The following is a 125,160-nucleotide window of genomic DNA, read 5'->3' on the forward strand; positions in this document are numbered from 1 at the left end:
TGAACAGCCTTGCAAGTGCCATTTAATTCAGTGATTCTATTAAAAAAAAATGATATGGTCATCTCACTAACTGAGTATAATTTGCATCATCTTGAACACCAGACGCCACTGCGTCCAGTCGTTGCTAGAGAAATCGGAAGTCGACATAAGATACTATTGTAAATGATAACATTGTAACGGCAATGTGTGCTGTTATCACTTCTAAATACTCGTTGCTATCCAGTTTCTTGTAATTCGATGCATTAGAGATTTTTTTCAGGGAAACATGCCTTAAGTATATGTTAATAAATGGGAGAGCGGTGCCTTTGAGTGATAATGGCCCTGGCAAGGTGATAATAGCCCGAGGGCTATTATCTTCTTCCAGGGCCATTATCACTCAAAGGCACCGCTCTCTCATGTATTTACCTGTTTATTAAATGTTTACCTATAATATAGTAAGAAAGGGTTTTTTTTGTGTCATTTTATGGGTACTTGCATCTTCTGGCACAATAAATTTCAGCTTTTGTTATCTATTCGGAAGCTTATGTGTTAATAGGAGTAAAGGCAGAAATTACTTTATAAATGGATAATTTTACACTTGCCGGTTAAAGCTAGAACCTGGTTACAGCTGCCGAAGCATAACAGAAATAAAAGGTTAGGGTAGACTTCCTGCGATGAGGTATTGAGCCAGCGCCACACATCACAAAGTAGACCAAACACAAAATAAACTGTAGTGGAAAGATGTAGTGGAAAGATGTAGCGGACGGACTGCTTCGAATATTGTAAGAAAGATATGAAAAGATAGGGAATTTACATACGTAATATAGATAATGGAACTGAGAATTAACAAACACGTTTGGGGCATGCTAAATTCACACTAACCCTATTTTCACCTACATGTAGTTAGGCAAGAAAGTGTAGTACAAAACAGTAATTCCCCTCTTAGATAAGCAAATACCAGACTGTATAAAGTAATATTATTATTATTATTATTATTATTATATTATTATTATACCAGATTTGTTGAGCGCCCTTTTCATATGTAATATACGTTCAAAGGCGCTTTACAATTAAACATGTGACACATCGCAGATATGTAGGAAAATAACAAAACATGACATATGCAATCACAAAACTGAAACTGAACAATTTGATTAAACGCCTTTTTTATAAAAGATATTTTCAATGGCGTTGTACATAATAATAAAAAATAATAGTTATTACAACAATATCATAAATGAACAATGATAATACTTACAGCCTTATTGTAACAAACAGCCATGACCACACCCCCACCCCCGAGGTCGTTTTACCCCTATTGCAAATACCAGTGCTTTAAACATCTGGTACGCCCAGACGGGCTGCATATAGTGGTTCAACCTCCCGGTAAATGGTGCCATCATGCACTGTTTTAGATAGAAATACCACACATTTCAAGTGAAACTCAAGTCTTGCGAAAAACACACACATAGAACGGCATAACCCTTAAAATGTGACATGCTGAAATAAAAGATGGATTGTCAATTTAGTTAATTACATGATGAATTGTACAGTTAAGAGACCTTCGTCAGCGACGAATGACTTGCTGTAGTTCTGTATTACAAAAATAATGAGTAGAAACAGTCACAGTGGTATCTATGTGTTGTAGAAAATTTTGAAAAGGTGTGTTTTGAGAGCTCTTTTGAATGAATTAAGTGATGAATCTTTTCTGAGATTGTCAGGGAGAGAGTTCCATAGTTTTGCGGCGGCAACCCTGAAACTTCTATCCCCGTAGGTAACCAGTCGACTTTTTTGTGGCACAAGGGTTGTTGCTGCATTTGCTGACCTCAGATTTCTAGTTGGCACGTACACCTCCAGTAAGTCTCTCATATACACCGGCGACTGTCCATGCAAGGTCTTGAATGTTTGAATGAGAATTTTGTATTTGATTCTATCTTGTATTTGAAGCCAATGAAGATCTTTAAGGATTGGTGTTATATGTTCAAAACGGGTTGTTTTCGTAATAAGACGTGCAGCTGTGTTTTGGACATTTTGCAGTTTGCTCGTTGTTGATTTTGGCACGCCGTACAAAAGAGCATTGCAGTAATCTAATCGTGGGTCACAAGCGAGTTTATCAGGGTTTTTGTGGTTTCAGTTGTCAAATATGGTCGAATATGACCAACGTGTCGTATTTGGCCGTAGCATGTTCGAGTCACAGAATGAACATGATGGTCCATGTGCATGTTCGAATCAAGCGTAGCACCAAGGTTTCGAACAGTTTTTGATGGTCTTATGCTCGATTCGCCAACTTTCAGTGCTAGATTTTCAACATGTTTGGAGTGTTTTTGACTCGAAAAAAAGAATTACTTCAGTTTTGTCTGCATTCAATTTTAACATGTCTGAATTCATCCATGAGATGATTTCTTTTAGGCATTGTTCAACCCGTGTGATTGTGGCTGCCTTTGATGCTTGGTCAACTGGTTTAAACGATAGATAGAGTTGGGAGTCATCTGCATAAAAGTGGTGGTTTAGACCGTGGTTTCTACAGATGGACAAGATGGTAATAGAATCTGTGAGAGGATCCTCTGGAAGCACAGAACACTACCAAACAAAATAATAGCAGACTCGGTTTGACTGTCTGTTCATGAGAGGTAATGAAATGTGCAACAACTCTCATGATTAAAACATATAAATAGTGCCAACCCGAGGTACACTAATGTCTGAAGTTAGAACACCAAATGCATAACTTTTAAGGACGCGTATGTGAGATGCAAGACAAAAATTCTTATTTTCCGTAGTTTATTAGTATACGGGGTGTGCCAGACCAGGTTTAAGAACTGTTAACTGTTTTGTCATATTTCTTTAAACATTCGGACAATTTGTGGTAAAATTTAGTGAAATTCTTTTGTACCTTGAGAAATTAAATTTATATCTATATTTATATTCTGGCGAAGGAAGAGACAAACCTGACATTTTACAGAAACAGTACCATTTCATAACCGTATCTACCATAAAAACAGGCTCAGTTTAAAAATCTAAAGTTACATTGATAAGTAAGGATTTTGGCAAGAAGGAAAACACACGTTTACGTTTTTAAACTATTATTTCTATAAAGTAAAATACATGTACTTTATAACTATACACTGCCATGGCGTGTCTTTGAAGTGATCAGTTGATGATCATCTGAAGTTGTGATCGTCATGAAATTAAAAGATGAGCTAATATGTTCAAAATGGTTTCACAGAAACCATATATATTAAATAAGTCTGTTAGAAATGAGTAGTTCATATCAAAAGAACAGACGGGTTGGATCAAGGACGTAAATCGTAGATATTTATACGTCCTTGGTTGGATTAACAATATACCCGGCATTCTGAAGTAAAAATGTAGTAACAGTTTCTTCTTGCCAGAGTGGAATATTAAACATTTTAGGATTGCACTTTTTTGCATAAAATGTGGTTATGCTGACTGGTTCTGATGTCTTCCGCATATCATTAACTCAGACGTAGTCTTACTTCCCTTTATATCGGTCATAACTAATAAAAGTCTTACATTATGTTTCAGAAGACCGATTTCTTGTGTAAAAATACTATATGCCCACTTCTTTTAGGCAGATTAATTAGTGTAAAAAGAGTCCCTACAACAAACGAATCCTGGTTTTACTCAGGGTTTCGGTAGGATAAATTAAGTAACATAATTTTCAAGAATGATTTACTTAGAAATAAACAAAACTTTGTAACTCTGTTCGACAAGTTAACTGTGCAGGTAATATTTATCAATATTTTGATCGATTTATACAGTGAATAGAGTTAGCCTACGCTTTCCTTGAAAATTGTAGAAAAGCCTAGGTTACTATAAGTAACAGGCAAGTTAGATCAGATAGGCCTATTGCTTATATCGGTCAATTCATTTACCATGGCATAAATTTACATGTTTCAAGGTTTTTGAAATAGTTTTATTAAGTCTGAAGGCAAGTTCTTATCGATGTTTGCTAGTGAAATGTTGTTTGTTGTTGTTGTCTGAAAGTGTGTTCGGTAGGCCTCTATAACTTTTTTTTTGAGAGAAACGTCCTTTTTAACTCTATTTCCGTATGTTTTTTTTCCAGAGGCCCTGCAAACATTTAAGTATTCCGCAATGTCGGGGTGTATTTATTAATTCTTTGACTAGGAGCACTTCTTGAACTGTATGTCGATCATCCTTGAAAATAGTAGGCCTATCTACTGTTACTTCAAATATCAAATATCGTTACTGGTCCGATTAGTCAAAGTAACGATTGGACACGGTGGACTCTAGCGAGGTCTCTCAGATTTTGAACTGCAATACCAAAGTGATGGTGATGGTGATGCTGTGATTGTGGTAATGTTCATCGAATACACAATTCTGAGTCACCTGTCTTACTCAGTTATCCCCCTTGATAACCTAATCTGTCACGTGACTCACTACTATCGAATCATTCAAAGGCGGGCGTCGGCCCGGGTATAACTTGGAAGTAATGAAAGTTTGACCTGAAACTACGGAATATATTTAGTATTTTATATAATAGTTGTATTGCGGATTTATTTGTCCATTTTTGACACGTGGATACATTTATTTTCGTTCTCAGTGCACAAAGTTATTTCACTTTGAAATTTTGGTGACCAGTTTGGGTATTTTCAAAATGGCGGCTGGTGATGATCCTTATGCGATGTCGGGCATGACTGACCAAGAAATGAAGTATTTGATGGTGGACAAAAGGGTCATCAATGATCCTACGACGCAGGCACAATGGGCGTCAAAGAAGCTCATCTTTGTGCCACATGAAGTACAGGGTTTTGTTACTGCAAGCATTAAGGCGGAAGTCGGTGATGAAATTGAGGTTCAGATAGAAGAGTCAGGAAAGAGAATGAGGTTTCACAGGGACGATTGTCAAAAGATGAACCCTCCAAAATTTGCAAAAGTTGAAGATATGGCAGAACTGACATGTTTAAATGAGGCCTCCGTCCTTCATAACTTGAAAGACCGATATTATTCTGGTCTCATTTATGTGAGTAAATCAAGATAGTTTTTGGATTGAGCAAGAAACAAAAATAATGGTCAATGCAAAGAGCTATAAAAATAAATAGATTGGCAACTTGAAAGGCATATAGAGCAAATCTCGCCAACCTCCCGTGACAAAAAAAAACGAGATCTCGTTTACTGGAAGTGGCGCTTTCTCCACGCGCCATTTTGTATGTGAAAGCAACTATTCATCGGTAAAATAATTATCACCGTATGACCATGCTTCTTTCGATGGCAAAAAAAACGTGTACTTCGTGTCTTAAGACCATTTCACATTAAACTAATTTTGTTTTAGAAGCTAACATATATTTTAAATGTTGTTTTAAAGGTACAAATTGTAACTCCATGCTCGTCGATGTTTGTTTTTAGTAAGATAACGCTGAATAACGCTCTGACACGAGCTCACGCGAGATTACAGCCAGTTGCCATTCTGTGTATTTTATACTTCTTTGGTTAAAGTTACTCCATACTCTATTAACCCTGTCTTAAGAGTTGTCATGAAAATACATTTTTAAGATGCTTAACTTAAGCAATGTTCTCTGCAGAAAATAGTTCAGAGCTTAGCATAATATGCAAAGTAACCGCTACTTGCCTTTAGACTACGCGGAATGAAGTGTACCTTTGTCAAAGGGCACCAGTATATATACCATTTAAGAACAAATCGAACAATATAAAATTGAATAAATGAAAATTTTTGTTTGGTAACCTATTTATAAAGATCGCGTGTGAATATACATTTTAAAGTTCTGTAATTATAGTAGAATTTGTACTCTTGATTGAGTAATTTTAAGAAGTAACATGTACAAAATGTGTGAATGCTTCATTATAATTTAATGTAAAATACTTGTCCAGCAATAATCATAAAGAGATCTATGTATTTTTTAGTCAGCTATGCATACCTGCGTAAATCTGATAAATATGTGGTAGGGCTGAGTATAACTATAACTATAAAGGTGGATGTACACTGACCTAGCTTTTATAGGGACATGGTAGAGAGCGTCCACCTTAAGCGTGACTCACGCTGCGTGAGAGGTCTTTTTATATGAACCTGGGACCGTTAAACTAATGAACTAAAGGCACAACCTGTAGTGACTGTACCCTGTTATAAAAGCTAGCTCATATAGCAAGGTAGTATAGACCCGTACAGTATATGGTATACCTTACACTTCTACAAGTATGCATTTAAAAGTTTAGAAATTACAATTAATTTTAGTAATGTCAGGGGGTTTTTAGCTCATCTGATTTTTTGAAAAAAAATGATGAGTTATTGTCATCACTTGAGCGGTTGTCGGCGTCGGCGTCGGCGTTGCCTAGTTAAGTTTTATGTTTAGGTCAGCTTTTCTCCTAAACTATCAAAGCTATTGCTTTGAAACTTGGAATACTTGTTCACCATCATAAGCTGACCCTGTATAGCAAGAAACATAACTCCATCTTGCTTTTTGCAAGATTTATGGCCCCTTTTGTACTTAGAAAATATCAGATTTCTTGGTTAAGTTTTATGTTTAGGTCAACTTTTCTCCTAAACTATCAAAGCTTTTGCTTTGAAACTTGGAATACTTGTTCACCATCATAAGCAGACCCTGTACATCAAGAAACATAACTCCATCTTGCTTTTTGCAAGAATTATTGCCCCTTTTGGACTTAGAAAATCAGTTTTCTTGGTTAAGTTTTATGTTTAGGTCAGCTTTTATCCTAAACTATCAAAGCTATTCCTTTAAAACTTGCAACACTTGTTCACCATCATAAGCTGACCCTGTACAGCAAGAAACATAACTCCATCCTGCTTTTTGCAAGATTTATGGCCCCTTTTGGACTTAGAAAATATCAGATTTCTTGGTTAAGTTTTATGTTTAGGTCAACTTTTTCTCTTAAACTATCAAAGCTATTGCTTTAAAACTTGCAACTCTTGTTCACCATCATAAGCTGACCCTGTACAGCAAGCAACATTACTCCATCCTGCTTTTTGCAATTATTATTGCCCCTTTTGGACTTAGAAAAATCATTTTCTTGGTTGAATATTATGTTTAAGTCAACTTTTCTCATAAACTATCAAAGCTATGCTTTAAAACTTGCAACAGTTTTTCACCATCATAAGTGGACACTGTACATCAAGAAACATAACTCTATCCTGCTTTTTGCAAGAGTGATGGCCCTTTTTAGACTTAGAAAATCATGGGTAGGACAATATTTCTATTATACAAAAAAAATCAGATGAGCGTCAGCACCCGCAAGGCGGTGCTCTTGTTTTATTCTATAGCAGAGGCCGAATATCGGCCTCGTCCCCCAGCCGAGGATTTCCCCCACAGTCAAGGATTTCCCCTACCGCAGTCGAAATTCCCCTACGTCCGAAATTCCCCCCTCCAAAATCGTAAACAAAGCAATGGAGATTACTCCCAGCGATTTTCCTGGCCGAATATCGGACCCGTTCACAATTGCAGACGGTCTTTCACAATTTTCAATGGGTGTGAAAACCTTTAGAAGTAGTAGAAAAATGTTAGAAGAGCGTTCAGTGGACCCGAGGTTCCGGTTTCGACCAGCGAAAATCGATAAAAACTCGTATCTGACCCGCACATAATATGCCGTGGGCGTCTGCTTGTCTCGCAGGGAATACTCTTTGATGCGTAACAAATTCGAAAGCTCTGCCCCTTGTCAATCAAAATCCCAGTGAACTTCATACTGTTTGTCGACACCAGCGTAAGTATGACAGTAGGCGGAGCGTCGTATGTTAATTAGCTACTGACAGATGTCAGTCACGCCACGCGCCGACTGACACGTGGTTATCATCAGTATGTAATATAGATGATTGATAAACAATGCAGCATCAGATTATCGTGTTTGTACCTCTTGTTAATTAGCGGTAACAGCTTATGCTGTATTGTGTAATATGTGTTGTTAATTTAAAGTAATTATTTTATGTGCTTGATTCGATTAAATAAGCCGATCGGCCGTTACGCAAGTTTATTATCTTTGCCGAGGTATTTTGCTAGAGCAGAATTAAATATAAATGTTTTAAGTAATCAGGTATTATAAGTATGGAATAGTTCTGGTGAAAAGATGAAATTTAAAACGGGTAGTTTATCAAGAATTTTTAATGTTTGCTTTCGTTTTTTCATATCTGTCACACGTTTTCGCGATCGTGATTTTCGGACTTTTTTATTCTTTCTTACAAGATTTTCTAGTACAATTGAAATAAAAGCCAACAAAATTATGCATTTAATAATAATATGATGACTCTTGCAAAAGCAACTCTTATTTTAAAGCATTTTTTGTGAATATGAGCATGTGACCTTTAAATATTCAATGATTTGAGCATTTCAGCTCTCCCCACCCACCTTGTTACAATGATAAGTGAACATTAGTGCAAGTCCATCTATTTCTAAGTGACAGTGTGTATAGTTGCTAAAAGTTGCAAGAATATGTAATAAAAACATAGTTTAAAGTGTTTATTATGCATAATTGTAAATTCCCCCCTGAGTGAAAAAATCCCCCAAACAGCTCGTCCCGCGCTATTTTCTTCCCCCAATGACAGGCTGGGACCTCTTCCCCTAGTCGTAAAAAAAAAACCCTGAATTTGCATACTGATTATGCTCAGAAATATGTGTGTAATGTATTTTATTTATGCAAAATAATTGACATTGATGTGTATGGGCAATAATTTGCCAATAAGTTATTTTTACATTTCTTCCTTCTGTTTGTGACCACTCCTTTACTTTTCAAAGACAGTCCTGAACAACATTTGTGAATACTTATTTACTTTATGCAGTAAGAAAGACCTTATCTTCTGTGCTGTTAATACATTTATTCAAAAGAAGAAAACTCCAAATTTTCATGAAATAAAATCCCTGGTAAAAATACAATTAATAATTTATTAAATAAAACATACGGATGCCTCATCATGTACGTAACTAGACATGCTACTTTCTGTACACTTTTGCACTGGTAGGCTTCGACATTCTGTACTTAATCAATAACTATTCTATGACATGAAGACAAAATTAATTCCCTACCATTTGTTAATCTATGAACAGTTCACATCAAAAGTAATATATATATAATACAGTAAATGCCATGTTTCACTTTCAAGCTTCTCCGAAGTTACCAGACTGTCCTACATGTAGTGATGATGATGTACATGTCAAGCAAACTTTTTGCAGGTTTAGTAACTCGTTACCAAGTCCTGGACCGAATGTAGTCATCATACATTCCAAAGCTGGAAGAGTTACTTCCCTTGATAAGAATGAATGAAACTAAGGTTTTGACTTCCAGTTAAGTGATTAAACATTAGGATTAACTTCTGTGACTCATGAAAATGGCAGTTAGACACATTTTTTCTGACCAGGGGTCGGGATGATTATAAATATGATTAGCTGAATGTCAGGCAATCTTCCCTGAAGCTTCCCAAATTGATATAGGACACTGCTCCATTCATTGGCCACCCTTACCCAAGTTTAAATCACAGTTCTTCAGAAGTTGCTAAAACTGATGAGCCACTGTTTACAAGGAAGGGATTCTGAAAATCGCTATTTTAAATTTATATGTCTACTTTTCAGACTTACTCTGGCTTGTTTTGTGTAGTGGTCAATCCATACAAAAGGTTGCCAATATACACAGAAAAGGTGATAGAACTGTATAAAGGCAAAAAACGTCATGAAGTGCCACCCCATGTGTTTGCCATCACAGATACTGCTTACAGGAGTATGTTGCAAGGTGGGTTTATTTCTGTATGGAAAATGTATTTTTCAAAGAGTTTCTATGCTAGCTTGTGGGTGAGGACTGTAGTCGTACTCGAGAACCAAATTGTTTCCCTAAATTTCAAACTTACGCCCTTTTATTGCTACAGGTGTGGATGTAATAGGACTTTCAACAGTTTTATTCCAAACTTTAAAATTTATTATCATATTATGTCATTGATCATGAAAAGATAAAATTATGAAAATTATCTCCAACTCTTACTGTGTCAGAAAAGAGGATGTTATACATATATTGAAATGCCTATGCAGGTTTTTAAGGAACGTTTTGCTGGATGTTCACACTAAGCAGTATTTGGTAACAGCTCTGTGCAATTGGTAGTGAACAGAGAGATAGCTGGTTTGGGGAGGGCAGCCCTGGAAATATTGTATGTCTTGTTTGACAGGAGAATCCTAGTTACAGTCATTAGCTTTTTGAGACATGTCTAGCTTTTTAAATTGTCATTTTGCCTGTTCAGCAAGTCTGAGAATAAGGTTCAATATATTGTAAATTTTATTCATTGTTTACAAAGAAGGATTGAAATTTAACCCAATATTCGCACTGAAGTGTGAACAGTTTAATAACCAAGATATCCTTGCTTGCGTAAAGGCTCAACATATTACCGAAGAATTTACAAATAATTATGCGTAAAAATATTTGAAAAGCTTAGGTCAGAAGGAAACTTAAAGTTTGTGTAGGTGTTGAACCGAAATGTTTCAGGTTTTAATCTTGGTTGTAAATTGCAGGTTTTGAGGAGTAATTTTGCCTTAAGGAGTGACAATGACAGTGTAGACTTATGGTTTGATTATCCATTAAAAACAAAAGGACAGTGGCATTTTTGTGTTTGTAAATATATTTTAAGCACTGTTTCTGAAGAAAAAACCTAACTTAACTTTCTGAAAATGATAGCAGATATTTCAGTGCTTCATATAAGACAGACCGCATAAAATTTTCGTCCCAAACCTTGTACTAGCTTATTTGGTCATAAAATTGCAATTTATTTTGGTGGTTGTAAAACGGTCATAGCCAAAGGATATGATTGCAGCTATTTACTCTATTTGATTGTAAATCTGAAATTTATCTATGAAGAATCTTTAGAGGAGGATCTTGATGGATTGTGTAAGATAAATAACCATTAAAAATAGGTTGAACTACAATGCCAGTATTTATTAGGTACATACATGGCAGGTGTGAAATGCTTTTTGCAGTGGAAAGCAAATTTTATTTTCCAGTGACCTACAAACCGGTTCTACACTCTCAGTATATACATGTATGTAAATAGACTAAATTTGGTTTAGCAAATAACTGTCATATAAGATGTAGTGGTCATGTGATCTCAGTAAACTATTTGTTACAGGTGTTCTCTTAAATTGGTTATATGTAATTGACAATTCAGAGTGCACCTTTAATGAGGCCTGTGTCACCTTTAATGTGGAATGTGTATATTTGGGTATGGTTGTACAGTCATCATTAAGAAGTTTCTGAGTTTATTTGGTTTGTGTAATATCCTGTTGTTTTGTGACCCATCCTATCTAACACATAGTGGTTCTGGTTTTCTCACATAATTTTAACACACTGAGGTGTTAAATGGTAAACTCTGTCAGATGTAAATGACAATGGCACAGAAAATTTGATGACAGACTTTCATTTCAAAAAGTCAAAAAGAGAATTTATGTTGGCCTATGTTTTATCAGTTGTTCATGGCTTTAAACCATATTAAACAAACCTGCTGTCATTTGACTGCTTTCCTACTTGAAATAAAGCATAAAACAAGAAATCTTCCTATGTCATCAAATCTGCACCTACAGCCATATATCTGTTTATTTGCTCTAAGAAAAAAACAGGGCTGCATTCCTAAGGCACTAAGCTAATTGTGGTGAAAACCATGTTAAACTGTTACTCACCAAGTTGTTCTAGGCTTGCCGTACAATATTGAAGTAAGTACATATTTATTTGGAATAGGTATGATGGATTATTGAATGTCAGTATAGAGATTATACTTGAATTACTTCTTGAATATTTGTTCCGCCATATCTATAATATAGAAGTGTTGATGGGTGGCTCAGCAAGGTGCCAGGAGTGCTGTGATGCTCCACTGTGATATTAGAATATCATCTACCCTCACTGCAGTTTCTTATCTCTTTATAGACTCTTACTCATTTGTTTAGCTTTCTATACATGCTTTTATTGTTGGAGAGATGTTGAATTTAGTTGTCAATAATTGTTGTTAATCTATAAGAGTTTGTGTTCAAAGAAAAATGCGGCATTGATAACAAATGATTCATGATGTAATATTTTTTAACATGATTTTATTTGATTAGGCTTCAGTAGAATTATCTTAAAAGCTGGCTTTCATGTGGTCATGTTGAAAATTACATACATAAAAACTGCCTGAAGTAACTTTCAATTATCTGATTTAGTTTTACTATGTGTATCGAATCATCTTGAATATTTTACATAACCTGTAAACCAGTGGCGTCGTGCTTTGAAAACATGGGGGTTTAGCAAACACACTGGGTACACGGCGCTGTGTATTGTATACAGCTATACCCGCAAATCTGATTGTTAACAATGACAAGCAAGATAGATCTATAGATCTTTTTAATTTATTACTTGCGTAAAGTGTTTTCAGTAACTTTGCTGAAACTGTACGCAGTTATCAAAATACTTTCTGAAAGCTAAATAGCTGTGTAAACAATTTTTACTGCACAAGCATTGTTTAATTACACCCAATAGTTATCTCAGTTTTGCACAAAGGCCTATTTTATGGTATGGATTAGTCCTTATTTGGTTGTGATCTTATCTATGCTAGGAATGCAGTGTGTGCTTTCTCAACCATTCACCACTTGTCATTACCTAAATAGGCCAGCTACCAATATTCATGTTACGACATACGTTTAACATGATCGTTTAAAGTCTCGGATAATGATGGTCATCTTTGAAAATGATAGGGGATCACATAATGTCACTTGATTTGGCCGTTATTATTTACATTATTAACGTGTTTTAAAAGTTGCAATGTTAACATTTTACCGGCAAAGTTGCTTTCTAAAATTGAATATAAAGACAAATTTACTGAAGGTCAGTTTACACTTTAAAGGGTGGTTTAAAATTTTACCGAATATTGAAAATGCTAAAACACAATTTATTAAATTTGGGATTTCATGCAGGTGGGCATAAATACTTGTCAAATTAGTGAACTTAAAATGAACATAATACCAGTTACCGTTAAAAATACATATTAAATGTAAGAATATACCATATGGGTAAGTGAAAATACCTGTAGCCAAATTTTGAAGTGTTATACAAAACAGATTTCACCTTTTAATGCAATATGACTAAATTTGTAAAATGCCATGTCAGCACTTTTTTAAAGAGGGAAAAGTACCCTCGCAAGCTGAATACTTGACCCCTGCAAAAGTGAAGCCTGGACCAGTGGTGTTTATCAGCGTGGTTAATTAAGGTAGTTTTGTTTCCAGTAATGATTGAATTACTGAAAAAAAGGGAAAATTTCTTTATCAGTCAAAACACTGGAGAATAAATGGATCATTGAAAGATAAGGTTGCTAGGAATAGATTTCTTTGTATTGGGATATCAATAATAGTGCCAGTGCACTTGTATCTTGAGGAACTGCCAGAAATATGAGATCATAGTAAGTAAACTATGAATGAAACATACATGTAAATTGACTTGCCTACTTTTTTCAAGTGATTAATAATACCGGCTGGTTTAGAACAATGCTCTCATTGTTCCATTTTGTGTTTGTCATAAATATTTTTGTTTGGCACAAACACTTAAAAGGTAGGTCTTTAGAAGCCAGTTTTGAATTTGCATGAATAGGAAATGTCTGGCCTTGATCAAATATAAATATGGTTTAAAAGCAGTTTTGATTTGTTCGTTTCTTTAAGCTTGATATAAGTATGGTTTATGCATAAAAATATTTCTTTCTTACATAATTTTTATACGCCCGAAGGGACGTATGTTGTGTTTTAAGGGTGACTGTGTTTACATTGTTGTGTGGCCAGTGTCCTTCCGTCCGTTAGCAATTTCGTGTCCGCTATGTAACTCTTGAACCACTTGAAGGATTTCGAAGAAACTTGACACAAATGTTCACCACATCGAGATGACGTGTAGAGTGCATGTTTCTGATGGCTCGCTTTAAGGTCAAGGTCACACTTAGGGGTCAAAGGTCATACCCTCGGGCGTATATTGCTCCACATTGCGGTGCTCTTTGTTATTTTCTTTTAATTGCCTTGCAGACTGTCGCAAAAGGAGGTCTTTTATATCAGCATCACAATGAGATGATTTCAGTCTCTGTTAATTAGTGAACTAAGTAGTATTACAGTATGAATTGAAGACTAAAAGACTTATGCTATTAACCCAGTTCAAATATATACTGATAAGCTTATTTGCATAGTACATGTACAGAAGTTACACACTGTATCAGTCAGCTAAGTACTTGCCTCTTCACACAGTAGCCGACTATCATCATTTGCATCTCCTCATGTCAGCCTCATCTTATCTCAACATGTTTCTATTTTGAAAAGTTTGCAGTTATCATACAGGATATTTTAAATGATACTCGAGTTTTTAAGGTTGACTGTGTTTACATTGTTGAAATAGTTTTCTTTGCCGGTTTTGATGATAAAGTGACTGTATGAATAATCAGCAGGATACGAAGGCTGTCCATACAAGATAACACTGTCGAGGTGCAAACCTCTCGATCTAGTCTCATACTGTGCATAGTTCAATGTAGGCCAGATAATTGTTGAAATGATACTGTTGTGTATAGTATCTTCAGATTGTTGAAATAAAAATGGCGAAAGTGTATTGTAAATGTTGAAATATTGTTCTATAAAATGGCGAGTGTATTGTAAATGTTGAAATACTGTTCTGTAAAAAAGTGTTCCAGAGTTTTTGCAGGTGTAGTAGAACACTAATTCCACTGTCAATAAAGGTACGATTTTGAAGTGACATGTCAGACAAATGTGTAATTCCTTTCTCTGGAGGCATATTTTCAAAACTCTTCAATAGATTTTCGAATAGCTGCAAATAAATGTTAACTATTTTATGACTAGATACATACACAACACCCTCCACTAGGTCCAAGGTCAAGGTCTTAAGGGTAAAAGGTCAAATTTAAGGCTTTATTCTGTATTCACTCCTAAACAGCTAGAAAGATTTTCACAGCTGCAGTGACATGTTGACCTCACCAAGATGTCTATTAGAAGCACAACCAAGGTCACTAGGTCCAAGGTCAATATTAAACATGCAAACGTTTCCTCTTTCTGTTTCTTGTGACTCCTTTGATGCAGAAATGTCATAATTATGTTTGTCAGAACAGACATGAAGTGAAATTATTTTAATATTTGGAGGAAGAAAAGAAATCTTCCTGCCATGTGATTATAAGTTATCTTGGTTAGAAACTGTCAGAAACCTAGACATTTTGTACATTTATTTGAAACTGACATTTAAAGGGTATGTACATCTTAAGTCGCAGGAAGTGATGTAATGTCTGTGTGAAAGGAAAAGCACAATATGACTGCAACGGAAACTCAACAAATTCTCAAACTTTCGCAGTAAGTGATGTAATGTCTGTGTGAAAGGAAAAGCACCAATATGACTGCAACGGAAACTCAACAAATTCTCAAACTTTCGCTGAACAGACTCAGTTGTGAAATATATATATACATATATATTCCTGCAGCTGTTTTCCATGCAGAGATGATTAAAATTCATTGTCACAGTCATACATATTGTGTAGTACTGAGACTGGTAATGATTTCAATGTCATGTTACCAGTTGCAATTAATCTTCCTTTTACAGTTAAATAAATACCAGTTTAGATTAGGAAAATGAGTCATTATACATGTAAATCACTGGCAGAATTGATGTTAAATACTTTAGAAAACATGTTTCCGATTAAATGAACTTAATGCTTGAAATGAAATCAAGAATTTAAAATGAGGAAGAGAGCCAGCAAAACTGAACATTAAATCAGCTGATAAAACATTGCAAAAACCTGATACAGGTAAATATGTTGTATGATTTAGCATGATAGATCTTTTTTGCTTCTGGAACTCAACTTTGATACAATGTTACTTTTTTTTTTGTACAGACATAGTACTGTCACAGATGTTACAAAATGAAACTGTCATGGGATTAAATCTTAGTATGGGGTGCAGTTAAGGTAGTTTTGAAAATGGACAGAATATGTTAGAATCTGATTAATTTAATAAAAGATGCTTCTTGTGATATAGGTATAAAAAGATCAGAGCAAGGTCTAATGAGCATTTTCAAGTAATGCAGAATCCGTCCAGTCTTAATCCTTGCAAGATATTTAAATTTCTTGCATTCCATATTCTTAATGTGGTAGTTCTAACCATTTACATTTTAGTTCAAGGTGCCTGTAGGTTTTACACATGCGCTGGCTGTATGACAAATTGTGATATAATATATTTTTGTTCTGCTTCTCATTTTAATTGCAATCAGTTTGTTACCAAACACTACAAGCAGGTAAGGGAAATGATTGCTGGAAACTTGGTGTCAGGAATTGTAAATGATGACTACTTGATCCTCTTAAAGAGTTCAATGGAAATTGATCGATCAGCAATTACATTCAAAGCACATTCCTGACATTCTGTTCGCAATCAATAGATTAGACAACATTTTTAGTTTGCTCTTGCCTCAGTAGTCTGGCATTTTTCCGAATAGTATCACTCTCAAAGTTCAGCAGTCTCAAATGTCCATCAGGCCGATTGTTCTAGAGCTAGGCTTTGTTGTGCGGCAGAGTTTGTTTCAAAGTTGAAATGGTTTATTGAAGCTCACAGGGAAACAGTGTCATGTAAAGTATAGCCTGCAGGAGTACTGTATGTGTAATTACCAGGATTGTTTAGGTATACTATTGTCAAGTACTTTGAATTCCCTGTTGGTCTATACACCAGAAAATCATGCCAGAAATCATGTATTGATGTTGGTCCCCTTCTTTGAGCTTGCAGAAGACCCAATAATCAATATGTCTGTAATATTTAATTTTTTTTTTTTTGCTGTTTTACAGATAGAGAAGACCAGTCCATCCTTTGCACGTAAGTACCATTATTTTATGCAAGTTCCTGTTTTAGAAATACTCAAAAACTGTTCATGTGGATTGTTTGGTGATATTCTGACATATACATGTACTTCTAAAGAAATGATATTCTTGGCTTAAAAGTAGTACCAAGAAAGTATTTTAGGACATGTAATATACCTGTCTAAATGCATTTAGTGACAAAAGTTGGCATACTTGCCAAAAAGAATTTCTTATCTAATTATTTTGCATTATATCAAATACATCAATATACTGCATTGGAAGTATGATAACTAAGGTAGTTTTGCATATAATAGATATATCTATTTTGTGGCTGCCAGATGTATATATTATGTTGATTGACATGTCTATTGAGTGATGGGCCTGTCAACAGCTGTATTAACTGGTGTCATGTGCTAGATTAAAGAGGTAGTTTAAGGTCATTACTTCTTTTATCTGGCCAAGTGCATCATGTGAGTTTTTCAAGTATATCAAAACTGTACATGTATGTACATTTATATATGTAATTTGAATTGAGGATAATTGTTTACCAAAATCTACATACTTGTAAGAACACAAAATAAGTAAGCATACAAAATGCATGTAGAGCTGGCAGTTCCGTAGTCTCTCCTCCACAGGTAGGTTTAGAGAAATGAGCTGCGCCATGAGAAAACCAACCTTGGTCAGGATTCATGCTGTTCACTTTCAAAGCCTATTGTAATTAGAGAAACTGGTAGCAACAGCATGGATCCTGACCAGACTGCGCGGATGCGCAGGCTGGTCTGGATCCATGCTGGTTGCAAAGCCACTGTTGGTTTTCTCATGGCATGGCTCAAATGGTCATTTACCTGTGGAGAAGTTGTTAGTTGTTAGTCATCTCTTACTAGCAGAGAAGTTGCTTAACATTCGTTAGTTATGTAGGGAAGAACCTGGGAATATAAAATTTAATGATTTACTAAAAATAGGATTGACAAAGTGAAAATTCACCTGCATGAATGGGACTCTTTCCCCCAAAATTATTTAATGCATTGTCATTTCATGTTCTTCTTCACATACTGTCAATAATTACAGTCAAGGCCTAATTGTAAATCTGATAGTTTCATATTTGTTTAAGAAGTCATTTTGTGCCTGTTGCTGCATGACTAATGTATGTTCATTTTACATTTTATGTTCGAATCAATATGCACTATAGTGCAACCTATCCCTTACAGCTTGTTATTACACTCCTCAAGGTTTTTATTGCAAAAAAATATGAAAGCACTGTCTGCATGTGTTGCTGTATAAAAGCTTGAGGTCATATCTTTGCATCAAATAAAAAGATCCTAGAGGAACTTTACAAATTATTTTGTATTATTTAAGATTATTTTGTATTAGTTAAGATCAGATTTAGTGAAAAGCTTTGAAGTTTATCGAGTGCCAGGATTCCAAGATTACACAAGTAAGGAGTTCAACCTTGCCATTGGTCAGTGTAAAGTCTGTTGTAAGAAAAACAACCAGTCATATATGCTTAGTTTTGTTACTGCTGGCCATACGTGAGAGATAAGAGTCATGATGGTCGTCGCAGCTGTGGTGCAGTGGTGACTGAATCAATTATTTGACTTGCCAAGTTTGTCCCAGAGTCCATACGGACAGGATTTTACATTTTTATTACAATTGTATGGACAAGTAGAAAATAGATCTTGTCAAAAATGGAACAGTTAGTCAAAACCAGATTTCGCCGTTCCTGTGGTGATAGAACAGCAGCCAACCCTATCACTTGCCCATGGCTCCTTAATGATTTGCATTTTCCTAGCAGATAGGAAATGGGATGAACTGCATTTTTATAAGTTTTCTGTTTATTCGAGGCCATTTATATGGTATTGACAGTAAATGATATGGTTTTGAGATAAAACACTTCACTTTAAGTGGCAATAGTTTCCGGGACCTCAAACCTTACATTGTGAATTGTGTCCTGTTAATATTGTCAATTATGTTTGAGAGGTTTAGCTACAGATAATGCTGTTTTATTTATTGTGATGTTAGTCATCTGAAGCTGTGAAGGTTAAGATGGTGATAATAAAGAGTTTGAGATTTCAAACTTCGCCTTCCCCTTCAACGTCTCTCATATATATTTTGGGTAAAACGTCACCGACATGCGTGTATTTTATTTATATCACACGTTGCTACTAAAGTTTTCCATGTAATATCACGTAAGCCTAAAACTTCTCTTTATTACTATGCGAAATAAAAAGCTTAGTTTCAGGATTTCTGCTTATTAAGTTATTTGATTATCCATATATATAATTAGACTAAATTTGATGCGAAACACTATCAATAGGTATAAGAATAATGAAGTTTTGTATGGATAATGATTTTAACTAAATACATTGAATTGAACCTGGAAGTATGAAGTTATCAACTGATTTTGAGAAGCATTGAGATTTTGTTCAAACTTTAACTTCTACGGCATATTTGTGTCCCCAGGCGGTATCGATTATACCAGATGGGCCTTTTTGTCGTATGAAGTGAAGTTTTGAACGTCCGAAGATGTGATATCACGAAAGTCGAAACTTCATTCTTTTTACATCTACTCTGTCCACATACTCGGCATCAAAGACTGAAATCTGGATGGAGGCACATGGTATGACAGTCATTTTACTTGAAAATTAAATAATTACGCACGATTATCATTTGGTGTAACATTTTATTTTCACATCCAAATAAAATCAATCTGTTTCTGTCGGACACTTAATACGACAATTGCGTTTTAATTATAAACATAAAATGGTACTAGTAAGACAGAAAATTCTTTTGAAGTATCAGACAATTTCAGATCTATGATATGATGAGAGACGTTTCTTGTTAGCCGTATGGGATAATTCCATTCTTTAAATGCACGGAACCAGAGCCTGGCAGAGGGACATTGTGGGTTAATTCCCCCTTTGATTCTTACATTTTACAAAGAAAGTCGGTCTTGAAACTCGGTGTGACACTACCCTACCCTACCCCCTCCCCGCACCCCGCCTGAAATGGGTGACCCCCTCTTTAATGTTGGTGACCCTCTAACCAAAAGTCCTGGATCCGCAGATGCTTTACTTATAAAATAGTATATTAAAATCATATTGTGCTGTCTGAGAGTTTGGCATTATACAGAGTCATACAGAGTGTCATTATCACTTTGATATGATCATTATAGGTTATTAACTTTGTATTTGGATATATGCACGAGTTCTGCAGCGGTAATATTGCGCGACTTTAGGAGCGCAATATTGTCCGCGAAAGAACGAGTGCATGTATCCACATACAAAATTGATAACCTTTTTATTACATATCCACTATCAAATGATTAATTTATATCTAAATTACCGTTCTGTCACGGAAGACAGGAAAAAAGACGGAAAAAATTCTCCGAAAACGCAATAAACAAATCAAACTGACGCGCATTAATATTTTCCGCGAAAATGACGTCAACTTGTTGTCGCGACGTGCGCGTGGACGCCATGGACGTCACGCGATTCTTTCCATTACCGCGTTAAGAAAACACCCCACGTCCTATATTAGTCCAACTCATGACGTAATTATAACTTCCATTTCATTTCAGTCTGATAAATTACTACGTGCCAGTATCTAATAGGTCAGATTAATCAAAGTGTAAAAGTAAACAAAATGTTGCATAAATTACAAATTAAACAAAAACACAATAGCAACAAAAATCTAAAGATTCGCAATGGACGGACCGTCAGGGGAGGTAACTAGAGTCACGGATTGGGACTAGTTCGATATGAAAGCGTTCAACGTCATGATATGGAAAAATATTGCACGATCGCGGTCCATTGAAACCCAGTGGAAAATAATTTTTGGTATGTAATAATCATTTTTATTTCCTCTCGTGTATCATTTACAATCGTGCATTGTAAACTGACTATACTGACATAATTTTATATAAAACCTAAATGTTTGGAGCAACACTAACGAACTTTTACATTGTTCACATTGTTTTATCTTTTTTTTCTTTTTTTTTTGTGTAGGTAATCGCTCTAATATCCATGCGATGATTATATTAATTTAAATGTTTTTTTATTTAATTTCCATTTTTTTCATTTTTAAAACCTCTTGTAAAATTCCTGCCCTTTCGGACAACTGGTATCAAAATGCACGAAAAAACGATCATAATTACGGATAAATTGAATGGGCGGATTAAAAGAAGTAAGGTTCATTCTAATGTTTGAAATCTCAAGGAATTTTAATCGAACTTCAACTTCATACGTTAACTTCGCAAGAGACGTTGAAGGGGAAGGCGAAGGTTGAAATCTCAAACTCTCTAGTGTCTAATATCAGCCTTCCTGTATGTCAAAGTAGTCAATATAACCTGCTTTGCTTTTATCAGGCAGTTTTCTACAGTACTTCCCTTATAAGACAGTTAACCCAACCAGTGTTCCTTGATTCCTTTACTAGACTGGCATCTGTTGTTAAGAGTCCTTTAAAATGAGTATCTTTACCATAAAACCTTTTTTGATAGCACTTCCTGAAAAGAAATACCATTGTTGACAATGTTCTCCACAAGTAAGTGACCACTTCACCACTTGAATATAATTGTCTTTAATAGTTAATACAAAATAAGCTTTACACAGGATTTGAACCTTGGAATTCTACTCACTAGCTGTTCTGGATTTCTCTTACATAATATGGAATGATCACACTGGCATTTTAATTATCTGTACCTGTGTAGGTCAAGAACCTGTAAAAGTCAGTTTTGTCCATAAACAGCTATAGTAAAGTAAAAATCATTTGTCATCCTTTGCATTGAAAGTACAAATATTTTCTCCTCTTAAACTGAAAATTTATAAACCTTGCAGCATATGGTAATGACTCTGTACATTGAAATTAGATTCTTGATAGGTGGTCTTTAATAAAAATAATTATTTCCATCATTAGTAAAGAGACAGGTTTGTTATCAAATCAAAGATCAATTTGGATCAGTAGATAAATATAAAGCCAGCTGTATATCTAAAATAAAAATTTATACAGAAGCCAGATCATATATCCAGCAATCTGACAGATTGGTTATTTCTGAGAACTGTTTTAAAACTGACCAATGGCATAACTACATTCTGAGACTTGCATCCAAACCTAATTTTTTTATCCAAGAGCCAAATGTTAGAAAGGAACTTAAAAAATTTAGTGTCTTCACCGTTCATTCTTAATAGGCCAATGTGGTAATGATTCAACCAATTTTGCTACTTCCAGGTATGCGATTAGTAAGGTTGAATAATATCAAGTCACAAAAGTAGTCAACACACAAGTTATAAGTTATTTAAAAAATAAATTAATTGAAAGCCTTATCAGCTGATTTATCTATGAATTTCCACAACATTGAACATATTTTTGTCTGCTTGGTGAAGATTGTGACATATCTTATTACACGATGTCACTAGTATGTCAACTGTGACCATGTACATCAAAACTGGTACATGCGGCCAGCTTTTCATCTGACATTCTTGCAAGTACAGATATTTTATCTTTCCTTCACTTTGGCGGGAAAAGTACTGTGTGAATCATTTCCTCCTTTTGATATGAAATTAATTTATTTGATAAAGAAATCGGTTGTAGCTGGATGGTCAGGAATTTCATAATCAGTAATACTTGTATATAACATTGGACCTTAGTTGCTTAGTGGCTGTGTGGTCTAGTGGTAACAGTCAATGCAGAGCTACATGGTTTGAATCCTGGTCCAGGCACTGGAAACCCTACTAAGAAGCCAGTACTGGTTCTTCCCAACAAACAGAGCTTTGCATGACATTGTGTCAGTGCTATATACAGAGCCTGGAGCCATGCAAAGAGTTGGAATTAACCTGTGTCTAAAATTAAGTTTGCTAGCTCCAAATTAGTATTAAGTTATATACCCCTTGTCAACCTTGGACAGTGCATTTGAGCCTCACCAGGGGTTGACTTGAGTAAGTGACACCAATAGCTTGGTTTGTTCAGATGCTCACCCTCTTTGAAGTTAAATCTTGCTCCTTCCAGAAGTATGTGATGGGGCAACTTAGGTCTTCCTGCACTATTAAAAGTTCGGAAAAAATAGTTCAGAACTTGCATCACACCATGGTGATATTCATAGACAAAATTCTGATACAATTTCAACTTTCTTTTGCATTCTTTACAAGCCAAAGAGAGGAATTTTCTGATTCTTGTGACATTTTGTGAAAAATATTTACCTTGGCTTAAAACAAGGTGTTAGGTCATTAAGTTGACTTGCAAGGAATACACTTTCAATGCTTGCAAACTTTTAGAATTTGTTTACCTGAACCCTTATACTTGATCTTATCAAAGTACATGATGTAACAAGAGTCCACTCAAGTGTTTGCTCTTGTTTTTACATAATCCAGAACTACCCATTATCATAGACAACTTTGTACATGTAGCTGAAAAGTTCACTGCACCTCTCACCGGTGGTTTGCATACCTTACATTTTACAGGCCTTACTAAAATTGCTCATTAAAGGTTGTAAATACACTGAAGCATGAATAAACAAAATAGAAAGACGTAATTTAACCAAATATGGTATTACACTATGTTAAAATTCATTTTGTGGTTTTTGTGGTCAAAAAGATGGGACATGTTTGGTAATAGGAGTTTTCTGAGATTTTAAATTAGTATCAGCTGTATTTATGATTTTGTATTAGGTCATTTGTGACAAGTCGTTAAAGTTAAAGGTCATGTCTCTCTCATACCAATCTTTAAACTGTACAGTATTAAATGGAGGAAGTTTTACAGATTGCATAACAATTTGATGGTGGGGAATTTTTATGAATAGGACTTCAAATAAAAAAAGTAAAAAACTGTATAAAGTTGTGGAAAAGAAGATGAAAACCTGGCCACCAGGGTGTTTGGTCACTATTGGGTATAATAGTGAAAGGTTTAAAAATCTACTTTTCCAGATTTTTAAATGATGGTCTTCCGTGGATGAACCATTTACAAGATTATTTCAGTCTTTCTGATTCAGCTAAAAGCGTTGCTGCCAGAGCTAAACTTAGAAGTCTTCAATGCAATCTCCACCTTAACCACTGGTCTGATTTTGAAATAATTTCATGAAAATGTTCATTGGGTAACCATGTATTAAAACTGATAAAAGCAGTCTTGATTTTAGAAAAAAACTGGCTGCTGGGGTCTGTTCTAGTTTTTTCCATATTGCACTGAATATAATTTCCCGAAGCTGCAGACCAGTTTCAGATTAATATTTGGCTACTCTGGTGAGCAACACAGGATCATCATAACTCTCTTTATTAATAGCAAACTTCCCAGCCTGAAATGTTGTGTCTTGCTTAAATGGATGATTTTTGCATGCTGAGACATCTTAGCTTATGCTGGTTTGTGTTGAAAGCTTTAAGCTTATTTGAATCACTGAGTCCACTTCCTGGAATAACCAGTACTTGTGATATATATGAGAAGGTTAGAAACAAACGATCTCCGAGTTGAGTGGCTGAGACTTTAACCATTAAACCATGACTTCCCTTAAGATGTTTTGCATTCTATGAATTACAATGGTATGTTGTCTTGGTAATCCCTTCATTTTGCCTTTCTTGTAAAAGACTTTCATGAGACAACAAATGACAGGTCATATTTGGTTACCAGGTTTTACATTATTGTATTCTAGTGAGTAATACAGGAAACCTGCAGTTGTCATCTGTATTAATTAGTAACAGCTTGTTATCAAAGGGTTTGTCATAATTTAGTATTCTATGTTGCTGCTGGCAGAATTAACATTTTTAGGAATTTAGTTTTTTCATTCACCGTTTTCAAGTAGAACCAGGATCATCAGAATAACAATTAGCCCTATTAATGCTTTATAATTAAGGTCTCTGTTGTCTTTATCATTTGAACTGTCATATTTAAGCCCTGGGTTTCCCTTTCATTTGTGGTTTTTATATATTTTTAACAGAACTTTAAGAAATGTTGAGTTCTGTCCATAATGTAATTTTGCTCCTACTGCTTAATTGATTGGCAATCAGAAATAGATTTTTGCCTGGGCTGAACTGATTACATGTATCCCAAGGATGAATTAGATATGTACAGCAGGCCTGTTGCTTCTATCTGTCAAGAGTATTATACATGATAAATGTGAAAATAAAAAGATCAAATGAAAGTATTTCTCAATTCTTTGCCTAGAAATAAATGATAATCATCGATTAGTTTTTCTTCAGTTCATTGATAAACATTAATGAGACACCAGGTAGGTACTGAATGCAATTCTTAAGGAGTGGGGGTGGGGAGTAGATCAGCGATTTTGTTCCTTCTTTAATAGGGTCCGTAAAACGGACCCTTTCCCAATTGAAAATAATGACCATTTTTCCCAATTTCAGACCAAATTATTCCCAAAAAAGGCCTACAAACATTTTTGAAACGGCTGCTGTCCAGACATCGTAAAATTCGCCAATTATAGAAAATATGTTCCGAATTTTAATCGAGTGTTTGCTAATTTTGACCAAAGAGCAAATACTCAATTAAAATTTAGAACATGTTCTCTGTCATTACAAGCGCGAATTTAATCAATCGCACCATGCATTGTTTTCGGTAACCGGTTTCCACGATCTTTTTCTGTAGAACCAGTGACAAACTGTGCGAACAATGAGTCACAACAGCAAATATAATGTTCAAAGGCTAACAAAATCTAAGCTTGCTGGCTGCAAAAGCCTTGTGGAGTTCAGATTCTCACGGGCAAACTCACAGCCTGTTCTGACTGAGTAAACATCTGTTGAATCGTCGACATCGGTGTCGTTTTCATGTCAAAGTCAGGAGAACTCTTGTGTAACTCCGGTTTAATTTGTGCCAGAGTGTGTGCCTTAAGAACAACCATCGTTATCTCAGAGTCAGGCCACTGTATCATGTTGTGATGATCAGAACACTAGCTCTAGTGTAACTCAATTAGATCCAGGAAAGGGGTTATTGTAATTTTGTATGTTACACAAAATTCCCAATTAGGATGAAAACGAGGCTATTTTTCCCAAATCGTCCGGACGCGGACGCTTTCCAAAAATGCCAAAAAAAAAATCGCTGTAGATTGAGGGAAAGTAGCCCTGTATATGCGGCTGTATATCATTTATTACAGTATATACAGGAAGTATATAAAATGAGGTATTTGCAGAATTGGGTGAGATAGAAATATTTGATGAGAAAGTCATAAAGTAATATATTTGGTACAGTATAACATACCTGAGACAGTAGTATGTAAGCTGACATGATTGAAACTGTTGAAAGACAATATCCTGGCATCTGTACAGTAATATTCTCTCAACATGTAGTGTAATGGAGTCTCACCTCCAAGTCTACAGGTGGCTTGCATGTACACAAATAATTTCCACTTTCTGTGCATCTGTTGTCTGCTTTTGATTCAAAAGAAAACTTTTTTTATGAATGAAATTCCTTATGGTGGGAGACCTTCAGTTACAGGATTTTGCTTATGGTTAATCTGTGCCAGTTATAAATGTTTTATTAGCCCACCATCATGATGATGGTGGGCTATTAAAATCACTCTGCGTCCGTGGTCCGTCGGTCCGTCATTCCGTCCGTCCGTCAGTCCGTCCGTCCGTCCGTCCGTTAACAATTTCTCGTTATCGCATCTCCTCAGAAACTACTGGGGGGATTTTGACCAAACTTTGTCAGAATGATGTATTGGTACCCTAGTTGTGTCCCCCTGAAAATCAGACTGGTTCAACAATTTATGAGTGAGTTATGGCCCTTTGTTTATTTCTATAATTTATATAGATTTATATAGGGAAAAACTTTGAAAACCTTCTTGTCCAAAACCACAGAGCCTAGGGCTTTGATATTTGGTATGAAGCATCATCTAGTGGTCCTCTACCAAGATGATTCAAATTATTTCTCTGGGGTCAAATATGGCCCCGCCCTGGGGGTCACATGGTTTATATAGACTTATATAGGGAAAAACTTTGAATAACCTCTTGTCCAAAACCACAGGGCCTAGGGCTTTGATATTTTGTATGTGACATCATCTAGTGGTCTTCAACTAAGATTGTTCAAATTATACCCCTAGGGTCAAATATGGCCCCGCCCTGGGGGTCGTATGGTTTACATAGACTTATATAGGGAAAAACTTTGAAAATCTTCTTGTCCAAACCACAAAGCCTAGGGCTTTGATACTTGTAATGTAGCATCATCTAGTGGTTCTCTACCAAGTTTGTTCAAATTATCCTCCTAGGGTTAAATATGGCCCCGCCCCAGGGGTCACATGGTTCATATAGGCTTATATAGGGAAAAGCTTTTAAAATGTTCTTGTCAGTAACTACAACATTCAAACTTGGACCACATGTATATTTTTGAGTGGCAAGATGAACCTTGACATGAGTTGACCTTGATTTTGACCTAGTGACCTACTTTCACATTTCTGTAGCTACAGCCTTCAAATTTGGACCACATGCATAATTTTGTGCACTGGAAAAAACTTTGACCTTTATTTTGACCTAGTGACCTACTTTCACATTTTTGAAGGTACAGGCATCAAATTTGGACCATATGCATAGTTTCCTGTTTCAAAATGAATTTGACATTGATTTTGACCTAGTGACCTACTTTCACATTTCTCAAGCTACAGCCTTCAAATTTGGACTACATGCATAGTTTTGTGTACCGGAAAAAACTTTGACCTTGACATTGACCTAGTGACCTACTTTCACATTTTTGAAGGTACAGGCTTCAAATTTGGACCACATGCATAGTTTTGTATTCTGAAATAAAATTTGACCTTGATTTTGACCTAGTGACCTACTTTCACATTTTTGAAGGTACAGGCTTCAAATTTGGACCACTTGCATAGTTTTGTGTACTGAAATGACCTTTGACCTTTACATTGACCTAGTGACCTACTTTCACATTTTTAAGGTACAGGCTTCAAATTTGGACCACATGCATAGTTTTGTATTCCGAAATAAAATTTGACCTTGATTTTGACCTTGTGACCTACTTTTACATTTCTCAAGCTACAGCCTTCAGATTTGGACCACATGCATAGTTTTGTGTACCGAAACAAACTTTGACCTTTACATTGACCTAGTGACCTACTTTCACATTTTTGAAGGTACAGGCTTCAAATTTGGACCACATGCGTAGTTTTGTATTCCGAAGTAAAATTTGACCTTGATTTTGACCTAGTGACCTACTTTTACATTTCTCAAGCTACAGCCTTCAAATTTGGACCACTTGCATAGATTTGTGTTGTGTACGGAAATGAAATTTGACCTTGAGCTAGTCAGTAAGTCTTGAAATTTGGAACACTCAAAAATGGCACATTGGTGGGCGCCAAGATCACTCTGTGATCTCTTGTATTCACTTCAGAATCTATATTATAGATGTATTTAAAAACAATCATATTGCTATTACTGCAAAATGCTGTGAAGAACCTGTTTCCTCAGATAAATCTTGTTTCATGGAGAAGAGATTATTAATGAACACACTATCAGCAATCCTTACCTTATGCTTGCAATTTCAGCTTTATTGGTTGGTTGAAACCTGCAAGCTGCATTAAGGACTGAAACCAAAACACCCCCAAATAGCACAAGAGATTAGCTAATTGAACCAAAAATTGTCGTCAATTACCTTTGAAGTTGATTTCACTGAAGTTTCAGTTCCTCACCTTAACATTGTGTTTAAGAAATTTCTTTACTTTTTGTTATTCATAGAATTGCATGAAAACTATGATAGGTATGATGTTTTATAATATTTGAGATTAGAATTTATGATATTCCAGAGAACATACTAATGAGCAGTTTGTTTGATAACTTACTTCTAAATTGTCTTGTCTTATAAAATGTGATATAAGGAATACACCAAAACTACAAAATTTGGCTTCTCTGAAATTAAATGATGTCAAAAATAAGAAAATATTGGAAGAAATTAGAAGCAAAATCTTAAAATAGCACACACAGGTCTAGTAACGTATGTATTTATGTCTCCCCCAGGAGACATATTGTTTTTGCCCTGTCCGTCCGTCCGTACGTCACACTTCATTTCCGAGCAATAACTGGAGAACCATTTGACCTAGAACCTTCAAACTTCATAGGGTTGTAGGGCTGCTGGAGTAGACGACCCCTATTGTTTTTGGGGTCACTCCATCAAAGGTCAAGGTCACAGGGGCCTGAACATTGAAAACCATTTCCGATCAATAACTAGAGAACCACTTGACCCAGAATGTTGAAACTTCATAGGATGATTGGTCATGAAGAGTAGATGACCCCTATTGATTTTGGGGTCACTCCGTCAAATGTCAAGGTCACAGGGGCCTGAACATTGAAAACCATTTTCAATCAATAACTAGAGAACCATCTGACCCAGAATGTTGAAACTTCATAGGATGATTGGTCATAAAGAGTAGACGACCCCTATTGTTTTTGGGGTCACTCCGTCAAAGGTCAAGGTCACAGGGGCCTGAACATTGAAAACCATTTCTGATCAATAACTAGAGAACCACTTGACCCAGAATGTTGAAACTTCATAGGATGATTGTACATGCAAAGTAGATGACCACTATCGATTTTGGGGTCACTCCATTAAAGGTCAAGGTCACAGGGGCCTGAACATTGAAAACCATTTCCGGTCAGTAACTTGAGAACCACTTGACCCAGAATGTTGAAACTTAATAGGATGATTGATCATAAAGAGTAGATGACCCCTAACAATTTTGGGGTCACTCTGTGAAAGGTCAAGGTCACAGGGGCCCGAACATTGAAAACCATTTCCGGTCAGTAACTTGAGAACCACTTGACCCAGAATGATGAAACTTCGTAGGATTATTGGTCATGCAGAGTAGATGAACCCCAACGATTTTAGGGTCACTCTGTTAAAGGTCAAGGCCACAGGGGCCTGAACATGGAAAACCATTTCCAATCAATAACTTGAGAACCTCACGACCCAGAATGTTGAAACTTCATAGGATGATTGTTCATGCAGAGTAAATGACCCTTATTGTTTTTGGGGTCACTCCGTCAAAGGTCAAGGTCACAGGGGCCTGAACATTGATAACCAGTTTCGATCAATAACTTGAGAACCATTTGACCCAGAATGTTGAAACTTCATAGGATGATTGAACATGCAGAGTAGATGACCCCTATTGATTTTGGAGTCAGTCTAATAAAGGTCAAGGTCACAATGGCCTGTTCATGTAAAATCATTTTTTGGAAATAACTTGAGAACCACTTGACCTACAATGTTGAAACTTCATAGGATGATTGGTCATGAAGAGTAGATGACCCCTATTGATTTTGGGGTCACTTCGTCAAAGGTCAAGGTCACAGGGGCCTGAACATTGAAAACCATTTCCGATCAATAACTAGAGAACCACTTGACCCAGAATGTTGAAACTTCATAGGATGATTGGTCATGAAGAGTAGATGACCCCTATTGATTTTGGGGTCACTCCGTCAAAGGTCAAGGTCACAGGGGCCTGAACATTGAAAACCATTTTCAATCAATAACTAGAGAACCACCTGACCCAGAATGTTGAAACTTCATAGGATGATTGGTCATAAAGAGTAGACGACCCCTATTGTTTTTGGGGTCACTCCGTCAAAGGTCAAGGTCACAGGGGCCTGAACATTGAAAACCATTTCTGATCAATAACTAGAGAACCACTTGACCCAGAATGTTGAAACTTCATAGGATGATTGTACATGCAAAGTAGATGACCCCTATCGATTTTGGGGTCACTCCATTAAAGGTCAAGGTCACAGGGGCCTGAACATTGAAAACCATTTCCGGTCAGTAACTTGAGAACCACTTGACCCAGAATGTTGAAACTTAATAGGATGATTGATCATAAAGAGTAGATGACCCCTAACGATTTTGGGGTCACTCTGTGAAAGGTCAAGGTCACAGGGGCCCGAACATTGAAAACCATTTCCGGTCAGTAACTTGAGAACCACTTGACCCAGAATGATGAAACTTCGTAGGATTATTGGTCATGCAGAGTAGATGAACCCCAACGATTTTAGGGTCACTCTGTTAAAGGTCAAGGCCACAGGGGCCTGAACATGGAAAACCATTTCCAATCAATAACTTGAGAACCTCACGACCCAGAATGTTGAAACTTCATAGGATGATTGTTCATGCAGAGTAAATGACCCTTATTGTTTTTGGGGTCACTCCGTCAAAGGTCAAGGTCACAGGGGCCTGAACATTGATAACCAGTTCCGATCAATAACTTGAGAACCATTTGACCCAGAATGTTGAAACTTCATAGGATGATTGAACATGCAGAGTAGATGACCCCTATTGATTTTGGAGTCAGTCTAATAAAGGTCAAGGTCACAATGGCCTGTTCATGTAAAATCATTTTTTGGAAATAACTTGAGAACCACTTGACCTACAATGTTGAAACTTAATAGGATGATTGGACATGCAGAGTAGATGACCCCTATTTATTTTGTGGTCACTTGATCAAAGGTCAAGGTCACAGGAACCTGAACAGTGACTTGAGAACCACTAGGCCACTAGTGTTGAAATTTAGCAGGATGACTGGACATGCCAAGTAGATGATCCCTATTGCAGCCAACCGTCAGTGTCTCTTTGACTTTCGCTCCTGACCCCTATTGACTTCGTGCCTATAGGACTTTGCATTGGGGGAGACATGCGCTTTTTTACAAAAGCATTTTCTAGTTATAACAAGTGTATCATTTTCTGTCCATTTTTTTTTTATCTGTTATCTTCCTTTGAGAAATATTTGCAAATCTAGGAACATAGGGAATGTGATTAAACATGATAGGAACAGTTAATAATGATCTCATTATCCCAGCATGCAAGCATCCTACCTTGTTTCTTGCCACTTTGTATATGAAGATCATGTTCTGATACAGCCAGTATTGCTGTTATTTAATTAGACCTACACTGAGCAAATTAGATATGCCAGCTGATTAATTATCAACTTTTGCTTTAAGCTTAAATTTAAAAAAAACCCAAAACACCAGCATAACAGAGTAGTTCTTTCCAGGGTCACGGAAAGCATTTGACTATGAAAGGTAATCTCAGTATCTGAATTGTATTATAAATTATGTCAGGAGACCTCTATGGCCAGATGGTTATGGTCACTTTACTTTGAATCCATTGCTCCTCACTGTTCTGGGTTCAAAATCTTCCTTGGAGTGTAGAATTCTTTTGTGTGAGAATTCATTCCGTCTTATATCATGTAAGTATTTCTACTCAGGTGCCAGCCTGTACTTAAAATAATGCATGAAGGAGCACCAAGCATTCTTCCTCCCCAACAAAAGTCACCATATGACCTAAATAATGTTTAACCCATCAGAAACAAAACAAAAATTATGGCATAGAAGGCAACAACTATATGAAAACTCGAAAATATAATAAGCACATCTCTGTTGTTTTTGTTTTGAGCTGCAGCAATCTACTGCATATTTCATAATTGGAATGCATGACAGATTGAATAAATTCATGATACACTTGTTGGCTGTGCGCTCTGATGACTGTTGACAGCTAAAGACAGCTGTTCTTAGATTCAAGATTGGTAAGAAAAATGGTCAGTTTTATTTGCCGCCTAGTCTAAGTTCTTCTGTTGGGGATCTGTTCTTATAGTTTCATCAAATCATCACCAATGAATATTTAATTGAAAACCTCTACATTCAATGCACAACTACGATGCTTTTCTGTTTCATCTGGCAGGTCACTTACCAGCTGTTGTCAAACTTCCATTACAATAGGCATCTAGTTTAGGAGCTAGTAGTTGAGAAGCCCTTCTATGTAAGAGATATCTGGAAAATCAAGAAACATTTTTCAGCCACATCTTTAAGGGTTCAAATAGATTTCAAAATTAGATGCATAGCAGGATAGTTTGTCATTGTATTAAGCATAATAATTATATCCTCAAGAGTGATATATACATGTGATATTGTTATTTCCTATTTAAATCCTTGATTGCGTTTAAATGAATGCTTAGTAGTAACACATAGTAACACTAAGTAACATTTCTATTTCAGAGGTGAATCAGGTGCTGGTAAGACAGAGAATACCAAGAAAGTCATCCAATATCTCGCTTATGTTGCAGCTTCATCACGCACACAACAACGCACCTCTGTCTCTAATGTCCACGTTCAGGTATGTATTTTGGACTGGTGTAAATATTAGTCACAGAAATATCATTGTCATCATCATCAGCTCACTAGATATTCGCTCTGGCTGCTGGTCTTGTTTTGTGACTATTATTTTTTATATTATTTGTATGTGTGAAATAGCGACTGCAGCGTGTTTAAGGATACGGGGTTCAATTTTTTTAGTGAATATTTTCAGTAGATTTCACTTGTACAAGCTCTTTGCCAACTAGAAGTTTTGCTTCAGCAATAGAATAACTTTGCTAGAGATTTGTTTTTATTTGGTAAAATTTCCAAATTTTTAGAAAATCAATGTAGATTTGAAGAGCTAGATATTTTTTTGTACTGACTGGATGTTGGTAAGGTAGTCCAGTCTAGATTTTGCTTCATAGACTAGGTCACTTGAAAGTATGTTATTATGAATCTATCCCCATATTTTTTGAGCCTTGGGTAGAAAATGGCTAAACTACATTTATATCGGAATTCATGAAACAACCCTTTTTGATGTGCATGAATAATACCCATTTTTTTTTTACCAATCTTTGCTTCAGATTTTGTACATAAATTATTTGCAATTGTGACCCATTACTTTCAAACTAATGCCAGAATATTGAACTAGGACTTCATTTTATGTACAAGAAAGTAACAGAAAGAAAACTTGTTACAAACTGTTTCTCCAGCACTGCAGTTAAATCTAATTCCTACATACCAAAAGCAATAAAAGGCCTTAAACTTACTAGTTTGAAGTCGTTTGTACTTTTGTGTAAATGTTCTAGGGAATTGACGAAAGAAGTCATATCATGGTACGTACGACACAAGTTTTCGTACTTTCCGTGTGGATGTCTTTGTTCGTGATTCAGAGTTGTGGAAGCTTTTTTTCGTGTGGCTGTTTCCATTAACCATGCTTTCGTTATATATCTAGAATTTTATTAATGTGGTGAATTTCAAGACAAACACATTTTGTGGCGAACTTGGATGGAGACAGTTTGATTTAGAAATTCATAGATGTTATCAAGTCTATGATGCACTCTTTGGCTTTCAGTTTGTCTAGATCAAACTGACATTAATACTATTAAAGTAAGAATTCAGCAAGTATCTTCTCAACATGCGAAATGTTTGTTTTGTCTTGCATATTCATCAGGATTAAGGATAACTGTAAATTACTACATATTTGATTAGGAAAAAGATTTGTTCAGACACATATTTCTTTAATAATAATATTGTAACTTTTTAAACCAAAGTTTCCATAACGAAATAGAATTGAATAACTTTGATATTTTGGGGGTTATAATTATACATTTACTTGGATTTTTGTTCTTTGAAGGATGACAAATTTTCAAAAGTAAGATGGCAGTTATAGATTACCATTATACACATTTCCCATTAACACCAACACTAAAAGCCCATATAAATCTGAAACACCTGAAATTCCATCTCACATAGTAACTATATACTCAAACTTCTCTAGCCCCGAAGTTGAGCAGTTCTCTTGCTCTGTATAGAACCTCAGAATTTATACCCCTTTCATTTTAGCATCAATCGACTCCTTTTGAAGTCATATGAGTGACAAGGGTAAAAATCATAATAAATTTTTTAAAGCACATTATGATTGCTTTCTAGTCTACTTCAGCTCCTAAGCTAGTAAGTAAGAGCATGTGAAAACTGTGGTCAGTCCTTGGACTTTATCCACATGGAATGAAATTCACAGCAGTCTTGCCATCAGTTTAATTTCTTCAGTTGAAAGTTATAAAATCTTCTTTTCTTATAAAAGTAGTGATAACATCTAGAAATGATATATAATTATGAAACTAACATCTTTTAAGTGTTTATCTTAACAATTTTACCTTAAGGTTGACAGATTGATGTCAGCTTTATAGTTTACAGTTCTCCTGAAGGTTGCAATGTTAGCTCAGTATATTAGCCAAAGACTAAAAAGACATGAGGCTTTTAGTTTATTTTTTGAAGGAGGAAAATTGTTTTCTTGACCATTTGATAGAAGACAGTTGCCTTAAATCATTTGTCCCGTAACCTTTTGATTCATATCGCAAAGTTGTCATTTATTTGTTGGGAACAAGATTGAGCTGCTGCAGAATCCATGATCACTAATAAGGCTAACTGCCCCACATTTGTTATAACAGAAGTAAGGGTGAAAAATGGCCTTAGACCCATAACGTATCATTTAGTTGAGCTTCATTTTGTGTCATCATTCATTCCTCGATCAAATTTGCAAACAACTGTAATTTGTGACAGTTTTCATGCTTTAAAGTTGCTTCAATATATATACAAGAAAAACAAATAGTGAGAAAAATGTATGTTTTTGTGATTGATTCGGTTTAGCGTGACAAATAAAATTGAAGATAGCATGATATTATACTAAGCAGAAAAACTGCATGTTCAGCACAAGACCTCATTTAAACTGGAACTGTTGTTACTGGTGAACAAGTCAGATTTGAACTGTATTATTACAGGCATAGTGAGTTTCATTGTCAGAAAGGTGCATTGAATGGTCAAGAATGGAACCACTTCTTGCCATTAAAGTAGAGTTCATCGCCTGATGGTTGCAGTGAATGCATAACTTAGTTCAGTTGCAGCACAGTTTGTTGCTCGTTACAACTGATCCAAGTTTAGATGGGGTCTGTCACTGTTATGGCTAAAATGATTTTATTGCAAATAATGTTTGGCTTTATTTGATGTGTTGCTTGATACATTATGTGTGATAGTTAGAATATATATATATACCTAATGTTGTGAACCAATCTTGTTTTTAGCAGAACACATTTTCTTTTGTGAGTACAGACAGTTGATAAAAATGCATGACAGAAATCATTAATGCACGACTATACAAACTATATCTCTTTTTTGATTGTTTGTTATATATTTATAAAAGAAAAATTATTCTTTTCACGAAATCCCCTGTTACAAATACCTACCTTATCAGTTTACCACAAAGTTCTTTTTTTGTGTTTTTAACATACCCAGTCTACTTTTAACCAAATGTAGGTGTTAGTTAATAGCACTGTTTGAAAAGTCTTGTTTTCTTTATTATTGTGAATCTCTCCACAAAGGATAGGAGTTTTTCTTGTAGAATGATATATTATTCCAGGTTTAATTTAGTTGTACTGTGTTATTATAGGCTATAATCTGTTTAGATACAGTGTTTCTGTCTTGTATTTATTTTTCAGCCATAGTTTTCTATTATTGAAGTGAAAGGATACCTTTAATATTGGTTTTATAAGAAAATGGTCTGATAAGAGGTTGAAATATCTTTTTCCTTTTATACATATATAAAGTGTATATTCTTAAAAAATAATGCATTTTAAAAATTTCCTTGATATATTTCGTAAGGTAGTAGACTGGTATTGGTAGTCAGTAATTTCCATGTGATACATATTCCCATTATGTTATTTAATTTCTTTAATAGCTGTAAATTGTAACAACTGGATGATGCAGAAATTGCATGTGAAGGGTATGTTGTGAAACAAATTGCCAGTTGTCATATGGGTCTTTTTTCTTTCTATCATTTTGCCATTTTTTGGCTCCACTAAATTATGGCCCTTGATCTAAGAGAATCTGGAATTTTGGGTGCAACAATCTTTACTTTTCTCTGTAACAGCTACATTTATTGGATTGAAACTTCACACAAAACATCCTTCTTATCAAGTGTACTTGTGTACCCAAGTCTGAGAACTCTTGGTTGGAATTTATTCAGATAATTGCCCTTGTTTGACTGAAGTTTTGCATGCAAGTTTTTATCATTTGCTGAAATAAAATTTAAATTTGTAATAAACTGTAACTTAAGTCTTACCAAGTTATAGCCTTTGTTCCACTATAGAGCATACAGTCTTCTGGATAAATACTGTACGTGAAGCCCTGAATTTTAACGTTTCTTAAAAAAAATCATTAAAAGGGGTGTATCGAATTGGAGAACAATAAATTTTCAAAACTGAGTTGTTTCCTGATATTTAAAGGTATTTTGAAGTCTTAATTAAAATGTTTATGAGGTAATTATTAAAAGAACCAGGTTTTGTCTATGAAAACTCAAATTTACTTGTATATATAGTTTTAAAACTTGATCAGACAGACTTATCAAACAAAAACTAAAAGGTATCCTTAACTAATATAAGTGCATGCTGCTGGCTACAAGATCTTATAGTGCATTTTTGTATTTACGTCATAGAGGCATTGTGTATATTATATAGTAAGTGATGCTTGCAAATAGCTTTCATTAGCCGCATCATTCCTTCATTCATCATAATTCTTTGAACGAATTTTTGTGTGTTTTTAATATTTTTTAAGCAGAGAAATAGCATCCATAATTATTTTTGATGTCTGAAATAATTGAGGCATATTGCGCATTTCTCATGCACTGAAATGAGCTTTACATGAAAGTTTCCTGTAGCTTATCAAGAACTGTAGGACAGTCAAACAGTCAATTGTTGCTTAGGGTTTTGTTAAAACTTTATATACTTCAGTTGTAAAATTTTATTGAAATATACTTAATGACAAATTCAACTGCATTTCACAATATTTTGTCAAAAAATGCTTATAAAGCTATGGAATTTAATACGCATTTCTTTCACCCATTAAAGCAATTTTACAAACAGCACTGCATAAATTGTCTGCTTGTCACCTTAATATACATTATATCTTTTACCATTTGCAAATTAACTTTTCCTATTAATTAATTATAAGAATAAATGCATAAATTTGGCTTTTTGAGCACCCAGTGAACTGATGACTAAACTTCTATTGCAGAGGTTATGTAATTAATTAATCACATAAAATAGAAGTTGGATACATGTCTCTGCACTTAAATATTTTTTGAATAGAAATAATAATACCTGGATGCATTTCTCTGCATTTAAATCACATCAGAAATATTTTATGTAAAATATGTAAATTCAAAAATTGAATAATAACAGATGTATTTTTTTTTTGTTATGTTAATTAAATTGGAAAAAAATTACTAGAAATATTTACCATCCAATAATTAGTACCAGAAATAGTAGAAAACTAAAAGGCATTAATACTATAGCGCTGTAGAAAATTTCAAGATATGTAGTAGAATTAAATATTCTTTAAAATACTGTAAGGAGAAAATAAGACTTGCATGTGATAATTTTGTTGTCTCCCAGACTAACAGTGTTTGAAATAGTTGTGTATGTTGTTGTCAGATAGTAAACACACATTTTTATTAAATATTTCGCTTAAGTAGCCCACTTGATGTTGGAAATGTCTTTAAGGAAACTGCAGAATTTTTTTAGGTGTTTTACGGATTAAAGGGTTTAGTTCATTCAGTGCTGAAAGTTAATATTTACTGATATTTGAACTTAATATTTACAAGTGCCATTGGATAATATTTCTGGAATCCGGTGCATTTATTTGTTACTTCTGCATATAAAGTATTGAACATGCATTTAGACAAATGTGTAAGAAAACTTGAAAATATACCTCAAGCTTTTCAAACTGCAGAGTGCAACCTGATGACCAGCACCACAGTCTGAGACAGGCTGAAAAGTGACCATCTTTTTTTATGGAGTGGACCCATTATAAAAATCCTTAGTATTGATATGTAACTTTGGCATTCTGTGTCTAGTAGAAAAGTCACATGCTCAAATGAACATCATAAAGGACTGAAAAGTGGCGAGAAAGCATACAAAAAATACATAATCGCACACAATATACAAATTCTCATTTCGGGTCGTCCTTGGAATTTGTAGTAGCAGATAAAATTGTTATGAATATTTCAAACATTGTTGTCTGGCGATACATTGTGGCCCAAGCATGTACATTGTCTAATCAGGCTCTCCTTTTCTTTCCTTGCTATGGGGAAATTTCACCGTTGTTGCGTATTGTAGCACAGAGACATCAACCTCGTAAGTATAAACAGAGAAAAACAAGCTACTTGAACAATCTTGACAGTGTTTTTGTTACAATTACATTTTCAAGTTTTTGTTCTATACTGTTGCAGGGAAATGAGTTTCTTTGATACATAATGCTTTAAGCATGAAAAATGTGAGAAATTCAAATTTGACCAGATTACTGACATAGCTCACGTTGTGAAAAGTGAAGAAAACAGCATTTTCCAAGAGCATTTTTTTTTTTTGTGGGGAGGGAGAGGGAATAAAGGTAAGGGAGTATCTTAAAGTAGAGACTGTCGTGTCATATATGCCTAAAGTATGTTGTGATTTCATGGTCAGTGGAAATTGTGAATTCAGATTAGTGTCAAATTATAATTGAACTTACACTTCAGAGTTTTCAGAAAAGCTATGTAGGGATAGCAGTTTATATATGTCATCAAATTTTTTTATTATTGCTTCGATGCATTCTCAATGTGATAAAAACACTGTCTTGTAGAAAAAGTGTTGATTCTGTAAAATTTGTAGAAAATGTTGAACAAAGGCGTAGCAAATTTTTTTCCTTTCTGGATTTGAAACAGGTAATAGTCATATCCTGTAGATCGTACAATATAGACAGGAATGTGGACCAAAAAAATTCATCTGTTAGGATGTCGATGAAATAATCATTACCTTGCACTAGAACGATATTTTGCACATTGTTTCCACAACACTGAGGTAGCTATGAATGAAAGCTCTCATGTTTTTATACCGTCTTTTTAGAGAAAATTAGAATCTAGTGCCAGATTTAGGTTGTCTGAAAACTTACTACACAGAATGAATGCAACTGCAGATGAAAATTATTTTGCAATATTAAACATACTGAATGTAAATAATTATTCGTGTCAGAATTTTTTGGTAATTTTTTTCAGGGATCATTTTTATAGAGCTTTCATTTTTACTTATCAGTGTTGTGTTTTACATGTTTGCTTATTAATTTTTATATATTTTATATTGAATATGTTTTTATGATATTTCTATGCACCTCACTTTCCTAGTTTGGGTGAAAGATGTCGTCTTTTTTTTTTCGAAACGGCAGATTGGTAAAAATAAGAAGTAACAGTCTTTCTTGTATTAATAAAATCTTGATTCCATCCATGTGTTGGTTAAAAAGTATTTATTTTGTTATATTATTAAATATGTCACCCAGTAATTTCACAGATATTTAAATTAGATTATTAGTTGTTGTAACCCTTGTGGTGTTGGCATGTGTGTTTTGTAAGCATGATGTATGCGTTCATCTTGTGTAGAGTGATATTCACTGTTTTATGTGTAAATTTTACAGGGAGAACTTGAGAATCAACTGCTACAGGCCAATCCAATCTTGGAAGCTTTCGGAAATGCTAAGACTATCAAGAATGACAACTCCTCAAGATTCGTAAGTTTTCGTTTTTCAACCAACTTGTGTTATGATGACTGTATATGTCCAAAAGCTGGTCAAAACTTTTATTCTGACACGTGTTATATCAATATGTTTGAAACTCGATTGTCATTTAATTGGCCCTAACACTATTGGTCACTTTTTATATGGTGTATAAAATGATGTGTCTCTTTCAAAGTTAATATGAACAGTAATGTGTTATATTCTTTTCTGCGCTAGTTCCCAGTACAGCTGAAGGCAAGTAGAGCAGGTTGTTTGTTTTGAATTAAGAAAACAAGTGGAGAGTATTTATCCTCTGCCTGCTACTGTGAGGAAGTTGACTGTTACTTTCAGAAACCATTCTGAGTATCTGAGATCCAGGTGTGTAGTTATACCAGTATATAGTCAGATAGGAAGTTAATTGTGTAATAAGATACTATATGTTTCCTTATTACTTTATTTCAGGGAAAATTTATCCGAATCAATTTCGACACATCTGGATATATATCTGGGGCCAACATAGAAACATGTATCCTTAGACTGAGATATTCCCAGTGGCGGGCTGGTGACAGGCTGTCTGTTTGATATCTGCTTAGTTATTTATGTTTATATGTGTGGGGAGTATGTTTTTATCTATAAAGTGTAATTACAGTGTCATTAGTACATTAGACTAGAAGTACAATGTGCATTAAATTACAAACAAGAGGGCCATAATGGCCCTATATCGCTCACCTGAGTACCATTGCTTTAACCAAAAAGAGACAAGAAATTGTTGACGGACGCACGGACGGACGAAGGGTGATCACAAAAGCTCACCTTGTCACTATGTGACAGGTGAGCTAAAAAACAAAACAAAAAAGTGTGACCAGTTTCATGTGAGAAAGCCATCCAGTAATTTGTAAAAGATTGGTAGTAACCATGCCAGGATGGGCATCTAGGGTCTTTTTCCATTGTTGCCGTATGAACTTAACAGTGGCAGTTTGACTTAAAAAAATCTGTAAAAAGAACCTTTGGAGCAAAGAATGCAACCAAGAAGAATAATAGCAGACTCGGTTTGATAAAGTCTGTTCATGAGAGGTAATGAAATGTGCAATACAACTTACGTCCCCTAGCACCGGCTTTAGCGGAACTCTATTACACATACATTGATGGACTCCATGATCCCAAAGGACCAGAAAAAGAGCCTAACATGTACATTTCTTAACTGTTTGTTCCTTCTGCAGCTCTTTGAAAATAGGTTGTGTAGACAAATGTTTCTTCTCTGTTGTTGGTTTCCTTAACTGTTTGCTAGATTTACTAGAGAAATCTCGAGCTATACGACAGGCTGACCAGGAGAGATGTTTCCACATTTTCTACCAGTTCCTTAATGGGGCCACGGCTGCACAGAGAAGTATGTTATACAACTTACAATAAGAATTTTTCAGGGATAGTGCTTGAACTCTGTGCTTAGTCTCATTTTAAACAGAAAATAAATGGGAATTTTACTTATTTGTTGGGATTTAATTTCATTGATTGAGTCGACCATGAAATCTGTGGTGGTAAGTCCCAAAATGAAGAATAATAATTTCACAGTTTTTAACCGAGTTTCACTGGTTTCCTTTTCAGAGGAGTTCTTGCTAGAGGATATCAACAATTACCGATACCTGACCAAGGGGCAGATTACAGTAGGTGGTATTGATGATGCAGCTGAGTTCCGACTAACTATAGAAGCTATGAACATCATGGGTATTACGCCTGAAGAACAATCTGGTATACATGATTTTATAAGCCTTGCACACGGAACATTCATGTCGTTACAAAATCATACCTTGCCATGAAAAGGGGGAAAACTAGAACTGTTAAGCAGAATATGAATTAATGTTCGAGTGTTCTGCTTAAAAATGTGTTAATCTGTTTAATCATTTGATTTTAAAATTAAGTTGAGAATCCTTGTGTCTTGTCTAATGCAAATATTTGAAGTTTTAAGATGACAACTATTTAAGTTTCAAAATGATCATTTACTGTCATTGGAATAGGGATGGGAATCAAAAATACATTGAGTGCAAGCAGGTTACAGAAAAACATTAAGAAGATAGCATAAAACATTTATCTTAATAGAACAGAAATTGTAAAACTGTAAAAGTGGAGAATGCTGCGTCATGCGCACCCGCACTAGTCACAGGTCGGGGGGCCCTGTGGCCGAGTTATTAAGGTCTCTGACTTCAAATCACTTGTCCCTCACCTATGGAAGTTCAGGCCTTACTCGGGGAATTGAAATCTTCATGTGAGGAGCCATCCAGCTGTCTTACAGAAGGTCAGTGTTTCAACTCAAGTGCCTGCCCATGATGAAATAATGATGTAGGGGCAGCTGGGGTCTTCCTCCACCTTCGAAGCTGGAAAGTTGTCATATGACCTATAATTGTGTCTGTGCAATGTTTAACCCAACAAAAACAAAAAAATGTCCTAGATCCTCTTGCTAAGCCCATGTAGGTACATTTGAAAAAAAAAATCTTTTTATTTGCTGACTATCATAGTATGAATATAATTTTTTTGTAGCACTTCTCCGGATAATGTCATCAGTGTTGCTGTTGGGAAACATGAAGTTTCAGCAAGACAGAAAATCTGACCAGGCCACACTTCCTGACAATACAGGTTAGTTTAATGAAAAAGTTGTGGTAAAAGGCATATTCAGATTTTAATTCTGTATGTGTATGCTTACCTTAATACAAAATATTTGTCAGTTGAAAGTGTGCGATAGATTTTCGTTCACTGTAGGTGAATCTACACATATAAAACTTCTAACCTGAGTTTCACAAGTTTGTAAGAATGTGTACAGCTACATTAATATGGGAGTGATTCGCAGCATTATGAATTTCGACACATCAGACACATATCGAAATAAAATGAAATCCTCACACATACGCAGTTGTAACTTTGATTATTCCAGCATGGGTGACAAATGCAAATTTGTAGGAAATGATATATCCCAAACATTGATATAGCGTTGAATAAAATCATTGTTTTGGGCTCATATGCTGAGGAATTACGAGGATGAGCATGAGTGATATATTCGCATCTGAATGACGATGATATTAGTGAAGAGGATATCACAGTTTGAGATAAATCAATTTGATTCAAACACAGTATAAAGGATTATTATCTACATCATTGAAGACATCCACCAAATACTTGCCTGCTGGCACGATGTTGGACAGTATGACGAAATGATTGTAATGTACAAACAGTGATTTTATTGCATAATATTACACAGTTTCAGTCTTCTTTTTTAATAGGAAAAAAATCGTATTGTGTTACAATGTTAAACAACTTTATTTGTAAGTTAAAAAAAATGTTGGTGATGAAAAGTAATTTAATGTAATTTTTTCAAGTTAAGAAAATAGCAGTGGATAAAGGTAAATGCAAATTTCGAACTGTTTATCAATAAAGTGCAAATAAGCTAAAACAAACGCACACAACAACCCAACATTTCACTCTTTGTTGTTTTTTCTCTCCAAAAATTCCATTTTACATTTTAAATTAAAAGGTTTACTTCAGTTAAAAGACATTTACAGGTGTAGTAGTTACTTCTATGCATATGATAAGTAAAATATGAATATTTCGTTATATTCTTACTTACGTCCCTGGGTTATGAAATTGTTTTTTTCAGTGGCCCAGAAAGCGTGTCACTTGTTAGGGCTTCCAGTAACTGCTGTTACCCAAGCATTCCTTCGTCCAAGGATCAAGGTGGGCAGAGACTATGTCACCAAAGCTCAAACCAGGGAACAGGTATAGCAAAAATTAATTTTCAGAAGACCTAGTAGAAACTCTGAACAGCAAATACATTATCTAAAATATAGATATTTTTTTATGCCCCCAAAGGGGGCATATTAGTTTTCAACTGTCCGTCCGTTCATTCGTTAGTTAGTTCGTTAGTCACAACGTTAACTTTTTGCATGAAGGCACTTTACTCGTGAACCACTGCGCCCAGGACCTTGAAACTTCACATGCTGATAGTACTTATTGAGTATACCACCCCTATTGACTGGGGTCACCAGGTCAAAGGTCAAGGTCACAGGGGCCAATGTTAACTTTTTGCATGAAGGCACTTTACTTGCGAACCACTGCACCCAGGACCTTCAAACTTCACCTGCTGATAGTACTTATTGAGTGCACCACCCTACTGACTTTGGGGTCAAAGGTCAAGGTCACAGGGGCCAACATTAACTTTTTGCATGAAGGCACTTGACTCGCGAACCACTGCACCCAGGACCTTCAAATTTCACATGCTGATAGTACTTATTGAGTACACCACTCCTACTGACTTTGGGGTCAGCAGGTCAAAGGTCAAGGTCACAGGGGCCAACATTAACTTTTTGCATGAAGGCACTTTACTCGCGAACCACTTCACCCAGAACCTTCAAACTTTACATGCTGATAGTACTTTATGAGTACACCACCCCTAATGACTTTAGGGTCACCAGGTCAAAGGTCAAGGTCACAGGGGCCAACGTTAACTTTTTGCATGAAGGCACTTTACATGTGAACCACTTCACCCAGGACCTTCAAACTTCACATGCTGATAGTACTTATTGAGTACACCACCCCTACTGACTTTGGGGTCACCAGGTCAAAGGTCAAGGTGCTGCGGGGGCATTTGTCACCATTAGTGACAGCTCTTGTTTTCACCAGTTTCTTACTCAGAGAAACAAGTTTTAGACTTCTTAGCAGTGTTGCTCTATAGACATAGGATACACTATAGTGACTGTAAAAATTTAAGATGTATTTGGTACTGTAATGCTTGCTGCTGATAAGGGCATAACAGCTGTAAGACAGGACTCTCCCTACATGAGGGGGAAGAGTGGAATGAAAAACCAAGTATAAATAAGGTTTTATATCCAGGCTGTCACAAGGGTTGGGTGAAAACAGCTACCATTGACAGGCAGACATGTAAGATAATTTTTCTTGCCTATCAGTGTGATCACATTCAAAATAGGTCTCTATTACAAATAGATTTGGTCATTTCTGACAATATATGTATAGTTTATGCTAACACAATGCAATGAGCACACTATTCTAGACCAGGTTTTTACCTAGGGAATATCTGTCTCAGGCATGGATAGGACAAACATAAACTTTCCCTGCTAGGTAAGCAAGAAACATATACTGTGAAATCATTTAATTTTGTGCGCATGAAATTTCGTGGTTTTGGTCAAAACGAAAATTTCATGGGGATATGAATTCGTGGATTACAACTTTTGAACATAAAGTGAATGGGAATTTTTCTTGTTCGTTTGGATTAAATTTCGTGGATTGACTCAACCACGAAATCCACAAAAATTAGTCCCCCACGAATATTAATGATTTCACAGTATCCATCAATTCATTTGTCTCTAGGCTCAGTTTTTTAACAGAATTTCAAAATCAGTTGAGGTGTAGCACAACTACCGTACTTTGGGATATTTGGCAAATTTTCGCCCTTTTAACCCAAAATGTAGTGGTTTTATTTTGGCATGTGTATTTTTTGCCATCTTACATAAATGGCGAAAATTTGCCCGAAAATTTCATCAAAATCCAACAACATTACCAGCATATTTGAAGAGTAGGCCTATCCAAGGGAGGTTACTTTTCTGCGATTATCCAAGAACACAAACTGCGTACATGTGCCTTTATTACGGTTTATCTGGTATATACATACTGAAAATTATTGCAAATTGTATTAAAATATAAAAGTAAATAAAATTCGTTAAGATGTCAATGAACGTCTAAAATTTCTTTTTGCCATACCGTCTCAATTTAAAAACATACAAGCATCAGATGAGGTGCTTTTCAAACAAATTGCTTATTTAAAACAGTCATTTCGATTTCTTTTTCTTCCGGTTGAAAATATAATAATGAGAATAGACATGTTTATTTTCACACTGTGACAACCATGTACAGTAAGTGTATCGAAATTCTAACTGCCGATTATCAACTATACGTATTCAATAGGTTTAATAAAAATTGGTCAAGGTGATAAATGTCGGGTTTCATGTTTTTGTAACAATACAGTTAATACAAAAGCAGTTATCCTTTCATAGCCGATGTCAGGTATTTGCAATCGATAGACAATGTAGATAAGCAGGTATTGTAGTGTTAACGTTTATATGGTTTCAAATTTTGGACATGGGTATATTTTTGAGCGTTATATTTTCGCCACTTCATATGGGTGGCGAAATAGGTGAAAAATTAACCATGACGAAAATATCCCAAAGTATGGTATTTAATTCTTCAATATTAAAAGTCCGATAAGTTGTTTGATTTGATGTTAGAAAAAAACAGCAGCGGGGGCTTCCGTGGCCGAGTGGTTAAGGTCGCTGACTTCAAATTACTTGACCCTCACCAATGTGGGTTCGAGCCACACTCGGGGCGTTGAATTTTTCATGTAAGGAAGCCATCCAGCTAGCTTACAGAAGGTCGGTGGTTCTACCCAGGTGCCCGCTCGTGATGAAATAATGCACGGAGGGGCACCTGGGGTCTTCCTCCACCATCAAAGCTGGAAAGTTACTATATGACTTATAATTGTGCCGTTGTGACATTAAACCCAACAAAAAAAAAAAACAGCAGCTGTCCAAATAGACAGTATACCTAATGACATAGTTAGAAAAGCACTTCTTTCAATATTGCACATAAACTAGCACATCAAAGCCATGAAGAGAGGTAATGAAGATCAGTGGATTCAGTAGTTCTTTCTGGATTCATTAATACTTATAATATTCCTGCTAACTGAACTCAGTGTTCAAACCTTTCACACAAATACATGAGAAAACAATATTTTTTGAAAATACGAGTTATCCAAAAAAAAAAAAAGAATTATATTTATAGCAAAAGGTGGTAATAACTTTTTCAAACTTGCGTTTACAAACATAAGGTTCTTATATGTTTGTCATTCCTTGTTTATCAAATTTGTACTTATGAAAGCTAAAATAGCTCTGTTTTGGTCAGGCAACCAGAATAAGAAAATAAGATTTAAAAAAAAGAGCTTCAGAGAAATTCTAACTTGTATAAGCACAAAGTGATAATAAATAAGCCACGCCACGGGAAAACCAACATTGTAGCTTGCGACCAGCATGAATCCGGACCAGCCTGCACATCTGCGCAGTCTGGTCAGGATTCATGCTGTTCGCTTTCAAAGCCTATTGGAATTAGAGAAACTGTTAGCGAACAACATGGATCCTGACCAGACTGCGCAGATGCGCAGGCTGGTCTGGATCCATGCTGGTCGCAAGCCCACTATGTTGGTTTTCCCATGGCATGGCTCAAATATGTGTAAATGATTAGATGTTAAAGTTTCCAACAAATCCTTAACTTGACAAGATTCTGTTAAACCACAGTTAAATGAGAAAAATACAATATTGCAAATGAATTAAAAGTCCTTAACAAGTCTTGGAATCTATTCCTATAAAGGCATTTTGTAACAAGTTGGTTGATATTTTAGGTTGAGTTTGCAGTGGAGGCTATTTCCAAGGCGTGCTATGAACGTATGTTTAAATGGCTTGTTATAAGAATCAACAAATCCCTAGACAGAACAAAGAGGCAAGGAGCCTCGTTCATTGGTATCTTAGATATAGCTGGATTTGAAATCTTCAAGGTGAGTTCTAAATTGGTATTTTTGTCTGAAATAGTTGTATTAGTAGTAAACTCCATATGTATAAAAAGTGGATGATTTATATTGTGAAAGGTTAGGAAGGAAATGGTTACATTTGTCTTTTCTGTGTATATGGGGGTTATCTGCCAATCAACGTTATATAATTTGCTCACCAACTTCAAAGTTAATTGCTACTGCATGTAAGCGACTTCATGTTTGTGAGTTTGTTCTGTCCAGGAAGTAACCTAAACCAGCTAAGGATGAAAATTTGTTTAAAGTACTGAGAGTTACATTTCCTGGCATGGCATAGTTTTACATTCTTGTTTGTTTATGATCCTTGGTTAACTGGCAAAAGACCCCTGCTTGAATGAGAGTTGTTATTTATATGAGTTTCGAGTTAGTTACAGCATTATATAACAGGAAGTTTATAGATACAGTTTCATTGTTTGAGATCAAAACTTTTCATGTTTATTTACTCCATACCACTGTGGAATTGTTGAAGCATGTATCCAGTCCATTTCAAACTTCTCCATGTACAATTATGTTAAATAGTTTGACTTTGCAGAATTCTCTTTTCTCTGCATGTCAGCAGGTGCTACCTAGATTAGTTTAATCCATCTGTCTTTATAATATAATTCTTTCAGACTTCGGCTGGCAAGGTAAATCCTTGACCGACAATTTTTCGTAGACTGTAGCTCTTTACATTTTTCTATGCTGCATGACAGTAGCACTATCTGTCAATTGAAAATTGTAATCTAATCGTGTGACTGTTTCATGTAATCTGTGGCAGGTATGCTTCAGTGAAAATTTACTTTTAATGGCTGTTGCCTGGACGTAGTGTCAGTGACAAGTTTTGAATGTTAAAGGTTTTATTATGAAATGCACATCTTGACTGTTTGTTACAAGTTTGGTCAGTGTTCAGAATTTCAGAATGCAATTCTGAGATAATTATCTTGTAACATGATGCTTATGACAGTTTAACCATTTCAAAGACATTATGACTGAAGTCTCTTTGCCTTCCATATTTGTTTCATAAAGGAATATTAATGTTTGAATTGGGAGAGCTAGGAAAACAGGTTAAAAACAGCATGAAGCAGGTATCAGACACCAGTCATATTATAATCAGATAAAAGTGTGAAAAAACAAGTTTTGAAAATAACGTCTTGAAGAAAAGAATATGGTATAGCAGTATAAGCTTAAATGTTTAGACTTTGTTGCCTAGACGTTTATTTTGTCCTGTGCATGTTCACATTGTGGTTGTCTCGATGTCATAGTTAGTGCATCAATATGTGCTGACGCTATGTCTAGAAAGCAAGTTTTGATTAGAAGCAAACTTAAGACTTCAGTGTTGACTTTGTTAGGTTTGGCCATTCCATCCCGGCACTGTGATGCGAGTGAGTGAGACACAGGACTGTAACAAATCATCTCATTATTAAATCAGTGAAAGCTTGGCTTTGTATTCGATTCCTACTTAATAAATGTTCATCTCCAAGATTTTTTGGGGGTTTGGTCTGAAATTTGCAACATACAGTTTCCTGATAATAGCTTTTTGAAAACTGATAGGTTTTCTTTACAGTACATTTTTTTCCATGTACTGTAATGGAAATAGACAAAATCCCCAGATGTATGTACTGGTAAATGAATTTACATTGTGAATTAAAAATGAGATGCACTGTTCGAGTCCTAGTGACAAATTTTCTTTCCTTTTAAATTCCAATGTTTTGTTGAGTTTAATTGCGTTTGCAAATTAGGAATTGTTGAATTTGAATTAATGTGTTTAGTTCACTGTAACTATGAAAGAAGGAATATCAAGAATAGGATCAGTGACTGATTGAAAAATCTTCCTGGCTAAACAAAAAGTGCCAGATACATGGCTTTTTGTCTGTTAGACACACAGCGAAGAAGTGAAAGTGATTTAGACATAAGTGGAACTTGAAAAGTTGCATGTTGCTAAATTAAAGAGCTTACAGAGACTATGCTTGGCATGCATGATTGAAGACGAGCAGCATGGTTTTCTCTCGTTGTACAAGATTTCTTTGTTATTGTTGAATTTCAAGTTCTTTTTGTTTCTTTATTACTAAAATGCAGGATATTTACCTGGAAAGGTGATAAAGATGTGCCCGTTGTTATAGTAATTTTTTCGCACATTTTTGGATCATCGCAGCTTTTTTTTAATATATATATAAATAATTAGAATTTTTTAGCTCACCTGTCACATAGTGACAAGGTGAGCTTTTGTGATCACCCGTCGTCCGTCCGTCCGTCAACAATTTTGTGTCTGCACGATAGTGGTTTCATTTATGATTTTATTTTAACCAAACTTGCACACAACTAGTATCACCATGAGATCTTGGTTCCTTTCTTGAACTGGCTATATCCCATTATGGGTTCCAGAGTTATGGCCCCTGAAAGGGCCAAAATTAGCTATTTTGACCTTGTCTGCACAATAGCAGCTTCATTTATGATTTGAATTTAATCAAACTTACACAAAACTTGTGTCACCATAAGATCTTGGTTCCTTTCTTGAACCAGCCAGATCCCATTATGGGTTCCAGAGTTATGGCCCCTGAAAGGGCCAAAATTAGCTATTTTGACCTTGTCTGCACAATAGCAGCTTCATTTATGATTTGATTTTAACCAGATTTGCACATAACTTGTATCACCATAAGATCTTGGTTCCTTTTTTGAACTGGCCAGATTCCTTTATGGGTTCCAGAGTGATGGCCCCTGAAAGGGCCAGAATTAGCTATTTTGACCTTGTCTGCACAATAGCAGCTTCATTTATGATTTGAATTTAATCAAACTTTCACAAAACTTGTGTCACCATAAGATCTTGGTTTCTTTCTTGAACCGGCCAGATCCCATAATGGGTTCCAGAGTTATGGCCCCTGAAAGGGCCAAAATTAGCTATTTTGACCTTGTCTGCACAATAGCAGCTTCATTTATTACTTGATTTTAACTTATCTTGCACACAACTTGTATCACCACAAGATCTTGGTTCCTTCCTTGAACTGGCGAGATTCCATTATGGATTCCAGAGTTATGGCCCCTGAAAGGGCCAGAATTAGCTATTTTGACCTTGTCTGCACAATAGCAGCTTCATTTATGATTTGAATTTAATCAAACTTGCACAAAACTTGTGTCCCCATAAGATCTTGGTTCCTTTCTTGAACCGGCCAGATCTCTAAATGGGTTCCAGAGTTATGGCCCCTGAAAGGGCCAAAATTAGCTATTTTGACCTTGTCTGCACAATAGCAGCTTCATTTATTATTTGATTTTAACCAAACTTGCACACAACTTGTATCACCATAAGATCTCGATTCCTTTTTATATGCCCGAAGGGACGTATTATGTTATCGCCTCGGTGTCTGTCTGTCTGTTTGTTGGTTAGCAATTTCCCTTCCACTCTGTAACTCTTGAACCCCTTAAAGGATTTCAAAGAAACCTGACACAAATGTTCACCTCATCGAAACGACATGCAGAGCGCATGTTTTGGATGGCTCACTTCAAGGTCAAGGTCACACCTCGTGGTCAAAGGTCATATGACTTTGTTTTGTGTGTATATTGCTCTGCATTTGCGTTGCATTGAGTGCTCTTGTTTTCATTTGGCAGATCCTTCTTTTGTCCACTTACAATTTTTTTTTAATTACTTCCCTTTTATGTTACTATAAATAGCTTATTTAGTAACTTTTTTATCATTGGCTGTAGGGAAAAGCTGAGACCACTATTTTGTGGTACAACATGGATGGTACCTCCAATTTTTAGGTGTATTTTGACATATCTGTACCTTGTAATTTTTTTTTCTTTTTTTGTTAAATTTCTTCCCTTTGCTGTTCCTGTCCTTTGGACTTAGATATTTTTTCTGAGGACTTAGGTTTATTTTTTCCCTTTGTTGTTCCTGTCCTTTGGGCTTCATCAGTCAAAATTTTGCTCCTATCCTCCTCTGATGTAATCCTTAGGGCATATATTGCCCCGCTTGGTGGTGCTCTTGTTAAAGTTACTTAAAGAAAATTTCAACTATATTTTCTCATAATTCTTTTCATTGATTTCTATTATGATCTTTTGACCTTGAAGACTTGTCCTTAAGTGCAATGATAACAGGTGAGCGATATAGGGCCATCATGGCCCTCTTGTTTTATTTTAGTGTTGCCAAATTCTAAAAGTAATATTTGAAAGGAGTCAACAAGAGACAATCATACAAACTGATCTAAATGTTTCCTCCTTATTAATGACACAGAGATCGTCCAGTATTTAACAGATATTGAACTCTTAAAGTTCAGTTTTGATGGAATCATTTATACTATACCAACTAATAATCATCAAAGTTTAAGATGCTGACTTACAAGTGATTTCATGAAATTTTTTTTGTAACCTCTCGTCCTAGGCTAAACATGTGAATGACACATGTGAATATTTATGAAAAAGGATTAATGAATATGGGGGAAAATAATGAAAAGCATAAACCATGATTAGTTTGTGGATTAGTTGTCAGTGAAGACATAATGAAATGTGTTTTTTTCTGTTTTCCCAGATGAATTCGTTTGAGCAACTTTGTATCAACTACACAAATGAGAAGTTACAGCAACTGTTCAACCATACTATGTTTATCCTGGAACAAGAAGAGTACCAGAGAGAAGGAATAGAGTGGAAGTTTATCGACTTTGGCTTAGATTTACAGCCAACAATTGACCTCCTAGAAAAGGTAGGGTTTGCTGTTTCTATGCACAGGTTTAAATTTCATTTCTTAGGTCAGAAATTGAGAGTTTCAATTTTGTTACTTCGAATCACATGTCTTTCCTTGCCTATTGGTGCTAGCACAGCCTGGATGAGTTAGTTAAAGTAAGAGACTTTTCAAGCTGGATTGCGGAAGGTAGATGAATTTATGCAGATTGACAGCTGTAAAAATGGAAAGTCACTGTATGTCAGTATTTGTCAGTGTTACTTGTGAGCATATTAAAACAAGATAGAATTGTAAAGACCTTACAGAATGCTGGGATTGATTTCTTTGCACACTCAACTCACCTGTTCAGGATGTATATATACAAGGTTTATTTTATCAGCTCAGTCTACCTTAGATAATATATAAATGTCGCTATGTGCGCACTTGTGTTTGTGTGAAGTGAAACCACTGAAATTAAAAGATTTCATAAATGATTGTGTTGCTATCTTGATGGGGTAATATAACAAACATTGTGCATGTGATATATTATCATGATAGAAGTGTTTTCTTCTAAATGGTTGAATACACACCAATTGTTGTGATTTTATTGTGCATAATTTATAAGTTTTTGTGTTAGGAAAATTTAATTTAATTTGAATTTAAATCACAACATTTTGCTCACATATATTTATTGGTTTATTTTCCAATTCTTTCTTTGTTATGCTTCTTGAAGGGGAAGCTTATAGTCATTATGACTTAAAACCCTACAAAACAAAACTACCCATTTATGTCACTTTTGAGTAAGATACAAGTGACTGTTCACAGTGAGTTTTAATTTAATTTACTGCCTTGTTTTGGTTGTAAACAATTTGCACTTGCTACATTTGGGAGAAACTGAAAAATGAAAAAACTTGTGAATATTATTCTTATATCTGCAGAATCATGAGTTACTTTTACGTACTAGATGGTTTTTTCCTGTATATTTCAGCCAATGGGTATTTTGGCGTTGTTGGATGAAGAATGTTGGTTCCCGAAGGCAACTGATAAGACATTTGTGGACAAGCTTATTGCACAACATTCCACACATCCCAAGTTTGAAAAGCCCGACTTCAGAGCTGAGGCGGACTTCTCTATGATCCACTATGCTGGCAAAGTAAGTACTTGAACCTCATGTTTAATCGCATTTTATCATTTCTTGTTTTGAATGATGGTAGTCAAGACTTTAAAATGTCTGAATTTTTAACCAACATTTCGACAGTTTATGCCTTCCTCAGATGACGGGTCATTATATTAATAATGATGGACATGACAAATGTCGAAAGTTTCAACAAAAACGGAAAATTGTAAAGCTTATGATGTAGAATTACAAGAGGTCTGCAGACCGACTGGTCATATTTGTTCTTGATGCTTTTATATGAAAAGAAGTTGTTCTTGTAAAAATGTGACTTATTTATATTATATAGGTGGACTACAGTGCTAACCAGTGGTTGATGAAGAACATGGATCCCCTGAATGAGAATGTTGTCTCCCTCCTACAAACCTCCTCAGATCCATTTGTTGCTGCAATCTGGAAAGATGGTTAGTTTCTGATTAAAAAAATGTATTGCATGGCATTTCTCACAGGATTACAGATGGTTACATAGGAATTGTAATTACCCAAGTGAAAATCGAAGGGGAATAGCCCTGAATTGTTGTATAAACTAAAGCCTTGCAATCATCAGAAGTGAACTAAAATCAAATAGGCTCTTTCCTAACAGTTGATCCTCGAGACGAAACAGGATATCTATATATTTGTAACTTCTCTGCTCTTGACATAACCCATTTGCACTTTCCTTATGATGTGTAAGCTCTTTGGCTTATAAGCTACACTGAGACCGTGGCAGAAACTGTTCCAGAATTGTTCAAAAGCAGACGAGGTTAATAATATTTCTGTTCAGTTTATTTTGCTGCAGACTTAATAACATTTCCTATTCATTGAAAGACTGTCGAAACTTCAATTGTCCAATATTTTTAAGAGGTTTTGAAATGGTCTTTACCTAGATATCAGATGTCAATGTATTCATCAGAAGTTAAAGAAACAAATCTGCATATTTGCTAAATTGACAGCTGAAATGTCAGCTTTAAAATTTTAGTTGCAATGGCTGTATTGTGTAGGTAGAGTTTTATCTTTATTTGTTCATGTTGCATATATGGCATGTTGTGGTCATTGCTCATGTTATTTACCATTTTCTGTGATAAATTGCATGGGTTTTTGCCCACTTAGCATGAAAATGAATGTTTTCCTTCTTTCGCTTGTATTATTTCTCTTGCACAAGCTACTTGTTAGACTTAGAAAAATGTAAGTTTCAGTTTCACTATCATTGTAATAGAAGTGACATAAGTTTGTCCTTTATTTATAATTATCATTTCTTGTTTATATTATCACATTGCTCAGTGTAACATATGCTCAGTATAACATGACGGTTTACTTGTTATTTCTTTAAGTGTAACAAATTAACTAAATATATAATGTTGTAATCTTCAAAGAAAATTCACAAGTGAATTTCTTGAAATACGCCTGTTGTGCCTTGTTATTTCCTAAATACTTCAACATAAGTTTCCTTTACTGCAGTCTGTCTGTCTGTCTGTACGTCGCGAAATCTTGTGTGACCAACTCCTCCCACACACAATTAGCCTGATTTGCTGCAAACTTTCACAGATGAACAAGAGATGAACATACAGGAAGGAACTTTTGCTGTTACTATTTTTACGGCATTTATGTTTCCTTTGGTAGTTTTGCTATATAGAATAAGAGAAAAATCTTGTGTGTCAAACTCCTTCTACACTATTAGCCTGATTTGCTTCAAAATTTCACAGATGAACAAGCTTGATGTGCAGATGACCTTAAAGAAAGGAACTTTTTTACCACGGTTATGGCTGTTTGATAGTTTTGCAATATAGAATATAGAGAAAAATCTTGTGTGTTCAACTCCTCAAAACACTATTGAAAGGATATATATATCACACATGAAGGACCTTGATGAGAAGATGACCATAAATAATGGACTTTTTTCTGTGGCTATTTTTTCTAGAATCGTGGCCCTTTCTTAATTTCACAAAATAGGCCATAGTGAAGAAATTTGGTGTGTTCAACTCAAACACTTTTTGAAAGAATGGATTCAGGGATGCTCAGATGCACAACCCTTTTCAATATAATTTGTTTCAAACTTTTAGTCAAACATCCTTCATATGAAGATGGTCTATACTAAAAACTTTTCTATTTAGAAGATGGCGCAGTATGTGGGGGCATCTGTGTCATACGGACACAATTCTAGTTAGTCGTGATTGTTTCTGTTCTTAACTCTACTGGTATGCCAAACTTACTGATACAAAAATATTTCTTCCTCTGGTTAAAAATGTGTTTGAATTCCAGAATGTTTTGTTGGAATGTTTTCTTTTTGTCTATGATCTAAAATATTCAACTTAAATTTATTTTTAATGTCTTTCTTGAATGTTCTGCTAGCCCATTTGAGCTTAGGGGGTAAGTATATGCATGTATACACTTCCACTTCAGCCATTATCACAAAGTGAGCTGACATACAAGATGCCATTATTATTGAATCTTGATTGAAAATTTATTTTTACCTTGACTGGACATTGCATTATAAACCTGATTTTGTAATTTTGTTTTTAGGTCTACTTAAAAAACAATGTTGGAATGGGCTTGGTTCTGTTTGCTTAATCCTTGTATAGGCCTGAAAAAATTTTGTTTAGGTTAACATCAGCAGCTTTAGATAAGTAGAGCCAGGTTATCCTAAACAAACAATTTCTTAGGCCTTACTTGTCCTGTTGTTTCTGATTTTATTTGCTTCTAATGTATGAGAACAGTTTTGCATTCATTTACATCTTACAGCAACTGACACGTAAAATCTTGCTTGAGCTAGGGTGTTTATCACAATTTTCAAGATTATATATGCCCTGAGGTAGGGTGCTTTGTTGCTCGGAACCTTCATTTATATCTTGATAATAACCCATTTATAAGCAATATGTTCATGTAACTCCTTAATGTTGACTTATGCAGACTGCTCCAACAAATCCTTTCACAAGTTACTACATACTTAAAATTGGGTTAAATTCATTCCATTTCATCTATACTTGGTGTATATGTCCTGAAATAAAGGTCTATCTACCACTAATAATTGATATCTATAGAGATAAGTTTGATTGTTTCTTTAACGTAGAGCAGATATAGCCAAAAGAGTGTTTGAATTACCTGTGAGTTCTATACCCAAACAAGACATAAGTTTTGTTTGATGATTTGATAGAAGACTATGTCTGAATTCATTTGTCCTCCTCAATGATTCATGTGGAGGTTAGCAGTTCCTCGTGAAGAACAGGTTTGGTCTGGCACAGAAGCCAGGAATGCTGGTTAGGTTGTCTGTTGTTATGCAACTGAAATACTGTTGAAAAATTATGCTTAACCCAAACAAATATTGTGTTTACAGCTGAGATTGTCGGTCTTGGAGCTGCTGATGGAGGAGACACAATGTTTGGGGCTCGTACCAGGAAGGGTATGTTCCGAACAGTGAGTCAGCTGTACAAGGAACAGCTTGCCAAGTTAATGGCCACCCTGAGAAACACTAATCCAAACTTTGTCAGATGTATCATTCCAAATCATGAAAAGAAAGTAAGTATATTGTACATGTATACAATTTCCCCTATCTCATATACAGAGAGTAGCATACGCCTTTAGTATCAAATAATGGAAAGTCACCATTTGACCTAAAATTGTGCCGTTTTGACTTTAAACCAGAAAAAAAATAGAGGAATAATAATAAGAATGATAATTAGATTGAGTGTCGTCAATAGAGTCTTTATGAACATAAAAGTGATTTTAAGAAGAAATATTGTCCAAATGATTTGTTACATTTTGATAGTAGTCTTCTGTCAGCTATCTGTCATATAAGGTTAAAAACTTGATCAAAATAATGATGTGTTTGAATATGTTTATTACAGGCTGGTAAGATAGACTCCCCACTGGTGCTAGAGCAACTAAGATGTAATGGTGTGCTGGAGGGTATCCGTATTTGCAGACAGGGCTTCCCGAACAGAATCCTCTTCCAGGAATTCAGGCAAAGATATGAGATCCTTACACCTAATGCTATACCTAGAGGATTCATGGATGGCAAGAAAGCTGTAGAAAAAATGGTAATAATGCCTTATTTAAAAACTGACACAAAAATAATGCCTGTTACTTATTCAATGGTTTAGCATTTTGAAGTTTTAGCAAAATTGATTCTTTGCTGTTTGGATTGCTTGATTAAAGTGCATCAGTGTTTATTTTGTTAAAAAAATGTTTAAAAACTACACTATCTGCCTTATACTGTTTTTCATATATTTATGATACAGTAAAACATCAATCGTTCCAGGTGGTAAGGTGATAAGCAAAACTGCTTAACTGCTTGTTTTATATATCTTAAGATTTCTAGTGATCAAAATAGAAAATATAAGCGAAATGACTAGGGACTACAAGAAACGCTTGACTGAACGCTGGTGCTTTAGATAATTGATGCTTGAGTGAGCAGTATTTCACTGTATTCTATTTTATAGGTTGATGGTCACTATTGTTTTGATGACACAGTTTGCTTGCAAGAAATGATAGCTTTGTAGAGTATCCTGGTGGAGTCAGTTCCTTTATTTTGCATTACTTTCTGATCTTGTTGTGGTAGAGTTTCCCTAATATTATTAACCAGTCTACAATACATGATGTAGTGAATACTTAAAATTATTTTCCAGATCAATGCCCTAGAACTTGACCCTAACCTGTATAGAGTAGGTCAGAGTAAAATATTCTTCCGTGCCGGAGTGTTGGCTCATTTGGAGGAAGAGAGAGATCTCAAGTTGACAGACATCATCGTTACGTTCCAGGCGTTGTGTAGAGGCATGCTTGCTAGAAGGTATGTAAAAACAGACAGGAAAGTGTTACTTAAAACTTTATCTGCTGGATATGCTGTCCATTGGTTAGATTTGGAAAGACCGTATTTAAATGTAGGCCCACATGGTAAGCTCTGTAGAAAAAGCAGAGACTTATTCTTGAGGTTGTGTGTTAAAATTAGGAGGCAAACAAAATGATGTACTAGACACTGGACAAAAGGCAGTATTTGTCTGAAGTTATTTAGTCTCCACATATGATTAACTGTTGCTTGTTCAGTATAATCTGGTATTGATACAGACACTTGGACCATTGAGGAGATTAACTGGAACACTTCTGAAGACAATTATTACATACCTTACTATAAATAGTAACAAAACTACATAGGACAAAATCTTGTAACCCAGGCCATAAATGGAAGTGGGCATTATAATTCGGTAATGGCCTGCTGTGGATGAATGGCATCATTGTCACATCATTTTTACCCTGTGCTGTTGCGATAAAAGTTTGTTAACGTCAGTATGATTTACTTATTTCAAGCAGTCTGGTAGTTGTTGTTATACCCCCACCTAACATGTTTGAGGGGGGTATATAGGAGTCAGTTTTGTCGCGTCCCGTCCCGTCCCGTCCCGTCCCGAAATCTATTATCTTAGTTATTACCAAATGGATTTGATTCAAACTTAAAATACATGTTCCACCTTATCACCCACATCATGTGACACAAGGTACATAACTCTTGACACCAAGTTTTCATGAATTATGTCCCCTTTTACTTAGAATTTAAGGTTAATTTTGTTGTATTTTCACTATATCTCAGTTATTACTAAATGGATTTGATTCTAACTTAAAATAGATGTTCCACCTCATCACCCACATCATGTGACACAAGGTGCATAACTCTGACACCATTTTTTTATGAATTATGCCCCTTTTTACTTAGAATTTAAGGTTGATTTTGATGTATTTTCACTATATCTCAGTTACTACTGAATGGATTTGATTCAAACTTAAAATAGATGTTCCACCTCATCACCCACATCATGTGCCCACATCATGTGACACAAGGTGCATAACTCTGACACCAAGTTTTCATGAATTATGTCCCTTTTTACTTAGAATTTAAGGTTAATTTTGTTGTATTTTCACTATATCTCAGTTATTACTAAATGGATTTGATTAAAACTTAAAATAGTTGTTCCACCTCATCACCCAGATGATGTGACATAAGGTGCTTAACTCTGACATAATTTTTTTATGAATTATGTCCCCTTTTACTTTAAATTTAAGGTTGATTTTGATGTATTTTCACTATATCTCAATTATTACAAAATGGATTTGATTCAAACTAAAAATAGATGTTCCACCTCATCACCCACATCATGTGACACAAGGTGCATAACTCTGACACCAATTTTTCATGAATTATGTCCCTTTTTACTTAGAATTTAAGGTTAATTTTGATGTATTTTCACTATATCTCAGTTACTACTGAATGGATTTGATTCAGACTTAAAATAGATGTTCCACCTCATCACCCACATCATGTGACACAAGGTGCATAACTCTGACACCAATTTTTCATGAATTATGCCCCTTTTTACTTAGAATTTAAGGTTAATTTTGATGTATTTTCACTATATCTCAGTTACTACTGAATGGATTTGATTCAGACTTAAAATAGATGTTCCACCTCATCACCCACATCATGTGACACAAGGTGCATAACTCTGACACTAATTTTTCTTGAATTGTGTCCCCTTTTACTTAGAATTTAAGGTTAATTTTGATGTATTTTCACTATATCTCAGTTACTACTGAATGGATTTGATTCAGACTTAAAATAGATGTTCCACCTCATCACCCACATCATGTGACACAAGGTGCATAACTCTGACACTAATTTTTCTTGAATTGTGTCCCCTTTTACCTAGAATTTAAGGTTAATTTTGATGTATTTTCACTATATCTCATTCTGATTGGCTTAGAGCCAAAGGGAAGTAACCTTTTTTAGCTCACCTGTCACAAAGTGACAAGGTGAGCTTTTGTGATCGCGTGGCGTCCGTCGTCCGTGCGTCAGTGCGTGCGTGCGTGCGTGCGTGCGTGCGTAAACTTTTGCTTGTGACCACTCTAGAGGTCACATTTTTCACGGGATCTTTATGAAAGTTGGTCAGAATGTTCATCTTGATGATATCTAGGTCAAGTTCGAAACTGGGTCACGTGCGATCAAAAACTAGGTCAGTAGATCTAAAAATAGAAAAACCTTGTGACCTCTCTAGAGGCCATATTTTTCAAGAGATCTTCATGAAAATTTGTCAGAATGTTCACCTTGATGATATCTAGGTCAAGTTCGAAACTGGATCACGTGGGATCAAAAACTAGGTCAGTAGGTCTAAAAATAGAAAAACCTTGTGACCTCTCTAGAGGCCATATTTCTTAATGGATCTTCATGAAAATTGGTCAGAACGTTCACCTTGATGATATCTAGGTCAAGTTCGAAACTGGATCACGTGGGGTCAAAAACTAGGTCAGTAGATCTAAAAATAGAAAAACCTTGTGACCTCTCTAGGGGCCATATTTTTCATAAGATCTTGATGAAAATTGGTCAGAATGTTCAACTTGATGATATCTAGGTCAAGTTCGAAACTTGGTCACGTGGGGTCAAAAACTAGGTCAGTAGGTCTAAAAATAGAAAAACCTTGTGACCTCTCTAGAGGCCATATTTCTCAATGGATCTTCATGAAAATTGGTCAGAATGTTCACCTTGATGATATCTAGGTCAAGTTAGAAACTGGGTCACGTGGGGTCAAAAACTAGGTCAGTAGATCTAAAAATAGAAAAACATTGTGACCTCTCTAGAGGCCATATTTTTCATGAGATCTTCATGAAAATTGGTCAGAATGTTTACCTTGATGATATCTAGGTCAATTTCGAAACTGGGTCACGTGGGGTCAAAAACTAGGTCAGTAGGTCTAAAAATAGAAAAACCTTGTGACCTCTCTAGAGGCCATATTTCTCAATGGATCTTCATGAAAATTGGTCAGAATGTTCACCTTGATGATATCTAGGTCTAGTTTGAAACTGGGTCACGTGCGGTCAAAAACTAGGTCAGTAGGTCTGAAAATAGAAAAACTTTGTGACCTCTCTAGAGGCCATATTTTTCATATGATCTTTATGAAAATTGGTCAGAATGTTCACCTTGATGATACCTAGGTCAGGTTCGAAACTTGGTCACGTGCGGTCAATAACAAGGTCAGTAGATCTAAAAATAGAAAAACCTTGTGACCTCTCTAGAGGCCATATTTTTCAAGAGATCTTGATGAAGATTGGTCAGAATGTTCATCTTGATGATATCTAGGTCAAATTCAAAACTGGGTCACGTGCGGTCAAAAACTAGGTCAGTAGGTCTAAAAATAGAAAATTCTTGTGATGTCTCTAGAGGCCATATTTCTCACTGGATCTTCATGAAAGTTGGTGCGAATGTTCAGCTTGATGATATCTAGGTCAAGTTCATAACTGGGACATGTGCGGTCAAAAACTAGGTCAGTAGGTCGAAAAATAGAAAAACCTTGTGACCTCTCTAGAGGCCATATTTTTCACGAGATCTTCATGAAAATTAGTGAGAATGTTCACATTGATGATATCTAGGTCAAGTTTAAAAGTGGGTCACGTGCCTTGAAAAACTAGGTCATTAGGTCAGATAATAGAAAAACCTTGTGACCTCTCTAGAGGTCAATTTATTTTTTCAATGGATCTTCATGAAAATTGGTCAGAATTTTTTATCTCGATGATATCTAGGTCACATATGCTCAAAAACTAGGTCACTTTGTCAAATAATAGAAATAACGACGTCATACTCGGTTCAACACTGGGTCATGTGGGGATAGGTGAGCGATTCAGGACCATCATGGTCCTCTTGTTTAACTTTTGTACTGAGTTTCTTCCCCTTAAATTCCAGGAATTAGTCTATTTTTAGAAATCCTATTTTTAGATTTTCAATATTTTAGGTATTTTTCTAACTTTTTTATTATAAGTCCTATGTAAAAAGTAAAAACATTTTTCTGTGGTAACATGGGTCGGTAAGACACTTTTTTAAATTCACTTTTAGTGTATCTCTAATATTAGAGATTTAATATATTTACTAGTATTACTTTACTAGTATTATACTAGTATTACTTATATGTGGAAGCCCAGGATGAAGTACTCCAAAGTATTTTTAAGATTTCTTATGGTTGCCATTCTTCTGTGACAAGACCGTATGGTGGGGGTATGAGTCACTCCTGTGACAGTTCTAGTTTTATTTAGATGTGTAATAAACAGCTCATTTATGATAATGACGTTCGTTAAGATTAATGGTTGCTAGCACTCGTAAACCTATGTTGGCACTCGGGCTATGCCCTCTTGCAATATAGGTTTATTGGTGCAAATAACCACTTCTGTCCCGCTATTGCCATTTATTAATAAGTATATATTATAAACCCCCTAGAGTACTTTGATATGTCTTGTAATCAGTCAAATATTTTCTTGGTAGGGCTTTCTATCGTCGCACACAACAGCAGAGTGCAATCCGAGTTATACAGAGGAATTGTGCAGCATATCTCAAATTGCGAAACTGGTCATGGTGGAGATTGTTCACAAAGGTATGATTTCATATAGAAATATTCCACTGGATTTACATGCAGATGGGAATATCTGACTCTCAGATAACTGTTAATGTATTTAGCAGTGACGAGGCCCTGCAAAGTTAGCACCAAAACTTTTCACCATGTAATAGAAATTAAGTAAAACAAGTTCTTAAAACACTTATAGTAGCCTTTAAATCTAAGCGTTCTTCATAAATGTAGTTAATTACCATGTTATTCGCAGCATAAGAATTGTTGAGTTTTGCCGGCACATATAAAAACACTAGAAAGTCCCATCTGGTATGCTAGAATTAATTAATCAAATTGTCTGTAATAGAAATCCTAATGTCAGCTCTTGACAGCCGTCTCAATTTCACTGTTGCAAGCGTGTAAGCCCCAATGCAATTCTTAAATGAGACATGATTACATGTGAAACTGACCTTGTGTAATGTTTTTTCTGTTGAAACTTGTATGCCTGTTAGCTATGTTAGGAAGGCAGATTGTAAAACTGCTATTCCAAAGGATACAAGTTTGATACCTTGCTGAGGCGGATGTTCTGTGTGTCATTTGGTAAAAAATATAAGACATTCAGTTTCAGTGCTGATTCATACAGGGAAATCGTCCATTAGTTTTACAGTTTAGACTAGGGTGAAATCCTGTTGCACTGGTAATGTAATGGACTGTCATAACATGCGCAGTAGCAGATGAAGGAATGGATTGTTAAATTGCAGGAAAAAAGTAAAGTTGCTATTGTAGATGATCATTTATATGCCTGAAGAAATTATGATTACAGGTGAAACCTCTGCTGCAAGTGACTGGCCAGGAGGAAAAAGTTCATACATTGGAGAATGAGATGATGAAGTTCAAGGATAGTTACGAGAGACAAAAACAGGAGACAGAGGAAATGGAACGTAAATATGCTCAGATCATTGAGGAAAAATCAATCCTTGCAGAACAACTTCAGGCTGAGACAGAAATGTGTGCAGAGGCTGAGGAGGTATGGTGACCAGTAAAACTATACAAAAAACCTGAATTAAATAATGTCACTAATAGAAAACATAGCTTAATTGTCATCACTTGATCGTTGGTGTTGGTTAAGATTTTTGTTTAGGTCAACTGTAAAGAGTTATAGATTTGAAACTTTGCACACTTGCTTGTCATCATTAGATTAGATAGTAGGCAAAAAAAACACCAAACTAGCTCTTAAGTTGCATTTTGTCAGAAATATGGCCCATTTAGTATTTAGAAAATCGGAAGTTCTGGTTAAAAGTTTTGTTTAGGTGCACATTTCTTAAATACTATAAGAGGTATAGCTTTGAAAATTCACAGACCTATTTATCATCATACGTTGAGTACATCGGTCAATGACCAAAATTCTCATTTGAATTTTTTCAGAATTATATCCCTTTTTGTACTTGATTATTTGAATTTCTTTTTGTTCAGGTCCACTTCACTAATGCTGTAAGAGCAATAGCAATTTTGCAAATATTTATTATCAGTGAGATCCTCGGCCAAAAATCATAACTCTGTCTGACCTGCAGTTTGCTAGAATTATGGCCCTTGGTGTACTTAGAAAATGGAATCGTGTGGTTTAATTCTTTGTTAAGGTTCTCTTTCTCTGAATACTTTAAAAGGTATAGATTTGAAACATTGAACACTTGTTATTATCACTAGATTTGTAAGAAGGTCAAGAACCATAACTCTCTCTTTTTCAGAATTATGACCCTTTTTAACTTAGAAAGTATTACAGTAAATGTTTCTTATTTCAGTCTCGACTACGTCTGTCACAGAAGAAGGAGGAGTTAGAAGACATTTTGCATGACATCGAGTTACGTATGGAGGAAGAAGAGGAAAAGGTCGCTGCCATGCATGATGAAAGGAAAAAATTCACTCAAACTATACAAGATTTAGAAGAACAGTAAGTTATTGAAAGTCTTTGATTCCAGTTTGAAAGAAAACCTTTCATTTTAATATGGGTGTGTGGAATGAATTCACAAGAAAGCTTTAAAAAAAAAATGCATGACCAAAGTACGTTGTATTTTATCATATCATTAAAGCTGTCATTCAAAAAATGTTAATCAGTCAAAATTTTATTAATCATTACAAAAAAGCCTGGTCATCAGTTAATCATAATTGAAATAAAATATATTGATTATGGTTGAATTACTCCAAACATCTAACTTTCTAGATTTTTGTTGTTGAAATAATTACTGTATTCTGCAGACTTTGAACATGACAGGACTGGTCAAGTTTTCACAATTTATCTGCTTAGAAATCATTTTGCATGTACATAACTAAATCTGGCAATATTATCAGTGTAACAGCAACATAACTCTAGGTTTACTTTATTTTTGAACATTTTTAGGACGTTGAAATTTGTCAACAGTCTCATCATAAACCATTTATTTAGGATTTGCCAGCACAGTGATTATCAGCATGTCTGAAAAGTACATGAAAAATTAACCATTTTCCCTGACAGAAAATGTAACATCAGAAAAATGCGCATTGTCCAATTCAACCAGTGCTTTGTTGAAGTGAGCCATTTACTAGCATCGACAGTTTATTCTGATTAAAAAATTGTTCTTGTGTTTTTTCAGACTTGAGGAAGAAGAATCAGTTAGGCAGAGATTACAACTTGAAAAAGTCTCGGTAGATGCCAAACTAAAGAAGTACGAAGAGGACATTGCAATTCAGGATGATGCTAATCAAAAACTAAATAAGGAAAAGAGAAGTTTAGAAGAGAGACTGAACGAAGTTAGCTCATCTCTTGTCGAGGAGGAAGAAAAGAGTAAACAATTAACAAAATTGAAAAACAAATATGAATCTATCATAGCTGACTTAGAGGAAAGACTACGCAAAGAGCAGCAAGTAAGTTGTTGCCAGGATAATATTCCTGTTGTAAAAGCTATCTTAGAGTTTATTCAGCTGATTTGTTTGTTTGCTTATGTTGCAGAATTAAACATTGAAATAGGGAATGTTATTACATCTGTACTTTAAAAAAAAGAAAAAGAAATAAGGTTTTTATTGAATACAGAAGAAGACGAAGGTTTCCTTAAGAGGTGATGACTTCAAGTTTTTCTGTTGGAAAGCATTGTAAACTGTCGGGTTTGGCAAGAGGAAATTTAAGCATGCTGCCTTTTTTTCAGATAGGAAAATTAATCTGTTTCCTTTAAGCCTGCGTTTTAAGGCACTTTTTAATGACATGAACAAGAACTTGTTGAAATTTTAGGCAAGGCAAGAGTTGGAGAAGATAAAGCGACGTCTTGATTCAGAGATCGCTGATCTTAAGGAACAGCTAAATGAGAAGAGACAACAAGTTGAAGAATTACAGTCTCAACTAGCTCGAAGGGAGGAGGAAATACAAGGAGCACTACAGAGGTAAGCAGAGGGATAAAAATAGGTTGATATGAAGAGGGGAAATTACAGTGATTAATTGAATGGGCAGCAATGTAGAGGGGGCGTAGGGGAATGTGGGTATTGCAGACTTAGCATGAATGGGGAAAAAATGAGGCAGCCGTTTAAGTGAGCTGGAAGTAAGAAATATATGAGGCTTAATAAAGGTATGAAAACAGCAAAGTGAAGTATGTCTGTAAGAAAACAATGTTTTGGTTTTCGTTATTATTTCTGGAAGGTTTTTCACATGTTAATCACAAAGAGCACTTGCCCAGTTGGTTTGGTTAAGTGTCAGTCACCCAAGCCTGTGGAAATTTACACCCTTGCATCAAATGTTTTTCCGAGTATTTCTGAATACATTTTGATGAACTTTGGAAAAGTTATTTCACAAAAAATATTCTTCTGTATCTTCTAAATCTCTGGGTTAGTATACACCTGAAATTCAATTGGCACATTGATTTTAGTATTTTCCTGTAAATTGGTTGGCTATGCATAGACTGTGTCACTTGACAATTTTTTTGAAGATGTTACATCAGATACATGTAAGCCAGTCCAGACATTGAAATATTTTATCAGAGGTAATGTTATTATGATCACAGTTCTATTTCCTGCTCTGTCAAAAAATTGTTGAAAAGTTTTATAAATATGTTATTCCATAGGGGTAAAAGGACAAGTGATATTAATAGAGGGTGAGTTGATTTTACTGACTGCTTAGTCCTTCAAGGCAAGTAAAGAAAAATGTTTTCCATCCGTAGATGGGCATTGGATGCACAAGATTAAGGTGATTGATATAGATTTTATAGAAAAAAGTGAGAGTACCATTGACATTGCAGATAAGCAATTTAGCTGGATGTCCTAAAAAAAGGTTTTGAAAATTAGTTTTTAAAAAAGCATGTCATTGATAACAGAGTTGATGAGGAAGGTGTGGCCAAGTTTACCATACAGAAACAAATGAGAGAAATGTCAAATCAGATACAAGAACTGGCTGAGGACCTAGATACAGAGAGAGATGCTAGACAAAAAGCGGAGAAACAGAAGAAAGATCTGAATGAGGTATATAAAATAATTGGACTGGTAGATGGCTTTCTGAGGGAAAAAAAGCAATATTATGCCCCCTGCATTTACTGATGCAGGAGGCATACGTGATAGTCCTGTCCGTCCGTTCGTTCGTCCGTCTGTACGAGGTTAACCAAATGGGACCGTTTCGTCTAGCATCAATACCCCTTACTAGAATGACTTGATACTAATGCAGATGTAGCCTGTGACCATTTCTCATCTTCAGACATCACCTGACCTCAGTTTGACCTTGACCTCATTTTGGACTTAGGTTGCTTTATATGGGCCATCTCTTGGTTAACTAAATGGGACCGTTTCGTCTAGCATCAATACCGCTTACAAGAATGAATTGATAGTAATACAGATGTACCCTGTGACCATTCCTCATCTTCAAACATCACCTGACCTCAGTTTGACCTTGACCTCGTTTTGGACTTGGGTTGCTTTTTATCGACAAGGATGCCACCGGGAAGGATGCCACTGTGGGCATTAAGTGTTTATTGAATGCTGCTCCTTGTTTATCATTGTAATTAGTGTGTTTTATACACACATTGAAAATGAAAATTGATCTATTTGTTCATGCCTAACTTATTCATCAAGTTTTCCTTCATTGAGAAATATTCTAAACATGTATCCTGTTAAATGCAGCTTCTTTTAATAAGAGAAATCAAGGTATGTGAGATTCAAACAATGAACAAACCAAATGTGAAACATGTGCCATTGTATTAACACACCAGTATTGTACTTGTTTTTTTCTCTCCAGGAACTTGAGGCTCTGAAAACGGAGCTTGAGGATTCCCTTGATACAACTGCCGCTGTCCAGGATCTGAGAGTGAAGCGTGAAGATGAACTGAAGGACCTCAAAGGCACCATAGAAAAGAACCAGAAAACTTACGAAACTCAGGTCGCAGATATGCGTAGTAAACATCAACAACAGATGGAACAGTTTAATGAAGAACTAGAAAATGTTAGAAAGGTAAGTAATGTTTTATTTTCATGTGAATTACTCTCCTGTACAGTAAGCTTTAATAATAGAGAGAGCACAAGGCAATGGTTCAAGAGTGTTTAGTGCAGTGAATGTTGTCTGTGATGATTTGACAGAAGACATTGTGTCTGAGGTAATTTGACCTCTGTCTCTAAGCCATTCGGAGAAGTTGTAAAGAACTTGCAGAGAACAGAAGTCAGATTTGATGAACTTAAACTATGTCTAACATGGTCATCTTAATTGGAGTCATTAAACACACCAGTGATATCTCCAGCTTCCTCAGATGTGCAGCATCTAGCAGCTCTTGTGCAGATTACCAGGTACTGGTGTAGTAAATTTTGTTGCAGTTGATAGATTCAACATACAGAATATGACCAGAGAATGGCATGGACAAGACTTAATTGTACAGATCAGATCGCACCCAGTGGTATTAATAAATGTCCTGTTCCATTGTTGACAGCCTAAGTATTATTTTTGTTGAACCTAATGTTGAAATGTTAATATGAACTATTTTGTTTGAATCTGTTTAATTATGTGTTCATTTTAATAAATGTTTTTTTTGTTTTTTAGACCAGGGCCCAGTTAGAAAAAACAAAAGGAACACTTGAGGCAGAGAACCAAGACCTAGCTAATGATCTCAAGCAAGTACAAATGGCAAAACAGGAATCCGAACGAAAGCGTAAACAAGCAGAAGCTGCTATTTCGGAATTGAATATCAAATTAGCAGAATTGGAAAGAATTAAAAGTGATCAAGGAGACAAAATATCAAAGAACACAACTGAGCTTGACTCTTTGTCAACACAGCTGGAGGCTGCTGACACTAAGAACATACAGCTTTCCCAGAAATTGTCCTCTCTAGAGGCCCAGCTTGCAGATGCACAGGTAAGCATGTGTTCAGATATGAACCATATAGATGAATAGATTTCACATGAATATGTATTTCGTGCTCAGCCATATGCTCATATTTATAATGGAAGAAGTCCTCAGTGAAAAAGGATTAAGTGAAACACTCAACATTTAAAAGTGTGTGAAATACTTCCATCAGTGTTTTTTTGTAATGTGCAGTTGATAAAGATATTTAGAAACATATACTGATTAACCAGTGTGTTGAAAATTTTTGGCCTGAAAGTCTTGCTTTTGTGTATACAATGCACCAAAAAATCAACTTCAAATAAAGCAAAAAAGATTGTTGATTTAATTTGGCCAGTTTTTAACTTACTTCAATTTCTCCAAAGTGTCAGTTTTTGTCATTCTTCCAACAAGTATGGAACCATTAACAGCCATGTGTGATCAACTGTTTATATTCTTTTAGCACACTGAAAAACAATTGTTACCAGTCAGGTTGGTGTGAAGTCTAGAGACTGTGGCTCTGAATAGCTTTATTTGCAAAGAACCTGCTTGTGGTTGTGGAGATGGGGATGTGAATATACCTGCTCTTGAATGGATATATTTGCCTGTCAAAGCTGTTGTATAAGTTATTCTGTACTGTTACAGGAAATGGTTCAAGAAGAAACACGTGGGAAGTTGGCAGCTCAGGCTAAACTACGACAAGAAAATGAAGAGAAGGAATTGCTGAAAGAGAAATTAGAAGAAGATGAAGATAGCAAACGTCTGTTGGAGAAACAGGTCCAGGATCTTCAACAGAAGGTATGATAATGCCACCATATTATCCCCTGACAAAAGTCGAAGGGATATAGTTTTGGCGTTGTCCGTTCGTCCGTCTTTCCGTCCGGAGCCATATCTAGGAAATGGTTGGGAATATTTATTTAAAACTTCATATATGTGTTCACCACTATGAGTTCTTGCGGCCCGTCAAGTTTTAGTCAGATTGCCCAAGTAACACCAGAGTTATGGCCCTTAGAAGTTTCTAGTGTTAACTATATAGGGTACTATAAATATGGCAATTTCTGCATCATAACTTTTGATATATTTCACCTAGAACTATGAAACTTCAACTTAGATCACCATAATGTGGTTGTGTACACACAATTTCGTTTGGATTTATTTGTAAATTAGAGTTATTGCCCTTTAATTGTATAAAAATCCACATATTTATACATAACAAACTTACCATTTGGTAGAATTTCATTAAATTTCTTTCATTCTTTTCCATGAACATTAATTGTAAACATGTGAAGTTGTGTACCCACACCTGGGCACCCTCTTACCTTGATCACACCCCCCCCCCCCCCCCCCCCCCCCCCCCCCCCAAAAAAAAAAAAAATTCATTATTTTACATTTTTTTCAGACAAACTTCATAAACATGTTCACCTCTATGAGATTATGGGGCCCATCTAGTTTCAGACAGATTGCCCAATTAACACCAGAGTTATGGCCCTTAGAAGTTTCTAGTGTTAACTATAATATAGGGTACTATAGATCTATGGATATGGCAGTTTTTATGAGCACTATAATGTGGTTGTGCACACACAGTTTTGTACGGATTTCTTTTGTAACTTCAGACTTATTGCCCTTTAATTGTCTAAAAATCCACTTATGCTCTAATTCGTTACTCTCAAACGAGCATAAATCATTTACACTCTTTGAACATACACTTTTAAAAACAACATAACACAAGATTGAATTAGGCTAGAGGGATCGTTAGCAAACCGTCCCAATCAACCGTTTCTTAACCCAACCAACAAAAAGATATACTGTCAGAATCCTTACTGTCAAAATATTACACATCTTCTCGTTCACCAACAAAATTTTTAATGAAATTTCTAATTAATAAAATATCTTTATAAAAACATATTTGTAAATTTCTGAAAAAGCCAAAGTCAGGTGTGCTGCGAGCGGGATACCTAACCCTACTCCGTCGTGGGAGGGGGAGGTATTTAATGAAGGGGTCCAAGGCTCAAGACCAGCGGCTCCTTCCGGCCTGCCTGACATATATACCCAATTTTGAAGCATAATAAAACGTTTTTGTAGTTCTGACGCAAAAAACATGACTGAAAATATAGGAGGAATTTTCCTGAAATATAAATTGATTTTTACATTACATATAATAATGTCTTTAGGCACAAAACAATGTACATGTATAATTGCATGTGAAAAACCAAACTTATTTCATGTGATGAAAAAAGAGTCCATAATATGTTTCACAATTGTTACACTTCCATTTAATCGCCTGCCGAACTGTAAATCTGAAATTAAAATTAAATACTGTGAGTCATGTGAAATGGTATGTCATAATAATTGTTGACATTTTTTTTTTTTTTTTTTTTTAACAAATAAACATTTTCGGAAATTTCACAACTTGACGGCTTGTCTAATAAACCTCGAATGGCAACTCTTACTACTACCGAAAAACTTGTGCATTTTTACAGCGTAATCATAAACCCGCTTATTTCCTAGGAGATTTCTAGTTACGGTGTATGCTCCCAATAATAAATACATATATTTGTACATAACAAACTTACCATTTGGCAGAATTTCATTAAATTTCTTTCATTCTTTTCTGTGAACATTTATTATAAACATGTGAAATTACGCACCCACACCTTGTCACCTACTTGCCTTGGTCACACTCCCTCCCCATCCCCCCCCCCCCCCCCCCCCCCCCCCCCCCGAAATTTTTTTTTTTTTTTTTTTTTTTTTTCATTTATTTTAGATTTTTTTCAAACCTTCCATGATTATTTATCAACATGCAAGTTGTACCATTTCCCCACCTCATTCCTCCATACAGTCATGCCTACCACTGATCATGCATCCTCTGCCCCCCCCCCCCCCCCCCCCCCCCCCCCCCCCCAAAAAAAAAAAAATCACATATTTGTTCATAACAAACTTACCATTCGGCAGAATTTCATTTCTGTGAACATTTATTAGAAACATGTGAAGTTGCACACCTACACCTGGTCACCCACTTGCCTTGGTCACACCCCCTCCCCCTCCCAACCCCCCTTCACCCCCCAAAAAAAATAATGATTTTTTTTTTTTATCATTTCTTATTTTACATTTTTTTCCAAACCTTCCATGATTATTTATCAACATGCAAGTTCCCACACCTCACTCCTCCATCCAGTCATGCCCACCACTAATTATGCATCCTCTGTGAACATTTATTAGAAACATGTGAAGTGGCACACCTACACCTGGTTACCCACTTGCCTTGGTCACACCCCCTCCCCCTACCAACCCCCCCCCCCCCCCCAAAAAAAAAAAAAAAAAACAAATATTTTTTTTATCATTTCTTATTTTACATTTTTTTTCAAACCTTCCATGATTATTTATCAACATGCAAGTTCCCCGACCTCACTCCTCCATACAGTCATGCCCACCACTAATCATGCATCCTCTGCCCCCCCCCCCCCCCCCCCCCCCCCCCTTCACCCTTTTTAACCAGGTTTTCAACGAAACCCTGAGTTATTAGATTGGGGTAGATGTCGGTCGGGCGGGCGGCGGTGGCGGCGGCGGCGTCAAACTGGTGTTTCCGGTCAATAACTTTTGTTTCGGTAAAGATATTTGAATAAAACTTGGTATGTATGTAGCTTATATCAAGACAAAGGCTGGGATTGATTTTGGGGTTTCTGGGGTCAAGGTCAAGGTCACTGTTACTTAAAATAGAACAAGGGTTTCCGGTCAATAACTTTTGTTTCGGTAAAGATATTTGAATAAAACTTGGTACGTATGTAGCTTATATCAAGACAAAGGCTGGGATTGATTTTGGGGTTTCTGGGGTCAAGGTCAAGGTCACTGTTACTTAAAATAGAAAAAGGGTTTCCGGTCAATAACTTTTGTTTCGGTAAAGATATTTGAATAAAAGTTGGTATGTATGTAGCTTATATCAAGACAAAGGCTGGGATTGATTTTGGGGTTTCTGGGTCAAGGTCAAGGTCACTGTTACTTAAAATAGAAAAAGGGTTTCCGGTCAATAACTTTGTTTCGGTAAAGATATTTGAATAAAACTTGGTATGTATGTAGCTTATATCAAGACAAAGGCTGGGATTGATTTTGGGGTTTCTGGGTCAAGGTCAAAGTCACTGTTACTTAAAATAGAAAAAGGGTTTCCGGTCAATAACTTAACTTAGGAATGAGCTATCATGATGAAACTTGGTGTATAGAAAACTTACATAAAGTTGTAGCTTGGGATTGATTTTGGGGTTTCTGGGATCAAGGTCAAGGTCATTGTTACTAAAAATAGGGTTAGGCTAGGGTTAGGGTTAGCATTTCTTCTACATGCATGGAGGGATTTTGATGAAAGTTGGCACAATTGTTCACCATCATGAGACGGAATGTCATGCGCAAGAACCAGGTCCCTAGGTCTAAGGTCAAGGTCACAGAGGTCAAAGGATACAAGAATGAAAAGTTTGTCCGAGCATATTCTTCTTCATGCATAGAGGGATTTTGATGTAACTTGGCACAATTATACACCATCATGAGACGAAGTGTCTTGCGCAGTTTCCATTCTTTAGAATTACTTCCCTTTGTTGTTACTATAAATAGCTTATATTGTAACTTTTCATTACTAGACGTAGGGAAAAATCGAGACCACTTTTCTGTAGTACAACATGCATGTTACATCCAATTTGAGGTGTATTTTGACCAATCTCTACCTGGTAAGGATTTCTGTGTGGACTTACAATTCTTTTTTTTGTATTTTTTTTTTTTTTTTCTTTTTTAAGATTAACTTCCCTTAGTTGTTACTATAAATAACTTAAATTGTAACTTTTTTATAATTGACCGTAGGGAAAAACCAAGACCACTTTTCTGTGTACAACATAGTTGTTACTTTCTAATTTTAGGTGTATTTAAGGTATCTCTACCTGGTAAGGGTTTTTTTGTGGACTTAGAAAAACAAAAGAATTACAATGATTACTAAACAACCACAAAATTAAAATTACATCTGCAAATACAGGTGCTAGAGTAAAGAAATTTGCTGTGACGGGCGTATATTGTGACATTCTGGCACTCTTGTTTATTCTTATGAAAAGTGTTGAAAACCTGGTTTCGTGGCATTGACGCGTTTCTTGTTCATTTTTAATTTTCCATCAATATTTATAATCAACATGTGAAATTTTGTTTCCTCTCCCGTTCCCCCGCACCCCCACCCCCTATAAAAATGAATATATACATATATAATTATATTTCCATTCCTTTTTTTTTTTTTTTTTCTTTTTTTAAATGTTCAAACCTTCAACATGTTAAGTCGTGACTGCACAAACCTTGCCCTCAGCCATGTTCAAGATATCTTACCTGTGTTCTCTTAAGGACATCTGTCCTTTTAAGTTCAAATGTACATGTTAATCAGCAACACCTGGAGCCAAACCACTCAAAGACAATATTTCGTTCAAGTTAAACTTCAAGCTCACATTTCAATTAACTGCATTTAATTTTAAAAGCTAAGCTTATTACAATAAGCATATCCCATTCAAAAAAAATTCTTTAGACAGGATCAAAGTATCATACATTTATTATATACTCTTTAATTAAACATTTGTTTTCTGTTAAATTGATTTTGACTAATGAAATTATTTGCTTCTTATTAACATCCTTAACTTTTTGACGGATATATTTTTTTGCCATTCCTCACCACAAACCCTTTCGGCGGGGGATACCAATTCATCGAATTTGCTTGTTTTATAATGAATTTGCCTTTATAATTATATCTCATCAAAGTTTGTAAGGATTGGTGTGGGACTTTTTCAGTACTGTCAGCTGTCTGTCACAAGATATTGTCCGCCAGATATCTTTTCACCCCCTGAAAGGATTTTGAAATAACTTATATGCTAACATTTGCTATAATGTAACAGCTTGTAGAGAGCAATTTGCAGCATGTAAGGTCATGGTTGTACAGTGAGGTTAAATCTCAGTTAGGCAGTATTCTGTGTCCACTATATCTTTTTACCCCTTTGATATCTTTTTACCCCTTTGAAAGATTTCAATCACTTGGCATTAATGAGACGATATGTAGAGCACAACTTTAATTCATGTTAGTTCGAGGTCATGGTTCTGAGATTGTAGGAAAGATAGGAACTTTTTTTGTCATCTCTTTCTTTTTAAACCTTTGAATATTTTTCATATAACTTGGTCAGAATATGGGCATACTGTTCGATAACCAATCGGATAGCCCTTGTTGCTCAAGATTTATGGCCCTTGAGTAACTTGATGTTCGCTGATTAAATAAAGCAATTTTCTTGGAAGTTAACAACATTTATATAGAATCTGTATCACTATAGGTCAAGTTCAGTAACCAGTCAGGTTGGATTAATATCTCCACAGTTATGGCCCTTTATCAAGATGTGTATGGCTGTCTGCTTAATAAGCAGCGTGTTTTTTCTTTGTTCTCAACGATACTTGTACAGATGGTGTATCTCTATAAAAATTAGGTCAGTTTAATAACCAGTCAGTTTGGATAAGTATTTCCAGAACTTGACCCTTGAATTAGTCACAGGGAAGTTGAAGGGAATTTTAATGTAAACTGATATAGTGATAGATGCCAGTGAGAGTGTATAGTGTGAGAACAATAGCAATATCTTTGTTTTAGAATTATCTCTCTATTTGCTCTTTTCACTTTCCTTACATTTAAGACAGTATCTTGGATTCCATTGAATGGAATTAAATGTATTGCATTTAAAACATTTCCTGATGTTTAAACTAATTTCAAACAAGCCTTTGGTAACGGCAGGGCTGGGGGTATTAGTTAGTCAGAGAGAGCTCTAGTTTTGTCATTTTAAATGCTTTTAGTTGTTTCTATAATTTAAATTGTGTGTATATATTTTTTCTGTAGATTGTTGAAGTTAAGAAGAAGGCTGAAGAGGATGCCAAAAATAATGAAGCACTGGACGACTACAAGAAGAAAGCAAGTCGCGAGATGGAGACCTTACAGGGACAACTGGAGGAGACTCGTGCAGCTGCAGATCGTCTGGACAAATCACGCAAGAAGTTACAAGCAGAGGTGGATGATTGCAATATGGAGCTGGAGAAGCAGCGTTCTAGTGTTCTTAATGCAGAAAAGAAGCAACGCAAATTTGATGCTCTCCTTGCTGAAGAAAAAGCACACAGTGAAAGGTAAGGTTTAAAACTTTCTATTTACTGTGCAGTCCTTTAATATTTTGGAGCACAGTTTGGCTGAAATGGTTATTTCTTTAGGATGTAATTTTGTAGATTTTAAATTTAAAAGATAAAGCAAATGGTATGATTTTATCAGCTATGAGAAATCACATGTTAACATAGACCACTTTCTTGTTACCTTAGGGCTGTCTATTGGTATGTTTAACTGTACATTGTTTAGTTTTGATATTTTTTATTCAGTTTACATTCTTGGAAAATGTTTAACCGAATATAACTGTAAAACTTAACTGTCAAACCTGCATATAAAGACCTTACTTTGTTATGTGCAGGTGGTGTTTATTCATAGACTAACTGACAATTCTTAATTTGGAAATGAAACTAGTGGTCTCTGTTCACAGATGGTTGTTAGCAGAAGTTAGCTGTACTTACTGCTTGACCCACCTAATTTGTAACCGGTTTTATTTTTTTAATTGCGATTTTATTTTGGAAGATCCTCATTCCCCTCATAAAATAATATGTATTTTTCCCCTTTCTCAGAAGAAAAATTCCCCTGATAATAGGTTGTTTGACACAACTAAATATGAACTCTCTTTCAAGTTATATTATAGTGCCTCTAAGGAAGGTTACTGCTGCAATATAGTTAAATTAGTAAGAAATGACTGAAAACAGTATTAATAAGTGTGAAAAGTAGTAACATATACAGTGTAACTTCCGAAAACTGAACGACTTCCGGACCAGCCTAAAAGTTTGGTTTTTGGAAGTTTCCGGAATTCAGAAGTTTGAAAGTTTGTTGGCAAACTTGACGTGGTGCACAAGAATTATGGTTTCTTACACGTAGGATGAAGGAGAATTTTATTCTTTTTAATTTTACAATTTTATATTAATTAATTTATTAATTAATTGATCAATTAATTACAAACATTAAGGATAATAAATACATAAATAACAAATTTAAAAAGAAACAACAGAACTTTAATAATAGCATTTACGCAAACATTTTCCATTAACATTTTACCATCTTTGGAGTCCCGAGTTCGTCAACATTAAATTTTAATTAATGTTGATAATGCATAGTTTAATCGATGTAACTAATCATTTAAAACATCTATCTTTCTTTCGTTCAAACATTAAGAAAGTTTTTAACACATAAGATATTTAATTCATCACATTTCCATTAATTGAATACAAATGAAAATAATCGCTAATTATGTCTCCCCCAGGAGACATATTGTTTTTGCCCTGTCTGTCCGTCCGTACGTCACACTTCATTTCCGAGCAATAACTGGAGAACCATTTGACCTAGAACCTTCAAACTTCATAGGGTTGTAGGGCTGCTTGAGTAGACGACCCCTATTGTTTTTGGGGTCACTCCATCAAAGGTCAAGGTCACAGGGGCCTGAACATTGAAAACCATTTCCGATCAATAACTAGAGAACCACTTGACCCAGAATGTTGAAACTTCATAGGATGATTGGTCATGAAGAGTAGATGACCCCAATTGATTTTGGGGTCACTCCGTCAATGGTCAAGGTCACAGGGGCCTGAACATTGAAAATCATTTCCGATCAATAACTAGAGAACCACTTGACCCAGAATGTTGAAACTTCATAGGATGATTGATCATGAACAGTAGATGACCCCTATTGATTTTGGGGTTACTCCGTCAAAGGTCAAGGTCACAGGGGCCTGAACATTGAAAACCATTTCCAATCAATAACTAGAGAACCACCTGACCCAGAATGTTGAAACTTGATAGGATGATTGGTCATAAAGAGTAGATGACCCTTATTGATTATGGGATCACTGTCAAAGGTCAAGGTCACAGGGGCCTGAACATTGAAAACCATTTCCGATCAATAACTAGAGAACCACTTGACCCAAAATGTTGAAACTTCATAGGATGATTGTACATGCAAAGTAGATGACCCCTATCTATTTTGGGGTCACTCCATTTAAGGTCAAGGTCACAGGGGCCTGAACATTGAAAACCATTTCCGGTCAGTAACTTGAGAACCACTTGACCCAGAATGATGAAACTTCGTAGGATGATTGGTCATGCAGAGTAGATGAACCCTAACGACTTTAGGGTCACTCTGTCACAGGGGCCTGAACATGGAAAACTATTTTCAATCAATAACTTGAGAACCTCTCGACCCAGAATGTTGAAACTTCATAGGATGATTGTTCATACAGAGTAAATGACCCTTATTGTTTTGGGGTCACTCCGTGAAAGGTCAAGGTCACAGGGGCCTGAACATTGATAACCAGTTCCGATCAATAACTTGAGAACCACTTGACCCAGAATGTTGAAACTTCATAGGATGATTGAGCATGCAGAGTAGATGACCCCTATTGATTTTGGGGTCAGTCTATTAAAGGTCAAGGTCACAGTGGCCTGTTCATGTAAAATCATTTTTAGCTCATCTGATTTTTTGAAAAAAAATGATGAGTTATTGTCATCACTTGAGCGGTTGTCGGCGTCGGCGTCGGCGTTGCTTGGTTAAGTTTTATGTTTAGGTCAGCTTTTCTCCTAAACTATCAAAGCTATTGCTTTGAAACTTGGAATACTTGTTCACCATCATAAGCTGACCCTGTATAGCAAGAAACATAACTCCATCTTGCTTTTTGCAAGATTTATGGCCCCTTTTGTACTTAGAAAATATCAGATTTCTTGGTTAAGTTTTATGTTTAGGTCAACTTTTCTCCTAAACTATCAAAGCTATTGCTTTGAAACTTGGAATACTTGTTCACCATCATAAGCAGACCCTGTACATCAAGAAACATAACTCCATCTTGCTTTTTGCAAGAATTATTGCCCCTTTTGGACTTAGAAAATCAGTTTTCTTGGTTAAGTTTTATGTTTAGGTCAGCTTTTATCCTAAACTATCAAAGCTATTCCTTTAAAACTTGCAACACTTGTTCACCATCATAAGCCGCCCGCTTAGCTCAGTAGGTAAGAGCGTTGGTCTACGGATCGCGGGGTCGCGAGTTCGATCCTCGGGCAGGGCTTGTGTTCTCCGTGACTATTTGATAAACGACATTGTGTCTGAAATCATTAGTCCTCCACCTCTGATCATTCATGTGGGGAAGTTGGCAGTTACTTGCGGAGAACAGGTTTGTACTGGTACAGAATCCAGGAACACTGGTTAGGTTAACTGCCCGCCGTTACATGACTGAAATACTGTTGAAAAATGGCGTTAAAACCCAAAACAAAAAACAAACAAACCATCCTGCTTTTTGCTTTTTTCTCTTAAACTATCGAAGCTATTGCTTTAAAACTTGCAACTCTTGTTCACCATCATAAGCTGACCCTGTACAGCAAGCAACATAACTCCATCCTGCTTTTTGCAATAATTATTGCCCTTTTTGGACTTAGAAAAATCATTTTCTTGGTTGAATATTATGTTTAAGTCAACTTTTCTCATAAACTATCAAAGCTATTGCTTTAAAACTTGCAACAGTTTTTCACCATCATAAGTGGACACTGTACATCAAGAAACATAACTCTGTCCTGCTTTTTGCAAGAGTGATGGCCCTTTTTAGACTTAGAAAATCATGGGTAGGACAATATTTCTATTATACAAAAAAAATCAGATGAGCGTCAGCACCCGCAAGGCGGTGCTCTTGTTTGGAAATAACTTGAGAACCACTTGACCTACAATGTTGAAACTTAATAGGATGATTGGACATGCAGAGTACATGACCCCTATTTATTTTGAGGTCACTTGATCAAAGGTCAGGGTCACAGGAGCCTGAACAGTGACTTGAGAACCACTAGGCCACGAGTGTTGAAATTTAGCGGGATGACTGGACATGCCAAGTAGATGATCCCTATTGCAGCCAACCATCAGTGTCTCTTTGACTTTCGCTCCTGACCCCTATTGACAACCTTGCCTATAGGACTTTGCATTTGGGGAGACATGCACTTTTTTACAAAAGCATTTTCTATTTACTTCCAGAAGTCAATTTTAGTGCTAAAATTTAAACGGTGCTTCAAAAATCGTCCGGTTTTCAGAATTCGGAAGTTCCGGTTTTCAGAGGTTAAAAATGTATAGAAATAAGAACAGAAAAAACGGGACCTTGAGTTTTGTGCGGTTTTCAAAGGTTTCCAGTTTTCAGAATGTCCGGTTTTCGGAAGTTACACTGTATATGGCTAAAAACTTACCCTTTTTGTCTTAAAATGACGAAAAATTCCTCTTCCTGAGGGCATGGGTACCTGTCACCAAAAGTTGTCTAGTGCCCTGATAAACTATGCATCAGTCGAAAGGTCTTTGAGATAGTAGAGTCTTTGAATATTTAAGACATCTTTAAAAATGTCAATTTTATTGCTTAAATTGTATTTTTTCCTTGTATAAATAGTGGGTAAAATCACAGTTTCTGTAAAAAATGTTTTAAATTGAAATGTTGCTTTTATGCTTATTTACTAAGACATCCTGGAATTCTTTAAAAGTCTATGAATAAATAAAGTCATGATTTAAATTTTTAGAATTTTTTGGTGCCCGAAATGGCTGAAATTTTCAATGGATAAAACCCTGCCGAAATCTTTTCAAGGCAAAAACATCAAAACAGAATATTTACACAAGTTGCCATTACCACCCTTAGATTTCTTTAAAATTATGTTGATCTATGGTATTGTCCTATATTTAAAGAGAAGTCAAGGAAAAACAAAAAAAATTCAAGAAAGGTAGATCAGATATTAATATATGAACTATTTGTACAGACTGCTACAAGATAAGGAGCTTATTGAGAAGGAGAGCCGTGACAAAGAGACTAAGATCCTGAACTTGCAGCGTGAGCTCGAAGAAATTCGTGATAGGTTTGAACAGTTGGAGAGACAGAAGGCTGCACAACAGAGAGAATTGGAGGACTTGTACTCGAGCAAGGATGATGCTGGCAAAAGTGTAAGTTTAGGTTTTACATTTTATTTGTTTAAAGCTTATTGACTTTCTGAATGGAGTTATTGTAGTTGATAAGAATATTTTAGAAGTCTGAGAACTTAAAAGCTCTTAAGTTAGTTCTTGCCAAAAGTCAAACATGACATGATATTTAAACATACCAAACTTTATCAACCTGTTTGCTTCACTTTTAGGCTCACGAGCTTGAGAAGTTGAAACGTAACTTATCTGAGCAAGTGGAATCACAACGCCTCCAGATTGAGGAGCTCGAAGATGAGCTTCAAGCAAGTGAAGATGCTAAGTTAAGATTGGAAGTGAATATGCAAGCAATGAAAGCACAGTTTGACAGAGACCTTGCTGGACGTGATGATGCTGTGGAAGAGTCTAAGAAATCTCTAATCCGACAGGTATGAGTAATTGTCCAGTGTCATATTGAGCGATTCTGCCAGTTCCTGTTTTTCTTTTTCTACAGTCTGACTGACTAGAAATGTTAGACAAATACTGCTGGGTTTGATAAAAAAGTAGGAATACCCACATTTGAAAATAAAAGAAAATTTAACTTTTAAGGATAACGTTAGACTTTTACACAGGTCTGTTCTGTTGCTTAACCAATTCTTGTGCATTATGTGGTGGTATGGTAAGGAGTTTGATCTCCAACCTAGGATGTTCAGAATGAGTCACATATATACAATTGTCCGCCTTCAGTGATTGCCTTCTTGCTAAGGATGGTGAGATAAAAATGAAGATATATTAACGTAACATAACTTATAATGTAAAACTGATTTATTTGAAACAAATGTAGTGCTTTGAAGAAAAACAATGTTCATTGTAGCTCCGTGAAATGGAGGCAGAGTTAGAAGATGAGAGGAAACAGAGGGGAACTGCAGTAAACGCTAGGAAAAAGCTTGAAGGTGATATAAAAGATATGGAACAACAAGTTGAAGGAGCTACTAGAATGAAAGACGATGCCATTAAACAGTATAAAAAGATTCAGGCCCAGATGAAAGATTTTGGCAGGGAGTTGGATGAAGCCCGTATGTCGCGGGATGAGATGCAGGCACAATTCAAAGAAAATGAAAAGAGACTGAAAAATCTAGAAACCGATAATCTTAAACTGCAAGAAGACCTAGCAGCTGCCGAGAGAGGAAGGCGAAATGCTGAAGCAGAAAGAGACGAACTTCAGGATGAGTTGGGTAGCAACACAACAGGAAAGTAAGTTTTTACACTGGATTTGAATCTTACTTAATTTCAGTTACCAGGATGTGTGCTTATTTCAGTTACTAAGGGAGCTCTAATTTTTAGCTTACCTGTCACAAAGTGACAAGGTGAGCTTTTGTGATCGCGCGGTGTCCGTCGTCCGTCCGTGCATGCATGCGTCAGTTCGTAAACTTTTGCTTGTGACCACTCCAGAGGTCACATTTTTCATGGGATCTTTATGAAAGTTGGTCAGAATGTTCACCTTGATGATATCTAGGTCAAGTTCGAAACTGGGTCACGTGCCATCAAAAACTAGGTCAGTAGGTCTAAAAATAGAAAAACCTTGTGACCTCTGTAGAGGCCATATATTTCATAAGATCTTCATGAAAATTGGTCAGAACGAACCTTGTGACCTCTCTAGAGGCCATACTTGTGAATGGATCTCTATAAAAATTGGCCAGACTGTTCATCTTGATGATATCTAGGCCAGGTTCGAAAGTGGGTCACGTGCCATCAAAAAGTAGGTCAGTAGGTCAAATAATGAAAAAACGTTTTGACCTCTCTAGAGGCCATATTTTTCATGGGATCTGTATGAAAGTTGGTCTGAATGTTTATCTTGATGATATATAGGTCAAGTTTGAAACTGGGTCAACTGCGATCAAAAACTAGGTCAGTAGGTCTTGAAAAAGAAAAACCTTGTGACCTCTCTAGAGGCCATTCCCTTGAATGGATCTTCATGAAAATTGGTCAGAATGTTCACCTTGATGATATCTAGGTCAAGTTTGAAACTAGGTCACGTGCCTTAAAAAACTAGGTCAGTAGGTCAAATAATAAAAAAACCTTGTGACCTCTCTAGAGGCCATACTTTTCATGGGATCTGTATGAAAGTTGGTCTGAATGTTCATCTTGATGATATCTGGGTCAGGTTTGAAACTGGGTCAACTGCGGTCAAAAACTAGGTCAGTAGGTCTAAAATAAGAAAAATCTTTTGACCTCTCTAGAGGCCATAGTTTTCAATGGATCTTCATGAAAATTGATCTGAATATTCACCTTGATGATATCTAGGTCAGTTTCGAAACTGGGTCACGTGCGATCAAAAACTAGGCCAGTAGGTATAAAAATAGAAAAACCTTGTGACCTCTCTAGAGGCCATATTTTTCATGAGATCTTCATGAAAATTAGTGAGAATGTTCACCTTGATGATATCTAGGTAAAGTTCAAAACTGGGTCACGTACCTTTGAAAACTAGGTTAATAGGTCAAATAATAGAAAAACCTTGTGACCTCTCTAGAGACCATATTTTTCAATGGATCTTCGTGAAAATTGGTCAGAATTTTTATCTTGATAATATCTAGGTCAAGTTCAAAACTGGGTCACATGAGCTCAAAAACTAGGTCACTATGTCAAATAATAGAAAAAACGACGTCTTACTCAAAGCTGGGTCATGTGGGAAGAGGTGAGCGATTCAGGACCATCATGGTCCTCTTGTTTGTTGATTTCAGCTCTGGAATAAGCCATTTTTTGTCAGGGACCACTTGAAAGCATGTGAACAGAATTCTAGGCCTGTTTTTATATGCCCAGATTCATAGTTTCTCAAGGGTTATGTTGAAAACAAATTTGAGGCATGTCTCTGAAACTATTTAATGGAATTTCAAGTAAGCACATATAATACAAGATACATATATGTCCAGAGTCAAAGTTCACACTGAGGGCAAAGGTCAAGTAGCTTTATTTCGTGTGCACTCTGCATCTTCTCAACTGCTGGAAAAATGTTCACTGAATTAGCTTCAGTTGTTTATCTCATCAAATTGATGCGCAGATAACGCTGTTCACTAGCTCTAGGGTCAAGGTCAAATAGATCTATAGCTTTATTATGAGTCCACAGTCACTGGCACCAGAACAGAAAGAAAATGCCTCGGTACATGTTATACCTTACCCCTAGGTATTCTATAAGAACCATGGTCATAAAGGGGAAAATATACTGACCAGTTTCAATCGCGCATTTCAAACCTAAAACACGTAGTTCGGTAAATGTGTACTATGGATATCAAACAAGTAGTAATTTATCTTCCATTGTGTACCGGTCACATTTCTTCAATACATCTTATCTTAGAAAAACAATACGTAGTTTATAGTTATTTCAACGTTACACAAAAAACTTGCTTGAACTTCCCTGGTGAAGTTCCGTTCTAGATTACAAAACCATTCTGATTGGCTAATGTGAAAATGTATGTCAGTCGTCATTTTACTACACGTGTTCGCTAAAATGTGAAAATGCAGCATAAATGTGCAAAATGAATAAAATAATCAGAACAGATGCAGACCAATGTATTATTTCAAATTGAAGATCATGTACAAGATGAATTTCATTGGATTTTATTGTAAAAATGTGATTTTTTTTTAAAATTCTGTTTTTGTTTGTTTACATTTCGCCAAACATGTGCACACTGCCGTGACCTCTAGACCAGATGTTCATTAGGGAAGGTCAAGCAAGTTTTTTCTGTAACGTTGACAAAAGCATAAAATATGTTGATAATCTCAGCAATATGGAATATTGAGACAATGTGACTGGTGCACGATGGAAGATGAATTATCGCTTGTTCAATATACTAGGTACCCATTCACGGAACTGCGCATTTAAGTTGAGAATTTTACGATTGAAACGGGTTAGTATATTTTCCCGTTCATGACCATGGTTCATATAGAATACCTAGGGGTAAGGTATGACATATACCAAGGCATTTTCTTTCTGTTCAGGTGCCAGTGTCCACAGTATATTTCAAAATTGCTGGAAAGATTTTCATAAAATATACATCAATAATGTAATTGTTGATCTCCTCAAAAAGGACATGCAGAGTGCATCACCCAGTTTACTAGGCCCCACCCCCTTCACAGTATAAAATCTGTGTCTGGAGATATTAATCACCTAAAGTGATAACTAGTTTCTTCAACCACTTCTATAAATAACTGTATTTGTATTAAAGGTCAGCGCTGCTGGATGAAAAACGTAAATTAGAAGCACGTATTAGCCAGCTGGAAGATGAACTTGATGATGAACAAGGAGCTAATGCAGATCTTCTCGACAAAGCACGCAAAGCAACTATGCAGGCAAGTGGAAATTTAGATTAAGCCATTTTTGCCAAACTTTCATGAAATATTTCAGAAAATACATATTGCATAAGCTTATTATGGAGACATGTAGGTTTGGGAATGTTATCAAAACTTTGCCAAGGATGTCATTGGCTATGAATCTTACAATATTGTTACTTGGGATTCTGTTTTCAGGCCCTACCTTCACTCTTTGGAAATTGACCAAGGGTCTTGGTAACTTTAGGGTGAGTTGGGGGGAGGGGGGAGCGTGATTTTGTTACATCAAGGAAAATACTATGTGATCACCTTAGGTGGGGGGCAGCATCCATTAAAATTGTGCACTTTATTTTTTTTAATATTAGTTCTTATCCAGTGTCTGTCAATCTTGGTCATACTGTTTAGTGGCATAATGTCTTGGCTAGGGCTGGATCAGTATACCGGTACTGTAGGCGTACATTTATTAGCGCGGCAAAAATTTAGCACAAACGCAATTTTTGGTGAAATACCTAATTAATGCGTGGACGTGAATTAGCGCTCTCGCGAGACCGCTAATTTCTAATTTTAGCGCTGTCCGAGATGAGGCTCTCGGAGATTAATGGAGATTTACGAAAATATTCGGAAATAAACTTAACCATCAGCAATTTTTATGTAATGTGTTTCTGCTGTAATTATACATCATACTGATTATGAAATCAACTTTTTTCACTGTTAGCGGGCTAAAGAAAGTACGATTTATTTGAAATTATTTACTAATGTGTTATACCGTAAATCTCTTCTTGTATTTAATTATAATAATCTGCATGTTTTATATTCTGTATACTAGTTATAATTGCTGAAATAAAACGAGATTGTCACACATTTTAATCATTGAATCCCCATTGTCCTACATGCATTGTGTCTTAATACAAACGTTCACACCTTTCGTAAACGAGCGACTGCAACAACGCACATGCCCTAAGGTGATACGGAAATCGATATCAACATGACCAAATGAGAAAAAACACGAACTACAAGCTTAAATATTTTAATTTGTATGATCATATATTTAAAATAATAATATGAACAATAAACAGGAATATCATACGAACCTTAAAATATTAGCAAGCAGTGTCACTAGTGCAAACTCTCAAGAGTAATTATTTGCAAAAGTTAGAAGAAAACATCATCAAATGAAAATGTACATGAAAATGCTTGGACAAATTAATGCGCGGACATGAATTAGCGCACGTGCGATAGCGCTAAAAGCGCTGTTATTAGTACACCGCTAAAATAAGTAAGCCTACAGTATATATATATGAATTGAATATTCATGTTAACACGGATACGCATATCGGCTTTCTTTATGTATCGATATATTTATTGATGCCCCTTTTAACACAAAATAAGTTCACACGTCTTCATTTTTATCACTTTACAATAAAATACAGGGAGAAATCAAAAGAAAAGTATAATTTTGTAACCTCGGGCCGCCATTATATCCCAAAACAGTCATTGCATAAACCACTTTTTGTTTTGACAGCTAAGTTCAAAGACATTTGCCGACAAGCATGACGTCTCATGTAAATCAAGCACGTGATTTAAGGAAATCTCGCTTTTCATTGGCTTTTTAGCTCACCTGTCACAAAGTGACAAGGTGTCTGTCGCCCGTGCGTGCGTAAACTTTTGCTTGTGACCACTCTAGAGGTCACATTTTTCATGAGATCTTTATGAAAGTTGGTCAGAATTTTCACCTTGATGATATCTAGGTTAAGTTCGAAACTGGATCACATGCCATCAAAAACTAGGTCAGTAGATTAAATAATAAAAAAAACCTTGTGACCTCTCTAGAGGCCATATTTTTCATAGGATCTGTATGAAAGTTGGTCTGAATGTTCATTTTGATGATATCTAGGTCAAGTTCGAAACCGCATCAACTGCATTCAAAAACTAGGTCAGTAAGTCTAGAAATAGAAAAACCTTGTGACCTCTCTAGAGGCCATACTTTTCAATGGATCCTCATGAAAATTGGTCAGAATGTTCACCTTGATGATATCTAGGTCAAGTTGGAAACTGGGTCACGTGCTGTTAAAAACTAGGTCAGTAGGTCAAATAATAAAAAAACCTTGTGACTTCTCTAGAGGTGATATTTTTCATGGGATCTGTATGAAAGTTGGTCTGAATGTTCATCTTGATGATATCTAGGTCAAGTTCGAAACTGGGTCAACTGCGGTCAAAAACTAGATCAGTAGGACTAAAAATAGAAAAACCTTTTGACCTTACTAGAGGCCATATTTTTCAATAGATTTTCATGAAAATTGGTCAGAATGTTCATCTTGATGATATCTAGTTCAAGTTCGAAACTGGGTCACGTGCGGTTAAAAGCCAAGTCAGTAGGTTTAAAAATAGAAAAAACCTGTGACCTCTCTAGAGGCCATATTTTTCATGAGATCTTCATGAAAATTGTTGAGAATGTTCACCTTGATGATATCTAGGTCAAGTTCAAAACTGGGCCACATGCCTTCAAAAACAAGGTCATTAGGTCAAATAATAGAAAAACCTGGTGACCTCTCTAGAGGCCATATTTTTCAATGGATCTTCATGAAAATTGGTCAGAATTTTTATCTTGATGATATCTAGGTCAAGTTCAAAACTGGGTCACATGAGCTCAAAAACTTGGTCACTATGTCAAATAATAGAAAAAGCGACGTCATACTCAGTTCAAAACTGGGTCATGTGGGGACAGGTGAGCGATTCAGGACCATCATGGTCCTCTTGTTATTTTTATTCTCGCACTGACAGGAAGTTACCCGCTAAAATGAATTGAAATCCATATGCAACGTCGGTAGTTTTCCATTTCGAGCGCACCTGCTACTTATTTTAGTTGCGGGGAATTCCATTTACATGGATGTTGTTACAGCGCGTGTTGCTGTTTTAATTTTAGCAATCTCGGTAATTACAGAAATAAGTAAAAGCAAAACAAACTTAAAGATCTGGTATAACAATAAAGACCTTGCATAAATGTTAAGTTCTCAGTCGAAATTTACGACTTTAAGAAGAAATATATGCATTTTCCCGGCGTATAGTTCTGAAATATAGACTGATACATGTATTAGATAAAAAGATCGTGCCTTAATCTTTCTATAACAATTTAAATGAGTTCAAATTTTATTGGAGCCAACACAACTAGACATTTTCAGTTCGTCATGGTCATGTTACCCAAACAAAGCAATTATTTTGGACCCGTCATTTTGTAGCTTTGAAGTTATAGGTCCTACTAGAGTATTGAATCGTCAATACGTATCATGTATTGATCCTTCTTTATTGCAAAACGTATTGTATCGATTTTTTCCATTCAATACATAGTCCTAGTCTTGGCCTTGTTCAATAACCAGCTGGATTGTCCCAGTGAATCAGGAATTATGGCCATTAAATTACGTTAAATTGTTAAAATTTTCATTGTCCACTAGATGACCTTTGTAGGCTTTGACTCCTGCTGTTGTTAGGTAAGGCTGGCTAAGAGAAAATCGGCAGTTCTACTAGGTGCCCTAATGCCCAAAGGTTGTACTTAGAGTCTACATGCACTATTATAACACCATTATAATCTTTTTCTCTTAGCCAGCCTTACCTAACAACAGCAGGAGTCAAAGCCTACAAAGGTCATCTATTGGACAATGAAAATTTTAATAATGGTGTTATATATATAACTTTAACTTTTTTGGTTTGACATCAGTTCCAACAAAGCAAAAACAAATACTTTATTAAACAGGTAATAAGTTGAATACATAAATTTCTTTATACAGTATGAGCAGTGTCAGACTGACCTACAGTCAGAACGATCAGTTACTCAGAAACTGGAAACCCAGAGAATGCAGCTTGAGAGACAGAACAAGGATATGAAGGAAAAACTGTCCGAACTTGAAGGCCAGATTAGAACACGAACAAAGGCAACTATAGCAGCTCTTGAGGGCAAGGTGTCCAACTTAGAAGAACAATTAGATCTAGAAACTAAGTAAGTATGGCTGTAATGAGGGATAGAGGAATTTTAAGATTTAGAAACTGCAAGCTAGGCTGCAAGGATGGTGAGTGAACCGTTAGATTTAGAAACTAAAGTTAGGCTGTAAAGAGGGTTTATCTAGATTTAGAAACTAAGTAAATAAGGCTGTTAAGGAGGGATAGAGGAACCGTTATATTTAGAAACTGCAAGTAAAGCTATATTGAGGGATAGAGGAACCATTATATTTAGAGACTGCAAGTAAGGCTATATTGAGGGATAGAGGAACTGTTATATTTAGAAACTGCAAGTAAGGCTATATTGAGGGATAGAGGTATTGTTAGATTTAGAAACTGCAAGTAAGGCTATATTGAGAGATAGAGGAATTGTTAGATTTAGAAACTGCTAGTAAGCCTATATTGAGAAATAGAGGAACAGTTGGATGTAGAACGTGTAAGGCTGTATTGAAGGATATTTACTAGTATAATACCTAAATCTATTGAGTCAGTACTGTTGTACATTAGAATGGAGCCAATGGCTGTAACTAGTTTTTGAAATGTCAGTATTTGTTGAGTAAGGAGCCATTTGTTTGATTCCACTGGGTGTAACTATGTTAGACCATAATAGATTAGTTACTTGAAGGTTTTTTGTAGAGACCAGTTTAATCGTAGATTACTGTTCAATGCATTTCAATTCACTAATTTTTGTTGTTTTATTTTCTATTTTTTAGCTCACCTGTCACAAAGTGACAAGGTGAGCTTTTGTGATCGCGCAGCGTCCGTCAGTCCGTCCGTAAACTTTTGCTTGTGACCACTCTAGAGGTCACATTTTTCATGGGGTCTTTATGAAAATTGGTCAGAATGTTCACCTTGATGATATCTAGATCAAGTTTGAAACTGGGTCACATGCGGTCAAAAACTAGGTCAGTAGGTCTTAAAATAGAAAAACCTTGTGACCTCTCTAGATGCCATATTTTTCACAAGATCTTCATGAAAATTGGTCAGAATGTTCTCCTTGATAATATCTAGCTTAAGTTCGAAACTGGATCACGTGCGGTCAAAAACTAGGTCAGTAGGTCTAAATATAGAAAAACCTTGTGACCTCTCTAGAGGCCATATTTTTCACAAGATCTTCATGAAAATTGGTCAGAATGTTCGTCTTGATGATATCTAGGTCAGGTTCGAAACTGGGTCACGTGCGGTCAAAAACTAGGTCAGTAGGTCTAACAATAGAAAAACCTTGTGACCACTCTAGAGGCCATATTTTTCACAAGATCTTCATGAAAATTGATCAGAATGTTCCCCTTGATGATATCTAGTCAAGTTTGAAACTGGGTCACGTGCGGTCAGAAACTAGGTCAGTAGGTCTAAAAATAGAAAAACCTTGTGACCTCTCTAGAGGCCATATTTTTCACAAGATCTTCATGAAAATTTGTCAGAATGTTCACCTTGATGATATCTAGGTCACATTTGAAACTGGGTCACATGCCATCAAAAACTAGGTCAGTAGGTCAAATAATAGAAAAACTTTGTGACCTCTCAAGAGGCCATATTTTTCACGGGATCTGTATGAAAGTTGGTCTGAATGTTCATTTTGATAATATCTAGGTCAAGTTGGAACCTGGGTCACGTGCGGTCAAAAACTAGGCCAGTAGGTCTAAAAATAGAAAAACCTTGTGACCTCTCTAGAGGCCATACTTTTGAATGGATCTTCCTGAAAATTGGTCAGAATGTTTACCTTGATGATATCTAGGTCAAATTCGAAACTGGGTCACGTGCGATCAATAACTAGGTCAGTAGGTCAAATAATAAAAAAACGTTGTGACCTCTCTAGAGGCTGTATTTTTCATGGGACCTATATGAAAGTTGGTCTGAATGTTCAACTTGATGATATCTAGGTCAAGTTCGAAACTGGGTCAACTGCGGTCAAAAAACTAGGTCAGTAGGTCTAAAAATAGAAAAACCTTGTGACCTTTCTAGAGGCCATACTTTCAAATGGATCTTCATGAAAATTGGTCAGAATGTTCACCTTGATGATATCTAGGTCAAGTTCGAAGCTGGGTCACGTGCGGTCAATATCTAGGTCAGTAGGTCAAATAATAAAAAAAACCTTGTGACCTCTCTAGAGGCCATATTTTTCATGGGATCTGTATGAAAGTTGGTCTGAATGTTCAACTTGATGATATCTAGGTCAAGTTCGAAACTGGGTCAACTTCGGTCAAAAACTAGGTCAGTAGGTCTAAAAATAGAAAAACCTTGTGACCTCTCTAGAGGCAATACTTTTGAATGGATCTTCATGAAAATTGGTCAGAATGTTTACCTTGATGATATCTAGGTCAAATTTGAAACTGGGTCACGTGCGATCAATAACTAGGTCAGTAGGTCAAATAATAAAAAACCTTGTGACCTCTCTAGAGGTCATATTTTTCAATGGATCTTCATGAAAATTGGTCAGAATTTTTTTTCTTGATGATATCTAGGTCAGGTTCAAAACTGGGTCACATGAGCTCAAAAACTAGGTCACTATGTCAAATGATAGAAAAACGACGTCATACTCAGTTCAAAACTGGGTCATGTGGGAACAGGTGTGCGATTCAGGATCATCATGGTCCTCTTGTATTAAATTGACATCAAGACCATTTGTTATTTTAGCTCATCATTTTATGCCTTTTCATCAGTTATCAGAAATAAAAGATAAAATTGTCCCACCTTTTAAAAAGATGGATTTTCATGATAATCTAACAGATTGACTAAAAGTGGCCAAATAGAAATTTAGTGCAAATTAGAATAGATCATATCAAATTTTGAAAAGATCCCAACAGTTAAAGTCTGTCTTAAAAAATTTCTACAGTTAACAAGTATACTGAATTAAATACACTTTGAATTTTATGCAAACAAACAATAGAACATTGTTCTTGCATAGTAAAGTAAAACTTCTGTGCTTAGAAAAGCTGTTTCTTATTTCTTTATATATAAACTCTTACAGGGAAAGGAACACATTACAGAGGGCTAACCGCCGTCTGGAGAAAAAACTCAAGGAACAGGCTATACAGGCAGAGGACGAGAGACGCCATGCTGACCAATATAAAGAACAAGTAAGAATTTTATAGAATTCACGATTTCATTCCTCTGATCACAAATTTGAACTTGACCAATGGTAAAGCTGCATTCTGAAAGTAGTCTCGAAGCTTAGATTATTAACCCACCATCATCAGATGGTGGGCTATTCAAATCACTCTGCGTCCGTGGTCCGGCGTCCTTCCGTCCGTCCGTCCTTCCGTTAACAATTTCTCGTTATCGCATCTCCTCAGAAACTACCAGGGGGATTTTGACCAAACTTTGTCAGAATGATGTATTGGTACCCTAGTTGTGTCCCCCTGAAAATCAGACTGGTTCAACAAATTTTTAGTAAGTTATGGCCCTTTGTTTATTTCTATAATTTACATAGATTTATATAGGGAAAAACTTTGAAAATCTTCTTGCCCAAAACCACAGAGCCTAGGGCTTTGATATTTGGTATGAAGCATCATCTAGTGGTCCTCTACCAAGATGATTGAAATTATTTCCCTGGGGTCTAATAAGGCCCCGCCCTGGGGGTCACATGGTTTATATAGACTTCTATAGGGAAAAACTTTGAAAAACCTCTTGTCCAAAACCACAGGGCCTAGGGCTTTGATATTTTGTATGTGACATCATCTAGTGGTCTTCTACTAAGATTGTTCAAATTATCCCCCTAGGGTCAAATATGGCCCCGCCCCGGGGGTCACATGGTTTACATAGACTTATATAGGGAAAAACTTTGAAAATCTTCTTGTCCAAACCACAAAGCCTAGGGCTTTGATATTGTAATGTAGCATCGCCTGGTGGTTCTCTACCAAGTTTGTTAAAATTATCCCCCTAGGGTCAAATATGGCCCCGCCCTGGGGTCACATGGTTCATATAGACTTGTATAGGGAAAAGCTTTTAAAAACTTCTTGTCAATAACCTACAACATTCAAATTTGGACCACATGTATGGTTTTGAGTGGCAAGATGAACCTTGACATGAGTTGACCCTGATTTTGACCTAGTGACCTACTTTCACATTTCTGTAGCTACAACCTTCAAATTTGGACCACATGCATAGCTTTGTGCACTGAAATAAACTTTGACCTTGACATTGACCTAGTGACCTACTTTCACATTTTTGAAGGTACAGGCTTCAAATTTGGACCACATGCATAATTTCGTGTTCGAAATGAAATTTGACCTTGATTGTGACCCAGTGACCTACTTTCACATTTCTCAAGCTACAGCCTTCAAATTTGGACCACTTGCATGGTTTTATGTACCGAAACAAACTTCAACCTTTACATTGACCTAGTGACCTACTTTCACATTTTTGAAGGTACAGGCTTCAAATTTGGACCACATGCATAGTTCTGTATTCCAAAATAAAATTTGACCTTGATTTTGACCTAGTGTCCTACTTTCACATTTCTCAAGCTACAGCCTTCAAATTTGGACCACTTGCGTATTTTGTGTACCGAAATGAACTTTGACCTTAAGATTGACCTAGTGACCTACTTTCACATTTCTGTAGCTACAGGCTTCAAATTTAGACCACATGCATGGTTTTGTGTACCGAAACAAACTTTGACCTTTACATTGACCTAGTGACCTACTTTCACATTTCTCAAGCTACAGCCTTCAAATTTGGACCACTTGCGTAGTTTTGTGTACCGAATTGAACTTTGACCTTAAGATTGACCTAGTGACCTACTTTCACATTTCTGTAGCTACAGGCTTCAAATTTAGACCACATGAATAGGATTGTGTTCCGAAACAAACTTTGACCTTGACATTGACCTAGTGACCTACTTTCACATTTTTGAAGGTACAGGCTTCAATTTTGGACTACATGCATAGATTTGTTTCTGAAGTGAAATTTGACCTTGATTTTGACTTAGTGACCTACTTTCACATTTCTGAAGCTACAGCCTTCAAATTTGGACCACTTGCATAGTTTTGTGTACCGAATTAAACTTTGACCTTAAGATTGATCTAGTGACCTACTTTCACATTTCTCAAGCTACAGCTTTCGAATTTGGACCACATGCACAGTGTTGTGTACGGAAATGAAATTTGACCTTGAGCTAGTCAGTAAGTCTTGAAATTTGGAACACTCAAAAATGGCACATTGGTGGGCGCCAAGATCACTCTGTGATCTCTTGTCTTTAAAGATTATAGTCAAGATTGTAGAAGTAAGACTTTTTTATAACTCCAGCCTTGTTTTCCAAATTGACCATAGCAAAATAGTAAACATGATCTTGATAGTCTCCAGACTCAGTTTATTGTCCAACATCTTTTTCGAAGAAAAATGGGGCACACAGAAATGGGCTTTGTCGTTTTGTCTGTCACACTTGGTTTCCAGTCTATAACACTTCCATTCATCAAGGGCTTTTGAAATAACACATGGCAGAAATACTCCCAATAATTTGACGACATGTGGCATGCACGACACAGACCCCTAGCGCCAAAGTCATGTCACACTTACAGGTCAAAGATTGTTTAACAGAGTCTGTTTTGTGTCTGATCCATAACTCTGCAGTTTGACAAGGGATTTTGAAATCTTTTGGCACAAGTGTTCCATGAATGAGTTGACATGTCATGTGCAAGACCCAGGCCCTTATCTCAGAGGTCAAGGTTTCACTTAAGAGGTCAAAAGTAATGGTTTTTTTTTTTCGACTATTCGAAGAACAGGGGAGCTAACATACTCGCCCCGGCGTCAGCGTGAGAGTTAGCGTGAGCGTCACACAAATGTTAAAGTCCATTGAGATATTGCTTTCATATTTTGCATACTTGTTTACCATCATGACCCCAGTCTGTAAAAAGGAGGAGGCAACTCTATCAAGCATTTTGACTGAATTATGGCCCCTTTTCGACTTGGAATAAATGTTAAAGTTTGTGTACCACCCCAAATATTTTCAAAGTCCATAGAGATATTACTTTCATATTTTGCATACTTGTTTACCATCATGACCCCAGTCTGTAAAAAGGAGGAAGCAACTCTATCAAGCATTTTGACTGAATTATGGCCTCTTTTCGACTTAGAATATGCTTATTGTAATGTTAAAGTTTTACTCATTGCTTATATTATACTATCAAGCACTGGGAATAGTCGAGCGCGCTGTCCACTGACAGCTCTTGTCTTGTTTTTGTTTTTGGCTGGAGTGCATAAATGTTTGTGTTGCAGTTATCTGAAAACACTATTTCCCCTAGAGTCATGAAACCATGTGCAGTGACAGGTGTGAGGGGCATAAGTCACGCATCTAGTTACTTACTTTTTCTTACCAATTTTGAAATAAAATTGCATTAAATCTTTAAAATACAGGTATTACATTTTAAAGCATGCACCAATTACAGATTTCCAGACATTTCTAAACTACATCTCTGTGAATTATATACTTTCGATATATATAATTATGATTGATAGACATTTTTAGTTTGTTGACCACTTACTTTGAAGAGGATTGTAAAAAATGTCCCTAGGTAGGGGACATTCGTTACAATTTCTTATGACTGAGGTCATAGTGTTGTTACCAGTAAATTTGCCTGTCATCAGTTTTATGTAATAATTAAATTGTATATTTGCTACTTGTACAACTTGTGGTCATTACAAAGTTGTAAGAGCTAGAGTGGTTAGATTTACATATTCATCGTACATTTTCACTTTGGGTTTGAACCATTCTTACCTTGTCATGCGAGGAAGCACCTGTTAGGACAGATTGGTTTCAACTTTATTGCCATTCTTAAATGTATTGGTAATATTTTTAGGTGGACAAGATGAACGCCCGCGTGAAGGCTTTGAAACGTCAAGTTGACGAAGCTGAAGAGGAAGTCACAAGAATGAATGCTCAGAAACGTAAAATACAGCGGGATCTAGATGATCAAATTGAACTCAATGAATCTGCATCAAGGGAAATCTCACAACTCAAAAAATACAGGTGAGCATAATGTCCTTTGAATATAGAAAAATTCAGTCTTGTATGAAAATACTTCAAATGTGGCTTTGGTTAAACCTGTCTGATGGTAGATTGGAGAACTGTTACACAGTTACATTGCTAAGATAGAATTATTCAAGGTATATTTAGAGGTTAAAATTAATTTTTTATGGAGTTTCTGTGGCTGGGCTGTTAAGATCTTGCTCTCGAAACCTCACTTAGGGTGTAGAATTCTTCATGTGATGAACCATCTAGGTGGCTTATGGTTGGATGGTGATTCTAACTAGGTGCCTGCCTATGCTTAAGAGGGCACCTGGGGTCTTCCTCCACCATCAAAAGCTGGGAAAAAATTCTGAAAGACCTGAATTGTTTCGATGTGAGTAAATCCAATAAAAATATATATATTTAAGATGATGCTTTTAAACAGGCTGTGTTAACTTTTTTTGTCCTCAGCGTGAAGTTGTTTGATTTCATTAGCATGAAAATTTGTGGGATGTGAATTTATTGATTTCAAAAGTTTGATAAATGGGATTTTTTTGTTGAGTGGAATTTTATTTTGACAACAAAATCCTTTCACAAATAATTATGATTTTGTGGAATCTGTTATGTTCAGAATGGTATGCCATCATTGTGATAGAGCAAACTGTGAATCAGCTTGCTTGTCTTCAGAGTTACAAAAGTGGTCATTGAAAAAAAATCTGGTTTGAGGAATTACTTGAATTCTGCGAAGTTACTTAATAGTGATGCACATCAACAATTATTGTCAAACTGTATCATTGATATTTTTAAAAGTACGGAAGTCATGTTTTTAATTTAATTTATTTGAACACATCAGGCAGGTTTTTCTGAAATTTATAGTTTCTAAGTTTCAAAGTTCAAGGTCAGGATATATCTGTAGAAAAACTAAATTCCTGTATAAGTAGTAGGAGATGGGAATCAAGGTGTTGGTGGTAATTGAAACACAATTGGACACAATATATATTAGTTGAGAACCCCATATCCATTGTTTGTTATCAAATGTACTGTATGAAGTAGCTTTTTATCGTTCGTTGGTTTATATTCATGTATAGAAAGCTGCTGTATATTGTTTGGTGCTTTTAAAACTTTGGTTCCAGTGAGGCTACTTTGGGATTATTTGCTAGAAAGGCTAGCCCCCACAACCCCATTTAGGGTAGTCATGTACATAAGTTGTGTAGGCACAAAAGGCTTGTTTTGCATAGAATATAGCCACAGAAAAACTTACTTCAGTCAGTGTTGTATACCTCTCTTTATACCACTGGATGGACCCTTGAAAAGAATTGTAGTGAACTTTATAGCAGAAAAGTAGAACTTTATAAAAAAAAAATGTCAAATTATAGCATTTTATTCAGATGTGTACGTTTTGAAAGTGTAAGGATTTTTAGAAATAACTGCATTCTGTATTTTTACCAAATTATTAAGTCTTGATTGGCTTATTGTTTGCCTTTATGAAAACATTAAGTCATTGAATGATACAGAAAGTTTTTATAAGGTTAGTTAAGGCTGAAATAAAAGCATTTTTTTTAGAAATCGGCCTCCTAAAGTAGCCTTTTACTATTATTTTGGTTTATGGAGAATGGCTTTATATGTTGTATTCCACCATTATATTCATCTTTTGTTGCTGCTTAATTTACAGCAGAGACAGCAGGTAAGTTGATCACATTGTTGTCATGGTTACTGTTGCCATGGTTACTGTGCACTTTGCTTATACACCCAAACATTTTCTCCTCATGCATAGTAATGGGGTCTTGGGAGCTTACTTTGTTTTGTATAAGTTTATAAACTGCATCTTGGGGGATGAGAGCAAAAGGGGTCTTAAGAAGCAGATGGGTCCCTTAAGCTTTCTCCCCTGAATTCGAAAAACAGCTTATTCAATGATACTAGAAATTGATGAAATCTCCATTTGTAAATTTTGTATGATACTATTAGAGCCTTCCATTACCCAAACTACATGTAAGCTTTGTAAATCCATATGTGCTTCAGCTTAAATTCTTAAAAAAATAAATCATGTGTAGTATTTAGACAGAGCTGGACTATACTTAGATTGCAAATTGTGCACTGTCTTCCAAACTTTTAGAAATACTGTTGGAAAAAGAGACAAGCTTTTCGTAGAAAGGGAGGCCCTATTTATTTCAATATCATTACATTTTCATGTTAACCATCTTCAAAAATATTAAAGCATGATATTAAAAATATGCTATGCATGAAATATCAGTTTTTGTAAAACATGTTATTATGCCCCAGAAGGGAGGCATATAGTTTTTGAACCGTCTGTCAGTCTGTCTGCAATTTTCGTGTCCGGTCCATATCTTTGTCATCGATGGATGGATTTTCAAATAACTTGGCATAAATGTGTTCCACAGTAAGACGACGTGTAGCGCGCAAGACCCAGGTCCGTAGCTCAAAGGTCAAGGTCACACTTAGACATTAAAGGATAGTACATTGATGGGCGTGTCCGGTCCATATCTTTGTCATCGATGGATGGATTTTCAAATAACTTGGCATGAATGTGTACCACAGTAAGACGACGTGTCCTCGACCGTCTGCATCAAGACACAGGTGTCCGTCAGTCATATCAGAGGTTCAAAATGGTGAACACGTAGACGTTCAAAGGTCAGTTTAGTCATTGATTAAAGTCATTTTATGATAGTGCATTGGGGCGTGTCCGGTCCATATCTTTGTCATTCATGCATGGATTTTAAAATAACTACGCATGAATGTGTGACACAGTAAGACGACGTGTCGTGCGCAAGACCCTGGTTTATAGGTCAAAGGTCCTAAACTCTAACATCGGCCATAACTTTTCATTCAAAGTGCCATCGGGGGCATGTGTCATCCTATGGAGACAGCTCTTGTTTTTCATTTAATTTATTTGTTAACCTGTTTATTTCTTTCTTTATTATTTATTTGTGAAATATATTACCTAATGGGCTGGCCATTGTGTAAATATGTTAGTTATTATGTTGCATTTACTCAGGCTGTCAACCAACTCCTATACTCCTGTATTTTTTCAGGGGTTTCATATATTTCTGAGGATATCCAATTTGTATACACCCGTGAAATGGGTTGTATTATGTGACCACTTGCAGCAGTTCTTAAGCATTTCTTCTCCATTATTCTCCACAACTTGGTCACAAAATTATGGACATAATATCTGCCAAATTCAGTAAATGGAAGGACTGTCCCAGTGGCTCTGCGGTGTTAGTTTATAGTAATTTGTTTTAGCTCGATTGTGATGAAAGCTTCAAGCTTATTGGAACCACTCTCGAGTCCCCTTCCTGGAAAAACCAGTACTGGTGTCATATGAGAAGTCATGGTCGTGACCCCAGTAGGGCTCAAACCCACGACCCCTGGATTGAGCAGCCAACACCTTATCCACAAGACCACCGCTCCCCTTCAGACCATCTGCGGTGTTGGCCTTTGCATAAATAAAAATTGGCCACTCTCCAAGTTCAGTATTTTTTATCCAATGTACACAACTTTATCACAATGTTTATGGGCATAATATCTTTGCCAGGTTCAATAACCAGCTGGATTCTCCAAGACTCTGGGTTTATGGCCCTTGAATTATTAGAAATTGTGATAATTGATAGTGTTTGCTCTCTACTTTGAGTAGTTCTTATCCAGTGTTCACCAAACTAAGTGACATTGTTTATGTTCATTATATCTCAGAGAGAAAACAACCAGCCTAATCATCAAAGTCTCTCTGGAGTTATGGCCCTTGAATCACTCAAAATTTTGAAAATAGGGAGTGTCCATTCTCTAAATTGAGCATTTCTTTTCCAGTCTTCACTAAACTTGGTCACATTTTTAATTGACATAATATCTTGGCCAGGTTACGGCCCTTGAATAACTGAATATTGGGCAAATTAACAGTTTCTGCTCTTAACTTAAGTAGTTCTTGTCTAGTATTTGGAAAATTGGGTCACATTATTTATGAACATAATTTTTAGGACAAGGTTGATAATCAGCCAAAAACACCCAGTCTTGAGTTATGACCCTTGAATTAATCAAAATTGTGAAAATTGACAGTGTCCTCTCAATAACTTGGGTAGTTCAAATGTCCACCCAAGTTAGACAAAATGTTTATGGGCACATTATCTTAGGCAAGTTCAAAAACTGGTTGGATAGTCCTCGCTTGAGTTATGGTTCTTGATGTAGTCAAAATTAAGAAAATTGACAACTGGTATGCTCAGTAACTAAGAGTATTTTTAGCTCGACTATTCAAAGAATAGTCTAGCTATTCTACTCACCCTGGCGTCGGCGTCGGCGTCACACCTCGGTTAAGTTTTTGCATGCAAGTACATACAGCCATCATTTAAAGGCATATAGCTTTGAAACTTATTTATTCTTTTTCTAGGTCAATTACCAACCTCACTGGGTCAAGTTCCATAACTCTGACATGTATTTTGAGCAAATAATGCCCCTTTTGGACTTAGAAAATTCTGGTTAAAGTTTTACATGCAAGTTACTATCTCCAAGACTAATGCAGATTTTGAATTGAAACTTCACATGTGTCTTCGGGGTTATAAAACTAGTTGATATCAGCAAGTCCCATAACTCTGACCTTCATTTTGGCCAAATTATGCCCCCTTTTGGACTTAGAAAATTCTGGTTAAGTTTTTGCATGCAAGTACATACAGCCATCATTTAAAGGCATATAGCTTTGAAACTTATTTATTCCTTTTCTAGGTCAATTACCAACCTCACTGGGTCAAGTTCCATAACTCTGACATGTATTTTGAGCAAATTATGCCCCTTTTGGACTTAGAAAATTCTGGTTAAAGTTTTAAATGCAAGTTACTATCTCCAGAACTAATGCAGATATTGAATTGAAACTTTACATGTGTCTTTGGGGTTATAAAACTAGTTGATAGCAGCAAGTCCCATTACTCTGACCTTCATTTTGGCCGAATTATGCCCCCTTTTGTGGTCTCGGGTGGTTTCCTTCCTATTTTCTGTTGTTGGAATCTGAATGCTCTAAACCCTGGATAATATCAGGCAGCGGCCTGGGGGGATGAATGTTTTGCTGTTGTGAGTGGTTGATGGCCTCATTTGGCATCATAGATTATAATACATGACCATATGTAAGTCAGTTTAATTTGGCATTTTTAGCTCTTCACTGATTTTTAGCTCACCAGAGCACAAAGTGCTCAAGGTGAGCTATTGTGACCGGTCATTGTCCGGCGGCGTGCGTCAACATTTGCCTTGTGAACACTCTAGAGGCCACATTTCTGGCCTAATCTTTATGAAACTTGGTCACAATGTTAGTCTTGATGATCTCTAGGTCAAGTTCGAAACTGGGTCATGTGGAATCAAAATCTAGGTCAGTAGGCCAGATCAAAGGAAAAGCTCGTGAACACTCTAGAGGCCACATTTGTGACCCAGTCTTAATGAAACTTGGTCAGAATGTTTGTCTTGATGATCTCTAGGTCAAGTTCGAAACTGGGTCATGTGGTATCAAAAACTAGGTCAGTAGGACAGATCAAAGAAAAAGCTTGTGAACACTCTAGAGGCCACATTTGTGACCCAATCTTTATGAAACTTGGTCAGAATGTTTGTCTTGATGATCGCTAGTTAAGATTGAAACTGGGTCATGTTGGGTCAAAAACTAGGTTGGTAGGCCAGATCAAAGGAAAAGCTTGTGAACACTCTAGAGGCCACATTTGTGACCCAGTCTTTATGAAACTTGGTCAGAATGTTTGTCTTGATGATCTCTAGGTCAAGTTTGAAACTGGGTCATGTTGGGTTAAAAACTAGGTCAGTAGGCCAGATCAAAGGAAAAGCTTGACAGGCTGTCTAGCGTCCCTAAAATTCCTACTTTTTCCTATTTTTTTCAATTTGGCTAAAATTCCTATTTTTTAAAAAAAATCAAAGGAAATTCCTAAAAAGGCCCTATTTTTTCACAAAGATTCCTAATTTTTTTAACTTTTTTGCAATGATCAAAAAGAGAAAATGTTTTAAATGTTGTTTAAAAGTTCTTCTAATTCAGAAAAAAACAGTTTAGCACAGTTCAAAACAGTGGAAAGCTAGGAGACGTCTTTTCTGTAAATAAAGCACTATTTCTGAGTTACTTTTATGTCAGTCACATAAAGGTAAGCACATTACATGGTCTTTAAAGTCCATATTTTGATTTGGAAATTCCCTTAAATTTAGCCCTAAAATTTCCTTAAAATTGTACCAAATTCCTAATTTTAGCTCTATTTTTTTTGTACAAATTGCCCTAAAATTAGCCCTAATTTTTTTGTCGGGGTATGCTAGACAGCCTGGCTTGAGAACACTCTAAATGCCACATTTGTGACCCAATCTTTATGAAACTTGGTCAAAATGTTTGTCTTGATAATATTTAGGTCAAGTTCGAAACTGGGTCATGTGGGGTCAAAAACTAGGTCAGTAGGCCAGATCAAAGGAAAAACTTGTGAACACTCTAGATGCCACATTTGTGACCCAATCTGTATGAAACTTGGTCAGAATGTTTGTCTTGATGATTTCTAGGTCAGATTCAAAACTGGGACATCTGGGGTCAAAAAGTAGTTCAGTAGGCCAGATCAAAGGAAAAGCTTGTGAACACTCTAGAAGCCACTGTTTTGACTCAGTCTTTATGAAATTTGGTCAGAGTGTTTGTCTTGATGATTTCTAGGTCAAGTTTTAAACTGGGACATGTGGGGTCAAAAACTAGGTCAGTAGGCCAGATCAAAAGAAAAGCTTGTGAACACTCTAGAGGCCACATTTGTGACCCAATCTGTATAAAACTTGGTCAGAATGTTTGTCTTGAAGATCTCTAGGTCAAGTTCGAAACTGGGACATGTGGGGTCAAAAACTAGGTCAGTAGGCCAGATCAAAGGAAAAGCTTGTGAACACTCTAGATGCCACATTTGTGATCCAATCTTTATGAAATTTGGTCAGAATGTTTATCTTGATGATCTTTAGGTAAAGTTCGAAACTGGGTCATGTGGGATCAAAAACTAGGTCAGTAGGCCATATCAAAGGAAAAGCTTGTGAACACTCTAGAGGCCACATTTGTGACCCAATCTTAATGAAACTTGGTCAGAATGTTTGTCTTGATGATCTCTAGGTCAAGTTTCAATCTGGGTCATTTAGGGTCAAAAAACAAGGTCACATGGTCAAATCAAAGGAAAAGTTTGTGAACACTAAAGGCTACAGTTGTGACTCAATCTTTATGAAACTTGGTCAGAATGTTTGTCTTGATGATCTCTAGGCTAAATTTGAAACTGGCTCATGTGGGGTAAAAAACTAGGTCAGTAGGCCAGATCAACTCTGGTGAGCGATATATAGGGCCATCATGGTCCTCTTGTTAAAAAAAAATCTACGAGCTGTTGTCGTCACTTGATCATTGGCATTGGTTAAAATTTTTGTTTAGGTCCAACTTTTCTCAAAAACCGTAAGAGCTTTGCACACTTGTTTGTCATCATTAGATGAGTTAGTAAGCCAAGAATCATCGCTCTGATATGCATTTTGTCAAAATATGGCCCTTTTTGTATTAGAAATTTGAGTTTGTGTTAAAATTTTTTTAGTACACCTTTCTCAAACACTGATAGTAAGAGCCAGTTTGCTTTCACTTTTGTATCATTTGGTATGTTGTAAAACCATAATCTCTAACCTGCATTTTGTCAGGATTATGCCCTTTTTGTACTTAAAATCTGAATATTAACTTGCCTTAATATGTCCAGCACTTGCGAGGCGATGGCACTGTAGGCAGTCCTCTTCTTGTATTTTGTTTACCTATCCTAATTTCTGAATACTTTGTTTAATGGTAGCACTATTTATAATTAAGTAATAAATGTATATGCTTGATATTATTTAGGCAGCCCGGTGATGTGGTTTGCCGTCATGTTTAGATAATCGAAGTGTAAACTGGAAGCCTATAAAGTAAGTTATAAATACATTTATTATTTAATGTGCTGTGTGTTTTGGCTGTTTATAGAAATATTTAATAGAAGCTCTGTTCAGGTGATGAAAATTGCATATTTTTAAACAAATATATAAATTTATTTTAAATTCCTTGAAATGTGCAATAGAAAGTGCTGACAGAAAGTTTGATAAAGGGGAGAATAAGAACTCATAGTAGAGTGTACATGTAGTTGTTTGATATATAGTGTTGATGCATAGGGTTGTGATTGTTGCATTTTTTCAATTTGTGTGCATGGTATTATAGAAACTGATTGTTTTCGCATATAGTAATTGGTTCTTCTGTCTTTCTCTAAGCAACAAGATGTGATTGAGAGGTATCAATGCTGCATGTGCTTCTTCGTATGTCTGTCTACAGGTCCGTCTGTGCTTGCAGCATCAGTGAACTCAGTATCTCACACACAATGACTGACTCATTTATTTAATTCTTTTCTCTAAGATTTGATTTTTTTTTTATATCTCTTTGATGTTTGTATAGGTTGTGCAAAGTTGTCTTTCATCCTAGGTGAACATTTATTAGAGGCAAAAATAAATTTGTTCTAAAATTTCAGTATTTTATTTATGTTTTTGGATGCAACTTCAGCCTGCCATGTTTCATATAGAGAATTTTAAAATTCATTCTTTTATAAGATATTGGCATATCAAGCATGACTGTATATCGTTATCTTTACAGTTTCTGTATCAACTGTATAGATCTTTACATAATATATTTCTGTATTCTGGTACTTACATTGCTATTTAAGTAAAGAAGAATTTTTCACAAGTATTTCAGTAAATAAATTTTAATCCTGATTTGTATCTACACTGAAGACATTGCCAAGCAAGGTATTAGGTCAAGATCAAAGGTTATAACACTGAGTTAAGAGATCAGTCGCAATACTCTTGCATCTGATTGGTTGATGCCAAGCTCATTTTTGGATTGACCAATGGCAAGCTTTAATTCTGAGACTAATCTCCAAAATCAGTATTATATCCTTTGATCAAAGTGTAGCTTTAAAAGGAATTATTTTATCAACAGCTTAAATATACCAGTAGCATCTTTTATAGAGCATTTGTTGAATAGCTGTTGCCTTAAGATGTAGGAGCAGAGCATAGGTCTTGTAGATACTTGCTGTCGAAAAGCTCTCTCATAGCCCTAGTATTAAAGTGCCTTTAGTTTTTAACAAACCGCATTGTTTTTTTTTTTTTTGTACATCAGGATATTTTGGAATTGTCCTTGCAAAGGATCATGCCTGTTTTTGTAGTTTTTTACAGTTTATTTTGTGTGCTGTTTGTGTATCCACAGGTATATTTCAGAAAAATGAACGGTTTATTGGTTGTATTGGTTAAAAAAAACTATTTCCATCACATGTTGAATTGTTTGCATTTTAGGATAGTTGAAGACAAAGAATAATTGTTTGGTAAGGTTGAAAATAACCTGCATCTCAAAACAGTTAAATCTTCCCATAAAACAGAATGGCATGAAAAGTTTCAGCTCTTCATGGCTACCTTTTATTTTCTGCAGACCTTCCATGAAGCTTTCCACTGTCTGCGTCATATCTTTCGTTTTCTTTCGGTAATGTTCAAAGCTTTATTCTTTTTTGGGCATTTCAAGCATTCTGTATATTTTAAACTTGTATCCTTAATACAATGCTTTCTAAGCAAAAGTGGTACTTTGAGTGGTACATCACTATATAACTGTGTACATGTTTAGGAAATTATTGTCAGTGACTTATGAAAATAAATAATGTAATTCATGTGATGTCTGTATATCTATGTGAAGGTACAAGACAAGGTATGTGGCAACGAATGGGGTGCAGCCCTTATTTATACTGTAATACAGTTTTTGATGCCATATTATCACTAGGCACATCATAATCAGCAGTCACAAGATTTTTTTCCACATCCATTGTAACATTTTCGCATCATATGTATATTTTGCAGTTACTAGGTGTGACCCAACACTCAAATTTCTAACCAGAAATGAGACAGAACAAAATCCAAAATGAGTATTTACATAATAGTTTGTTTTTTTTATGAAACAAGAATTACATATATTGATGATAGTGATGTTGCTCACATAAATGTATATCACACCAGTTTTGCTTTTAATATCTCACAGTTGTAATTTTGCAATGACTGTGTTTGTAAGAAAATGTATATTTGTGTTCGTTACTGCTTGCAATTACAACTATCTATTTTTTTCCGCAGTAAAACTTATGTTACTTTAACTGTTGTTTTTAACAAAATCTGTTTCTGTTATTTATTAAGTTTTTATGTTTTGTTTTAATTCTGTTAGTTTGATACTGCAGTTGGAAACTTCTGAAGAAAATGGTCGTTATACATACCAAGTGCCATCATCACCATCTCTTACATTACTTAAGTTTATTCTGATGAGACTACACAGAACTGACCCTTTGGTGTGCATCTACCAAAACCTTGGAACCAGATAATGATTTAAATCTTCCCTAAAACCTTTACTACACAAGCATAAAACTTGTCTGTAGAGATTGTATTTTACCATTCTGCTGGTTGAATCTTGAACTGACGATCAGTCTGAGAATACCATTTTGCCATTGGTGAATTAAAGACTGAGTTTAGAATCAGCCAATCAGATGCTGGGGTTTTGAGACTGGTTTTAAATCATTACTTTGCTACTTGGGGCATAGGTCTATTATGACTCTTACAGTTCCCAGGGGATTTACCGGTACTGTTAATACTTCAGATTTTCTGTGTTTGTAGGGTGCTAGGAAATAGAAGGTAATTTGACATGATATCTCTTGGCAACACCTCTTGACTTTGCTCAAATTTGCATTTTTGTCTTTTAACTGGTGCAAATTTAACTTGTGCAAAATTTGCTGCATAAGATCTCACCTGGCTTACATATTGAGGACTTGTACAGACTATTGAAAACTTGTGAATGAAGTTTGTTTCAGCTGTTTGGGTTACGAGACTGTTTTAAGATATCCTCTTAATTAAATGTCTAATTAAACTGCCATAGACTTTGTATCTGGGGGCTGTTTTGGAGTCATGCATGTTAGTCCATTGGTCTATGTTAACTCCTTATCTTCTTATCTTCTGGAAAAATTTTCATAAAACTTGCATGAATTGCTCAAATCGGCCCTAGCAGTTGAGTCATTGTTGCTCAAGAAGCAGCGCTTCAATGTACTTTAAGCTTTTTGCTAATTTTGGAATAATAATCAACATGTTTTTTGAAAATACCAGGGCATTACTCATGTTCAGAACTTGAGCAAAGCCCATTAGCACCAATATCCAAGTCAGAATTTAAAATTTAGTTGTATAAATTTTGTCAAGTTGTAGTGTGTTTATAATGTTATAATGTAATATATATTTTGTAGGACTCTTGTTCTTTTAGAGAGAAAAAAACCAGTAGAATTTGCAACACATCATTGAAAATAATGCATGTAGAATTTATTGATGAATATAGGCCCAGAGCATGAAATATTTATTTCTAAGACTTACCTTTATTTCTGAGACCTATATTCTATTAATACTGTTGATTCTCTTGTGTTATTGGAAAGGAAGAAATTATGTCTGTATGAAATTGAGTCAGATTGAGTTAATGAGTGACCAAACTAAGGAAGAAATCTTAAACCTACTTACTCACATTCCGAGTAAGTTTCAGCATCCTTGCTTGACAAAACACATTGTCTTATATAGAGAAGTGACAAAACAATTCAAAATAAGTAAACGTATGTGCCATATATTTGTTTTTGTATTGAAATACATAAGGCACTAGCCCATTTGGAAATGTCTGGACTGGGTTGCTTAAAACTTATCTGATGGTTAAGGTAATATATGAATTCAGGAATTTATACATACTAAACAGGTGTTTTAATGTCACTTCCACCAGCTTCAGTGGTGTACATTTTGTAGCAGAGATTTGAGACAGATTATCCAGTGGATGACATTTTAAGCAACTTGGTCTTTAATTATTTATCAAGCTGTTGTTATTGACATACTGTTTATATGAAATTGTTTGTAGGGAGACATGCCTATTAGCAATTCTCGTAAACTTTTTCGTAACAGCTTCCGACTATTTCTGGTTTTCATTAAAAAAAAATGTAGTGACACATGCCTATTCTCATTTCTCATGAATTTTCTTGTAAGGACTCAACTAATTTCAGTTGTCATTATTATTTTTAAGTGATTTGACTATTTGCAGTTCTCATACATTTTTTTTTGTGACACCGACTTTTAAATCCTCATGAAATTTCTTGTAGGGACTCACAACTATTTGCAATTCTCAGGAATTTTTTTTAAAGCAACACATTACTATTAGCACTGCTCAAGAATTTTTTTGAAGCGATATTTGACAATTTGCAATTCTTATGAAAATTTTGAAGCGACACATAACTATTTACAATTCTCAAGAAACTTTTTGAAGCAACACATGACCACTTGCAATTCTAATGAAATTTTCAAAGCAACACATGACTGTCTGCAATTCTCAATAAAAAAAAAATTAAGCGACAAATGACTTTTTGCAATTCTCCTAATTCTTTTTATAGCTGTACATGGCTGTTTGCAATTCATGATACTCATCACTGTTATTCTCATTTCTCTTCAGGCCATCTGCAAGATCGAGTGCAACACGATCAGTTTTGTCAATGCGCAGTAATATATCACCACTTGATGATGAGGATGATGATGAAGAAGATGAGGCCAATAAAACGAACGACACTACTGCTTGAAACCATGACAACCCTGTTATTTAGGATAATAAACTATATTTGCAATTAATACTGAGCAATAACCTTGTGTACATGTAATCTATGGCACCTTGTTAAACAAAAAGAGGCAAATAACAGCTTCATAGTATTTGAAGAACAATTTCAAATGAAATGTATGTAGGTGCATGGAGCAAAAAAAAATGAAATGTTTTTTTTTTTAAAAAAGACAAAAAAAATTGTACAATATCGTAATATTATACCATGTATAATGTATGTGTATTCTCTTAGTTTATATGTAAACAAGTGATAATACTGTACCTAGGTGCCTGTATAATTTGTGATATAAGCTAATTAACATTAGTGTGAAGGGGAACAACTCTATGTATGCATGTACCTTTTTATTTGTTAGGAATATTATTCCATTTCTTTCTGTCTGCTGTTGTTATGATATATACAAGTGCTAATTAATAAATCATATTTTTGTATTTTGTTTCCGTTTTTATGCAAGCCAAGCTCTTAGTGTAACTAACATACCTGCTTTGCTTTTCATTTAAAATTGGTGTCAGAAAGTTAGTTTTATTTTAATGTATGCGCATTTGTTGGCAAATTTCATGAAATTTATTTTGCTAGTGCACCAATTCTTAAAATTGTTAATCAGTTACTTTATCTGGATTTGTTCCAGCAAAATAATAGGATTATTGATATAAAGGTAGGGGATAAAGAGAGATAGACAATGTTCCAAAATGGCTGGTGTATTACTTCTTTAAATCTTCGTTTATTGCACTATGCCCGCAGTGGAATGATTATTATTACGATAGATAAACAGTTATTGTTATGTGGTTAATGAATAAACTAGGTACAACTTTATCTTGTTATTATAAACAGTAATCTAGTTATATAACATAGACAAACATACTAATGGATGTAGCAAATTAGTCTAGAACAATGTTCTCCAAGGTAATTACTAGGATGAACAGTTATTTTAAACAGTATAAGAAACATTAATCCCTGCAAATGCATTCCATTAAATACTTTTTTATTATTAATTATATAACCTACCACATACAGAATTTTGTTAGTTTTTTTTTTGCGCTTTTGCTTTGAGCGCTTTAAAGTGATTTAGTGATTTAGTTTTATTGTTTTTGTGAAAGTGTGGTGTTAAGTTACAAAAAAATGTGATATGAGGATCATGTACACAGGCAAAGTAGAAACTTGTAAGGTTTTGGCCTTTTAGTGAAGTGGTGGTGCAGCCACAAGGGTTTAAGAAGTATGTTGAATTGAAATGAGAATTTTTCTGTCTCAAAAGCTGATATAGTTCTTGTTGGCCAAGTTTGATGGAACTGGAGTGGCAAGACCTGAAGCAAATCCTGTTTTGTTAAGGTTCAGAATGGTGAATACAGTACTAGAGTAAAATCTGTTCACAAGGTCACCTGTGAACAGAGAACACTTGACTCAAGACCAGTTGTTTCATCTGAGTTAAAAATTTGCAGGATGTATTAGCCTGAGAATACAGACCTGTTCTTGGCTTTACCAGTAGTGGTCTTCACATATTGGTTTGACTGTGTAGTAAGGTTTAGTTGCATTTGTTCAAGCATACTGTATTCGCACTAACTCTGGAAGAAAATAGTTATTGAATTTCAGTTGAAAAGAATTAGATTCATTAATGGTTTAAATACTTGTTAATTGTTGATGTTATTTGTGGAAGGTTATTGTTTGTCGATTACAACAAATCATAACGTTGAAGATAGTTGAATGCTTTTTGCAAGGCTTTTCTTTTATATTTTCTTCCATAACAAAGCATTGAATTTATTATTATATTGTGTATATACTGTTATATATATTGGCATTGGCTCTAGCGATATTAATTTGTTGTAGGTTTAAACTTTAACATAGGTTTAGTTGTGTTTTTTTACTGTATCTAGGTTAAGTATTTAATGAAATTTTTTTTTTCACATTAAGGTGATAGATCCCTAATGATGATTTAATTAAGATCCTTTGTATGTGGTTTGGCATTCTCTGGTTGCTATAGTGGTCATGTGCCCATTAGACCTACAGCACAATAATGCCAAAGTAACATATTAGATAATTCACTATTCAGTCGTATGGAAATTAACAATGGTCATTATGGATCCACTACCTTAAGTTTTAACATGAAGAGAAATAATATACAAACTGCTTGTAGTAGCCAGTAGATTGCATAATTTTGAAGTTTTGGAAAATCTTGGCAACTTGTGTTCACCATATCAATCATTATTTTTCAAATGATCTAAGTTCTCAGTATGTAATCTCAAATTATCACGGTTAGAAAACATGTTTCCATTGCCATGGTTAGTATATAGGGCTTATATATTGCTGCATATGATGAAGTAGTGCTATCATTGGACATGTACCTGACATAGCTCACATTCTGATAGATTTTTTCACAGACTGTCATGGACAGTGCTTGTAAATCAGTAGATGAACTTCCTGTTTTGCTTTTCAAAAGTGTTGGTAGATGGCTTCTAAAGATGTTTGACTGTCACTTTTTATACCTTTTGCTTGTTAAATATACTTGCACCAGTTAGACCCTTGATTGCTTACATTTTAAACTCATTAAATTTACAGCTGCTAAAAAGTGGTCTGTTAATATGTACAGCTTCAGAAATTTTCCTGTGCTTGAAAAATTCTGAATTCAGAATTTATAGGAGCACACTTGCAAATGAAATTGGTGACACCTGTTTTCCACATATTTTCTTTCTGGGATGATTGTGCCAAGGCTTTGTACTACATTCATAATTTTGAATGCATATAATTTACAAGAAAAAATATTCACAGTAATACATTATTTTTGTTATTTTGCATGTATAACATACTCACATTAAGCATATCAAATTCTTCCTGTAGAAAAATTCTGCCATACACTTTTAATGTAACACAGTGGTTCCTATATAATACCCAATGTAAAACTATCGCCCTATGTCATGTTCTTTCATTGTAGTTTTTCTACCTTTTGTTAGTTTTTGGTTAATTTTGAAAATAAAGCTAGTTTTCTCGAATTGACAAACAGGTCATAGGATAAAGTTAACCTGGAATTTAAAGCAGTTTATATGGTTTGTGTGACACAAGAAACTATCAAATGAATAGAAAACAGCTTAGTTGAGAAGAGAGCACATTCTGGGCATTTTGAAAAATTGGCAATTTTGTAAAGGTTTTATGTTTTCCAGAGAACTTTCTCCTTTCCAGATAATTCTGTTCTTGGATTATTTTTTCTTCACTTTGCTGTAGCTATTATATTCATGTATGAACATTTTGTAATGGGAACAAAGTATTTTTATGATCTATCATTAAAAAGTTTGAAAGGAAACTGATGTTGTTTTCAAATTAGCTAACATTTGTGGCAAGTAGATAGTGTTTTATGGCACTGCAAGTTGATAGGATGTTTTATGGCACCACATTACAGATTTAGGTTGACTTAAATTCTAATGCACTTTGTTGTAGACCGATGTATTTCAGTAATTTTATACATATGCCAATATTGCAAAAAATCTGCCTCAGCAAAGACGGATGTTTTTGTCCATTTTTCCAGATACAAAATGGAAATCTGAAAAATCAGTAATAAAATTTTATTAATAAAAAAATGAAGACTTGTGGCTTTTCTAAATAGCCAAATAATTATTGCATCATTTGTCACAAAATACTGAAGTTTTATAAATTCCTGAAGGTAGCATTTTTATAGGTTATTAGCTTTTGTGATCGCGCGGTGTCCGCCGTCCGTGCGTGCGTGCGTCCATAAACTTTTGCTTGTGACCACTCTAGAGGTCACATTTTTTCATTGGATCTTTATGAAAGTTGGTCAGAATGTTCATCTTGATGGTATCTAGGTCAAGTTGAAACTGGGTCACGTGCCTTCAAAAACTAGGTCAGTAGGTCTAAAAATAGAAAAACCTTGTGACCTCTCTAGAGGCCATATATTTCACAAGATCTTCATGAAAATTGGTCAGAATGTTCACCTTGATGATATCTAGATCAAGTTCGAAACTGGGTCACGTGCCATCAAAAACTAGGTCAGTAGGTCTAAAAATAGAAAAACCTTGTGACCTCTCTAGAGGCCATATATTTCACAAGATCTTCATGAAAATTGGTCAGAATGTTCACCTTGATGATATCTAGGTCAAGTTCGAAAGTGGGTCACGTGCCATCAAAAACTAGGTCAGTAGGTCAAATAATAGAAAAACCTTGTGACCTCTCTAAAGGCCATATTTTTCATGGGATCTGTATGAAAGTTGGTCTGAATGTTCATCTTGATGATATCTAGATCAAGTTCGAAACTGGGTCACGTGCGGTCAAAAACTAGGTCAGTAGGTCTTAAAATAGAAAAACCTTGTGACCTCTCTAGAGGCCATATATTTCATGAGATCTTCATGAAAATTGGTCAGAATGTTCACCTTGATGATATCTAGGTCAAGTTCGAAAGTGGGTCACGCGTCTTCAAAAACTAGGTCAGTAGGTCAAATAATAGAAAAACCTTGTGACCTCTCTAGAGACCATATTTTTCATGGGATCTGTATGAAAGTTGGTCTGAATGTTCATCTTGATGATATCTAGGTCAAGTTCAAAAGTGGATCACGTGCCGTCAAAAACTAGGTTAGTAGGTCAAATAATAGAAAAACCTTGTGACCTCTCTAAAGGCCATATTTTTCATGGGATCTGTATGAAAATTGGTCTGAATGTTCATCTTGATGATATCTAGGTCAAGTTCGAAACATGGTCATGTGCGGACAAAAACTAGGTCAGCAGGTCTAAAAATAGAAAAACCTTGTGACCTCTCTAGAGGCCATACTTGTGAATGGAACTCCATTAAAATTGGTCAGAATGTTCACCTTGATGATATCTAGGTCAAGTTTGAAACTCGGTCACGTGCCTTAAAAAACTAGGTCAGTAGGTCAAATAATAAAAAACCTTGTGACCTCTCTAGAGGCCATACTTTTCATGGGATCTGTATGAAAGTTGGTCTGAATGTTTATCTTGATGATATCTAGGTCAAGTTTTTAAACTGGGTCAACTGCGGTCAAAAAGTAGGTCAGTAGGTCTAAAATTATTAAAATCTTTTGACCTCTCTAGAGGCCATATTTTTCAATGGATCTTCATGAAAATTGATCTGAATGTTCACCTTGATGATATCTAGGTCAGTTTCGAAACTGGGTCACATGTGGTCAAAAACTAGGCCAGTAGGTATAAACATAGAAAAACCTTGTGACCTCTCTTTGAGGCCATATTTTTCATGAGATCTTCATGAAAATTAGTGAGAATGTTCACCTTGATGATATCTAGGTAAACTTAAAAACAGGGTCACGTACCTTCGAAAACTAGGTCAATAGGTCAAATAATAGAAAAACCTTGTGACCTCTGTAGAGACCATATTTTTCAATGGATCTTTATGAAAATTGGTCAGAATTTTTATCTTGATAATATCTAGGTCAAATTCAAAACTGGATCACATGAGCTCAAAAACTAGGTCACTATGTCAAATAATGACGTCATACTCAAAACTGGGTCATGTGGGAAGAGGTGAGCGATTCAGGACCATCATGGTCCTCTTGTTATTAGAAAATATGCAGCGGAAATAATGTGTGACTTTAGGAGCACAATATTCTTCTGCTAAAGAATGAGTGCATATGTCCTGCTGCAAAGATAAAACCTTATTGTTGAGCCTGCTTGCTAAAGTAAAGACAGTTGTCCAAATGGCTGTTCGGTGTATGTCCATGCGGGCGTCCGTCCGCATTTGTTTGTCTGAACAATAACTGACATGCATGGAGCAGTCTTGTGGCACAAACCACAGGTTCCTATTTCAAAGGTCAAGATCACAGTCAAAGGTCGTGTCTGGCCCATAACTTCGACATGCATTGAGGAATCATGTTTATATTTGGTATGAATGTTAACCTTAGTGAGACGGAGTGTCCTGCACAAACTCCAGGTTCCTATCTCAAAGGATAAGGTCACAGTTGGCGATCAAAGTTCATGTCAGATCTTGTCTGGTGCATAACATTGACATGCATTGAGGAATCTTTATTTGGCGTGAGTGTAACTCTATGAGACAGACTCTTACTTTAAAGGTCAAGGTCACAGTTATGGGTCAAAGGGCAGGCTCAACACGTTGCCCGTTGGCATCTAGTATTACATACGTATCTACACACATAAATGTAATGTAAATGTATTGAATTTGTTCAATAGCCTGAAAAAGATTGACAATACTGAATTAAATAAAAGGATGCAACAACACACATTAATATGAAATTCAGGCGTCCATGTCTGGAAAAATATTGATGTTTCGAGTACCATTGTAACTTGTGGGGGATAGAAACGAGAATGTAATAAGATGCTTTATGAATTTTCCCCTTGAATGAATACTGAATAAAATGCAGTAAATTGGTTCATTCATAGCTGCAAGCATAGTTAAAAAGTTGTGATGTGTAATACATTTCATAAGCTTGACTATTGGAAGAATTAGTACAGATATTGCACTCCCCTATGGGTTGGCATTGGCTGTATATTAGAAGAATAGGTAGAGAGCTATTGCACTCGCCATCTGCATCCTGGTTTAATTAAGTTTTTATGCCCCTGAAGGTGGGCATATTAAAATCACACTGTCCGTGCATCTGTAAATTCTTGTCCAGGCTGTTACTCTTGCCATCCATAAAGGGATTTTGAAATAACTTTGCATAAATGTTTACCATAATGAGATGACGTGACTTGCGCAAGACCCAGACCCCTAGCTTCAAGGTCAAGGATACAAAGGTTAACAGGGTCTGTTTCGTGTCCGGTCCATAACTCTGCCATCCATGAAGGGATTTGAAATAACTTGGCATAAATGTTTACCATAATGAGACGACGTGTTGTCTTGCGCAAGACCCAGACCCCTAGCTCCAAGGTCAAGGTCACAGAAGTCAAAGGTTAACAGGGTCTATTTCTTGTCCGGTCCATAACTCTGCCATTGATGAAGGGATTTTAAAATTACTTGGTATAAATGTTCCCTATAATTATTGAGATGACATGTCATGCGCAAGACCCAGACCCCTAGCTCCAAGGTCAAGGCCACACTTCGAAGTCAAAGGTGTTTCTTGTCTGGTCCATAACCCTGCCATTTATCAAGGGATTTGATAATAATTTGACTCAAATGTTAACCATATTGAGAAGGTGTGTCATGCTTATGACACGGGTCTCTGGGGTCAAGGTCACAAAATAATGCACGATTTTTTTGCGCAGACAAGTGTAGCATTCTTGGGCACCCTTCGGGGGCATTTGTCACCAATATTGACAGCTCTTGTTGTATGTAAGCTGGTTATCTTAGTAACCACTTGTGGGAATGGATAAAAATTTCTATTCTCTGTGATAAAATGAGTTGCATTGCACAGTACAAAAACTACTTTACTTTTAAGCAAAAGTATGCCCCTTTTTAGACTTGCCGCTTTTGTGTTAAGTTTTTAGCTTGACTGTTCAAAGAATAGTCTCCAAGCTATTGTACTCGCCCTGGCATCGGAGTCACACTTTGCATGCAAGTATGTAATGCTGTCCTTGAAAGGCATGTAGCTTTGAAACTTATTTTTTCTATGTCAATTACAAACCCCACGGGGTCAAGTCCAATATCTCCAGCATGTATTTTGGCCTAATTATGCCCGGTTTTGGACAGAAAATCCTGGTTAAAGTTTTGTATGCAAGTTACTATCTTAAAAACTAATGCAGATATTGAATTGAAACATCACTGGTTTCTTTGGGTTTATAAAACTAGGTCATACTATTAAGTCCCATAACTCTGACATGTATTTTGCAAAATTGTGTCCCCTTTTGAACTTAAAAACTTTTGTGTAAGTTACTGTCTCCAAAACTAATGCAGATACAGGATCGAAACTATTCTTACATTTAGGGTAATATTCCTGCTTCTGGGACAACAGTTTAACAGATAACCGTAGGTACAATTTTATACACGTAGGTATAATTTTTGTACCCACAGGTACAATTTTATACCTGCAGGTATAAAAATTGTATCCTTTTAGGGGCCGCTAGAGCTAACAACAGAAATACCTTCAAACAACTTCTTCTCATGAACTGCTTGATGGATCTTCATCAAACTTGTTCTGTAGCATCATTATGTGGTCCTCTCCCTAATTTTGTTCAAATGGGGGTACTTGGCCCATTTTGGGGCTGCTAGAGCTAAAAATAGAAAAACCTTTAAGCGACTTCTTCTCACGAACTGCCTGAATTGTGATAGATCTTCATTAAACTTTGTCTGTAGCATCATTATATGGTCCTCTTACAAATATTTTCAAAGGGGGTCATTTGGTCCCTTTAAGGGGCGCTAGGCCTAAAGCTAAAAATGAAAAAAACTAGCTAGACTGTAATAAAGCATATTGTTTTTTTTTTTTTTTGTTGTTGTTTTTTTTTTATTTTAAATTTAATACTTTGTCACAAGCAAGATCTAATTAGGTCAAGGTCTGCCTCAGGTGTGTGACTTTTTGACTTGTCATTTTTTGGTTAAGTTAACTTTTCACAAAAACTGTAAGTGCTACAGCTTTGAAACTTTGTACACTTGTATATCATCATTAGATGACTGTGTAGGCCAAGAACCATAATTCTGATAAGCATTTTGTCAGAATTATGGCCCTTTTATACTTACACATTTTAAGTATTATTAGCACTTTGTTTTGAAGCTCTGGGGTTTAGCTTAAAAAAATTTCCCGGTGTATCAATGCATTACATTGGGCACGTGAAAGAACCAAACGAACTGCTTTAGTTCATTTGTATCTCAAACTTTCTTCACTGAAATGTAACAACGCGAGTGAAATGTTGGGCACACAGAAATGTTTACGCGTGGACTGAAATGAACGCGATTGAAATTTTCGAGTCTGTTGAAACGAACGCGACGATCTCGCAAATTATTTGTGAGCCGTTCCACTTAAGTTACAATATTTCCGATTTTTTCGTTCCGCGAATGGGCTTGTTATTATTATAATTCCGGAACAGAAAGGTTTTCTTTGGAATTCAAATCACTCTGCGTCCGTGGTCCGTCGTCCTTCCGTCCGTTCGTCCTTCTGTTAACAATTTCTCGTTATCGCATCTCCTCAGAAACTACCAGGGGGATTTTGACCAAACTTTGTCAGAATGATGTATTGGTACCCTAGTTATGTCCCCCCTGAAAATCAGACTGGTTCAACAATTTTTTTAATGAGTTATGGCCCTTTGTTTATTTCTATAATTTACATAGATTTATAATATATAGGGAAAAAATTTTGAAAATCTTCTTGTCCAAAACCACAGAGCCTAGGGCTTTGATATTTGGTATGAAGCATCATCTAGTGATCCTCTACCAAGATGATTCATATTATTTCCCGGGGGTCTAATATGGCCCCGCCCCAGGTGTCACATGGTTTATATAGACTTCTATAGGGAAAAACTTTGAAAAACCTCTTGTTCAAAACCACAGAGCCTATGGCTTTGATATTTTGTATGTGACATCATCTAGTGGTCTTCTACTAAGATTGTTCAAATTATCCCCCTAGGGTCAAATATGGCCCCGTCCCAGGGGTCACATGGTTTACATAGACTTACATAGGGAAAAACTTTGAAAATCTTCTTGTCCAAACCATAAAGCCTAGGGCTTTGGCATTTGTAATGTAGCATCATCTAGTGGTTCTCTACCAAGTTTGTTCAAATTATCCCCCTAGGGTCAAATATGGCCCTGCCTTAGGGTTCACATGGTTCATATAGACTTATATAGGGAAAAGCTTTTAAAATCTTCTTGGCAATAACCTACAACTTTAAAATTTGGACCACATGTATGGTTTTGAGTGGCAAGATGAACCTTGACATGATTTGACCTTGATTTTGACCTAGTGACCTACTTTCACATTTCTGTAGCTACAGCCTTCAAATTTGGACCACATGCATAGTTTTGTGCACTGAAATAAACTTTGACCTTGACATTGACCTAGTGACCTACTTACACATTTTTAGCTCACCTGTCACATAGTGACAAGGTGAGCTTTTGTGATCACCCTTCGTCCGTCGTCAGTCCGTCCATGTGTCCGTCTCGTGCGTCCGTGCGTCAACAATTTCTTGTCTGCATGATAGTGGTTTCATTTATGATTTTATTTTAATCAAACTTGCACATAACTTGTATCACCATAAGATCTGGGTTCCTTTCTTGAACTGGTCAGATCCCATTACAGGTTCTAGAGTTATGGCCCCTGAAAGGGCCAAAATTAGCTATTTTGACCTTGTCTACAAAATAGCAGCTTTATTTATAATTTGATTTTTACCAAACTGGCACACAACTTGTATCACCATAAGATCTCGGTTCCTTTCTTGAACTGGTCAGATTCCTTTATGGGTTCCAGAGTTATGGCCCCAGAAAGGGCCAGAATTAGCTATTTTGACCTTGTCTGCACAATAGCAGCTTCATTTATGATTTGAATTTAATCAAACTTGCACAAAACTTGTGTCACCATAAGATCTCGGTTCCTTTCTTGAACCGGCCAGATCCCATAATGGATTCCAGAGTTATGGCCCCTGAAAGGGCCAAAATTAGCTATTTTGACCTTGTCTGCACAATAGCAGCTTCATTTATGATTTGATTTTAACCAAACTTGCACAAAACTTGTATCACCACAAGATCTTGGTTCCTTTCTTGAACTGGCCAGATTCCTTCATGGGTTCCAGAGTTATGACCCCTTAAAGGTCCAAAATTGGCTATTTTGGCTTTTGCAGCCATATAGAGACTTCATTTATGGTTTTAATTGATACAAACTTCCAAAATATCTTCAACAACAATAAATCTTGGATTCCATGACAAATCAGATCCATTCGTAGGTTCCAGGGTTATTTTATATCTGATTACCTCCCCTGATTGTAATCAAAATGGATTTATATCAGTAAGTACTTATAGGACTTTTTTGAAATTTCATTATTGTCATTAGTTGGACTGAGCCAATGAGGGTAGATAACTATGGGCTGATTTTATTTCAAATTACCTCCCTTTATTTCAAATAAAAATGGGTATATCTCCGCAACTAATGAAGATACTGATCTGAAATTTCATTTATGTCAACCGATTTATTTGGCAGATCCTTCTTTTGTTAACTTACAATCATTTTCTTTTAATTACTTCACTTTTACGTTACTATAAATAGCTTGTTTTTAGTAACTTTTTTATTATTGGCCGTAGGGAAAAACCGAGACGACTTTTCTGTGGTACAACATGGATGGTGTATTTTGACATATCTGTACCTTGTAAAAAATTTTTTTTCTTTTTGGTTTAATTTCTTCCCTTTGTTGTTCCTGTTCTTTGGACTTAGATATTTTTCAGGTGAGTTTTTCTCATCACTTGATGTCCGGCGTCCGTCGTCTGTCTGTCAACATTTAGCTTGTGTATGCGATAGAGGCTGTATTTTTCAACTGATCTTCATGAAATTTGGTCAGAATGATTACCTTGATGAAATCTGGGCCGAGTTCCAAAATGGGTCATCTCGGGTCAAAAACTAGGTCACTAGGTCAAATCAAAGAAAAACCTTGTGTATGCGATAGAGGCTGTATTTTTCAATGATTCTTCATGAATATTGGTCAGAATGATAACCTTGATGAAATCTAGGCTGAATTCGAAAATGGGTGATCTCGGGTCAAAAACTAGGTCACTAGGTCAAATCAAAGAAAAACCTTGTGTATGCAATAGAGGCTGTATTTTTCAGTTAATCTTCATGAATATTGGTCAGAATGATAACCTTGATGAAGTCGAGGCCGAGTTCAAAAATGGGTCATCTCGGGTCAAAAACTAGGTCACTAGGTCAAATCAAAAAAAATCTTGTGTATGCGATAGAGGCTGTATTTTTCAATTAATCTTCATGAATATTGGTCAGAATGATAACCTTGATGAAATCTAGGCCGAGTTCGAAAATGGGTCATCTCGGGACAAAAACTAGGTCACTAGGTCAAATCAAAGAAAAACCTTGTGTATGCGATAGAGGCTGTATTTTTCAATTAATCTTCATGAATATTGGTCAATAATGATAACCTTGATGAAATCTAGGCCGAGTTCGAAAATGGGTCATCTCGGGTCAAAAACTAGGTCAAATCAAGAAAAACCTTGTGTATGGGATAGAGGCTGTATTTTTCAATTAATCTTCATGAATATTGGTCAGAATGATTGCCTTGATGAAATCTAGGCCGAGTTTGAAAATTGGTCATCTGAAGTCAAAAACTAAATCACTAGGTCAAATCAAAGAAAAACCTTGTGTATGCGATAGAGGCTGTATTTTTCAATTGATCTTCATGACATTTGGTCAGAATGATTGCATTGATGAAATATAGGTCAGATTTGAATATGGGTCATCTGGGGTCAAAAAGTAGGTCACTAGCTTAAATCTAAGAAAAACTTTGTGTATGTGATAGAGGCTATATTTTTCGATTGATCTTCCTGAAATTATGTCAGAATGATTGCCTTGATGAAATCTAGGTCGAATTTGAATATGGGTCATCTGAGGTCAAAAACTAGGTCACTAGGTCAAATTAAAGAAAAACCTTATGTATGTGATAGAGGCTGTATTTTTCCATTGATCTTCATGAAATTTGGTCAGAATGATTGCCTTGATGTAATCTAGTTCAAGTTCTATTATGGGTCATCTGGGTCAAAAAGTAGGTCACTAGGTTAAATCAAAGAAAAACCTTGTGTATGCGATAGCGGCTGTATTTTTCAACTGATCTTCATGAAATTTTGTCAGAATGATAGCCTTGATGAAACCTAGGTCAAGTTCAAATATGGGTCATCTAGGTTTAAAAACTAGGTCACTAAGTCAAATCAAGGAAAAACCTTGTGTATGCAATAGGGACTGCATTTTACACTGGATTTCATAAAATTTGGTCAGAATGGTTGGTTTGATTAAATCTAGGTCAAGTTTGAATATGGGTAGTCTGGGGTCAAAAACTAGGTCACTAGGTCAAATCAAAGAAAATACTTATTTATACTCAAGATATTTTGCTCCAATTTTAATGATAATTGGTCAGAATATTTTTTTCCATGCAATCATTAGGTCAAACATGTTTACACTAGCTGTTATGGTGTGTTTCTCAGGTGAGCGACCTAGGGCCATCTTGGCCCTCTTGTTCTGGGGACCTTCTTGTCCTCAAGTGCAATGATAACAGGTGAGCCATATAGGGCCATCATGGCCCTCTTGTTGAAGGTACAGGCTTCAGATTTGGACCATTTGCATAGTTTCGTGTTCCGAAATGAAATCTGACCTTGATTTTGACCTAGTGACCTACTTTCACATTTCTCAAGCTACAGCCTTCAAATTTGGACACATGCATAGTTTTATGTACTGAAACAAACTTTGACCTTTACATTGACCTAGTGACCTACTTTCTCATTTATCAAGCTACAGCCTTCAAATTTGGACCACTTGCATAGGTTTGTGTACCGAAATGAACTTTGACCTTAAGATTGACCTAGTGACCTACTTTTACATTTCTGTAGCTACAGGCTTCAAATTTAGACCACATGCATAGGATTGTGTACCGAAACACACTTTGACCTTGACATTGACCTAGTGACCTACTTTCACATTTTTGAAGGTACAGTCTTTAAATTTGGACCATTTGCATAGTTTCATGTTCCGAAATGAAATCTGACCTTGATTTTGACCTAGTGACCTACTTTCACATTTCTCAAGCTACAGCCTTCAAATTTGGACACATGCATAGTTTTATGTACTGAAACAAACTTTGACCTTTACATTGACCTAGTGACCTACTTTCACATTTATCAAGCTACAGCCTTCAAATTTTGACCACTTGCATAGTTTTGTGTACTGAAATGAACTTTGACCTTAAGATTGACTTAGTGACCTACTTTCACATTTCTGTAGCTACAGGCTTCAAATTTAGACCACATGCATAGGATTGTGTACCGAAACACACTTTGACCTTGACATTGACCTAGTGACCTACTTTCACATTTTTGAAGGTACAGGCTTTAAATTTGGACCACATGCCTAGATTTGTGTTCTGAAGTGTAATTTGACCTTGATTTTGACCTAGTGACCTACTTTCACATTTCTCAAGCTACAGCCTTCAAATTTGGACCCCTTGCATAGTTCTGTGTACCGAAATAAACTTTGACCTTAAGATTGACCTAGTGACCTACTTTCAAATTTCTCAAACTATAGCCTTCAAACTTGATGCACATGCATAGTTTTGTGTACAAAGAACTTTGTCCTTGAAATTGATCTAGTGACCTACTTTCACATTTCTCAAGCTACAGCTTTCGAATTTGGACCACATGCACAGTGTTGTGTACGGAAATGAAATTTGACCGTGAGCTAGTCAATAAGTCTTGAAATTTGGAACACTCAAAAATGGCATATTGGTGGGCCCCAAGATCACTCTGTGATCTCTTGTTATTTTTTTAGGTCCACTTTTTCTCAAAAACTCTTAAGTGCTATAGCTTTGAAACTTTGCACACTTGTTTATCATCATTAGTTGAGTGAGTAGACCAAGAACCATACCTTTTAATCTGCATTTTGTAAGAATTACAACCCTTTTTGTACTTAGAAAATTGGAATTTCTTGGTTAAAACTTTTGTTTAGGTTCACTTCACTTGAATAGTATAAGAACACTAGCTTTGAAACTTTGAAGGCTTGTTGAGTAAGTAGGCCAAGAGCTCTAAGTCTGAAATGCATTTTGCCTAAATTATGGCCCATATATATTAGAATTTCTTCATATTAGGTCACTTTTCTTGATTTCTGCAAGAACTATAGCTTTGGAACTGTGTACACTTGTTTATTATCATTAGATTAGTATGCAAGTCAAGAACCATAATGCTCTATTGCATTTTGTTAGAATTATGGGCCTTTTTAACTTAGAAAATCAGTATTTCTTGGTTTTTTTGTTTAAGTTCACTTTCCTTGAAAATTTGCTATAGCTTTGAAACCGCATACATTTTTGTCATCAATTAAGATGAGTAAGGACAAGAACATAACTCTTTTTTTTAAACATATTGTCCAGCACTTGCAGAAGGACGTTGGCACCCGCAGGTGATGCTTTTGTTACAAAATTATGCCCCTTTATGTCTGTCCTTGACTTAGTAAAACATATACATAAAGTGCTTTAAAGTTGTGTTGCATATATCTTGAAATATTTCACCTGAAACCATGTACAGTGACAGGAAGTGGGGGCACCAGTGTCCTTTGGGCACGCATCTAGTTTGGTTATGTTTTGTATGTAAACTGGTATCTCCGCTGATAGGAATGAATTGAAACTTCATACACCTGTTGGTTATGATGAACGGTTTAGAGAACACTGTTTTGCAATTTTACAAAGTTATGCCACTATATCAACTTAGAATTTTTTGGTTGTTTTGTATGTAAGCTTGTACCTCTGTTACAGTCTGTAACCACTTGTGAAATTGGATTGAAACTTCACACACTATCTATCTGCCGCTGGCATCAAACCCCTTGCGGGATAACTAGGGCGAGACATGTTCTAGGCTGCAAACTGCAGCACTGAACTCTCTAGCGTAGGGAGGTGGGCGACACTGGGGGGAAGTTGGTTCCAATGGTACACTGTTATCGGAAAATAAGAAAACTTGCAGTAGTCAGTGGTTGCAGTAATTGACCTATAACTTAGGGAATGGCCATAGCGGACACGGCGGGTCATTGGGGTCAGGTAATCTACGATTGGGATAGCAACCAGATCATGATGGATCTTATAGAAGAGTGATAACGTAGAATCTATACGCCTTAAATCCAGTCGACGAAGGTTTATGGGGTGTAGCATATCTGCTACACTGGAAGTACGGTCGTAGTCGGTCATGATCCAAAGGGCGGCTCTCCTTTGGACGCTTTCAATTTGGTCAATTTGAGTTTGGGTGTGGGGCGACCATACCTCGGAGGCATATTCGAGCTGGGGTCGGACTAGAGTCTGGTAAGCAATGGTCTTAATGGGTTGTGATTTGACCTTAATGTTTCTTCATAAAAACCCTAGGGTTTGGTTAGCTTTCTTGGTTGACCTGTTT

The 125,160-nt window shown here is 35.8% G+C and overlaps 1 protein-coding gene across 19 annotated transcripts; it reads left to right on the forward strand.

Moving 5' to 3' along the window:
• The first annotated feature begins 4,390 nt into the window (after positions 1 to 4,390).
• LOC123562381 (myosin heavy chain, non-muscle-like) lies at positions 4,391 to 112,467 on the forward strand. 19 transcript variants are annotated; one of them, XM_053537269.1, is made up of 41 exons: positions 4,391 to 4,981; positions 9,546 to 9,702; positions 16,781 to 16,808; positions 32,764 to 32,881; positions 33,651 to 33,677; positions 38,733 to 38,750; positions 40,057 to 40,149; positions 40,597 to 40,660; positions 41,423 to 41,521; positions 41,737 to 41,880; positions 42,667 to 42,762; positions 43,778 to 43,896; positions 47,585 to 47,737; positions 49,096 to 49,128; positions 52,266 to 52,436; positions 53,383 to 53,547; positions 53,858 to 53,972; positions 54,527 to 54,544; positions 56,879 to 57,060; positions 57,390 to 57,581; positions 58,170 to 58,330; positions 62,834 to 62,942; positions 63,718 to 63,921; positions 64,694 to 64,842; positions 65,522 to 65,792; positions 66,154 to 66,302; positions 67,226 to 67,370; positions 68,137 to 68,349; positions 68,929 to 69,240; positions 69,853 to 70,005; positions 76,088 to 76,368; positions 81,092 to 81,272; positions 81,461 to 81,673; positions 82,099 to 82,478; positions 85,448 to 85,571; positions 89,333 to 89,541; positions 92,509 to 92,617; positions 96,338 to 96,507; positions 98,159 to 98,170; positions 105,823 to 105,851; positions 109,022 to 112,467. In XM_053537269.1, the coding sequence occupies exons 1-40, from the start codon at positions 4,616 to 4,618 to the stop codon at positions 105,842 to 105,844; spliced, it is 5,925 nt and encodes a 1,974-aa protein (XP_053393244.1). In that variant the 5' UTR covers positions 4,391 to 4,615; the 3' UTR covers positions 105,845 to 105,851; positions 109,022 to 112,467. The 19 variants fall into 19 exon arrangements, with proteins under 19 accessions (XP_053393244.1, XP_053393227.1, XP_053393228.1 ...); XM_053537252.1 differs by lacking the exon at positions 105,823 to 105,851 and adding an exon at positions 107,173 to 107,190; XM_053537253.1 differs by lacking the exons at positions 33,651 to 33,677; positions 105,823 to 105,851 and adding exons at positions 35,643 to 35,660; positions 107,173 to 107,190.
• The last annotated feature ends 12,693 nt before the right edge of the window (positions 112,468 to 125,160 follow it).

This window comes from Mercenaria mercenaria, chromosome 2 (genome assembly GCF_021730395.1).
Source record: "Mercenaria mercenaria strain notata chromosome 2, MADL_Memer_1, whole genome shotgun sequence".
NCBI lineage: Eukaryota > Metazoa > Mollusca > Bivalvia > Venerida > Veneridae > Mercenaria > Mercenaria mercenaria.

Excerpts from the sequence above, each read along its gene's own strand:
- LOC123562381 (XM_053537252.1), top strand. The coding sequence starts at position 4,616 with ATGGCGGCTGGTGATGATCCTTATGCGATGTCGGGCATGACTGACCAA. Across the intron at positions 32,882-33,650 it reads TCTCTAATGTCCACGTTCAG|GGAATTGACGAAAGAAGTCA; the intron begins GTATGTATTTTG and ends TAAATGTTCTAG. Across the intron at positions 53,548-53,857 it reads TGATCCACTATGCTGGCAAA|GTGGACTACAGTGCTAACCA; the intron begins GTAAGTACTTGA and ends TATATTATATAG.